This window comes from Cervus elaphus, chromosome 15 (assembly GCF_910594005.1).
Source record: "Cervus elaphus chromosome 15, mCerEla1.1, whole genome shotgun sequence".
NCBI lineage: Eukaryota > Metazoa > Chordata > Mammalia > Artiodactyla > Cervidae > Cervus > Cervus elaphus.
In genome coordinates, this window is record NC_057829.1 from 35,492,425 (window position 1) to 35,609,734 (window position 117,310).

General features: G+C 41.6%; 3 protein-coding genes across 9 annotated transcripts; 1 reads left to right on the forward strand and 2 right to left on the reverse strand.

The window, feature by feature from the left end:
* Positions 1-2,700: 2,700 nt before the first annotated feature.
* On the reverse strand, positions 2,701-19,828 carry MAT1A (methionine adenosyltransferase 1A). Its single transcript, XM_043926855.1, has 9 exons — positions 19,519-19,828; positions 15,741-15,818; positions 14,802-14,924; positions 11,859-11,971; positions 11,380-11,523; positions 7,134-7,352; positions 5,865-6,047; positions 5,397-5,530; positions 2,701-4,754 (listed from the first exon to the last, which is right to left on the reverse strand). The coding sequence occupies exons 1-9, from the start codon at positions 19,610-19,612 to the stop codon at positions 4,652-4,654; spliced, it is 1,191 nt and encodes a 396-aa protein (XP_043782790.1). The 5' UTR covers positions 19,613-19,828; the 3' UTR covers positions 2,701-4,651.
* Positions 19,829-56,840: 37,012 nt separating this feature from the next.
* DYDC1 (DPY30 domain containing 1) lies at positions 56,841-79,087 on the reverse strand. Of its 4 annotated transcripts, none has more exons than XM_043926124.1 (8): positions 79,004-79,087; positions 75,375-75,512; positions 75,117-75,286; positions 72,981-73,082; positions 64,671-64,763; positions 61,461-61,517; positions 60,302-60,403; positions 56,841-57,024 (listed from the first exon to the last, which is right to left on the reverse strand). In XM_043926124.1, the coding sequence occupies exons 3-8, from the start codon at positions 75,261-75,263 to the stop codon at positions 56,995-56,997; spliced, it is 531 nt and encodes a 176-aa protein (XP_043782059.1). In that variant the 5' UTR covers positions 75,264-75,286; positions 75,375-75,512; positions 79,004-79,087; the 3' UTR covers positions 56,841-56,994. The 4 variants fall into 4 exon arrangements, with proteins under 4 accessions (XP_043782059.1, XP_043782057.1, XP_043782058.1 ...); XM_043926122.1 differs by lacking the exon at positions 79,004-79,087 and adding an exon at positions 78,813-78,939; XM_043926123.1 differs by lacking the exon at positions 79,004-79,087 and adding an exon at positions 77,404-77,477.
* Positions 78,887-89,236, forward strand: DYDC2 (DPY30 domain containing 2). Of its 4 annotated transcripts, none has more exons than XM_043926127.1 (6): positions 78,887-79,009; positions 81,573-81,740; positions 83,727-83,810; positions 84,366-84,521; positions 84,873-85,043; positions 88,711-89,236. In XM_043926127.1, exons 4-6 carry the CDS (start codon positions 84,375-84,377, stop codon positions 88,906-88,908), a joined length of 516 nt encoding a protein of 171 aa, XP_043782062.1. In that variant the 5' UTR covers positions 78,887-79,009; positions 81,573-81,740; positions 83,727-83,810; positions 84,366-84,374; the 3' UTR covers positions 88,909-89,236. The 4 variants fall into 4 exon arrangements, with proteins under 4 accessions (XP_043782062.1, XP_043782061.1, XP_043782063.1 ...); XM_043926126.1 differs by having other exon boundaries at positions 78,988-79,119; XM_043926128.1 differs by lacking the exons at positions 78,887-79,009; positions 81,573-81,740 and adding an exon at positions 79,102-79,119.
* Positions 89,237-117,310: the final 28,074 nt, after the last annotated feature.

The following is a 117,310-nucleotide window of genomic DNA, read 5'->3' on the forward strand; positions in this document are numbered from 1 at the left end:
GCACCAGTGTTTGGGGTCAGGGACCCTGGAGGTGGGGGGACCCCTCAGGGTCTGGGGATAAATGAAAGGGGGTTCCCTACTCCTCCCCAGGGGCCCAGGGCTGTCCCTCTTACTGGGGAGTACACACAGCTCGGAGGGTCCTCATACCCTCCAGAGCAGCAGGGTGAGGCCCAGTGCTGGCTGGGACATGATCCAGCCGCTTCTTGCAATGAAGTGAAGGGGACTCAGCCACCACACCTGTGCTTCCCCATCCTGCCTGGGGACAGGGTCAGCTCTTTATGGAGGGAAGATCCTCAGAGGTGCCTCCACCCTCCTGAGCCTCAGTTTCCTCCTCTGTAACTTGGGGGTCTGAATAGTCCTCTTAGGCTACACAAATGCCTCAGCAGTCGCAGCCTTGACTTGTGGAGGACAGAGGCTCCTTCCAGCCCCCAGTGTCCCAGGGCCACCCTGTTGGGACTCCACAAAACACCCTAGAGGTAGCCCCCTCAACCTTGGCAATAGGAGAGGGCCCTGCTCTTAGGTAGCCAAGAACAGACTTGGGTTTCCCAAGAGAGTCACATGCCCATCCTACCACCACCACCATGATCCATTCAGCACACACCAACCTTGCCTTCCTGGTCCTCCTCAGGATGGGGCATGGACACCTGACCCACAGTTCAGGGAGCAGAGCACTCCCTCCCTGTCTTGATGGCACCTCTGACCCAAAGGTCAAACCAGACAAACGTGGCATTTAAATTTTAAGAACAAATGAACCAAGTACCCTCTTGTAAGTTTGTAAACAAGTCACACGGACTGTAATTCGAAACTTCCTTATACATCTTTGCCAGCTCTGGATTTTAAGAATATTTCCCCATCCCACCCCCCAGCCATTTCTTTGCCAAGATACAATATTGCATTTTTTAAAGTTATTTCTTGAAATGTGTACAGCTGAGCAACATTGATTTCTGGTGATTTATTCCATTACTTTAATTATATCTGTTTATTCCTGTTCCTATATTTTGTCCATTTACCTCTGGGGTTTCGCTGCTCTCTTATTGATCTCTAGTTCATTAAATTTGACATTGCAAATATTTTCCATTTGTCACTTATGTTTTATCTTTGTGTTTTTCCCCTAATACACAAAATTTTTTTATGAAGTGAGATTTAGTGAATTATTTTCCTTGTGACTTTTGAGTGTCACACTGTCCTGTGACAGTGACATCAAATGGGTCTGTTGAACTCCCATATTGTAAGGGGAGGTCCAAGGGCACCTTTGATGCAGATTTCTGGGGTTGTAAACTCTCCTGGTTCCCTCTGGTTAGTTTCCTCTTACACAGAGTTATTTTCCTTCCCACATTTTTCTGCATCTATGGCTGATAGGAGCCAAACTCAGAGCACAGCCCCTCTTTCTTATTTCCCCAAAACCTCTTTCATGACAATGCCACGGTTAGAAGGCAGTAGACCTCAGAGCCCAGGAACTGGGCATCTGTCCCACTGCTTTTTTCCCCACAGACTTACTGAGATATAATTGACCTATAACATAGATATGTTTAAGGTGAACAAAGAGCTGACTTAATACACTTAATATACTGCAAAATGATTACCACCAGAGCATTAGTTAACACTTCCCTCATGTCATGTAATTATCATTTCTTTTCTGTGGAGTATTTAAGACCTACATGCTTAGCAATTTTTAAGTATATAGTACAGGGCTATTAGCTATAATCACTATTATACATCAGCTCCCCAGAACTTTTAACTGGAAGTGTGTACCCTTTAGCCAACATCTCCCCATTCCCCCATCTATCCACCATCCCACCCCCTCATAACCACCATTCTACTCAGTTGGATTTTGTAGATTTAACACATAAGTGACATCATACAGTTTGTCTTTCTTCGACTTATCTCACATAGCCTAATGCCCTAAAGTTTCATCTATGTTGCTGCAAATGGCAGGATTTCCTTCTTGTTCACCAATGACACTCCACTGTACATATACAACACATCATCTTTATTCATCCATTGGCAGACTTAGGTTGTTTCCATATCTTGGCTATTGTGTCATTGTTTCTGATACTGTGCCCCAGGCATATCAGCTCTGGGGAATTTGTCCCAGGTGAAAATTTCTCTTAAAGTCCCCCATTCCAAGTCTTTCACCCCAGCCATCCACTACTGGGTTGCTATTTCTTCCAGTCCCCTCTCATTCCCCAACTCTTCCACCCACCACCACCTCCCAGACCAAACTCCCAACTCTGCTGACCAACCCCCACGGCTCCACTCACCTCACTTGACTTCAATCACTGAACCGATAGACAAATACTGCCTGAACACTTGCTTCATGCCAAGCACATTGTAGACAACACATAGGAAGGGGAAGCAGAAGAAACCAGGCGAGGATGAGGGACACGCTCTGAAGGCTGGGGAAGCCACCTGTCAGCCACTCTGGGTCTTTACCCATTTCGGTTTGTCTCAAGGTCTCCACGAGTCATGGGGGTTTCCTGGGTCTGCCTACCTCCATGCAGTGTGGTGCAGAATGAATACGGCAAGGCAGTGACAATACACAAGCTGGCGTGAAGCACCGTAACCCATGTGGACAGGATAGGAGGGACTTCAGCTGGGTAACCTGAGGGCAGGACACCCGCTTCGCCGGGGGATGGATGAGGTAATGCTACTTGGAGGTGAGGTCTCTAGGGAGGTTGCAGACAAAAACTAAGCATAGAGTAGTTGCTTCTTGAGTTTTTATTCACTGGCTTAGCAGGCACTATTAACAAATATAGACTCTAATTTCATATAAACAGTGTTGACCCAAGAAAACCTTGTTTCTCCCAGGGGGTGTAGAAAGTATAAAATTCTGAATTTTTACTTCAAATATGGCCCAAGTTAGAGGAACTCAGCCACCTGAAAACCTAATCCTCCCTCTCTGAAAAGGAACTTGAGACTTCCCAGGTGACCAGAGCCCTGTGAGACTCCTGAGCTTCCATATCACACACCAGCTCTAGGTTTTTACGGTCATTTGGGCTTCTTTTTCTGCCCTGAACAGCTGCCTTTCTCCTGATGGAAAGAGAAAGCCAAAGGTTTTTGTGCTTTAGGCCTACAGCTCACTGCAGGCTGTCTGCCACCCATATGAGGCTTCCTGAGCTGTGCATCTCAGCCATAGCTGGCACCAAGCGCCACAGAAAGAAGTTAGCCCCCAGTATTCTCCGGGGACCTGTGGAGGCTCCTACCTGAACCTGTGGTCTGCAGAGCTGGGGATAAGGTAGAGGTGCAGCAGTCAGAGGCCCAGGTTAGGGAAGGAGTCCAGGGAGGTGCTGGCCATGGAAGAAAAGCAAGGGAATGCAAAGCTTCTAAGACTCTAATGTGCCAAGAATCACCCAAGACCTCAGAGGTAGCCCTGGTCCCACAGGCCACCTGGCAAAGGCAGAAATCTCCTCATGACATCTCAGCCAACTTAGCTCCCTCTAGGAGTCAAGACTTGCCACTTCAGTCACCATTTAACATTTAGTCTTTGAGCTGTCCTCGCTGAAGGGGCATCTGAGAGGCTCACCCACTTATTCCAACAGCACTCAGACTGCAGGGGTTACAAAGGGTCAGAGAGAGGGAAACATGCAGAGGATGCAGGGTTCCATCCCTTGTGTAAGGGACAAGCTGCTGCTCCTGCTCTAGGAAGCCCTATATGGGACAGGACTCGCCTTGGACCCACATCGCAGGAGTCCACGGGCCCAACCCTGCATGTCTGAGTAGTCAGGGGCTGGGATAACATAGGTGCCTCTTAATTTCAAACTCCAGCCCAGCCCCATGGGCCAGGATATCCAGCACACCCTGATCTATCTTCTGAAATTACAGAGGCAAAGGAAACATCCCTTTGGTTCTGTCTTGGCTCTGTAGATCACTGCTCAGGGGTCACCAAGGGGGTCGATCCCCTAACACCCAGCAACCTCAGGTCCTCAGGACAGAGGTCACAGCCTCATCTCTTCACTCAGACCTGTTTCTACCATGAGACTGGGGTGGGAGGCGGTGCTGAGGGTGAGGGGTCAAGGTGTATGGGCTCACAATTCAAAGATCCCAGATGCACGTCTAGGCCCTGACCCATGCAGCTGTGGGCCCTGTGAAAGTTGACTCAGCCGCCTCACCTTAAACGCAGGTAACGCAAGGTGTCACCTCATCATATTGCAGTGAAGAAGAAATGAGATCAGTGATGAGCTCAGTCTCTTTCACGCTAGCTGCTGTCATCCCTGCCACAAGCATGGCCTGGGAGGGCCGGGCTCAGGACGTTGACCACATGGCTGCAGACGTGAAGGGTGGCCCAGCACACCCAGAAAACCTTCACGGAGCCCCGAGATCTTCCCAGCACACACCAAGGAGGGAGGGGCCGCTCAGGGTCCCGGCTGTGGGGGCAGGTGACTGAGCAGGTTTCCTCTGACAGGGGTGCTATTTCCACTAAATTCACATCACCTTGGTCTGGGCAAAAGGCAGGAAAACATAGTGACTGGCCTCATGAGGAGATCTGAGCCCCGGCACCGGAAGGACCCCTTCCTCCTGCTAAGTCAGAGGGGCCTGGCTCTGCCCAGGAAGGAGGCAGCGGGTGATCTGAGAGTTGGGGTCCTGGAGGAGAGGAGCGTGGCTCTGTCCCATCTGAAGCCTCCAGGGCTCGCCAGCCTGGACCCCACCAGCATTAAAACACAAGATTTTTGGGAACTTCCCAAGGGAACTCGTTTCTCCCAAAGTGGCCGTAGCACGCCGTCTTCTGGTAGATGGGCTTCTTCAAGTCCAAGTCCCTGCACGGTCAGTAGAACAAAGGGTCAGTTGTAATGGAAAAGGAGTAGAGTTTCTTTCCCTGAATTTGGGGCACAGGAGTAATTAACAGACTATCAGTGTGTGGGGTGTTAACCACTCAAGAGCAATTCTCCCTAAATTTCCTATCTCTGCCGTGCCACACCTTACAAGGTGACTGCCACTGGCGCTTAGGAAAAAGTCTCAGAGTTCAGGGACAGCCTGATCAATCACACAGACAGATGCACCAGGAATCAGGATTTGAACTCTGTCCTACACTCTACTCTACTGACCTGGCACAGACCAACATTGACACCGCAAGCTCCAGAAAGCAGGGGTGGCATTAGAAGTGAGAGCACTTGGGGCCAGACTTGCTGACTCAATTCCCAGCCATCTGGTCTTATAGTTATTTTCCTAAGATCCCCCACCTGCTCAAAGATGGGCCCCCTGAAGTCAGTGTCTGCTGGGCTCCTTCAATCTGAAAACTAGACATTCTGCATTTGGGGTTTGCACTGTGCTGGGCCAGGGGCTTGAAGCCCCTCCTGCTTCTGGGAGGCTGAACAGCCTTCCTTCTGATTCTCTTTCTGATAAGCAAGCACCGGGTGAGGAAAGAGGGCTTTGCCCAACTTCAGGGGCAGCCCTTTTACCTGACGATGACACCAGGCCGAAGGTCAAAGTTCTTATTGACCACATCCAGCAGCTCTCTCTCTGTCTTCTGGGAGGTTCCATAGGTGAAGATGGAAATAGACAGTGGCTCAGCCACACCAATGGCGTAGGACACCTGTCAGAAGAGCCCAGGGTCAGGGACAGGCCCCTCACAGAGACCTTGCTGTCCTCAGGGAGAGGCCGCAGAAACCACACATGCCCTGCACAAAACACTCCCTCTACTCCCAGCCCCCATCTGCCTAGACACACCCTCCACTTCATTGCAGTTTCCATATGTGCCCTGCTGCCTGAAGACTTCTGTTGTCCCACGCCCAGGTTTGCAGGACAGTGGCCACAAAACCCAACGTGGCACAGAGTTATGTCCTCCGGCAGTGTGGGCCTTCCGCCAGGCCAGCGCGTTCCTACTGAGGGCAGGTGTGGGGGTTCAAGCAGGGTGGGCTTTCACCCACCTGCACAAGCACCCTCCGGCAGAGCCCTGCTTTCACCAGGGACTTGGCCACCCAGCGGGCAGCGTACGCCGCCGAGCGGTCCACCTTGGTGTAGTCCTTCCCGGAGAAGGCGCCCCCGCCGTGTGCCCCCCAGCCGCCGTAGGTGTCCACGATGATCTTTCGGCCAGTGACACCAGCGTCCCCCTGCAGAGGAAAAGGAAGACACAGAATGGGGATGTGAGCAGAGGGGTGGCCGAAATGCTGGGATGGCCACAAGACCACAACTTGGAGACAGTCTCCGTAGCTTCTAGGAGTGTGTGTTCCAAAGACCCCCTTGGCTGAGAGTCGGCCAGAAAGCCTGGGCCCTAATCCCAGTTCAGTCACCGAGTAGTAGTCACTGAAGTCAGGTCACCAGCTGGAACCTCATCAGAAAAAGGCAGAAGATGGGCCACTGGGGTCACAGCCCGCTCACCAAGTCTTTGTTGTAGGAGTCGATCACAACGGAGAAAAATGAGTTCAGAAGGAAACTGTGCTAGGACAAATATACCCGGGGCTGAGTCCCGGCTGGTGCCATCTGGCAAACTTTGTTCCCCGTTTGCTCAAGTGTCTATTCTGTGCAATGTCACTCCACAAAAGATGTTTGAGGGGGCTCTATATTAAATGACGTGGGGAAAGTCTGCATATTATACCACCACAACACCCGCCCCGCTTAGAAATCCACAGTTCTAAGCAGCATGCCAAGGCCCTGAGCATGCCAAGGCCCTGAGAAGTCCTGCAAGAGGAAAACACAGGACTTCCATTCACCCTGGGCTTCTGTGCTACTCTGCCCTAGGACCCCCATCTGAGAGCTCCATTATGTGGCAACATGTCCACAGCAGAGGTGCCTGGTAGTGGTCAGCAGACTCTGCAAGGGGCTAGGCCACCCTCTGCTTGCTCATGCCTGTGGCACAGGAGAAAGGGGCCACTCTGGGTCCCCACCTTGGTGCCCACAAGAGCTGCAGGTCACATGTGGCCAAGACCTGGGAAACACCACCAGGGCAAGCTCAGCACCTGTGATGGAAATTTAGCTAGCCCCTTGGCCAGGTCAGGTGGCAGCTGGACCTATGCAGGATGTCTCAAGTGGGAATCTCCCGGGACATGGCCCCCATCCTCCTGTACTGAAGGGCACATAGCAGGCTGCACAGAGCGAGCTGACTTCACATCTCACTCAGGCCCGAGTCACACAAAGCCACCACCACCTGTGCTGGGGAGGTAAGCAAAATCAGGGCTCATTCGGTGATGGGGACACACCTGGGGGCCTCCGATGACAAACCGCCCACTGGGCTGCAGGTGGTAGATGGTGTTCTCGTCCAGGTACTGTGCTGGCACGACAGCCCTGATCACCTGCTCCTTCAGGGCTCTGCGCATGTCCTCCAGCGTTATGTCTTCGTTGTGCTGCACAGAGATGACGACGGTGTGGACGCGCACAGGGATGACCGCGCCGTTGTCCTGCGTGTACTGCACTGTCACCTGGGAGTGGCAGGGTGGGAGGAAATGTGAGGTCCTGCCCCGACCTGAGGATGCTCCGTTGCCAGGTACAGGTGCCCAAGAGGTGGACAGGGCTCCCAAGAGCCGGGGAGGGGTGGCGGCCTCCTGCTCTCAAAGGTCCTTCAGGGAAGTTCATCACATTCTTATAGCAAATAACTGCCTGGTGCCATGAGATGGACAGGCATGAGGCACAAGCTATTCCCACGTGACTAGTCAGTACCACTTTGGAGACCCAAGCACTGCAGAGTTTTCTCTGTCTGTGACTCAGCAGATGACTCCCTCTGTCTCAGAGGGTCCTGTGTGCCAGCAAATGTCCCTCCACTAAAGCCCTGTCTTGACCCTCCACGGCCCTAGGCAAGACACCCAGGCTTCTGCTAAGGAACATGGGAGTCCACAGGCCACATGCCCGCTGCCTCAACTCCTCAATGGAGGGTCTCTGGAAACATATGTGCCCAGGGACCTTGCCTGGTGGAGGGACCTGAGCCAGGGTGATTGAGCTAAGAGGCAGTAGCAAGGCCTGGGTTGCCAGCCTCCAGGTATTTGGGCAAAAGCAAGGAAAAGCCAAGGGCACAAGGAAATCAGGATCCTGTCTGCAGCTCCCCTGCAGGGCTGGCCACAGGACAGAGCTGGGATTCTCTCCCCACAGTGTAGGTCAGTTCTGTGCCTGTTTCATGCATTATTGATGAATGTTGAAGCCATCCCAGCAAGATGAGCAGTATTGTCACCATTTTACAAATAAGAAAAATCAGGCTCTGCGAAGAGTAACAATTTCCCTGAAGTCACAGGCCAGTCAGTGAAAAGCCCAAGAGCCAACCGCTGTTCTGCCTGCTCCCACAGCTTGCATCACCGCCACAGCAGCACAGACAGACTGCTTCTGCACCCTGTCCTCTCCCAACACACCAGGGAGGGCGAGAGCCCGTGTCCCGGCCTGCGCACCTTGGGCTCACAGAGCAAGAGGGAAGGAGATGGTGAGGACGGCAGATGAGGCTGGAAAAAGAAAAAACAGAAGCTGGCATTGACTGGGTGTGTACTGTATGCTACAAGGCACACCAAATGCTGTGAGAAGTTGCTACCAGCCCCATTTCAAAGACGAGAGAAAATGGGCTTCCAGAATATAAATACTTCTGTCAAGATCACACAGCCAGCAAAGGTGGGCTGTGACCTGGAACTGTGCAGCCTGGTAACTGGGCTCTGCCCAGCAGAAGGCTGTCACCCCAGACCCTCAGTACTGGAGCCCCAGGCCCCACTGCTACCCAAGGCAGTGTGGACCCACAAGAACAGTACCCAGAGGGGCTGTGGGGCCTGAAGGAATGCAGCTACACCAGATGGCCCTGGCAGGGACGTTGGCCAGCAGGCACAGGCTGCTCCCACCCCAAGGGCCTTGATAGGACTACAGGCAGCAAACAGTGTCTCTCTGGGGCTCTGCCTAAGGCAAAGACCCCTTCGATATCCATCAAACTCTATGTCCTGCCTGGCCCAAAGAACAACAGGGTGGGGTCCAGAAGAAGGAAGAGACAGAGCCCTGGGTGCACAATGCTTGATCCTAGGGCGATGGGCATATGCACACCAGCTGTGTACCGAGCACAGCTCCTTTCATGCTGGGCTGCGTGCACTCCCGGACCTGCGAGAGGAAGCTGGAGTTCGGGGGCTGGGAGCTCCAAAGTGGAGGCTCTGCAGCAGCTCTGGAATCAGACCTGCTGCACCTGGCTTCTGGAGAAGGCTCGCTTCCTGAGATGCTGCTGAGGTCCATCTCCACTGCTCCTGGGCTCCCCGACTCTGCCGCAAACCCCAAGCAGAGCTGTGGCTGAGCAAAGGGCCTCAAGCATTGCGTTTATCTCATCATGTCAGCAAGATGTGGAGAAAAGTACACCGCGGAAAACATAACTCTGGCCAGGTACAAAAATAGCCATTTGTACTGCCACTCAGCTCTTAGTTATCAGAAGCAAGAATTTGTTCAGGTGGAAAGGCTCATTCTGTTCACAGTCAACACCATGGGCAGGTGATAAAAATTCTTTATCAATAGACGAGAAGACCCAGACCTTGTTCCCGGCATGGCACCCCTCCCAGGGTAGCAGCCTTGTTGAGGTCCACGGAGGACATTTATAAGAGAATTCAGTGTCTCCTTGCAAGAAGGAAAAGCCTGGAAGGGCCCGTCCTCCCCTCCTCTCTCACTGCCCTCTGGACTCGGAAACCTTCTATTACTAAGCAAACATAGGAGGCCTTTGCTGTTTCAGTGATTCTGATAGGTGAACCCTCTAGTGCTCACCCTCATGCAGGGAGGAGGAAATCTGAGCCACTCCACTTACTTCCTCTCATCTGTGTTCTAGGATTTCTCCACCCTTCTTCCCCATCCCCACATAGCTCTGGCACAATACAGAGCAGGCAGGGCAGGCTCCTTTCTTTTGATACCATCACAACCTACATATTTCAGCTCTCCTGCCCACCACCTGGAAGATCACCTGAGTGATGCTCATGATCCCACTTCCCAGTTTGGGGGTCATGTGGATAACACCTGAAGTCCCAAGGACTTCCTTTAGGCCACAGAGACACTCTGTTGCTCCAGGTACAGCCAATATGCAACCTTCGTCATGGGCGGCCTGACACTTGGGGAGTAATGTGACAGAGTCACGAGTACCATGCTGAACTATAAAATCGCAGGAGCCAAATTCCAAGTGCAGGGTAAGAAGATGTCCCATTGAGAGTGATCAGGGGAGACCAGCAGGAGGCAGGAACCAGGCTGGCCACTGAAGGACAGGTGGGGACCAGAGGAAGATTCCAAGGAAAGTGAGGGGTGAGAGCACAGGTGCAAAGCACTGAGAAATGAAGGGAATGTGAGTGAAGGCATGTGGATGAAGCAAAGACTGGGGGTGGGGACCGAGGAAGGTAAAGCTAGAAGACCACGCAGGGCTTTAAATGCCAGAATAACAAATGGGTACTCCTCTCACCTCCAGTAGGAAGTAGAAAGTTGTAGATGGTTCTGAGCAGATATAAGAAAATTAAAAGTGAAGTCCAGAGTGAATTAACTGAAGTTTCCAGGCGGAGAGAGCCTTTGGGAGGACACAGCTGAGCCTGGCCTGGGAAAAGAGGCCAGAGAAGAAGGGATGTTCTAGAGGGACAAGAGTAACCCAGACAGAGTGGAGATAGAGAGGGCTGGGGAAAGGTGGGCTCCATTAAACCCCTTCAACTGAGGTGCACCCCTGGGGCCCACATGTTTGCAGGATGAGTGAGAAATGGGGGCTGGTAATTCAGACAGACCTGTAGGTGGAAGATTTGGAAGCCAAGTGTGCAGATGTGAAAACAACCCACAAGTGTGGGTAGGAGGAAAGAGCATGTAGAAGAGGAAGTGTCCAGACCCCACTGGAGTGTGGAAGAAGAGCTGGGAAAGGAGCTCCAAGGAAAGGGGCCACCAGGGTTGTCAGGATGTGGAGAGTGAAGGTAGACAGGGGCCTCAGCATGTGCCAGCACTTGCATTACTGCCAGCTCTCAAATCCAGATTCAGTGCAGATTTCATCACTGCAGAACACAGGGATCAGGGCCACTGGCAACAGAGCACCAGAATCGGCAAAGGTAAATCCTTTCTATGAGAAACAAAGCAAGAGGGCTGCAGCGAGCTACAGACAGCACTTGTTCATGGGGTATTCAAGCTTTGCTCAAGATAGGGAGACCTGACAGGCAGTGGCCAAAAGTCTGAAACCAGTTACGAAGGTTTGTGGCAGGAATTGGGGAGTCATATTACTAGAATAAACATATGCTAAGAAGTCCAGCACCTCAAAAATCTAGAACTGTTCATTTTTCTGTATTTAAAATTTTTTCATACTAAAATATTGGGGGGTCAGGGGAGAAAAGAAAAGGTTTATCAGGAGCTGAAGATTTTTCAAATAAATAGTTCTTTTCAGATTCAACAATTCTTTGAGTGCCCAGACAGAACATTTTGATCTTAACATATGGAAGGGGTCTGTTTGAGGTGCATTTCTGGAGCCCTGCAGGGGGTCAGAGAGCAGGGGCTCACCTGTGTCTTGGAGTCAGGCCGCAGCCAGGGGAGCTGCCCTGAGCGCCGCAGCTCTGCCATGCGGGCATTGAGTCTGTGCGCCAGCATGATGGTGAGGGGCATGCACTCTTCCGTCTCATCCGTGGCATAGCCAAACATCAGGCCCTGTAGCAGACACCCACTTCAGACCACAGGTGACAACTCTTTTCAAATCTAAAGCCCAGCTGGCCCTCCACCCTCCCAGGCATGTGACTTTTATACTGGGTACTTGTGGAGGGGAAGACAGGGTCCTGAACCCAACTCTCTAGGTAGGGAGACAGGCCACACCGGGTATTCCCAACCCATCCTGCCCTCCAGCTAGGCTGTGAGGCTCCAGACATGGGGGCGGGGAGCGCTACCCCACAGTGCACTCGTCCATCACACACGAACAGCTAGCCCTGTGACGCAGAGCACACTGCACTGCTGTCCTGATACGGTGCCCACGCTTAGCACTGAGTGACCTGATCTCCGGCACCGACATCCTCTTCATTTCTGTCCAGGTGGACGCACTGGGCGATATCCGGGGACTGCTGCTCCAGAGCCACCAGCACATTGCAGGTCTTGAAGTCAAAGCCTGGACACAAGGAGAGCAGGCCTAAGCAGAGGGAGGCTGGAGCTCCTGGGGGCTGCTTGGAACCCAAGAGGGCATTTAGTGTTGGGGTGGGTGGTCTCTGCCATCAGTCTGGGCTCAGAACTGAGGCCTAGGATGGGGAATGTCAGTATCCTTCTCATCCTATCACATGGAACTCTTTAGTAAAAAAAAAAGAAAAAGGAAAAAAAGAAAACCCTCCACGGTGTATTAAACCACACCTCAATTAAAAATATATACCCTATACAGAATGGCAGTATGAAAACCAGATAACAGTTACAGCTGCTCTGGTAGAAGGGTGGTGGATGACCAAGGGCCTGCCCCCTTAGGCTCTCCCCGAGGCACCTCCTAGGACCCAGGTTGAAAATCACTGCACTTAAGTGAACATCAAGGGCCCTTCCAACACTGCCTGTCAGAGCCCAAGTATCAAAAATATACACCAAACCCAAGCATCAAATATACTGAGCAACAAAAAAAAAAAAAAGAAAAAAAAAAAAATATACTGAGCAATAGGTGCATGTGGACCATCCAGAGACACTCCCAGAGTCAGAGTGCCCTGAGCAAAATGGAAAAACTACACCTCTGGAGGCTGAGGCCCCTGTCATCCTATACCCAAAGCTCAAGCACAGAGATGGAGGTGAGTCCCTGCCTCCTGCCTGGCCCAGGCTGGGGACAGGGCCTGGGGCCTGGGACACAGACATCTTGGGTAGCAGCAGCTCAGGCCAAGAAGCCCCACGAGGGTGCCACTAGGCAGACTGCATACCCTTCCCAAATTGGTTTTCACTATCTTGCTGGGCTCAGCTACAGGATGGATATGAATGAGGAGCTAACATGCACAGAGGCTGCACCACAAAGTCAAGTATCAGTGATACACTGACTATCCCCCTCTTCCAATCTGTTCTCCTACCCCTGTGGCCAGAATGGGCTTACTAAAACAAGTAAAATCACAAAAATACCCCTAGGTTCAACCTATTATTTACCTACAAGCTTCAAGTGAAGACCTACCACCAAAGGCAGTAAACTGGAACCTGCTCAGCTCCAGCCAGGCTTTCCCAGCTGAGCCCTCAACCAAAGTGAACTCAGGTTTAGCTTAAACACAACCTCCTTTTCCACCTCCACAAGGACCCTCTGCCTTGAAAGCTCCTCCTCTGACCCCGCCCCCTCCACAAGTCCATCCGGCTCTCAGTAAACATCCCTGAACGGCCCCCAACCCAGCTCTTCAGTGCACACTCTGTCGCTGACTCGCTGCCAAGCATCTCGTGCCACACCACACTTAATGCCAGGCAGTGCCTCTACTCAGGAGTACCAGGCCACCTTTGTCCTCTGCAGCCCCTATTCCTAGTGAAGGCTTCTGAATACACAAGCCAGGGAACAACCTTCAACTGCCAAGGACTCACCAAATTCCCATTTTACCTTACACTCCCTGTCTAAATAATAAATCTCAGTGCTGAGATGGACTGAAAGGCTTCAAGTCACTTGGGAAAACAGTTCAGGGCACTAAGGGGAGAGGAGGAGGGCTTAGAAAGGTCAACTCTGCAGCAAAGAGCAGTGGGAGCCTCTAGCCTGGGGGCCTTGTGACTGCAGCCCAGCCCGCAGCCTGCCGGTCCCCTTGATGCAGGCGTGCTGACAAGAAGAGCTTCACCCACTCCTGCTTCTCTCTTCTAGGGGATGTGACACCCCTAAGGAAACTACTTCCCTTCTATCTAACGCAGAATAAAGTTTGTTCTTGAATAAGTAAATAATAAGTCAGCTATTCATGGTAGAACAGGGGGAAGGCTTGCAAGGTAACACGGCAGGGAGCTGCTGTTCTGGGACAATGTGGCTGCTCTGTGAACACCCTTTGTGCTGGCTGGGAGAAGCAACCTGTTCTCACTGGTTTCTTCTTCCCACAGGTTCTTGATATAGCCACAAAATTACCGTATGCTCAAGTGAGTCCTTTGGGCAAGCCAGCAGGAAGGTGGCTGCACACAGGGAGGGCCTCTCTCACGTAAAAGACGTGAGCATGTCACCGCAGCCTGCCCTGACCCACGAAGATGCCACATATCACCCCAGACAACCAACAAGTAGACCAGTGCACACCGGCCCCAGAATTGGGCCCTCGTGGCCTGTCTTTGACGCCCTCCAGGCTGGGCTCCTTCCCAGCCTGTCTGTTCCTACCGTGCAGGCGTCTGCTTCAGGGCCCTCAGCTCTCTCACCCCCACCTCGTCACAGGGCTCCTCCTCAGCTCCAGCCAGGGCCTGGGCCTCTTCCTGGGGTTGCAGGCTCCCACACTGCCGGGCACTGGGGCCACCCTGGACCAGCCTGTCTCCTCCACCTGCTGTCGGCACCTGTACTAGACTGAGTCACCTTCTCCTCTATGTGGGGAAGAGCAGCATAGCTTAGCAGAAAGCACAGGAGTCCCAACTGGGGATAGCCCCTTACTGACTGTGCCACCTTATATGAGTTATTGACATCTCTAAGTCTCAATTTCCTCATTTACATCATAGGGAGTGGAGCAGAGTTCCTCCAACAATTAGATAGGAAGACACACACACACACACACACACACCCCTGCCCCAGCGCCTGGCAGACAACACGGCCCCAAGAGAGAGCAGCACCTTGGACCCAGAGCTTCTTCCTCTCCCAAGAAGTTAGGACCGTAAACAAGACCAGAGTCTGCAACAGATGGACAAGGGCCAGTCTGCCTGGGCTGCCATACTGTTGCCAGAGCTTGCGAGCCCTGGACCCTGGCAAGTGGGCCTAGAAGTAGAGGTATTTGCTCTTCTAGAAGATGGAGAGCCTTAGGCGGGCTCCATCCCGGGGACCCTGGCCTCACCCTTGGCAGAGTCGTCGTAGCCGATGTGCTTGATGGTTTCCCGCACCACACGCTGGTAGTCCACCATGGCCATGGAGGTGATCTCCCCGCACAGCAGCACCATGCCCGTCTTACACACCGTCTCTGAAGGCAAAGAGACAGGCTAGTGGCTGCATGCTGGCTAAGGGGGCTCCACACCTGGACCTCTCATAGTGCTGACAAAGACCCACACAAAAGACCACACAGGGAATGGACTCCAGAAGGACAATCATGGTGATAACAGACAGTACAGCCCAGCACGAGTTCTGACCATCCTCACAGGCTGTTCAGAGAACTGCACTTTGGAAAGAATTGGTCACACAAATTCCAAGTTTTTATACCACGCACTTACTACTTGCCCGATCTTGAACGGCTTGTTCAGCCTCTGCTGTTGGATGGAAATAATCATAAGACTGCTGTGTTCATTACAACGAGACAATGGCTGTATGTAGTCATAAAGAATGCAGCCAACATACATGAGGCCTCTTTTGCCCCCTTACTGCTAAAGCTCCAATGTAGGCTTTAGGGTATGGGGTCCTGAGCACAGAATCAAGGCAAATTATTTATAAACATGTCAGGGTGAAGTCCACCCTTAGAGGGGCACGGGTCCCTACAGTGCTCAGTCTGAGGACTAGGGTGGCCCTGGAGAGGAAAGGGTGGGTCTGAGCATTAGACAAGACAAGGTGCTGACTGTGAGGAGAGAGGGGCTCTGGTCTCCACACCAGGACCTGTACCCCATGACCTTGGCCAAGGGATACCCAAGATCCCCTCTGTAAAGTTGAAGAGGCTAGTTCTATCACCCCGGGGCCCTCTAGGCCCTGAAGTCCCTAGTTCTCTGCTGTGCTGAGGGCTTCAACATGGGCACAGGTTTCAAGTTGAGCCCACTCAGGTCTCCAGCAGGAGGGGTCAGGCATTTCTTACCACAGGCCACCTTGGCATTGGGGTCCTGCTTGAGATGGGCATCCAGCACTGCATCACTGATCTGGTCACAGATCTTATCTGGACAAGAATGAACATGAGTAAAATTCACAGACATGTTAAGCCTAAAAACTGAAATGTTAAAATAATTAGATATTTTGTCAATTTACATATCAAGTCTACCCAAGAAGACACTTTTAAAATATAAGAAATTGTAAATTTTTGGAATTTTTATTTCTTCCCACTTTTGCCTTAATTTTGGATGATGTATATTATATAAAGTCATAGAACTCCCTAAAAAAGAAATATATTTCAAAGCCAGCTACAAGAGTCTAAAGTAAGTCACATATATACACATGTATATTCTTCCAATTAAAAAGTATCTCATTCATAGAAAACTAGATTTCTGTGAATATCTAACTATATCTAAATAAATAATAGATATAGACGTGTAAAGAACTAAGATATACACACAGAAATATCTCATTCCTCAGCATATTTCCTTAAATTCTAACATCAAGAAAAGTCCTAGAAACAGAATTTAAAACACTAATGACATCAGTAAGACCAGGTGCCAACGGGTAGAAGAGGATAGAACAGATAGATGCATTGTACTGCTGGTTCCACAAGTTAACAGTGCACTGTGCGTAAAACCACGCCCACTTCCATGTCTCCACCTGTAGAGTCCTGTAAGAAAACCTCTACACATCACTGCCACTGCTGTTTTGCTGAACACTTCCACAAGCAGCTCTGAGATCCTCCCCACCGTCATTCAGCCTCCTGAAGGCCAGATGTCCCAGCAGCTGGGTTTCACCTCCTCATCAAGGTGGGACTGACAAAAGTTCAACATGGGCTGGTACTCCATCTTATTCTTCTATGATTTGCCTTAAATATTCCCCATGGTCGATGGGATTTCCCTAGTGATCCAGTAGTTAAGAATCTGCCTGTCAATGCAGGGGACATAGGTTCAATCCCTGGTCCAGGAAGATCTCACATGCTGGAGCAGCCTGGGTGTGGCAACTTCTGAGCTGCTGTGCCTACAGCCCGTACTCCACAACAAGAGAAACCACCACAATGAGAAGTCCACACATTGCAACTAGAGAGTAGCCCCCTCTCACTGCAACTACACAAAGCCCATGCACAGCAACGAAGACCCAGTGCAGCCAAAATAAATAATTTAAAGAAAAACTCCTCGTGGTCGAGCATGTAGACACTGTGGAGAAATCCACTCTTGCTTTGGAGTTATGTGTACTGCCAATGTTTACAAACTCAGAAATAAAAGTGACGTCTATTTGCACATATTACATCTTGTTTAGTGTTCAAAATACCCACAGAGTCCACTCTTAGTAAGTTAATAAGTTTTTTCCCAGACTTACTGGAGTATAATTGATATACAAAAATGTGCATATAATTAATACATAATTTAAGGAAATTAATTAAATTTACAAATGTAAATTTGGCAAGTTTGGTCATGTGTACATACTTGTGTTACCATCACCGCAATCAAGATTTAATAAACATCCATCACCTCTCAAATTTCCTTGTGTCCCTTTTGTCATTTTATATGTTTTTTAAATTAAGAATGCAGGCCCAGAATCAAGCATTTCAGATTTTGAAAGTGCATATGAAATTCTGTAGTTAAAATGTGAATCTGAAGGTTAATTCTCTAATCTTACCTTCAGAAGCTGCTACTAAATATATATTTGAGTTTTTCCATCTCCCTGCTAATCCTGTTTATAAATCAAGGTTTGTCTGAGTTCATCCCCCTGCAACTGCCTATCAGTAAAGGCCTCCTGCTGCTCAAATATCACTTTAGACCCTGCCATCAGGACTCCTAGGAGCCACTCACATGCTGACCATGGATGACTCTGCTCGCTCAGAGGACACAGGTCACATGTTTCCAGTGCACACAGGGAAATGGGATAGGGATGTTAGGGATAAGCTGGAGTTGAGCAAGGGTACTAAGATAGCGGTGCAGACTAAGATAATGCCTTAGGAGGTCCCTTCTCAACTGTCTAAGGCTTCCAAATTTTCTATCAATATCACTTAGTAGCCTTAAGATAGCTAATAACTTTCTTGGAAGTTGAAAAGGAATCATTAATTTTATCTTTCTGATGGAGAGGAATTCAGCACTGGAATGACAAGAAGAAAGCCACAAAGAAAACTGTTTTACATGGACAGCTAATGTACAGTGGTAAGCTAAATCAGACAATTTGAAGGGCTGCCATTAAGCAGACAGAATTGTCAACTGACTGGAATTTTCATTCTCTGTCCACTGAGCACATTGCTGTGTGTACAATGGGACCACTGGCCACTGCGTGAAAAAGCACCCACTTCCTCCACATGGAGCAAATTCTATATATGGCCATCTTCGGACCTGTAGATGGCCTTCATAAGTCATGGAGCTGTCCAAAATACATCAGACATAGCAGTGAATCTGAGACTATGACTACAGTAAATCTAGAAACTTTATAAAGTCATGCAGAATGAAAGATGCTGTTTACATTGAAATGAGCTAAGCTACAAACAACATTCAGTTTAAGCCAAGATTTCTCAACAGCACTATTGACATTTTGGGCTGGAAAATTTCTTTGTTGTGGGGGATGGTCTTGTGTTTAGAAGCACACCCGGCCTCTCTCCACTAACTGCCAGTTTCAGGCCATGCCTTGACCCCCTGGAATAGCTGTAGCAACCAAAAAATGTTTCCAGATAGTACAAAATGCCCTTAGGGGAAAAGGGTTGCAAAACTTTCCCCAGTTGAGAACCAGTGGCTAAAGCATATGGAAGGGGCAGTGCACTGAGATATCTAAAGCTGAGTTACAAGGTATGAAAATTAAAGCTGTTTGAGAAATAGCAAGGATGAGGAAGATGAAAAAAAGTTAAACTTGATGATGATAAGTCACCAAAAAGTTCAAATACTCTGGTGAATTTTGAAGAGGTGCTTAAATACATAAATCAGTGTGTCTGGCCATCAGGGTTCTCCTAGATCAGTGGTTTGCAGAGTGTGGCTCCCACATCAGCAGTATCAGCATTGCCTGGGAACTTCTTCAGAACACAAATTCTTGAGCCTCACCCAAGATGTATTAAATCAGGAACTCTGGGGGTGGGGCCCAGCACTCTGTGTTCTAACAAGCCCACTGGGTGATGGTGATGCACCCTGAAGTCTGAGAACCACTGTCCCAGAAACTGGAGGCTCCCATCATGGTCTTCACGGAAGCCTCTCTCATTTCTCCACATCACACTTTTCAGAGATAAAAAAAAAAAAATACTGGATTTTCTTTCAGGACCTAGAGATCTGTCTCAGCCCCTATTAGAATGCACTGCTGTTCATTTCTAAAATCTACACGCTTTACATTCGAAACTTAATGACCTTGTTTGTGTGTTTTGTTTGTGGGAACATTCTCTGTTGACTTAAGCTGCTCATTGATAAAAAAAGCTTTACCAAAAAAGAAAAAAAAAAAACCTCTGTATAAAGTGAATACCTGATGATACATTCTACACATACAATATGTTTATCCAACTAACCATATATCCTCTATTGTAGCCCCAAGGAAATGCTGGTGGTGGGCAGCAGCACAGACCCTTGGCTTCACTAACTTACAATCTATTATTTGCACAACAAGTGATTGCTTTACAAAACTGCAAATTAATAAAATAAAAAAGATTGCATATTGTTCTTCTTGAGATCCTTTATAGTAATTTACATACATTGTTTTCCAGGCCTTCAGTAATATCCCCCTACCCCATATAGGTTGCCATCTGTCCAAGACCATCTACTTACCCGGGTGCCCCTCTCCTACAGATTCCGATGTGAACATGAATGCTCCTTCCTCACTTAGAGAATGATCGTACAAGCCATCCACTGGTCCATTCATCTCTTCACACTTCTCCACTCAGCTTCTTTGAGGTAACAATTTTAATGCTGGGACCTGGCCTAAGGTTTTTTTTATTTTCCTCCTTTAAACCCAACAGGCTCGTCTTTGGCAGAGTCACGGGGCTCACTTCTGCGTAAGTGCCCACGAGCACGTGAGAGTAAAGGTGCGGATGGGTGAGGAGGAGGGACTGGAGAGGGATGTGTCACTCCCTCTGACTGGTCAGAGCTTGCTCCTGAGGGACTCCTATATATGGAAAAGTGAAACTACTTGAATAATCATGTGAGAAAACTGGAGGAGTCCACTTTCTGGGAAAGGGGGTCTTCTTACCTTGAGGCGTTTCAGCCCTCAGCTCTCATCTCCCAAGCCCTAAGCGTGTGATCAATGTATGGCAAAGAAGGCTGCATAGATTCTGCAGAACTGAAGCTCCTCTGGGACTCTGCTTTAGCTCTGCAGCTCATCTCCTCGGTGCTCCAAGGCTAACATCCCACGTAGGAGGTGGGGGTCTGTGGTTGCCCAGGGATACAAATAGGAAGTAAAAAACTCCTTCTCAGGGATATGGTTTAGGCTGAGATCACAGCACAGGGTGGCTGGCCATTGCTTCTGGGTTCCCTGCCTTCCCCCCACATACCTTTTCTGGATTGGGCTCTTCCCCTTCTACCTTCTCAGAGCAGAACATGCACCTGTATTCTGAGTCAGTTTAGACATTCAACAATAGATTCATTTAGAGAAAAAGCTTTTGAGCCCACTTTTTTCTGCTAATAGAAATCACATAAACTGTCAACTTCTCTAAGATGCTGGCAGTCACATTAACAAGCAAGATGTTAAAAAAATATCTGGATAGGCTATGGAGAACAATGACTTTTGGGAAAAAAATCCTGAGAGGCAGATGCATCATAGGGAAATTATAAGACTCCAGTTTCCCAAAGCTTCCATATGATAAACTAAGCATCTACACATTAGGTCCTATACACTTGATAAACATCCTTCTCGCAAGATGCCTGCATTATTTTTGCTTTGACCAAGAAAAGAAGTAAACAGGATTATATACTGAACCAATTCTTGCATTAAATGCCAGCATCTTTTACTTCACTCTCTCTGGCTCTCAGATCTAGCTGCATCCTTTGGCCCAAGGAACAAAAGGGAATTGAAAGCAAAGAGAATGAGAATGGGTGGAGAAACTGGTTCCCACTAGAATGCAATAAAACGTAATCAACCAAAACCTCATGCATCAAACATTGCTCTGTGGGAAGCAAAAAGTAGAACACAATTGTATGAACTAATAATTCTGGCAGTTGAATTCCCTCTTTACTTAGAAGATGAACATTAAAAAATTTAAAAAAATTTTTCCAGTGCTCCAAATGCTGAGTTTTCCAACTGGTCAGTTGGAATAGCAGTGGCAGTGCTATTCCTCCACGGTCAACAGTGGCAGTACTATGCCTCCATATTAAAGTCACCTCTGCTGGGATAAAGTAAGAGATTTTATATATACACATTTAATCAGAGGCATTTCACAAAGAGGGAGCTGGAATGCTCAGTCACAAGATTGCAGAATGTCCAAAGAGGAAAAGGCCACTGGAAAGGAATGGAAAATTAGGAATCAAAATAGGGACTTTAAACATGGCCTTGTCCCTGTCAACACACAGGAATCCTGTTTGCACTTAAAATATTTCAACATCATTGTCCCTTTGTAAATTTCTTCTGGGTACATTGGTTTCAAACCTGGAGGCAATATGAGCTAATGTTTAATGTGAACTGTAGACCTGGATTACACTAGCAGTTAACAACTATAGTCATTATGTTCTAAATTTGCTTTAAGAAACAAGATGTGCATCCAGATTCCCAGAGCTAGCAAGAAGTCAGAAAACAAAGGAGTCTAAATGCCCTCTGAATTCCAAAATGGATAATAGCATCATGGAGTAAAGAGGCAGGGGGTGGGTGAGGGGGAGTGAATGGAAGTGGAAGGGACAATGTCCTGTCCAGAGAAGTAGCACTTCAGAAATGTATGCAGGAGGCTTTTGCAGCCTGGACACATATTCAGTGTGAGGCAGGGATCTGGAAGGCACCTAGTTGAGAATCCACTTTATATGAGTCTCGTGTGACATTCCTACTAAATACTAGGCCACCATATGCTCTTTCAGCAGAGGAATGTTAACAAAAAGTGCACAGAACACAGTGGTTGGGAGTGCAGGCTTCAGGGCTGGGGTTCTGTTTTGCCTCTTATCCTCTATGCACCCTGGGGTGGGCTTCCTACACTCTTAAGGGTGCTGTTTCCTCATCTTTTAAAGGGGGTTAAATAATTACCTACCTCATAGCATTGTTGTCAGAACTATATAAGATCACATGGGTATATTAAGTACTAAGCACAGTGCTAGCACATAATAAGGATTTAATAAAATATTACCTAAGCACCTTATAGGGGCTTCCCAGGAGGCATTAGCAGGTTCAACCCCTGGGTCAGAAAGAACCCCCAGGGTAGGAAGTGGCAACCCACTCTAGTATTCTTGCCTGGGAAATCCCATGGACAGAGGAGCCTGGTAAACTACAGTTCATGAGGCAGCAGAGTAACACGACTGAGTGAGCACAAGCACCTTATATGTTTACGTACATGATTTTCTCCTGGAAAAAAGTAGATATCTATATGTGCGTTATTTGTATCTTGTTTTTTTTTTCTGACAATATACTTTTGTCCTCTTTTTACATCTCATTTTTAGCACTTGACTAGTATCCCACATGAGGATATAAAATGCATTATTTAGCCAGTCAGCTCCCAGTGGCTAGATACTTTCAACTTCTCTAATTATTTCATGTCACCATGATGCTGCAGAGAAAATACTAATCATTGGCATGCTTTTAAAAACAAGACAAAATGCAAGGCCCTGGTAATACTGAACTAGATCAAAAATTTCCCTTTTGCAATAAATTTTACCCAGTTAGAGAACAGAAACCAAGAGTCAAAGTAGCAGCATCAATCTGTCCTTTTCAGATGGAACTGGCAGATATTAGCAACAAAGTAATTATCTAGAAAGCTGAACTGACAAGAACTATATAGCCCTAATCTACCATCATAAACTCAAACTAAAGCCTCCCTTATGCTGTCCCATTCTCCCTTACACGTGAATTGTCCTAATGTCCCCACCCAGCCCCACTGATTACCTAAGTCCAACACAGTGTGTCGAAGACCCAAAGTTGATCTCGTTTCCATGCAACAACCTTCAACTCTAAACCTCTGCTGACAAACCTCTGAAGAAACTTGGCTTTGAAAATACCACTTTCAGTTATATTTACCCCTGAGGAATCTGTAAATGTCAAAATTAACAAGTGGAAGACGATGTTTATCATCTGTGGCTGAACTTCAGCCTCCTCAAAACAGGAAGTTAAGGATAAGGCAGAGTTGTAGATGCCCTAGCTAAGCACTAAAGAATGCCCTAACACAGAGACAACCCACAAAGACTGGGAGGGTATTTGTTCTCTTTTCTAGGATCCAGGTATATAAGGAAACTCTGTGAAAACAATGGCCAGCTACTAAGCTAATGAAACACAGACTCCATTGGCCACACACGACAGAAGGACAGAATACAAAATAGTTCAGGAAAGCATAAAAGAAACAGTGACCCAATTTTTCAGAGAACTAGAACAAATAATTTCACAATTTGTATGGAAATACAAAATACCTCGAATAGCCAAAGCAATCTTGAGAAAGAAGAATGGAACTAGAGGAATCAACCTGCCTGACTTCAGGCTCTACTACAAAGCCACAGTCATCAAGACAGTGTGGTACTGGCACAAAGACAGAAAAGATCAATGGAACAGAATAGAAAGCCCAGAGATAAATCCATGCACCTATGGACACCTTATCTTTGACAAAGGAGGCAAGAATATGCAATGGAGAAAAGACAATCTCTATAACAAGTGGTGCTGGGAAAACTGGTCAACCACTTGTAATAGAATGAAACTAGAACACTTTCTAACACCATACACAAAAATAAACTCAAAATGGATTAAAGATCTAAATGTAAGACCAGAAACTATAAAACTCCTAGAGGAAAACATAGGCAAAACACTCTCTGACATAAACCACAGCAGGATCCTCTATGACCCACCTCCCAGAATATTGGAAATAAAAGCAAAAATAAACAAATGGGACCTAATTAAAATTAAAAGCTTCTGCACAACAAAGGAAACTATAAGCAAAGTGAAAAGACAACCTTCAGAATGGGAGAAAATAGTAGCAAATGAAGCAATGGACAAAGAATTAATCTCAAAAATATACAAGCAACTCCTGCAGCTCAATTCCAGAAAAATAAATGACCCAATCAAAAAATGGGCCAAAGAACTAAAGAGACATTTCTCCAAAGACATACAGATGGCTAACAAACACATGAAAAGATGCTCAACATCACTCATTATCAGAGAAATGCAAATCAAAACCTCAATGAGGTACCATTACACGCCAGTCAGGATGGCTGCTATCCAAAAGTCTACAAGCAATAAATGCTGGAGAGGGTGTGGAGAAAGGGGAACCCTCTTACACTGTTGGTGGGAATGCAAACTAGTACAGCCACTATGGAGAACAGTGTGGAGATTGCTTAAAAAACTGGAAATAAAAAAAAAAAACTGGAAATAGAACTGCCATATGACCCAGCAATCCCGCTGCTGGGCATACACACTGAGGAAACCAGAATTGAAAGAGACACATGTACCCCAATGTTCACCGCAGCACTGTTTATAATAGCCAGGACATGGAAGCAACCTAGATGCCCATAAGCAGACGAATGGATAAGAAAGCTGTGGTACATATACACAATGGAATATTACTCAGCCATTAAAAAGAATACATTTGAATCAGTTCTAAGGAGGTGGATGAAACTGGAGCCTATTATACAGAGTGAAGTAAGCCAGAAAGAAAAACACCAATACAGTATACTAACACATATATGTGGAATTTAGAAAGATGGTAACGATAACCCTGTATGAGCAACAGCAAGAGAGACACAGATGTATTGAACAGTCTTTTGGACTCTGTGGGAGAGGGTGAGGATGGGATGATATGGGAGAATGGCATTGAAACATGTAAATTATCATATGTCAAACAAATCGCCAGTCCAGGTTCAATGCATGAGACAGGGTGCTCAGGGCTGGTGCACTGGGATGACCTGGAGGGATGGGATGTGGAGGGAGTTGGGAGGAGGATACAGGATGGGGAACACATGTACACCCATGGCAGATTCAAGTCAATGTATGGCAAAACCAATACAATGTTGTAAAGTAAAATAAATGAATAATTTAAAAAAAAAAAAAACAGTGATCCAACAAATGGCAACAGCAAATTCAGGGAGAGAATATCTTATTCCAGAGTTGCCACATTATAACATTAAAAAATGTTCATTTTCCAACAAAAAATTACCAGGCACACAAAGAAACAAAAAAGTATAGCCCTTGTGCAACGGAGGTGGGGGGGAGGGGGGGGGGAGAAACTAATAGAAACTGCCTTTGAGGAAGCACATGCATTGTACTTACTCATACTTACTGGAACAAAGACTTAAAATCAACTGTCTTAAAATCAAAGATACAAAGAAACCATAGACAAAAAAAATTAAAGGAAGTCAGCATAGTGTCTCACCAAATAGAGAATATCAATAAAGTGACAAAATTATAAAAATAAGCCAACTAGGAAGTTTGGAGCTTAAAAGTATAATAACAGAAATCAAAAATTCATTACAGGGGTTCAGCAGCACATTTAGGCAGACAAAACAGTCAGTGAATATGAACATAAGCCAATTCAGTTCAGTTCAGTTCAGTCGCTCAGTCGTGTCTGACTCTTTGCGACCCCGTGAACCGCAGCACACCAGGCCTCCCTGTCTATCACCAACTCCCGGAGTTCACCCAAACCCATGTCCATCAAGTCAGTGATGCCATCCAATCATCTCATCTTCTGTCATCCCCTTCTCCTCCTGCCCTCAATCTTTCCCAGCATCAGGGTCTTTTCAAATGAGTCAGCTCTTCACATCAGGTGGCCAAAGCACTGGGGTATCAGCTTCAGCATCAGTCCTTCCAATGAATATTCAGGACTGATCTCCTTTAGGATAGACTGGTTGGATCTCCTTGCAGTCCAAGGGACTCTCAAGAGTCTTCTCCAACACCACAGTTCAAAAGCATCAATTTTATGGTGCTCAGCTTTCTTTATACATCCATACATGACCACTGGAAGAACTATAACCTTGACTAGACAGACCTTTGTTGACAAGGTAATGTCTCTGCTTTTAAATATGCTGTCTAGGCTGGTCATAACTTCCCTTCCAAGGAGTAAGCATCTTTTAACTTCATGGCTGAAGTCACCATCTGCAGTGATTTTGGAGCCCCCCAAAATAAAGTCTGACACTGTTTCCACGGTTTCCCCATCTATTTGCTATGAAGTGATGGGACCAGATGCCATGATCTTAGTTTTCTGAATGTTGAGCTTTAAGCCAACTTTTTCACTCTCCTCTTTCACTTTCATCAAGAGGCTTTTCAGTTCCTCTTCACTTTCTGCCATAAGGGTGGTGTCATCTGCATATCTGAGGTTATTGATATTTCTCCTGGCAATCTTGATTCCAGCTTGTGCTCCTTCCAGCCCAGCGTTTCTCATGATGTACTCTGCATATAAGTTAAATAAGCAGGGTGACAACACACAGCCTTGACGTACTCCTTTTCCTATTTGGAATCAATCTGTTGTTCCATGTCCAGTTCTAACAGTTTGCTTCCTGACCTGCATACAGGTTTCTCAAGAGGCAGGTCAGGTGGTCTGGTATTCCCATCTCTTCCAGAATTTTCCACAGTTTATTGTGATCCACACAATGAAAGGCTTTTGCATAGTCAATAAAGCAGAAATAGATGTTTTTCTCAAACTCTCTTGCTTTTTCTATGATCCAGCGGATGTTGGCAATTTGATCTCTGGTTCCTCTGCCTTTTCTAAAACCAGCTTGAACATCTGGAAGTTCTCGGCTCATGTATTGCTGAAGCCTGGCTTGGAGAATTTTGAGCATTACTTTACTAGTGTGTGAGATGAGTGCAATTATGCGATAATTCAGCATTCTTTGGCACTGCCTTTCTTAGGGATTGGAATAAAAACTGACATTTTCCAGTCCTGTGGCCACTGCTGAGTTTTCCAAATTTGCTAATTGAGATTATTCAATTTGAGGAGCAAAAATAGGAAAGAATAAAGAAAAGTGAACAGAGTCAAAGAAGCATGTGGGATACTATCAAGTTTAACAACATGTGCATATATGGGAATCCCACAGGGATAGGAGAGAGAGGAAAGAATAGAAAGAATACTTGAAGAAATGATGCCTTAAAACTTCAAAAATTTGGTGAAAGACACAAATTTACAGATTCAATATGTTCAACAAACTCTAAGCAGGATATAATCAAAGACATCCACATGGACATACATTATAGCCAAAATATGAAAGACAGAGAGATTCTTGAAGGGAGCAAGAGAGAAGCATCTCATGACATACATGGACTCCTTTATGACATTAAAAGCCAGTTTCTCTTCAGAAACTGTGGAAGCCAGAAAGCAGTAACATATTTAAAATATTGAAAGAAAAAAAAACCTGTCAACCAAGAATTCTACATTCAATAAAATTATACTTCAAAAATGAAGGGAAAATGAAGACATTTAGATAAATAAAAACTGAGGGAGTTTGCCACAGTAGATGTATTCTATACATAATGCTAAAGGGAGGCTTTCAGGCTGAAATTAAAGGACACTAGACAGTAACTCAAAACCACACAAAGAAACAACAATGGTACACACACAGGTATAGACATAAATATAAAAAGTAGTATATTATATTTTTCTTTCACAACTCCTTTTTAACTTAAAAGTATAAAACAATTATAAATTTTTGTTAATGGCTACAGTAATTAGGGACAAAAAACATGGCAGGTGAGACTGAGCTATAAAGGAGCAGGATCTTTGTATACTATTGAAACTATGTTGGTTTTAATTCAAACTCAATAGCTATAAATTTAAGATAACTGTAATTCACTAAGGAAAAAACCCAGTAAGGTAAGCACTAAGCAAAAAGTACAGAAAAGAAACAAGAATCAAAATGGTACAATAGGAAAAAATCAATCACAAAAAAGACAAAACTGAAGAAGTAGAGAAACAAAAATGATGACATATAGAAAACAGCAAAATGACAGAAGTCCTTTCTCATCCACAATTATTTTAAATATGAATGAATTAAACTCTCCAGTTAGGAGGAAGAATATATTAAAAATAAAATATGATCCAACTATATACTGTTTACAATAGACTCACTTTATATCCAAATACACAAATATATTGAAAATGAAAGGATGGAAAAAGATATTATATACAAATAAAAGTCAAAAAAGAGCTAGGATAGCTAAGTTAATATCAGACAAAATAGAATTTAAGTAAAAAATTGTTACAAAATACAAAGGATAACTTTATATTTTGATAAAAAGGCATAAATCATTTAAGAAGATATAAACAACATAAACATATACACACCTAACAACAGAGTTCCAAAATATACAGAGCAAAACTAACATAATTAAAGGTAGAAGGTAGAAATAGTTAGAGATTTCAGCTAGTTGAAGTATTCATTTTTAATAATGTGTAGAATAACTAAACAGAAGATCATTATAGAAAGAGAGGACTTGAAGAACACTATAGACCAACTAGACCTAACTAATGTATATAGAAAAGTCCATTTGAAAATAGAATATAGATTATTCTCAAGTGCACACGGAATATTCTCCAAAGTAGACCATAAGTTAGGTGACAAAACTTTCCATGCATCTGAAAAGACTGAAATCATACAAGGTATCTTTTTTGACTACAATGGAATGAAGACAGACATCAATAACAGAAGGAAACCAGAAAATTCACAAAAACATGAAAATTAACCTACACAATCTTGAATAAAAATGAATCAAAAAGAAATTACAAATGAAATTTAAAAATAATCTGATGTGAAGGAAAATTAACATGACAGAATTTGTTATGCAGCCAAAAGCAGTGCTCAGAGTGAAATGTATAATTGTAAATGCTTATATATATATTTTAATAGATCCCAAACCAATAACTTAATTTTGCACCTTGAAAATCTAGGGAAAAAGAGCATGTTAGACCCAAATCTAGCAAAGGAATAACCTAACAGGGATTAGAACAGAGATAAATGAAATAGAGAACAGGAACACAAAATAGAATCAACAAAAAGTTGGTTCTTTTAAAAAAATCAAAATTGACAAACATTTAGCTCAATAGACCAAAAGACACCAAGGAGAGAAAACTGAAGTTATTAAAAGCAGAAATAAAGCTGGTGACATCAGTACAGACCTTATGAAAGTAAAAAGGACTATAAAACCATACATGAACTATAAGCAAATTAGATAACCGGAAGAAATGAGCAAATTTCTGGAAACACAAACAACAAAAAATTGACTTAAAAAGAAATAGAAATCTGAAGGAAAAAAAAAAACTTGAGAGATTGGATTGCCAATCAAAAACCTTCCAATAAAGAAAACCCCAGATCTAGACGATTTCACTGGTGAAGTTCCCCAAATACTTAAAGGATAATTAATACCAATCCTTCCCAAATTCTTCCAAAAAATAAAAGAGGAGGCAATACTTCCTAACTCATTCTATTTGACCAGCATTACACTGATACCAAGGCAAACTAAGATATCAGAAGAGAAGAAAACCATAGACCAATGTCCCTTATGAATATGGATGAAAGAGTCTTAGCAAAATACTAGCAAACATGTTTCAGCAACATATTAAGAGAAATATACATCATTACCAAAGCTGATTTATCCTAGGAATGCAAGGGTGGTTAAATGTGAAAATCAGTGTAATACACTATAGTGATAGAATGAATGGGGGAAAAACCACATAATCATCTCATCTGATGCAGAAAAAGGATTTGAAAAATCAAAATGATAAAAACATTCAACAAACTTGGAGTATAAGGAACTTCCTCAACCTGATAAATAGCATTTTTGGAAAACCTACAGCTCACATTATACTCAGTGGTACATAACTGAAAGCTTTCCCCCACAAGATCAGAAACAAGAGAAGGATACCCATTTTCACCACTTCTATTCAACAATGTACTGGAAATTCTAGCCAGAGCAAATGGGCAAGAAAAAGAAATAAAAGGCATTGAAACTGCAGAGGAAGAAGTAAAACTATCTCTATTTACAGATAACATAATCTTGTATATAGAAAATCTTAAAGAATCCACACAAAAGTAAGCTATTAGAGCTTATAAACTAATTTAGCAAAACTTTGGGGTATATAATAAACACAAAAAATCAGTTATTTCTATATACTATCAGTGAATAGTATGAAAAGGAAATAAAGAAAATGATTCCATTTACAATAGCATCAGAAAGAATAAAATAAAAATTTAACAGGGTTCAAGATTTTACAGTGGAATACTACTAAAAATTTCTGAAATAAATTTTTAAAAATCCTAAGTAAATGGAAAGATGTCCCATATTTATGAGTTCAAAAACAAATTGTTAAGATGGCAATAGAACCCAAAGCAATCTACAGATTCAATGCAATCTCTATCAAAATCCCAGAGGCATCTATTGCAGAATTATAAAAGCTTATATTAAAATTAATATGGAATTGAAAAAGATCTCAAATAGCCAAACAATCTTGAAAAAGAAAAATGAGGTTAGAGGACACACACATTTTCCAATTTCAAATTTTACTACAAAAGCTATAGTAATCAAAACAGTGTCCAATACTGGCATAAACAAAATGTTTCCAAAACTAGAAAGCAATACATCATTCCCAAACTTCTGGGCTTTCTTAGGCTCCTTTCTCATAGAGAAATAAAAGCAAAATGTTTCAGATTAAATGGTGCTGTGGGGTTCTAATTATAGCACTCAACTGTAGTAGGCCTTCTAAAAAAAAAAAAAAAAAGTTGAGTTTTATTCTGGTGTAATTTATGGTAGCTGTGGGAAAATTTCAGAAAATACAGAAAAGAAAAATAATATATTATATTCTTCCATTCATAGATTGATGAGCATGATTAATATGTTGGCATATTTTCTCCTGAAGGAAATATATCCATGTATCTCTATGGCATAGTCCCCTACATGTGTTACTCAGATTAAAAATCTGAGAGTTAATTAAACCTTCTGAGTTCTAGTTCCAGATGAGATGGGGAAGGACAAAAAGCAGGCTCTACCCTGTCTCTCCCACTAATGCAGCTATAACATCTTCACAGAACGCATGAAGTAGCTATTGAAGGATTCTGCAAAGTAAACAGTAGTAGACGAAGAGGGGAAGAGACCAAAATTCAAAGTATCACTGAAAAGGCAGGGAGGTTCCCCTTTTTTCCCCTCCTGCATCTTGGACCCAAGGCAGCGCAAAACTCAGGAGTGGGTGTCGGGGCGCACACAGAGAAAACTCAGGAAGAGGCCCTTTTATTGACACAAGAGCAGGAAAAGGGATTCCTAGGTTGAGACAGTGGAGGGAAATCATTTGTACTTCTTTTCCTTTTTCCGTTCTCTGGAGCCCCTGCCCCTAGACAATTCCGGGGTGACAAAATTGGCAGCTGGGCCTGTGGGCACCTGAAATCCTGAAGGAGGGGAAGTTTCTCTCCAAATGGAGGAGCTGTAATCCCAAGAAAGTGGAACCAATCCCTGTTGTTTTTTCTTAGGCACCTGGCCAAGTCTCAGGTGCAGGCTTAGCCATACAAAATATACAGCAGAGCAGGGTAACTAAAAGCCAGTTTTCTGGACAAAAGATAAAAAGGGCAGGCCCAGAGTGGGGAAAAAAAACTGGAAAGATCACAGAGGGAAGAGCTCGAGAAAGAGGTCCAATAACACTGTAAGATGCTAATAATAGGGGAAAGGGGGATTCAGTGTATACGGAAACTCTGTACTAACTCTGCAATAATTTCGTAAATCAAGAAGAGTTCTAAACTGTTTTAAAAATTGAAAATTTACCTCAGCTCCTTCACTCCTATATTCATTCACATGACTCACTGAATTATTTACTGAGCACCTACTATGTTATGCTCCAGATATTGCTCTAGTCTCTGGAAATACAAACAGCAAAACAAAACCCAGCATGACTCCTGACATCAAGGAGCTGACAATGCAGCAGAAAACAAAAGAAATAACACTAAGGCATTGTCAAGTCACAGAAAGAAGTGTCACCACTTTTAAAATTAAAAATTATCTTCTTGAGAAAAAGCTTTGAGGGCTTCCCTGGTGGTCCAGTGGTTGAGTCCGCCTCACAATGCAGGGGACATAGGTTCAAGTCCTTGTCCAGGAAGATCTCACATGCTTCAGGGCAGCTCAGCCCATGTGCCACAACTATTGAGCCTGCACGCTCTAGAGCCAGCAAGAGAAGCCACCACCACGAGAAGCTTATGCACTACAGCTAGGGAGGACCCAGTACAGCAATGAAAACCCAGCGCAGGCAAAAATAAACAACTAAATAAATAAAATTATTAAAAAACACAACAAGAAGAAAAATCTTTGAGAAGTTAAAGGCCCAGACTGAAGACCATACAACTGACAGCCAAGGAGCAGGAATTCAAAGGGGAAGAGGCCGCTCTGGAGCTAAATCTCTAGCAGGAGGCCCAGCCCCTGGCCTTAGCAGGAACAATTCCTCTGAGTTTAAGTTTACACCAGAAGATCAGGCTAGCTGTCATCTCTCCATGAGCCAGTCAGTGCTGAGGGACAAGATGTGGATAGGAAGCTGGCATGGGGTGCCATCTCAGCAGTGGTAGGACGGGAGCAGGGCAGCATGCCAGGACAGGCTCCTCCAGGCTGCCCAAGGACCCACACATCTACCATCTTTCCCTGTTCACATATGAATGCTAGGCATTCATTCTGTGAATGTGAACTAAATGCCTAATGTATATCAGGAATACAGCAAGCCCTCCTGAATATTCCAGGCAACACTGGGAGAAAATGTTCCAGGTACTGGGAAGATCATTCACAGAGACCCACAGCTAGAGAGAGTATGAGGCCTTTGTGATATTTCAAGTTATTTGGTGAGGCTGGGGTGTGGGCTGGGGAGCTGCCAGAGAGAAGACTAGACGTGGTGGCAGAGGCTAGATCACGAAGAGCTCTGTTGTTCCTATAAGGAGTCTAGACGTTTTCCTAATTACAAAGGGAAGTTGATGAAGGGTTTCAAGCATGTGCCTGGAACTGAGAAAGTAACACTGAAACATATACATTATTACTACATGTAAATTAGATAGCCAGTGGAAATCTGCTATATGAAACAGGGAGCTCAACTCTGGTGCTCTGTGATAACCTGCAGGGGTGGAATGGGGTAGGAGGTGGGAAGGAGGTTCAGGAGGGAACGGGCATTCTTATACCTGTGACAGATTCTTGTTGATATACGGCAGAAACCAACACAATATTGTAAAGCAATTATCTTCGTTAAAAATAAATAAATTTAAATTTAAAAAAAAAGATGGGACTTTTTATGGAAACCATTTTGCCAGCTGCTGCCACTGTTTTATGCCCATCCAAAGGGACAACAGAGGATGAGATGGTTCAATGGCATCACCAACTCAATGGACATGAGTTTGGGTAAATTCCAGAAGTTGGTGATGGACAGGGAAGCCTGGCGGGCTGCGGTTCATGGGGTTGCAAACAGTTGGATATGACTGAGCGACTGAACTGAACTAGAGCTGTCTGTCCCGGAGGCAGAGAGATTACTTGGCATAGGTGGAAAGCAGCAGTGGGATTTGATACCTCATTGGATGTAGGAAGCAAAAAGGTGGGAGGATTCAGGGATCACTTCCAAGTGACGGACCTGGGTGAATACACGGGATGTCACAGTAAAGTAATAATGACAATAAATACAAACACCGTGTGTTCTCAGGATGAATTAGACCCTGCCAGGAGGTGAGTGAGTACTGACGCTCTGGGGAGGACTGGGTGCTCTCAGGGACTTGTGCCAGTCTCCTACCCTGCAAATACCAGCATTGCCTGTTACATGCATTCCCCATGTCTTACTCAACAGGTCAGGTTATGTTAAATGAGCCTCCAGAAAATTCAAAGTCTTTACAGACATAAAGTATGAAAATAATCCCATACTCTAATCAATAAAGCCATTTCTACAAGAATTTCTATAAATATGCGATCCTATATTTAAAAACTAATATTCTGAAGGTTATTGTTATCATGAAATAAACACTACTCATTTTACATAAGCAAACACACTTGCCAAGGTAAATATATAACTGAAGTAAAAATGGAGCCAGCATGGGTGTGTTTAATGTCAGCCAATAATTTTGGAGGAAAAAGCAGGAAGATGGGTGGGATGGAACAGTAGCATATGATTGGCCCGCTGATCTCCCAATATAGTGACACCTTGGTGGAGGGAAGGAAGGGGTGGATTACAGAAACCCAGTTGTTAGACAGGGAATCACAAATTCCATGTGCTCCTATGGAGTCCTCTACTCAGCTAAAAATAGCTTTGCTGTAGATGATTTAGCATTTTTAAAGTAGAAAAATGAGTCAAATCTATGAATCAATTCACAGCAATCAATATGAATGTTAAATATACTATACATGATTTCAAGAAATTAGGCATCACCTTTCAACTCTAAACTGAGAAGTTAGCTAGGATATATCTAGACATCTGTCAGCTCAGGCTAAGGACCCTAAGGACTACGTGTACGCATGTAACTTCCATTTTAATTAAAATCAGCATGGCTGTAGTCAGTCATTATAAATAAGTTCTATTTTAAAAATTGAAGATTATCCCAACTGACCTTAGAAATTTAGAATATCATGTCCTTCCCTCTAAACTCATCAATATTGGTAGGAAATCCACAAAGTGTATGGATTGACAGTTTCCTGACCTCAGTCCACAGTTTACTTAATGGGGTTAAATCGCTGACCTACAGTTTCACAATACAGCCAAAGGGTACGGAAGAGACTGAAGTTGTCACCTTTCCCCCAGAATACAGTTTCTTTGCTAAACAAATCTCCATCCCAAAAACCTAAACACTTTAGAGGCAAAAATTGTAGAAAAAGAAAATCACAGTCATTAAGTCATCTGGCTTTAGTTTCTCTTGATATTCTGTCTTTCCCTTATTTACTCTGAAGGGAAGTGTTAGTCGCTCAGCCGTGCCCAACTCTTTGTGACCCCGTGAACTGCAGCCCACCAGGCTCCTCTGTCCGTGGGATTTTCCAGGCAAGGATACTGGAGTGGTTGCCATTTCCTTCTCCAGGGGATCTTCCTGACCCAGGGATCGAACCTGGGTCTCCTGCACTGAGGCAGATTCTTTACCAAGTGAGCTACAAGGAAAGCCCTTATTTACTCTAGAAAATATTTTTATATAACTGAATAGTGTTGTTGAGATCTAAATATTTTAAATGAAATAAGAAACTAAAATAATTATTTCGTTAATTTAGGCCTCCCATCCAAAAGTAAATAAAATTGGGTCAGAAGTATTTCATGTTTGGGAATGTCTACAAAACTGTCTCATTTGGGGGGCTGAGAACAGATTTTTAAAAACCCATTTTGGAAAGCAACACACACCTAGTGGGAGCAGCCTCCCATTCCTACTGTCTCTGATGTTAACATTCCATATTAATAAATATATACAGAAAGTCTTGCAGTTTACAAAGCACTCCTGTAAGTGTCAGCTCTCACAGTAACTGAGCAGGCTACCATCCGCATTTAACAGAGGAGGAAGTCCAGGGAGATTCCATGATTTAGTTTGGGCCACACAACTGGTAAGTGACACCACACTCAAACTCAGTCCTTCCAACTATAAGTATTCTCTCCTTTACCCACACTGTGTTGCCTATTAAAAGTGCTTCAACTTTTCCCTAATTCAAGATAATAAACAAGTAAGTACCCACAAAGTGTGGTTGCTTATTTATCTGCTGCCAGCTACTCTAATGCTTTCTGCTACCAGAGCTTAGGGGAAAAAAGCCTCTCATAGCCTCAGTTGCAGAAAGCTTGCCATTGAATGCTCCAGAATTATACCCAAAGAGTCCTTGGACGATGAAGCAAACACATCTCTAATTCCACTGCTCAGCATGATCTGCTTTCACTGGCTTCTGAGCCATAAGGATCACCTGTACTGCAGCACCATGTCCAGTGACTCACCAGACACCATAGTGGACAAGCGACACTGCTCAGCCTGGGCTCTGAACCTACAGCAGAAAGCCTACCACCCACCTCCCCCATCACCACCACCCAGCCTCCACCACCTTCCTTAAAACTGCTCACTACTGCTCAGCCCTCAAACTCCTCCAGCCACCCATGTGTCTACCAAACAATTTTTTTTCCTCTCCAGTCCATTACCCTCCACACACGGCTTCTGAGTATACCTTGGACCTTTGTTATTCAGTGTAGTTCCCTAATGAGCAGCCTCAGCATCACCTGCCCACTTGTTAGAAATCCAAAATGTTAGGGCTCCACTCTAGACTCGGAAATTAGAATCTATGCTTTAACAAAATTCCGCCAGTGTGGCTGAGTCCCTTTCCTGTCCACCTAAGGCTATCACAACATTGTTAACTGGCTACACTCCAATAAAAAATTAGAAGTTCAAAAAAATAAAAAAATAAAATTTTTAAAAAGAAATTAAAATTTGAGAAGCACTACCCTAGGAAAAAGGTCAAAGGGTCTAGTTGCCACCCCATGCAGTCTTTGGACACCTGTATTTCAGGCTCTCAGAAGGTGTCACAGCCAAGTTCAAACCCTCCAGCAACAGCCCACCTGTTCATGTATTCCCCTAGTGTATCCAATTCAGCTAGTGTATCCAATTCAGCTAGGTTTCACAGTTTAGCAAAATAACTTAATGTTTAGCAAAATAGTCTCACTAAAGTATTAATAGCTATTGATGCCTACAAACATTCTCTGATAGAATGTTACTGAGAGAACACAGTGGTAGCAAGAAAGTTCTAAAGTCAGAGAAATCTGGGTTTATATTTCAGCTCTCTCAGTGATTAGCAGTGAGAGTCTCAGAAACTTAAAAAGCTCTCTGAACTTCCATTTCTACCTCCATAAAACAAGGAAAATCCCTACCCTGCAGAGGGAGTACACATACTACTGCAAAGTATCTTGCACACCATGCCCGGCACATAGTAAGCATTCTCTTCCTTTGGAATGAATGAGCCAATAACATCAGAGATAACTGAATTTCAAAACAGTGTGGATACAAATAAACATCTAAGAGGTGCTGCTCCAACCAATGGAGCCACATAGGTCAGCATTTCTTATGACTTGAAAAATCCACCAACCATTACCAGCCTGAAAGTCATACACCACACACCTCCCACCTGGTAAACTCTCCTATGCCAAATTATACTTTGGAGTCATCTGATTCTAAAGCTCTTTTTCTTCTCTCCTTGAAGAAAGTGCCTAATCATCAAAGTAAAAGGCAAACAATATTAGCAGTGGTGGAATTAGGCTGAGGTTTTTATACTACAATAGGCTCATTTTTAGCACTTAAAGTATCATTTCAGCAACATCATCGATGGACAAGTTATTAACTAGAAAAGGAGTACACCAAGGCTGTATATTGTCACCCTGCTTATTTCACTTATATGCAGAGTACATCATGAGAAACACTGGGCTGGATGAAGCACAAGCTGGAACCAAGATTGCCGGGAGAAATATCAATAACCTCAGATATGCAGATGACACCACCCTTATGGCAGAAAGCGTAGAGGAACTAAAGAGTCTCTTGATGAAAGTGAAAGAGGAGAGTGGAAAAGTTGGCTTAAAGCTCAACATTCAGAAAACCAAGATCATGGCATCCAGTCCCATCACTTCATGGCAAATAGATGGATAAACAGTGGAAACAGTGGCTGACTTTATTTTGGGGGGCTCCAAAATCACTGCAGATGGAGACTGAAGCCATGAAATTAAAAGATGCTTACTCCTTGGAAGGAAAGTTATGACCAACCTAGACAGCATATTATAAAAAGCAGAGACATTTTTTTGTCAACAAAGGGCCATCTAGTCAAGGCTATGGTTTTTCCAGTAGTCATGTATGGATGTGAGAGCTGGACTATAAAGAAAGCTGAGCACCGAAGAATTGATGCTTTTGAACTGTGGTGTTGGAGAAGACTCTTGAGAGGCCCTTGGACAACAAGGAGATGCAACCAGTCCATCCTAGAGGAAATCAGTCCTGGGTGTTCAATGGAAGGACTGATGCTGAAGCTGAAACTCCAATACTTTGGCCACCTGATGTGAAGAGCTGACTCATTTGAAAAGACCCTGATGCTGGGAAAGATTGAGGGCAGGAGAAGGGGATGACAGGATGAGATGATTGGATGGCATCACCAACCCAATGGACATGAGTTTGAGTAGACTCCTGGAGTTGGCGATGGACAGGGAGGCCTGGTGTGCTGCGGTCCATGGTGTCACAAAGAGCCGGACACAACTGAGTGACTGAAGTGAACTGAAGAATCATTTTATTATTCAATATAACTGGTAAAATCATGTTTTAACCTGATTTTTAAATTGTCAATTTATTATACTTGAAGAAAATTAATTTGAAAAATTTAAATTAAGATACATGGAAATAATTTATAAAGATAATTATTAAATCAGATTGGATATAAATTTTTCAGACTTAATAATGCTTCATTAATTTGCTAAAAGACAAAAAATCATAAAACATGAATGGAAAAAAGGTACAGTTAACTAAAATAAAACAACATTTCTACTAAACAAGAAACACCGTAAACCAAGTTAAAAGGCAACCCATCAACTGAGAGATTTCCCAATACATACAACTAAGAAAGTCAATAAGAAAAAGACAAACAAATCAATAGTAAATATAAATAAATAATATGAACAAGCAATTCTCACAAGAGCAAACCCATTGTTCAGTAAACATGAAAAGATTTATAACCTCACTAAACATCAGGAGAAATTCAGATTAACAGAGAAGCTAGCACATTATAGTTCTGTCATAGGCAAAAATATTTAAGTGTGACATTACCAAGTATTGGAAGAGAATGACACACAAGGAACCCCACAGCCTGCCAGTAGGACTGTATAGAACACTTGCATGACTGCCATGGGACCCAATTTACCATCATATAGAAGCTTGAGAATAGGGACCAGGATCACACAAGGGGGTCTCATGTCTCCCAGAGCAGAGTTTTCCAACATGTGATTGCTGAGCTGGAGTAACACCACACCTGGTAGCTTAATAGAAATGCAAATTCTCCAGCCCTAGCCCAGACTTACTGCCTTACTAGGGGTGCATTCAAAGACTTCACAAATATTCTGATGCATGCTTGAGTTTCAGAATGACTGCACCAGAGAAGCTCTCACATATTAGTTTTCACTTGTTTCACAGGACATAGTGTCCTTCAGGACATAGTGTCAGAATACTAGGACACGGTCCCTAGTTGATAGATTCTCTGGAAAGGGATGTAGGATAGAGTGTCGCTAAGTGTCAAGGGATGGTATGCAGACAATCAGATTTCCTCAAGTGCACACATTTCCACAGAGATACATACAAGGATGTATATTACAAATAAAGCATTTAAAACAGTCTAAACAGCTGCCAATAGAAGAATGGGTACAATGGTACATTGTACAACAGTTAAAATAGATGAAATGTATTCATGAATTAGTGGAAATAAATCTTGAAAATATAACAGGAATGAAAAAAGCAATGTGCAGAATGACACCTATTATAGTTTGATACCATTTAACATTCAGTTTCAATCTCACCCCAAAATATCGATGCTACTTTTGAATAAATCAATAAGCATTTACATGAAAACATCAGGGATGTATGTCTGGGTAGTACTTCTACTGATCTCAAGGGAATGGTTATCTGTGGGCAAGAAATGAGAGAAATGTCAAACATATGATGAAAAGTTAATATTTGTTAGATCTGGGTAGGGGTAAAAGATACTGCTTGTATTATTCTGTGTGCTGTGCGTGCTAAGTCACTTCGGTCTTGTCCGACTCTGTGACCCCATGAACTGCAGCCCACCAGGGTTCTCTGTCCATGGGATTTTCCCATCAAGAATAATGGAGTGGGTTGCAATTTCCTTCTCCAATTATTCTGTGTACTCTTGTGTATATTTGAGATATTTCATAATAATTAAAAATTTTTAAAGTAGTATTTCATTATACTTGTTAATACTAGAAACTCTTATTTCTGTACAAAAAAGGAATGTTTCAAAGCCACAGCCACAAGAGGTGTAGGACCTTTAAAAACTGAATCTGTGTGACATCTAGTGGTAGTAGTAATAGTTACAATTTAAGGGAAGCCTGGCAGGCTACAGTCCATGGGGTTGAAAAGAGTTGGATGGACCGAGCTACTAACAATACACAATTAGAAACAAATTTGAGTCAATGTATTATTAATACCTGATTTCTTGGTTTAAATAAATTTCACAAAACTTTTAAAATTTGTGCTTTTTATTTCTGTTTTCAGTGGTCTATTGTTGTTGTTCAGTTGATAAGTTGTGTTCGCCTCTTTGCCACCCCATGGACTGCAGCATGCCAGGCCTCCCTGTCCCTTACTATCTCCCGGAGTTTGCCCAGTGATCTATACTTGAATATTTTTAATGGGGATGGCACTTTGGAACAAGGGTATCATCTCATATTTATTAATTATATGTCTCAGTCACTGATCTTGAAATGTATCAGTAATGTTAGTTCCAGTATCCCCAAACAAGGGGACCCCTGCCATCCCATTCTCTGGGTCAGTGAGGGCAGCAGCAGAGAGGCTTTGAGTTTCTCCCTTACACCCTGCTACACATCCAGCTGCCAGGCATCCCTTCCTGCCCCTGATCTGCTTCTCCTGCATAATCCCTCTAAGTCCTCAATGGCCCCACCATTATTCTAGGCCAGGGTTCTTCCTACAGTCAGCTTCCAAGTTTGCTTATGGAATTTGTCATAGCTAACACTTGGTTTTTTTACATTCCCCCACTAAACTGTGAGTGACTTGAGAGAAGGAATCACATCTGATACATGCCTTTCCCTTGAGAATCTAGAACAGTTCTTAGCACATAGTGCATGCATGCATGCTGTCTCTTCAGTCGTGTCCGATTCTTCATGACCCCTTGGACTGTAGTCCGCTGAGCTCCTCTGTCAGTGGGATTCTCCAGGCAATAATAGTGGAGTGGGTTGCCATGCCTTCCTCCAGGGATCTTCCTGATCCAGGAATTGAACCGACATCTCTTAAGTTTCCTGCATTGGCAGGGGGTTCTTTACCAAAGAACGTTCACTGATGAATTTCTACTACCACAACCCAGATTCCAGCCTTCATTACCTGAAGCCTAAACTAAGACAACAGTACTCTAAGCCAAAATCATGCTAACTACATCTTAAATTAAGCATCTCAAAAACATCTCTTTGCAAAATAGCACCACTTTCTCATCCCCCACTCCCAATAAAGTTTTCAATGTACATATCTCATATCCATTCCCACTCTCACCCTAAATGTCTTAGCTTTGACTTTAATAAGCTTCACAAACTGGTCCAGATCAACTTTCCCGAACTTCCCTCCTACTTCATCACTGAATAGATCTACTATTTCTCAGGCATCCTGCAGGCATTCTCACCTTCATTTCTCTGCTCACATTTCTACTGCTCATCCACCATCAGTTCTATACCTTTTTCTTTGTTTTTTGTGTGTGTCTTGTTTTGTTTTGACCTCTCAGTTCCATGAATCTCTAAGTGACTTCTATCCACGTAAACAGTTCATAGCACTAACTACCCAACTGGCTGTCTGCAGTTCCATCATGACTTACTTTCTTGTCCATGCTCTTTCTCACCATGTGCAGAGCGCTTTGCAAGGCTCTGAGCACCTCTCACAAAAGTCTATGGTGGGATTTGCTAAGTCCTCGGAGGGGAGCCAACAAGAGGAGCTTGTTGAAATAAAGAAAGTTAGGTAAATGGAGGGAGGCCATTGACCACAGTTGGGATAAGCTCTTACCATTTTTTATCTGAAGGGAGCTGGCACGTGATTCTGAATAGTGTGTTAAACAAGCGATGTTTTATAATTTGATGAAAGACTGATGACAGTGACACCAGGAAGGTGACAAGCTACAAAACCTATCACATGGCTTCGGAACATGAGAGAAAGAGGAGTATCAGGCTCCCTGTACTGGATGAAAGATAACCACAAGATCAAGGAGGACTCTTCCATCATAAATTTGGCACCTGAACAGTAATGAAGCCATTTATGATACTGCAGAGATTAGTATGGAGAGTCATGTATGGATGTGAGAATTGGACCATAAAGAAGGCTGAGCACCAAAGAACTGATGCTTTTAAACTGTGGTATTGGAGAAGACTCTTGAAAGTCCCTTGGACTGAAAGGAGATCAAACCGATCAATCCTAAAGGAAATAAATCCTGAATATTCATCGGAGGGACTGATGCTGAGGCTGAAGCTCTAATACTTTGGCCACCTGATGCAAAGAGCTGACTCATTAGAAAAGACCCTGATGCTGGGAAAGATTGAAGGCAGGAGGAGAAGTGGACGACAGGGGATAAGAGGGTTGGATGGCATTCCTGACTCAATGGACATGAGTTTGAGCAAGCTCCAGGGGATGGTGAAGGACAGGGAAGCCTGGCGTGTTGCATTTCATGCAGTCACAAAGAGTCAGGCATGACTGAGTGACTGCATAACAACAAAAGGTGAGGAGGAGGATGAGCTTCTAGGAAAATAAAGTCAAGTCTGTTTCAGATGTAGCTTTTTGTAATGCTCTCAGCATATGTAAGTATATTCAGTAATTTAAACATGTCACACAGAACTGGGCAACAAGGCCAGCTCCAACACATTAGGTAAACAGCTCTGAACTTACTTTCTGAAACTTCCTTTCAAACACTGGCTCACATCAGCAATCCTGTAAACTCACAGTAGAGCCTTCAACACTAAGAAGCACTCAGTCCACTTCTCTCCTTCACTAACTTCGCGCCTTACCCCTTACCACCCACTCACAAACCCACTTCTGTCTTGCCCCCATCCTTAGAGTGTGTGTTTAGGCTGGACAGTGGACACTGGCCCTGCTTCTGATTTACAGTCAAGCTCCTTGGTAGGGTCAGAATCCTTCCTTAACACTGACTCCTTGGCTGGGCCAAATCTTTGCAAAATCCTCTACCGTGAGCTATGCTATTTGCTCCTGTCTCCCCATCCCTCTCCTATCATTGCTCTGTGCCTGCCCAGGAATCTGCTTGAACAAGGCTACTCACCTCCTCCCCTAGAGCCACAAGGCTGCTCACCTCCTCCCAGCTGACAGTGAGCCTGGGAGCCACACACTCCACTGCTGCTCTTGTTGGACTCTAGACCCCACGATCTTGTTAAATCTACCAGCTGTCACCTCTAGGGCACCTCCATTATCCACTGACTGCCCTACCTCTGAGTTTGTAACGGGCTATTGGAGAATATGATTTAAGAATGCTGATGAGGTCTCTACTTACCTAGCACAGTACCTAGCATGAAATAACATGGTAGTGGTAACAACTTCACTACTTGAGTGCCTACTAAATGCTAGGTAGTGCTACAAAAGCTTTATATGAATTAAGTCATTTAATCTTTACAACTGTAAGAGGCTGGCATCATTACTCATTACACAGATAATGAAAGTGAGGCAGAGTAGGTATCCATAAAGTGTTTTCAGAATGAATATATTTAAAGTGAGCGCACAGTCATAAAAACAATCATTTTATTCATCCATTCCCCCAGCAGATATTTTAAAATTCATCCTCACTCAAGTATGTAACCAAACTCTGTCCTCCTTTCCTTCTTTACCAAGAGGACTAGAAGTCCATACTACAAATTCTAGAATGCACCACTATCCCAGGTGTTCTTCGCCTTCACTCAGAACATCTACTTCCCACCCGTGGACGAGAGAAAAGGAGTAATTCCCGAAGTGCTTTCCTTCCTCTGTAATTTTGTTCCACACCTAATTCTCCTTCTCCAGGAACCCTATTCTAAGTCTCCTGAACCACACTTCCAGCCTTTGCCTCTCAACTTGCCAACAAGTTGACTCAACTGCCTCCTGCCTACTGCCAAAAACATGAAACTTTTTTCTACCCAAAGGAGAATCCCTTCTCAATCTTGCAAAATTCTCAAGCATTTTCTCTTCATCACAAAATTTCTCCAAAGAATAGCTTTACAATATCTTTCCCTTCTCTACCAAAATTCATGCCTTAACCATTTGATCTGAATGTCACATCCGCATACTTCATGAAAACTATAAAAAGCCCTCAAGAACCATCATGGGTCTTTCCATACATCACTCCAGTATCTCAAGTCCAGACCATGGTGGCTGGCATCCATGGCCTCCATGATCTGGCTCCTAATAGTCCCTCTAGCCCTCTCTTTGGCTAGTTCCTTCACATCCCCATGGGCTTCCCTTGTGGATCAGTTGGTAAAGAATCCACCTGCAATGCAGGAGACCTGGGTTCAATCCCTGGGTTGGGAGGATACCCTGGAGAAGGGAAAGGCTAACCACTCCTGTATTCTGACCTGGAGAATTCCATAGACTGTACAGTTCACGGGGTTGCAAAGAGTCAGACACAACTGAGTGACTTTCACTTCACTTCACATCCCCATGGGTTTCACATGCTCAAAACTTACCTTTCCCTTAAGGTTCTTTTCAAGGTTCTCCCTCTCATAAAGCTTGCTCAAATAACTCCCTCCTCAGGTTCAAGAGGGAAGGGACATATGTATACCTATGGCTGATTCATGTTGAGATTTGACAGGGAACAACAAAGTTCTGTAAAGCAATTATCCTTTAATTAAAAAATAAATTAAAAAAAATAACTCCCTCCTCTAATTTCTTTAGTCCTATTTGTGCCAATTAATTGCTTCAAACACACTGCCCCAAATATGTGCACACAGTTTTTCTTTTCAATGACACAAAAGCTCTGTCAGGGAAAAAGTAATACTTTATTTTTATTTCCTACAGTAACTAGCAGGGGCAGGATGAGGGGGCAAAATTTAAGAGTCAGGCATTCTAAGGTTCCTGTAATCACAGAGTTTGCACTTAAACTTTTATCACATTTGCCTCACCCTGGCCCTGCACTGTAACTAGTGATGTCTTTTTTATATAGATTGAGAATAAAAGAATCTAAACCGATGAATCAATGAATGAATAAATGGTGTGTAAGTACTTTGGGTGATAACTACTCATCTTTGTTGCAAATGAGATTGGTGATAATATATATATATATATATATATATATATATATATAGTGCAATCACATGAGGCAGTAAAAGAAGTTTGCTAAACAGTTTCTAGGAATATAATAACACCCAGGAAGATAGAGTCTCCCTAATTCTTACACAAGATGCTGCTGTGTCTGAATATAACACCTGGATTTATTTACTGCAGTCAAGCTGAGAGAAATCTGAGGATGAAGCCAATAGAAGAGAATGACAGTGCCAAGACAGGGTCTTGGCTGATCTGTCATGCTTGGGGCCTGCCATTCTCTGCACTTCTTGTGGAGATGATTAGTTATCTGATCCTTGAAGCCAGCTGAATTTTGGTTTTAAGTTATTTCAGCCAAAACAAGACTAATATGGAATCATTTCCCAGGTAGAATGATGTGGCAGAATAGCCAGGTTACCTCTGCACAACCATCCTCTCTTGCTTCTTCCAAGAGAAGGATGAGTGGGTCTGGTGTAAAGGCCCCAGGCCCACCTGGGTCTTAGAGCTCTTGCTCCTGAACGTCTCAGTCATCCAAACCAACCAAAGACCCTATGTGCTTCTGTCTCCCCTCTGAGAAGCCAATAGACCAGGCTCTCCACCTGACACAGACAAAACTGCAGCTCCCCCACTGCTTTTCTTGAGACTAATCAGTAGGAATGAAACACTGTTTTGGCCCAGTGTCCAAAGGGCACTGTCTGATGAAATTAACATCTGTGAAGTCAATTCTTTGACTCATAAGGGGCATTTGGCCCCTTATGCCTGGTTTCAAACAGGATAAGAGATATAAGTCATTAGGTACATTCAGGACCCCTAAAGTTCCCAGAAAATAGTCACACTAAACTTCATAAAATTAAGAAAGATGAGTATAGCAAAGGAACAGTTTTTTTGGTTTTTTTTTTTAAAGGAACAGTTTTTCATGAGAAAAAGTCTACAGAGTTTGATCTTTGGCTTCAAGCCAGAATGGTGTAAAAGGGACAGATCCTGCACATGAAACAAAACCAGGACAAAATACCTGAAACAATACATTTCAAGACAGTGATCGCTGAGCAACAAGGGACAGTAATCACTGAGAAATGAGGAAAAAAGTATTCCTCAGTGAGGGAGGGGGATGTATATGAAGCCTGGTGTCTCCTTGACTGAAGGAAAAGGAACTGAAAGCACAGAAAAACCTACAGAGGATCCTTTTTGAGTCTTCAGCTGGGTAATAAATGCCTGTGTATGAGGAAATAACACAAACAGAAAGAACCCCCTGAAATGATTAAAGAGCATGGCTCAAAAAGACTCAGGAAAAATTTCTCTTCCTGTCAATCACACATCAATAAAGTGGTTTTACTATATGTGAAAAGAATCTGAAAAAGAATGAATATATGTATATGTAAAACCAAATCACCTGACTGTACACCTAAAATTAACACAAATTATAAATCAACTATACTCCAATAAAATTTAAAAATAAAATAAATAATTTTTAAAAATAATGTTTTCATTGGAAAAAATAAAGTGGTTTCAAAAATACAATAAAATAATTGATCTTCCCACAGCCAAAGTGGGAATCCTCATAACTCACTAGCATTGGGTAGCATACATTTGAGACTATTGCCTTAGTTGCAGAGCAAAATTAGCCCAAGACTGAATGCTCCCTTGGTCCCACTTCACAAAGCTTCTTAAAACTAAGACCTGAAAAGATATCAAACTATTTCCAAGTAACTTAATTGCACCTAGGAAAAAAGCTAGAAAATATTTACTGTAGGAATAAAAATGCTCAACATTCAAGAAAACAAAATTCACATAAAAAAATTACCAAAGAAGAAAAATAACCTATACTAAGGAAAAAATAAATCAAAATTGCCCCAATGCAATGACAGAATTAGTAACCTGAAACATTAATGCAATCATTCTAATTGTCTCCTGTACATTTTAGAAGCTAGAGAAAAGAATGGACATATTAAGTAGAGGATGGATGATATTTTACAAATAATAAATATAAATGCTAAATATACCAGACAGGATTAACAGTAGGTATCGCCGAGGAAAAAAAAAACCTTTAGCAACAGAAATTTTCAAAAATGAAACATGGAAAGGCAAAAAAACAAAAAGAAGGGAATTACATCAGTGAGCTCAGTTCACCCTAGAGAGAAGATAGTGAAAAAATCCTTAAGAAATAAAGACTAAAATTTTTTTTCAAATTTAATAAAAACCTAAGCCAAGAAACTCAAATAAACCTAAGGTAAACAAAACATGAAGGAAAGTATACCAAGGCACATCAAAATCAAATTGTTCAAAACCAGCAATAAAGATAAAATATCAAAATCAGAGAAAATAGACATATTACATAAGAACAGCTAAGGGTGATATTAGATCTCGTATCAAAAACAAAGCAAATGAGAAGAGAGCAAGAAATCGTCCTTAAAATACTGAAAGAGAAAAAACTGTCAACTTATAATTTTATAAGCAGTGGAAAACTGCTTCAAAGACAAATGTTAAAATCCAGAAAACATTTATATACAAAATTCAAAGGCTTACATCTCATATCATTTACATGATAGATGATTATAGATTTCATTTAATGTTAGAAAGAAATGTACCATTTGGCCTTATCTCACTAGGATGCCTAAGAACAAAAGTAAATAATTGTTTTTTAAATAAACAATTTTAAAATAAAATAAAGGTAAAATAATGATCTCCAAAAATAAAGATCTCTAAAAATAAAGATTTCCAAAAATCCTCTTCTCTATAAAAACAGTAATAATACTGGTATAAACTGTCAAAACCAACTTTTTCAGAACTCTTAAAATTAACCAAAGACTGGTAAAAATTCAGGGAATATTCATTCAAGAAAAATAGCTGAATCTCAGGAATAGCATGAACCTTGTAGCTACTTACCTTTCTCTATTCCCATTCCCCTACTCCCAAATCTATGGTAGTCTTGAAAACCAACAGAGCTTTCATGCTGAAACCATGGTGAAAATCAATGACCTATTAGCCAAAAAAGAAAAGGCAGAATCAGGATGGAACTTATCTAAAGGCCAATTCCCAGAAAATAGTCATTATTTGACTTGCCTGGAAGCTCCATGGAAAATCCCACTTGAAAAACTATATTTGACATGATTTGAAGTTCACCTATTGCAAACAAAAAATCAGCACCAACTTTTTTTTAACATCATGGCTGACTGATACAGTGATAATGACTGGGACAAAGAACAAGATGACCAAAAACTTAAGTCAAAAAGCCCAAGAATGAGATTCTGTAGGGGATTATTAAAAGTTCTGGGATATTGCTAGAAATTGAGAAGGCTACATGTTTGCTGGGTTGCATGCCTAAGGCTATATACACAGTTAAGAAAGACCCAGAAAGACCTTAAGCTCTCATCTCTGGTTGAACTGGAGGAGGCTCAACACAATCAGAAAGTGAAGGTTAAAACAGAGCTGTAAACTACATACCTAAGCATTGAATGTACGCCATGACAAAGTCTGGAAGATTTATTGGTTTCAAACATCTAAGGAAACCTCTGTCAAATCAAAGGCTGACTAAGCAACCCAAGCAGACTTCAATGACCACATACGACAAAACATACAGACATTATAAAATAAATTCAGAAAAGTTACTAAATACAAATTTTAATTTGTAAAATTTAATTTAAAATTTAATTTTAAATACAAAAGTTACTAAAACAAATAATAACAAGAACAACAAATCGCAATAATAAATTCCGAGGAGAGGGTAGAATCTGTTTTCCAGAATTGTCAATACATATGTTTTGAAATACCCAATTTTCAAAAAATTGGAAGGTATACAAAGAAACAAGAAAATATGACCCATATTCAGAAAAAGAAAGGATTATTAGAAATTGTCCCTAAGGAAAAGTCAAGCATGGGACTTATTAGACAAAACCTTAAATCAGCTATTTTAAATGTGCTCAAAGAGCTAAAATAAACCATAAAAACTAAAGAAAACATAGAAATTCTGGAGTTGAAAAATAGTGACTAGAATGAAAAATTCCTATGAGGAATGCAATAACAGAGTTGAGCTGGCAGAAGAATAAATCAATATTATGGAGATAGGTCAATTGACATTATTCACTCTGAGATAAAGAAAAAAAATGTAAAATAACAAAGCCTGAAAGACAAATAGAACACCATCAATTATTCCAACATGTGCATAAAGAAGTCACAGAAAGAAAAAGAAGCTAAAATAACATTTGAAGAAATAATGGTCCCAAACTTCCCAAATTTTATAGAAAATATTAAACCACAAATCCAAGAAGCCCCAATGTACTCCAGGTAGGATAAACTCAAAGAGATTCATATTGAGGGAAATCATAATCAATCTATCCAAAGATAAGGACTGAATCTTGGGAGCAGCAACAAAGAAGCAACTTATCACATACAAGGGATGCTCAATGAAATTAACAGCTAATTCCTCATCAGAAATCTTGGAAGCTAGAAGGCAGTGGGATTATGTAGTCAAAGTGCTGAAAGAAAACACTGATAATAACTCTATATCCAACAAATCCATCCTTCAGAAATCAATGAGAAATTAAAACAAAGCTAACAGAATTCATTGCTAGCAGACTTGCTCTGCAAGAAATACTAAAGAGAATTTTTCAGGCAGAAATGAAACTGGACAGTAATTTGAATTCCCATGAAGAAATAAAGAACATTGATACCCATAATTATATATTTTTTGTTTGCAACTTTTTCTTCTATATTATTTAAAAGCAACAATTAAAAATCTGTGTTAATGGGCATACAAATTTGAAAATGTTATTTCTATGACAATGATAGCACAAAAGAGGAGGGAGAAAATAGAGGTACGTAGAAGCAGTTTCTGTAAATAAATAAAATTAAGTAGGCATTATTCTAAACCAGAGTATTATTTATTAACATATTTCTTTGAAAGGACAGTGTCTTCAATAAATGGTGTTGGGAAAAACTAGATAGCCACATGCAAAAGAATGAAACCACTATCTTATAACACTCACAAAAATTAACTCAAAATTATTAAAGACCCTAAATCATAAAACTCCTAGAAGAGAACATAGGTGGTAAGCTCTTTGACATCATTCTTGGTGATTATTCTTTAAATTTGACATCAAACCAAAGGCAACAAGACCAGAAATAAACAAGTGAGACTACGTCAAACTAAAAAGCCTCTGCCCGGCAAAAGAAACCACCAACAAAATGAAAAAGCAACCTACCAAATGGGAATGAATATTTGAAAAATCACATATCTGCTAAGGAATTGTACAATTCAATATAAAAAAAAAACTTTAAAAATAGGCAGAGGATCCAAATAGACGTTTTTTCAAGGACACACAGATGGCTAACATGAAAAGGTGCTCAACGTTACTAATCATCATGGAATGCAAAAGAAAACCACAAAGAGATAGCACTTCAACACACTAGAATGACTTTTATCAAAACACACAAGAAATAGCAAGTATTGGTGAGGATGTAAAGAAAATGAGTCCCTAGTACACTCTTTTGGGAACTGTAAATGGGTGTAGCCACTGTGAAAAATAGTACAGGTTTCCTCAAAAAAATAAAGTAAAACTATATGATCCAGCAATTCCACTTTGGGGTATTTATCAAAGAAAATTAATACAATAACTCAAAAAGATATATGAACCTCATAAAGGATTATAAGGATTGTATGTTAACTCTATGCCAAATTAGATAACTTAGGTGAAACAAACAGACTCCTAGAAAGACATAAACTATAAAAACTGACTCAAAAAGAAACAAATACTGGAAGTAAAGAGAATGAATTAATAATCAATAGCTTCCAACAAAGAAAAGTATAGGTCTAGAAGGTTTTATGAGTGAATTCTATCAATTAAAAAAATTCTACCAATTAAAGAATAATTAATACCAATCCTTCATAAAGTCTTCCAAGAACAAAAGAGAAAGGAATGCTTCCTTACTTATTCTATGAAACCAGTATTAAACTGATACCAAAGCTAAGGACAACACAAGAAAACTATAGACCAGTATCTGTTTTGAATATGGATACAAATATCCTTAACAAATTCCTAGTAAATTGGCCCTAGAAAAACATAAAAAGGATCATACCATGATAAAAAACATTTAGCACGTCATGAATACAAGGAATTTCCTCAATTGATTAAAAAAAAAAACTATAGAACACCCCAGTCACATAATACTTACTTGTGAAAGATGGAAAGCTTTTCCCCTAAAATCAGGAACATAACAAGGATGCCTGCTTTCAACACTTCTATTCAACATTATACTGAAAGTTCTGGCCAGAGCAATTGAGGGAACAGAAAAAGAATAAAAAGGTGCACAAATTGGAAAGGAAGAAGTAAAATTCTCTCTCTTTGTAAATGACATGATCTTGTGTATAAAAAATTCTAAGCAATCACAAAAAGAAAAAACTACTAGAGCTAATAAATAAATTCAACAAAGTTTCAGGATATAAGACCAATAAACAAAACCAATTGTGTTTCAATACATAAGTAATGAACAATGTAAAAGGGAGATTAATAAAATAATTCCATTTATAATAGCATTAATAATACTTAGGAATAAATATAACCAAGAAGGAGCAAGACCTGTGTGCTGAAAAATACAAAACATTTTTTACAGAAATGAAGAAAACTTAAATAGAAAAACATCTTGTGTTTATGAATTGGAAGACTTAACACTGTTAAGATGACCATATATCCCAAACCTGTCTAAGGATTCAATGAAATCCCCATCAAAATCCCAATATCCTCCCTTACAAAAATGAAAAAGACAACCCTAAAATTCATATGCAATTTCAAGGGGACCTAATAGCAAAAACACTGAAAAAGAACAAAGTTGGAGGGCTCACGCTTTTCAATTTCAAAACTCGTAAAAATTACTAAGCTACAATAGTCAAAAGAGGGTATTACTGGGACGAAAACAGTAACATGGATTGATTGAATAGCATGGAGAGACCACAACGTATGTAAACCCATACATACACATTATCTTAATTGATTTCAACAGAGTGCCAAGACCTTTCAGTGGAGAAAGAACAGTCTCTTCAATGAACGGTGCTGGGATAATGGAATAGGCAAATGCAAAAGAAGGAGGTTGGACTTTTACTTCATACTATATAGAAAATTAACTTGAAATGGATTAAAGACCCAAATAAAAGTTAAAATTATGAAACTTTTCAAAGAAACCATGGGTGTAAACCTTTATGATCTTGGATTTGGCAGTAATTTCTTAGATATGACATCAAAAGCACAAGTAACAAAAGAAAAAATAGATGAACTGGACTTTTTGAAAATGAAATCTTTGGAGGAATAAAAGACACTATCAGGAGAGTGAGAGAATGAGAGAAAATATTTGCAAACTATACAACCAATAAGGGTCTAGAATCCAGAAAATATATTTTTCTAAAAAAAGAAAAAACTTAAAACTCAATTTAAAAAAAACCAAAAACAAAAACAGGCAAAGGACTTGAATGAACATCTCTCCAAAGATGTAAATATGACCAACAAGCACATGTAAAGATGCTTAGTTATTAAGTAATTAGGGAAATACAAACCAAACCACAATGACATACGACTTCACACCCATTAGGATAGCCACACACAAAAAGAGAAAATGGTAAATATCAAGTGTAAGTGGAGATGATACATTGTTGGTAGGAATGTAAAATGGTGGAGCTACAGTGGAAAGTAGCTTGGAGGTTCCTCAAAAACTTCAACATAGAATTACTGTATGACTCATTCCGAGGTATATACTCAAAAGAACTGAAAACACATGTCCACATAAAAGTTTGAATACACACGTTGATAGCAACATTATTCACAATAGCCCAAAGGCAGAAACCACCCTAGTGTCCATGAATTGACAAATGGATAAGTGTGGTATATATCAATACAGTAAGTTATTATTCAGTGACAAAAAATGTACTGATACACGGTGCAACTTAGATGAACTTTGAAAACATTATGGAGGTGACAGAAGCCAGGCCATATATTCCATTTATTTGAAGTTTCAAGAACTGGTAAATTCATAGAAACCTACTTAGTGGTTGGTAGGGGTTGGAAGGAGGGAGGAATGAGGATTGATTACTTAATGGGTGTGTAGTCTCCAGCTTTTTTTTTTCTTTTTTTTTTTTTTTTAGTCTCCAGCTTTGATAAAGACATCCTGGAACCAGACAGTGAGGATGACTGCATGATATCAAGTACAGTGATGGCTGATTTTATTTACTGCCATTGAACTGTACACTTTAAAATGGTAAAACGGTAAATTTTATGTTGTGTGCATCTTACCACAATAAAAAGTAAAACATATACTTAAAAAGTCTAATTCTTTATGAACATTGAGCTATACAAACAATTGTTTCAGGTCTTTTTTAAAAAAATTATTTTCAATTTTCTTGTCCCTATCCAGAATCCAAATAGTGAATTGACAGAAAATACTGACTTTGATGGAGAAGGAAATGGCAATCCACTGCAGTATTCTTGCCTGGAAAATTACATGGACAGAGGAACCTGGCAGGTTACAGTCCATGGGGTCACAAAGAGTCGGCCACGACTGAGCACATCAGCAGCACTGACTTTGAGGCCCAACAAAGGCCCAGTCCAGGTCAGCTCTGTCACTTACCAACTGTTTAAAATGAGGCAAAACCCCTCTCTCAGTGCCTCAGTTTCTTCATCTGCAGACTAGTGATTAATATAAATTATGCAGGGCCTGAGTAGTGGCAATACCATAAGGAGTAAAGGAGCACTTACCAAGGTGATGATAATAAAAAATAACTGTAATGGATTGAAAGACACTTCTAAATCAAAGAAATACCATGAGTCCATAATGATAATCAATTAAAAGAAATTTAGGAAAAAGTGTCACTATTCATAGCTCCTTGAATTCCTTACTTTCAAGGCTAGTAATTAAGGGAAAAGAAACATTTATCTCTTTTTAGGAAGAATTACATTTGGGGGTAACCCAATGATTCTCAATGATTATGAAAAACTTTTCAGAAGAATGCTGGACATAAATGTAAAAGGAAAATAGAATTAACAATGAATTTCACAAACTCCAATGCAAAGTTTGATTTGAATAAAAATTAGCAATTAGTATTAAAATGATTAGGATTGGATGGTCATATTGTAACCATACAAATCACTTCAGAGTTGCCAGAGGGGACACAGAAGACTGGAGGCACAGACTATCATCACCCTAACCCAATGGTTATTCTTAACTGTACTGATGGTGGGTCAGATGCTGTGCTTTCTGATGTTATACATAAAAATTAGATTAGTAGTTGCCTAGAGTTGAGGGGAAGGATGTGGGTGTCATGACCACTAAACCAGACAGTTTCTTCTTGGGGTGAAGAAAATGTTCTAAAACTGATTGTGGTGATGGTTGTACAAACCAGTGAATGTACTAAGAACCAATGAATTATAAATTTTAAATGTTTGTGATTGTTTGTGAATTTTATCTCAATAAAGCTGTTATGTCCCAAAAATATATACAGCTATATCTAGGTTAAATCTTCTTCAATCCAAACAAAATTCAAAATATAGCATCTACAGAGCAGAAAACTGAATTGGAGAAAAATTAGGTATCCAGAAGTATCAAACACAAATAAATAATAGAGAGCTAAAGAAAAAAACACATTAGGGGGAAAAAGTACTGAAAAGTATCTTCTTTCTCTATTTTAGCTGAAAATAAACATTTACACAGTACTACAATTGTGTGGCACAGTGACCACAAAAGTTGCAAGCATTTAAAAATGCTGAAAAATCACCGCTCCAGCATCATAATATTAAACCAAAATTTTAATAAAAGCGATGTTTTAAAAATTGCTATGTCTCAGAAGTTAACCTACAACTTCAGTTGAACAGTGAATTTAATACTTGGCTATTCAAGATTCGGCCAAAACGTCTATTTAACTGCATGATGCCACTTACATGTGGAATCTAAAAAACTACAACAAACTGGTGAGTAAAACAAAAAGAAGCAGAAACCTATAGTTTACTTATGTTTAGATCCTTTATGTCTCTCCATTCTTTCACTTCTTCCTCCTCTTTGCCTTCCACCAAGAACCAGATAAGTAGGAAAATCTAGAATGCTTCAACCAAAACAGGATCTCATCTAGCTACTTAAAAGTATGCCAGAACAGGAGCCATCTCCACCCCATCCTTTGTTGTCACTGTTTAGTCTTTACTACCCCATGGACTGTGTAGCCCACCAGGCTTCTCTGTCAATGCAGGAGATGCGGGCTTCATTCCTGGGTTGGGAAGATCCCCTGGAGAAGGAAATGACAGCCCACTCCAGTATTCTTGCCTGGAAAATCTAATGGACAGAGGACCCCATCCTTTGGGTGGGTCTATAATAAGTCTTGCTGCCATTAGCAAGAAACTCTGAGACTCAGATTCAAACTCAGCCTAAGTGTCTGCCTGAAGATGACAGCCTTGCCCTAGTCCCAGTGGGCATCTGCTGTATCTGTGAGTCATCTTCTGGTGGAGATGGGAGCCTCTTCCCTTGCACCCTGATCACCAACTGAATCCTCCTGAGGGCTCTCTCCCCAAACAAAGGTTGCATACCTTTCATCTCCTTTCTTATCCCATTCTACCTTCTTCCTCTTATACCAAGTTCTGGCTGGGGACTCTTCACACAAGAACACCCCCTATCCCAGAGCCACAAAGCTTCATCTTGTGACTAACACTCTTGAGTGTTGAGTAACACTCAGAAACTCTTGCTGCCAAATCCCAGGGCCAGACTGCACTCTTTGGGGAGTGGCATGGGCGGACTGAGTCCAAGATTGCCCTCTGAGCCTGTCTTTCCACACCTAGCCCTCCTTGATGGTGCCACACTGGTTGAGGCCGAGGCCTTGAAGGACACTCTCCTGCTGCCTTCAATACTTCTGCCTGGGTGCAGTAAACACAGGTCATCCATATGGGGGGCAGAATGCCTGGCAGCCTGATTGACACAGAAGTTACCTATGGCTCCAGGGCACCTGGGACTTTTTTCTCAAAAAAAAAAAATGTATAGAACTGGACTTCCCTGGTGGTACAATGGTTGAGAATTCACTTGCAAATGCGAAGGACCCAGGTTTGATCTCTGGTCCAGGAGGATTCCACATGCTACCAGGCAGCTAAGCCCCTGGACCACAACTGCTGTGCCCACATGCTGCAGCTACCAAAGCCCATTCCCTTAGAACCTGCGCTCCTCCAGGAGAGAAACCACAGCAACGAGAAGCCTGTGCACCACAATGAAAAGTGGCCCCCTCTTACTACAACTAGAGAAAACCACCCATGGGCAGCAGGGAAGAGCCAGCGCAGCCCCAAATTCTTTTAAGTTTTTTAAAAAGTATAGAACTGATATAACATTTCTCTTCAATGAAATCTGTATTCTTTCCCATAATTTTTCCCCCTTTTTCTTTTCCCATTTATGCAATTAGGTTGTTCTCTTCTCACTGTGTCAGGAAAGGTATATTATAACCAAAACCAGAATTTTTTTTTTTTTTAGAAGAAGCCTCTTCTTGGCATTTATGCTTCCATGCCTATACCACTCCTTAAGGAACAGAAAGGACTCATACATAAACATAGATCTGGAAAAAGTTTTTTATAAAAGCAAATTTCTCCCTAAAGTTCAAAGCTAGCCCTGAAACTTCCAAGAGGCCAAGAGTGCAGTCAAGGTCCACAGACCGCCCAGCATCCACGGAAGGAAGAGAGATCTTCCTTTCAACAGCAGCACATCATCCCTCTGCCCAAAGATTGCTGCAAAAGAAACAAAGCTTCCCTACCCAGCCGCATCAATAAGCATGGATTAGGTGGAACTACAAAGCATCATTTCCCAGCAAACTGGGGAGGTCTTTGCAGTGCATACCCGGGAGGAAACCATCATGTCTCAAGCATGTTGAATGTTCCTGAACCCTACACAGTGGCAGCCTCTTTCACTTCTCACAGACCAGTAACTTTCACCTCAGGCAATCTTGTTCTCATACAGATGCACACAATTCTTTTCAGCTGGTGCTCCTTTTGGTTGCTTTGGGAAAATTTCTCTCCTGTTCTCTCAATGACATCATACACGTAACCAGTTACATTAAGAAAACAATATTTTAAGGCCACACTTGAAACTCATTTATAAAGCTGTGGTTAGAGGGAGGATAAACAGAGTACAAGTTTGGAGGTAAAAAAAATACAACTGGGGACCTCCTATTTTGAAACTTGAAGCAAGAAGAAAAATTTATTGTTCTTAGGTTGGTTGATCCTACAAATCTTGATCAATGTTTAATGCAACCTAAAAACAAAATAAAAAGTAAATATTCTTTAGTACAATTATAAATTTTAACTAATACAATTAAGTGTTTGCTTTTGTATTAAAATTAATTGTAGTGTGCTTTAATACAATTAGAAATTTTAATTAATACAATTAGAAATACAATTTTCCTTGGAAGAAAAGCTATGACCAACCTAGACAGCATATTAAAAAACAGACATTATTTTGTCAACAAAGGTCTATCTAGTCAAAGCTATGGTTTTTCCAGTAGTCATGTATGGATGTGAGAGTTGGACTATAAAGAAAGCTGAGTGCCAAAGAATTGATGCTTTTGAACTGTGGTGTTGGAGAAGACTCTTCAGAGTCCCTTGGACTGTGAGGAGATCCAACTAGTCAATCCTAAAGGAGATCAGGCCTGAATATTCATTGGAAGGACTGATGCTGAAGCTGAATCTCCAATACTCTGGCCACCTGATGCAAAGAATTGATTCATTAGAAAATATCCTGAAGCTGGAAAAGATTAAAGGCAAGAGGAGAAGGGACAACAGTGGGTGAGATGATTGGATGGCATCACTGACTCGATGGACATGAGTTTGAGCAAACTCTGGGAGTTGGTGAGACACAGAAGCCTGGCATGCTGCTGTCCATGGGGTCACAAAGAGTCAGACACAACTGAGTGACTGAACTAACTAAATACAATTAGAACTGTGAAATGTACAAGCTACACAAAATTAGAGCTTAGGTAACTTCTATGTGACTATGTAAATGAAGCTTTTTGATAGTTTCAGATTATTTCACATAAAATCCAAGTTCAACATAATAATAATTTAATTGTATCCTCAATGTATTTATTAACCCATCCTTTCTTCTACTTCTCTGGCTATTCTCTCTTATTGTTGTCTGTATCTTTCTTGTATGTTCCTGTACCCATCCCTTAGATGTTGAAATTTCTCATGGTTTCACCCTGAGAGGGTTTCCCAGGTGGTTCAGTGGTAAAGAATCCACCTGCCAATGCAAGAGATACAAGTTTGATCCCTGGGTTGGGAAGAACCCCTGGAGAAGGAAATGGCAACCCACTCCAGTATTTTTGCTTGGGAAATCCCCTGGACAGAGGCACCTGGTGGGCTACAGTCCATGAAGTCAAAAAAGAATTGGACATGACTTAGCAACTAAACACACACACATACACACACACACTTCACCCTGACCCCTCCTTCATATTCTGCATTCTCTCTTGAGCATCTGACTCACTCTCCTAGCTTCACTTAGTATATATGACTAAATTCCTCTCTCCTGCCTGGACCTCTCTCCTGTCCTCCAGACCCACCTACACATCTCAGAGTGACCTGAAACTCAACATGTCCACAATTGAAGCCACTGTTTTCACAAAACCTACTTTCTATTCATATGTTCCCCAATTCAACCAATGGTAAAGTTCAAAAAATGGTGACGAGTCCAGTTGTCCAAGGCAGAAATCTGGACTTCATCCTTGATTTCTTTCTCCCCCTTATCCTCCCAGCTAATAGTGAATCCACTCAGCTGTACCCATCTGCACTGTGTGCATCCTGATCCTGTTCACCTTGCACCTGAATGACTGTGATAATTTCCTAAGTTGTCTGCTCTTCCCACTCCCACCCACTCAGATCTTGTCTCTACCTTCTAAAAACACTTATCTAATTTTCACATAAACCTTTTTGATGACTTCTACTGCACATAAGTCCAAAATCCCTAACATGACACACAGAGCCCAGTATGATCTGGCCTATACCCCCCTCTCCAACCTTCAAATCACTTCCTTCCCCTTGCTCCATGCAACTCAAACCAAAATATTGGACTCTTCTAGTTCCTTGAAAGCATCTTGCTATCTCTATCTGCTAGACTTATCTCAGGCTAATTCTTTAAATGTCATTTCCTGCATCAGACTCACCCAGGCTAGGTCAGGTTTCCCTGCTCTGTCCTCTCACTGACCTTTCCTCCAGCAGCCCAAGGATCCCAAAGGGCAGAAACCCAATCTGTTTTGCTCTCTGGTATTTTCTAGCTCCCCGCATAGTACTGAACCACAGCAGCCATTTAATAAAAATATATCCACTGACTGATTAGAACCAAATCCACCCAGCTCCACTTTCTGAACAGCTCTTAAAACACCATTTACTATTTTCGGTCATCAATGCTATCTCTCCGTAGATTACAATAGCCCCCCTGGTGGGTCTTTTCAAATCTATCACTCCATTTTCTTCTACACGCTATAGCCAGATGGCCTTCCTAAGACACAGCCCTGATCACGTTGACCTCCACTGCCTTTAGGATAAAATACATATGTCTGAGAACAAATTCAGGTCCTTTAGTGTTCTGGCCCCTGATTTCTCCACTGTCCCAGCTCTGATCTCTCCCTGCCTCCCATTCCCTCTCTCTTCACCCTGAACTGGGTCTTGATACTTTCTGTGCTCCCAGACTCCCACCCCCCTCACTGAGTGACAAGGCTGACTTTCTCCATGAAGATTTCCCTGATCAAGGGTCTTCAGCCAGGCAGCTGTTCTACTCTGTCAGTGCCCACTGATGCAGGTGACTCAATGCAGCCTCTTTCAGGACAGTCCCGGGTCATAGCTGCTGATGGCATCAGATATCAACAGCTCCTCCTCTAGCTCTCAAAGCATGCTGCTTTGGACGACAAATTACCTGGCCACTCTAACACTGACAATTACTTGCTTGTCCAGTTGTTTGTTTCTTTCCCAGACAAGGTCAGAACGGCCTGTTTTGGCCATAAAAGCACTGGGCACAATATGTGTGCACAGGAAACACTGTATGATTATTAAATAAGCCAACGTACATAAATACTGTAAAACATGCACTCCCATTAGGTTATTTACATGGCTCCATGGTTTATTACTGAGAACCAAAATATCAGCCCCCCAAAATTTAAAGATTATGTATTTTTCCACATGATTTTAAATACACATTTTGAAGAGATTTTGAAATTTTCAAAGCCTCACTTCCGATCAGCCATATGACCCTCTGCACAGGAGGGCATACTGCTCACTCCACATTAACACCCAGCTACCTCCCCATCGGCACCAACACTTCTGTGTGGAGCCAGACAAGTGCCTGCCCTCACTCTCGGGGCCAGCAGCACACTGCATAGAACATCAGTTCGAAAAATGTTGGCACCCAGAAAACTGATTTCTTTCTGTGAAGCAAAAGACCGATTTTGCTATCCAACCCTGGCCTGAGAGACACTAGGCTTTCCCAAGTAAAACAAGAAACTCTGCTTTTCACAAAACACTTTCCTAAGGATACTTACGTCAGAGAGCATTGGTTCGTCGAGTTCTTCCACTCTGCTCAAGTTTGGTGCCCCGTATCGATCACTAATTTCAGCTAGTGTTTTGCCTGAGTCGGCTCCATCCTATAGTCATATGATCATAAATGAATCATATAATTCATTTTCACTTTCAAATGACTTTGACATTAATACATTAATTTGCTTTCAGTTCTGCTAAGACATTTCTGAATTATAACATCAAAATTCAACATTGTCAGTTAATGGAATGAACCAATACCTGTTAATGACAAGAGAATTCTAAAAACAAATGCTAAAACGTGTTTTTTAAAAAATACATCAGAAATTTAAAACATATCACTGCATGTAATCATATGGTCAATAATCTCATAATATTCTGGTTTTTAAAAATACAAAAACGAACTGAATATCCCAGTTTTACCCACTTTGAGGATTGGCTTTAAAGTATACCCTATTTATGAAACAGATCACCAGCCCAGGTTGGATGCATGAGACAAGTGCTCGGGGCTGGTGCACTGGGAAGACCCAGAGGGATCGGGTGGAGAGGGAGGTGGGAGGGGGGGATCGGGATGGGGAATACATGTAAATCCACGGCTAATTCATGTCAATGTATGGCAAAATCCACTACAATATTGTAAAGTAATTAGCCTCCAACTAATAAAAATAAATGGAAAAAAAAAGTATACCCTATTTGTGACTTGTTATTACTAGATTATGTATTTGAACTATCAGTTTTGATAATCTCCATATTAAAACTTTAGCTACTGAGATTCCCCGGTGGCTCAGTGTTAAAGAATTTGCCTACCAATGCAAGAGACATGGGTTCGGGAGGATCCAACATGCTGCAGGAGCAGCCTGTGTGCCACAGCTATTGAGCCTGTGCTCTAGAGTCTGGGAGCTGCAACTACAGAGCCCATGTGCCCTAGAGCTTGTGCTCCGCAACAAGAGAAGCCACCACAGTGAGAAGCCCGAGTACCTCAACTAGACAATAGCACCCACTCACTGCAACTAGAGAAAAGCCTTGTGCAGCAAGAGGACCCAACACAGCCAAACATAGATAATAAAATTGTTTTTAAAACATATCTACTAATGCATCAAAATTAAGCATCACACTCCAGGATACTTATTCGTATCCCATAACAGAGTAACTTTTTCCTCTCACCTCTCCATGTAAAGTATCTTCACCCTTAGCCATATTTTCCATGCTCATTCTCAACTCCTATAATATATAAAAATGAAGAAAAATACTTTGCATATGCCTTTCATTTTGATCCCATGTTTAATTTTTAAGCATTTTATTTTTACATTATGACCCATTTAACCGCAAAAATGCTGTCCTTCTTAAAGGAGAAATCTGAATACAAAACTACAGATACAGTCTCACTTAATTCTCTATTAATAGGTGACTACCATATTTTGTTTATAATTAAATAGAATGTTTTAAAAAATGAAATAGGCTGAAACACTAAACCTGAAGACAGATTACTAACAAAAGTGAAAAGTGACAAAATAAAAATTTTAATAAACTCTTAAAATAAAAGATTTTGAAATAACTTTCAGTTAAGTAGAATTTTATACATAGTGAAAAAGAAGCAAATATTTCTAAAGTAATTAGTCTGGCCCAAGGCACTACCTAATACATGTGACCTCTCCATAGCACCTGGGCAATGCCCTCTATAAAGCACTCTGAACACATAGGAGACTGCTTTCTGAATGTGAAAACACAGAATCTTCTAATCAAACCAAACCTCGCTGTGGCCTCTATCTTTTCATTCTAAGGCAGCAAGCTGACTTAACTGCTCTTGAGCTGATTCACTTCAGCTGCCCAAAGGTGAGTCATCTCGTGACTTTTTATATAATGGCCCTGATGATTAGGGACACATATGGTACATGAGAGTCCCTTGGACTGCAAGGAGATCCAAGTAGTCAATCCTAAAGGAAATCAGGCCTGAATATTCATTGGAAGGACTGATGCTAAAGCTGAAACTCCAATACTCTGGCCACCTGATGCAAAGAACTGACTCGCTGGAAAAGACCCTGATGTGGGAAAGATTGAAGGTGGGAGGAGAAGGGGACGACAGAGGATGAGATGGTTGGATGGCATCACCAACTCGATGGACATGAGTTTGAGCAAGCTCTGGGAGTTGGTGATGGACATGGAAGCCTGGCGTGCTGCAGTCCATGGGGTTGCAAAGAATTGGACAAGACTGAGCAACTGAACTAAACTGAATGATACATATGGGCTTCCCAGGTGGTGCTAGTGGTAAAAAACCCAACCTGCCAATGCAGGAGATATAAGAGACATGTGTTTGATCCCTGGGTTGGGAAGATCCCCTGGAGGAAGGCATGGAAACCCACTTCAGTATTCTTGCTGGGATAATCCCCATGGACAGAGGAGCCTTGTGGGCTACAGTCCATAGGGTCGCAAAGAGTCAGACACACTGAAGCAACTTAGCACTATATGCTTTTCTCCAGATCACTCCCTTCTCCTGCACACATCTTATCGCACAACTTCGTGGTTCTGATGGAAAAATCCATGTTCTCACAGGACTCTGTTCCCCAACCAAGGGATGGATACTTGACACAAACTCATCCAGTCAGAATCCTTCCCAAGATTCTTTTCTTAACTGAAACCTGAAAGAAAGGAATCCATTCCTTTCCAATGGTAGGAGCCACAGCATTATGAGACCCAGGAACCATTAAGGACCATGACGATCCTCATCCATGTGCAGCAAACCAGGCCACAGTGAGAGACAATAGCAGAGGTGTGAGCTCTGGCAGCACTGATTCTCTTGCTCCCAGAGGTCTAGAAGACCCAACTCAACCAAAGCCCTTCACAGTTTAGTTGTAAAACACTTGCTTCAACCCAGGAGCCTTCCAATAAATTTCCTTTTGCAAATGATAGTTTAAGTCATGTCTCTGAAGCCACAAGAAGGCCAAGACGAAAAGACCTGGATGAATCTGCCTCTGAGCAAGGCACTATGTTGCAGGAAAGAAAGGGGAGATAAGCCAGTAGGAATATGGATTATTAATGTTACTGCAGCTCTGGACACTCAGCCCAGAAGGTAAGTAACATGAATGGGGACCCTTTAGAGCCAATCCCTCCTATAAATCACAGACTTTCTATATCACTCAGATATAACTGTCAGGGCATCTCAATGAAACACATTTTCAATTCTTTTATCATTTTGATCACTATCTTCTTGATGTATTCTGAGTTTTCTTCTTTTATTTGCAATCACTGAATCTTAACTGAAGTGGAAGGGTGTGTGCATTTACATGTGTGTGTGCATGCATGGATATCCATGTGCCCTACCCTCATTCAGACAAAGATAACATCAGCATCTGTGTTTTTTAAAACTCTGTATAGGTATTTGATTTTATCCTTTTAAAAGCTCATCTTTTTGACTCACAAAAGTAGTCTTCCAACACTTAGACTACAATAGGACTAAATGATTTCACTTTGTAAAGAACAATTCTTATTCATTATAGAATGATAAGCATTGTAAATTGATAGGAAAAAATGGTAAATTAATTAAATCTCATTTTTTAAAAAAATTTAATTTACCCTTTAACTTATTTTTTCAAATCGTTTTAAACAATGATGCTCTCATCTAAGCCATTAATAAATATACTCTACAAAACCTGCTTCAATTTTAAATTTTTTAAATTTTAATCATGGACTAAGTAGAGGAATAACATTTAAGTAACAATTGATAGTTGTAAGTATATGATAAGAAATATCCAGTTGAAAAGGATAACTCAGTCATGCAGAAGTTTGGTCTATACAACATATACTTTTTGGACACAAGGAAACATTGACCAAGCAGGTGGCTTGACATAAAACAGACACAGTCAAGGGAGATGGACTTTTTTGACATAAGTTACTGAAAAATTTAAAGACATGAAAAATCCAAATAAGAACACATTTTAAAATGTAAGTTATTGTTGATAATACATCCAGTGTGAAGAAAAGAGACAGACTATTGTCTCAGAGATCAGAATACCTCCAATACTAAAGAATTTTGCCTTCAGTATCAGCTATCATAATTAGGAACCACTATCTCTTGACTAAAAATGTTGACCATATCAATGTTAGAGAACACCACTGCTCAGAAAGCAGTTTCACATACACAATCTTATTTGATCCTTACAACAGCCCAGTGAGATATTGCCAATAACATTATACTGTTATCCCTATTTTTCTAAAAGGTAAACTGAAACTGAAAAGGGTTATAGGACTTGCTTAAGTCACACAAATAATATGTGGCAGGTCTTTAGACTGTGAATCCCCTGCTATAACAACTGGAAGTAACAGTGAGGATTCTAAGAGGTTTTCAATAAAACAAACATTTATAAAACTTAAATTTACCTTCTCAAATTGTTCTTGAGCTCTCTGCAGTTCTTCTATTCTCTGTCTCTCTTTTTCTTGCTCTTCCAACTCCAGTTGGAATTCCAGCTGTTGCTGAATATTCAGATATAAATAAGTCATATTAGAGTTTATTGCAAGGAATTCACTCGATTACTCTGAAGTATCCCAGGATAATTAAGGTTACACTCACCTAAATTTCAGAAACTTAAGAGAATAAATGGTCACAGCCTCCCAGTACTTTAGCTTTTACAAATATTTCATGAAGTACAAAATTTAAAAGGAAGCTTCCTTAGTTGCTAATTTTAGAAAAGCAGTATTTGTACAAAATTAAATCATTTTCCCGATTCTTCTAGAAGCCACAAATGAGACTGCAGTGATTTGTCTCAAATAAAATTTCTTTAAGAACTGATAGATCTTCAAATAGCCAAACTCTGGTTGTAAAACAGTAGATGAGAACATTTTTAAGTATATTACCTGAACCCAGATATAATCAACTACGTATTTGGTCCCATCTCAACATATATCCTAGCTCCAGGAGAACAGAAGTCCACAGACTAAATTCCTCTGGCCAAGCCTGACCCAACTCCTGTTTTTCTATAGTCCACAAGTGAAGAAAGGTTTTTATACATTTTTATGGTTGAATAATACCAAATGAATAATATTTTATTTCACATGAAAGTTATATGAAGTCCAAATGTCAGTGTCTATAAATAAAACTCTCTTGAAACACTGCCGTGCTCACGCTCACTCACTTATTTACTGTGACTGCTTCTGCCCCACGACAGCAGAGCCAAGTATTTGCAACAGAGGCAGCAGGTGGTGCTCTCACTGCCCTGCACTTCTGCTCAGCACAGTACATACAAGTTCACTGATACCATCAGAACTCACAGTGTTTGGAGTGCCATAGTATCACTACACCGGGATATTTTTTTAACCAGTGCATTATCCATCAAGAAAAGAAGTGAATGTTGAATGCTGCTCTTTTAAGACAAAGCAGACTGTGGGTTATTTTATTATCAAATTATTCAACAGCAAAGGATGGTGTTTCTCATTCAATGACACTGTACTAAAAGAATACAGTAAATGTCAATATTATCAGAGTAAGCACTCATCACAATGGTCTCAACTCGCATGAACACAAAGGTCGGAAATATTAGATAATTTAAAACAAAATTATTTCACCAGAACAGAATTTCTTCACAAAAATTAAAAGTGAAAAGGAGGCTGCAATGTAAGTAAGTTACCAAGTGGCTCATCTGGTAGCCAACCAAAGAAACACATTTATCAATGGTGATTTAATTAAAACAAGTTTGATTTCAGTGTCTAAAAAAAAATTAAGATTATTAGCCTTTTGGTGAGAACAGTTGCTCAGAGTGGATGACATGAGGAACAACTTCAATGGCCAATTAAAGACAAGGGAAATACTGATCTTCCTTGCCCTTGATGAGTAGACAAATCCCCTCAGCACTGCTTAGCTGTTTTTTATCAAAGGAGTTGATGCTGAGTTTGCAGTGACTGAAAAATCAACCACCATGAACAATCTTCACAGAATAGCACTATAGGCAAGAACATCTTCAGACACTGAAGAACATTAATTCAGTACAACCAGATATGAAATCTGCTAAGATGTGTAACAACCTGCCAAAAAAGTGTGTGTGGAACAGAAAAAGGCCTAATTGGACAAATTTACAAAGTTTGTGAAAACATAGTGTTTAAAGTCTATGAGTTTTCACTGTATGATTCAATAGTAGCTGCTCTGCAGGAAATATTTGACTCTATCATGTGTTAGAGTTCCAGATGAACTTCCAGATGTTCAAGCTGGATTTAGAAAAGGCAGAAGAACCAAATTGCCAGATCCGTTGGATCATCAAAAAAGCAAAAGAGTTCCAGAAAAACATCTACTTCTGCTTTATTGACTATACCAAAGCCTTTGACTGTGTGTTTCACAACAAACTATGGAAAATTCTTAAAGAGCATCAAAATATTTATGCTTTTGAACTGTGGTGTTGGAGAAGACGCTTGAGAGTCCCTTGGACAGCAAGGAGATCAAACCCGTCAATCTTAAAGGAAATCAGTCCTGAATATTCATTGGAAGGACTGATGCTGAAGCTGAAACTCCAATACTTTGGCCACCTGATGCGAAGAACTGACTCACTGGAAAAGACCCTGATGCTGGGAAAGATTGAAGGCAGGAGGAGAAGGGGACGACAAAGGATGAGATGGTTGGATGGCATCACCAACTTGATGGACATGAGTCTGAGTAAGCTCTGGGAGTTGGTGATTGACAGGGAAGCCTGGCGTGCTGCAGTCCATGGGGTCGCAAACGGTCGGACACGGCTGAGCAACTGAACTGAACTGATCACATGTTACTGAGCCAGCAGTGTTGAAACTGAGACCCCCTAAAGTTGAGTTCCCATACCGAGTTTATGATTAATCTCTCTATCCAAAACTTTATTCCCTTTGTTGTCCTCTCTGACCTCAATTCTGTGCTGACTGAACACTGTAATCAACCAGAGTCAGATGACTAAAATTGCTATTGTCGGTAACATCATTAATGCACTAAAATTGCTATTTTATCATTAATGTACAAATTCAGATCATTTCTCTAGGACAAGATGAGCTAACTGACCCACTGGGCCATGGACCACCTGGCCAGAGAACTGTAAATGGGCGACACCCTGACTTCCAAAGGAGTCAATGCTGAGTTCAAAACGACTGAAAAATCAATTGCTGACGGAAAAAAAGCAATGATTAAGAAATATCACAGAAGTATTGAAGCAACATGGATAGTTCTAGAGATTATCATACTAAGTATAAATCAGACAGAGGAAGACAAATATCATATACCACACTTGTACATGGAAACTGAAAAACAGTATAAATGAACTTAACATACAAAACAGAAACAAACTCACAGAGATAGAAATCAAACTTATCATTAACAAAGGTAGGGGGAACTGGAGCAGGGGTTAACAGATGTACACTGCCATATATAAAATAAACAAGGATACTGTATACCACAGAGAACTATATTTAATGCCTTGTAATAAACTATAATGAAACAGAAAAAAGTATCTATCGATATATATATATAAAAAATACCAAATCACTTTGCTATACACATGAGACTAACACAGTATTATAAATCAACTATACTTCAATTTAAAAAACAGAAAATGTTACAGAAATGTCACAAGATTAATCCCAGCCTCTTTACTTTCCCCCTTTAAGAAAATCGCTCATTCAAACACTAAGTTTTAGTGGATATGCAGTTTGTCTCCTGCTCCCTTGCTTGTTACCCTGCAGTAAACTCTGTACTTGCCTTCACCACAACCCAGCGATAACAGATTTGGCTTTACTGTGCACTGGATGAACAAACTTGAGTTTGGATCAGTAACAGTGTCAACAGAGACCTTCATTTACCCTTATGAATTTAACCATCATCTGCTCTATGAATTTTCATAAGAAATAGAAGCTGGGGACTTCCCTGGTGGTTCAGTGGCTAAGACTCCATGCTCCCAATACAGGGCTTGGGTCAATTCCTGGTCAGAGAACTCCAGGTCACATGCCACAACTAACAGAATTCACAAACCTCAGCTAAAGATCCTGCATGCCGCAACATAGAAAATCCTGCACACCACAATTAAGACCCAGCACAGTCAAATAAATAAATAAATAATTTTACAAAGACCATATATTAAAAAAAAAAAAAAAGAAATAGAAGTTGAATATATCTTGACTTGCTCTACCACTCGATAGTTTCATGCCTAACAGTTTTGTTGTGAATTTTTGAGTTCAGGGACAAGACTGAGGTATTTCTGAATGAGAAGACCATTTTCAACCACAATTATCAAACATTAAATAACTTTGGAAATTAGCTTCTGCTGTAGACTAAACAATTTTTAATCAATTCAATCTAAAAGTATAAGGCAAAATAGCACTTATATGTAAACCTTAACACCTCAGTAGAATCATTTCAACAACAGCTAATACCGTCTGAATCACGTCAAGCTGCTGTATACACTCCCAGTGCTGTCAGAAACCAGATTTCTTTTTTTTTTTCTTTCCATTTATTTTTATTCATTGGAGGCTACTTACTTTATAATATTGTAGTGGTTTTTGCCATACATTGACATGAATCAGTCATGGATTTACATGTGTTCCCCATCCCGATCCCCCCTCCCGCCTCCCTCTCCATCCCATCCCTCTGGGTCTTCCCAGTGCACCAGCCCTGAGCACCCGTCTCATGCATCCAACCTGAGCTGATGATCTGTTTCACCCTTGATAGTATACTTGTTTCAATGCTGTTCTCTCTGAACATCCCACCCTCGCCTTCTCCCACAGAGTCTAAAAGTCTGTTCTGTACATCTGTGTTTCTTTTTCTGTTTTGCATATAGGGTTATCGTTACCATCTTTTTAAATTCCATATATATGTGTTAGTATACTGTATTGGTCTTTATCTTTCTGACTTACTTCACTCTGTATAATGGGCTCCAGTTTCATCCATCTCATTAGAACTGATTCAAATGAATTCTTTTTAATGGCTGAGTAATATTCCACAGCTTTCTTATCCATTTGTCTGCTGATGGACATCTAGGTTGTTTCCATGTCCTGGCTATTATAAACAGTGCTGCGATGAACATTGGGGTACACGTGTCTCTTTCAGATCTGGTTTCCTTGGTGTGTATGCCCAGGAGTGGGATTGCTGGGTCATATGGCAGTTTTATTTCCAGTTTTTTAAGGAATCTCCACACTGTTCTCCATAGCGGCTGTACTAGTTTGCATTCCCACCAATATTGTAAGAGGGTTCCCTTTTCTCCACACCCTCTCCAGCATTTATTGCTTGTAGACTTTTGGATAGCAGCCATCCTGACTGGCGTGTAATGGTACCTCATTGAGGTTTTGATTTGCATTTCTCTGATAATGAGTGATGTTGAGCATCTTTTCATGTGTTTCTTAGCCATCTGTATGTCTTCTTTGGAGAAATGTCTGTTTAGATCTTTGGCCCATTTTTTGATTGGGTCATTTATTTTTCTGGAATTGAGCTGCAGGAGTTGCTTGTATATTTTTGAGATTAATCCTTTGTCTCAGAAAACAGATTTCTATTCCCATACAAATTTGTGCCAGATACATTTTCCAAGTTCAAACTATAGTTTCAGAGTGTGTTTAGGCCTGATGTAAGTGCAAAGGAAATTCCCACATTTTAAAATCCATTTACAATGGATTTCAAAACTGTGTAACTGAGAAGCTTTCACCAACCATCAACTGGAAGGGATTAATCTACCAGGTGGAGACGCGCTAAAAGACAAATATGAAGAGAAAAATTGAGCAGTCTTCTACAAGTGCCTTCCAAGAGATCAATACACTGAATATTGTAGGCACAAGGACTAATTATCAACAGTTGGTAGGACCTGTGAGTGAAAAAACATTTTCATAGATGAAATACATAAAATTTCATTACAGATCAGCATTAACAGAAACATTTCCATCCATTTTGATGAGAGGGAACATTATCTTTGAAGTCCAACTAAGTGAACTTTTAGCTTTCAAGGGGGAGTGTAATTCTTCTCAATAGTAAGCCTACATTACGGAAAGAAATTATAGTTTTTTTAATTTTTTATTTCATCGATAAAACATTTGTAGAAATTTCTCTCTTGCTATGGCTACATAATATACCATAATCCCCACACAATATCCTCAGTTTTGCCTCTTGGCCTGAAAATCACAAAATATCCACCTTTACAGGAAGAGGTTGTTAACCTCACCAGAAAGTAATTTCTTACCATCAGTCCAGTGCCACCCCATAAACAGGATAATAGAAGCTCATTCCATTAAGAGCATTTTAAAACTATATTTTTTACAAAGAGATAATAAACAGTGATTAATAGTTATTCACAAAGGGCTGTTAATTTCTTTGTATTCTTATGTCATCCCCACTAAAATAAAAGTGATGGGCTAGCTAGCTGAAATGCAGGAATGTTATCATTCAATCATTTCAGACATCAGTAAACAAAGTGAAATAACTCTAATCGGTCAATAATAATGCAAAATGCAGTTGTTAAATACCAACCACACTGGTCAACATAACCAGTTTCTTAACATTTTTAGGAAATGTTTGAAACTCAACTGCTTTCTTCACATGTGACCAATAGCATTAGAAAAACATTCAAACAAACATAAAAGCTACTACTTCCAAAATGAGTTCTTAGGTAAAAAACACCAATAAAAATGTTTCCCTGTTCACAAGGACCTGGGCTTGCTGAAGAGTTTTTAAAATTTCAAAGAATTTCAAGTCAGCTATACTATGAGGACACGCTTTTGCAACCAAAAGGCAAGTGATCAGAGTCCTGACCTCCAGTTCATTTGACTCAAAGGGCACAGAAAGCCTCTCTGATTTTTCTTCATCTTAGCCTCACGATTTTAAGTTCTTCTCTGCTGGTCCATCTTTCCACACATCCCTTCTCCTCCTCTCATCTCTCTCTGCCCACCAATCCACTTCTTTAACCAGCCACCATGCCCTCTGCAGGATATCACTGTATCTTCCACCCGCCAAACACACAGTAGGTGGCTTCATCCTGATACAGCCAGAGAAAAGTTTCCAGTATTGTCAAATTTATTGAAGTAATGTAAAGAAGATTAGTCAACAAAAGTTAGGGTACCTCCACAGCTGTGATCTAATTGTCTTGGGGAAGGAGAACTGCTAAGAAGTTCCCTTTATTCAGAGAGACAGGGGACAGATGCAGCTCCAGGAGCTGGAAGAGGCAGGGCAGATTCTCACTCAAAGTTGCAGCAGACACTTACCCAATTGGATGGGCATTTGACATCCAACACTCTGCAACCTCTCCACAAAAATAAGCCCAATGACTGAAAAATGAAGACTCAGAAGTAGTAAAGGCCTCTACAGCCATATCCATCTAAGGTGCCTAGAATGTTTTACCAAGTATTGAGGATGGGAGACAAGACAGAGAGGTTATTTCCCATGTCTACATTTTCCTTTTTATCCACACACCCAAATAATCCCTTCTTAAAATATGTAAACTGGAGTTGAGTCTCTAGAATTAGGTACTATATGGTAGAAGTATAAGGGTGACTCAAATTTGGTTTAGAAGTGCTCCATAAATTAAATTAGTCCAGAAGTCACTCTAGGACTTTCCCCTATCTAGTTTATAGTCCATGACCCACCTCTTCAACCATTCTCACACCAACATCCTTAGCTCCCCAATCCTGCTAACCCAAACTCACTTCAATCTGTCTGTCTCCTTCACATCTTTATCAGTATACCTAGGTCTAAGTGGAGAAAATCACATAATAACAAAATCAAGCCAAAAGGCCCCATTATGACTGCTTGGACTCAGGGAATTCAGTGCTACCAAGGGATGCCAAGTTTCCTTGGTCAACTCTAATTCTCCAAAGTCACCATTTCAAACCTTCACCACTCTCCCGTCACCTCCTACCTTATCACCTCATTCTGGGTAGATGATCTTGGTCCCTGCTTTATAAAAAAGACAGTCACACAGAAACTGCTTTCATCTTTGCTCCACAAAACCTACACACCACATGTATTTAATGCCGTCTTCTCCTCTTCCCTTGAATCAAAGGATACTTTCACCTGCCTAATCTTCATTCCAGAGAGTTTCCTCTGGTCTCCAAGAAAAGCTGACCCTAGTTAACGATCCCCTTCATTTCTTTATATCAACCACTCCCCTTCCACTCTGTTCCTTAAAACAAACAAACAAAAGAAAACCCCTTCCCTGAAAATCTCCTTGAAAGCATTACATCTACTCACCATCTCCATCTCCCCTGCTTTACCCCACCCCACACAGCTGCGCCCACCTAGGTCACCAGTGGCCTTAAGTGAGCACTTGGCAATTCTGTTCTCACCTGACCAACCACAGACATGATGGACCACTCAGGTCTCACTGAGGTGCTATCCCCTTGGCTTCTATGATAGCAGACTCTCTGGGTTTTCCTCCTACTTCACACTGCTTCTTTCCCAGTAAGGAAGCTACATACAGGGACTTCCCTGGTGGTCCAGTAGCTAAGACTCCACGCTCCCCATATAAGAACTAGATCCCGCATGTCTCCAATGAAGATCCCCCATGCCAGCAACTAAGACCTAGTGCAGCCAAGTAAGATAAATAAAAATAAGTATTAAACAAAAGAAACCACATAACAGACATAACACTGAAGATATAAGGAAGCCACATCTAAGCAACCAGAGGTGAGGAGTTTTCTGCACCTTGGTGTGGGGGTACCGCACCAAGGGTGCCACCCTGGGGCTCTAGGCACCACTGAACTCTCTGGTCTCACCTGCTGGAAGAGAAGCTGCTCTGCTTTAAGTCTCTCCATCATCTCCTGCTCCATCAAAGCTACTTCTCTTTCATGCTCCAGTTGGACCATTTCCTCTTGTCTCTCGCATGATTTAAAGAAAAACATCACATTACTAATGACAGATAAAACAATTTGTAAATCACAATCTTGAAAGCATCTTAACCACCACCAATAGGGAAAGGAAAGCAAACTACAGTCTATCCATTAGGAAACTATATAATAATTGGGGGAAATGTGGGTATTATTTCAACAAGAGCATAAAGTTAAAATTACACATTGAATGTGGTCACAATTGTGTAAAAAAAACCAAAACTCCAGACAAGTATGTATAAAAAAGATTATAGACTAACTAAAAATACCTAAAAATCTAAATAGAGGTCTTTGTTTTCTTCTACTTTTTCATGTTGTCCAAGTTTTGTATAATAAACATACTATTTTTATAATAGAAAGAAATGATAATATTGAACTTCTGTTAAAAAGCAAAGATACTGGGCCAATTATTTCACTCATATAATTTTATAACAGAAGATCCAAAATGGAACAGGATAAAAAGCCCAGAAATAAACCCAAGCATCTTTGGTCAATTAATCTATGACAAAAGAGGAAAGAATATACAATGGAGAAAAGACAGTCTCTTCAATAAATGATGCTGTGAAAACTGGACAATTACATGTAAAAGGATGAAATCAGAACATTCTCCAGTACCCTACACAAAAATAAACCCCAAAGGGATTAAAGTCCTAAATGTAAGACTGGATACTATAAAACTCCTAGAACAAAACAGAGGCAGGACACACTTTGACCTAAATTGCAGTGATATCTTTTTTGATCCATCTCCTAGAGTAATGGAAATAAAAATAAGCAAATGGGACCTAATTAAACTTAAAAGCTTTTGCACAGCGAAGGAAACCATAAACAAAATTAAAAGACAGCCTACAGAATGGGAAAAAAATATTTGCAAATGATGCAGCCGACAAGGAAATTAATCTCCAAAATATACAAGCAGCTCATATAGCTGAATATCAAAACAAACAAATACAACATATGGCAAAAACCACTACAATATTGTAAAGTAATTAGCTTCCAACTAACAAAAATAAATGAAAAGAAAAAACAAAACAAACAACTCAATCAAAAAATGGGCAGAAATTCTAAACAGACTTATCTTCAAAGAAGACCCACAGATGGCCAAAAGACACATGAAAAGATGCTAAGTTAAACATCACTGTTAGAGAAATGCAAAACAAAACTACAATGAGGTTATCACCTCACACCAGTCAGAATGGCCAGCATCAAAAAGTCTACAAATAATAAATGTTGGAGGTGGTATGGAGTAAAAGGAACCCTTCCCTACACTGTTGGTGGGAATGTAAATTGGTACAATCACCATGAAGAAAAGTATGGAGGTTCCTCAAAACATGAAAAATAGAACCCACATAATCCTTCAATTCTACTCCTGGGCATATATCTGGAGAAAACTCTAATTCAAAAAGAGACAGATACATGCATCCCAGTGTTCACTTAAGCACTGTTTACAATAGTCAAGACATGGAAACAGCCTAAAAGTCCAGCGATAGTTAAATGGATAGAGAAAATGTGGTGCATATATGCAAAGGAATACTCTTTAGCACAAGAAAGAAGTCCGTTTGCAGCAACACGGATGGACCTAGAGATTATAATACTAAGTGAAGTAAGTCACAAAGTAAGTAACAAAGTAAGTAACAAAGACAAATGTTATACAATATCGCTTATATGTGAAATCTAAAACATGATACACACGAACTTCTTTATAAAACAGGAACAGACTCAAAGACATAGAAAACAAAGCTATGGTTACCAAAAGAGAAAGGTTTGGGGAGAGCGGAGGGATAAATTAGGAATTTGGAAGTAATGCATACACCCTACTATATATTAGTAAAAAAGGACCTACTGTACAGCACAGAGAACTATACTATTTTGTAATAATTTATATGGAAAAAGAATCTAAAAAATATATATGTATATAATACATACATAGATCTGAGTCACTTTACTATACACCTAAAACTAATATAATATTGTAAAGCAACTATTCTTTGATAAATAATGAATTTTTAAAACTATATCCATATTTACCTGTTTCTCCATGGTCACATTTTTCTTATACTTGTAAATCCACAGTGCTAAATATTCTATTGGATCCACTGGACGCATCCTTGCCACTTCCGCAAGACCTTCAGTTAGACATGTCCCAAGAATCTTTTGAAGATACGTTGACTCCATTTCTAATTGCTAAATAAAAACTTCTAAAAGACAAATGTTTTGCATTAGTGCAGGAAATTTTCAATGAAGGTACAGTGAAAGCTGAGTCCAGTGAGGCCAACAAAGCATTACCTTCTGTCACCAGTCATGGGCACCTGCCATCAGCACATCAGGGCACAAGCAAGCTGGCTCCGGGATGCTTCTAGCAGTTTCCAAAATGGCTCCACAAAAGTTGCCACGACTAGAACAGTTTCCAAATCCTGAAGGACCCTGGAGTCCAAGAGTCAGAGGAGGGTTACTTTCATTATTGTCCATATGACATATGGATGTCCATATGACAAGAGATGCATGTCTTACTAAATCCTCACAGCATACCTAAACATGGTATCCTTAGCCCCACTGTGCAGATGAGGATGACCAGGCACAAAGAGTGTAAGCAAACAGCCCAGGATCACACAGGTTGTGCATGATGGAGAGGGAATCATACCCAACTCTTGATTCCAGAGCTGTTACCCTACATGATTTATTAAGATGTTCGTTGCAAGCCATGAGTTATTTCTTGAAAATATCACCATCGTCCACCTCAAATTTTTTAAAATTCCAAATATCTCAAGGCCAAAGAATAAAAAAAAAAAAATCCAACCTTTCAAGAATAGCATATCAAGTTCCTCATGCTTTGGCTCCACTTTTCTCTCCAGGCTCACTTCCAGATATCCCTTCTGGCTCCTGGGCTTTAACTACACAGAAGATCTTGCCATCCTTCTGCTCACACCTTGCATGTTTCCATCTCCATGACTTTTGCATATGATGGCCCCCTCACTCTCCCTCAGCTTGGAAAATACTTCCTCACCTGCAAGGCATCACTCCTCTCTCATTTCTCCCTGCTGTGGCTCATACAACTGTCTCCCAGGCAATGCAAAGATGGTCCTCCTTCCCCAAGCAGCTCACACAGCATGTCACACTACCTGAGCACTGTGTATGCATATGTCTGTCCTCCCACAAGAGGACAAGTTTCTCTAGCTCCTCAAAAAGTATGGCTCAGTCACAGTGTGGACACAGCTGGCCCTCCATGGGCAAGTGAATGAGTTTCTCCACTCTCTAATGTTCCAATTTACTAATGAATCTGGACAAGAATAATCTTAGACAAGAAAGGAAGGGAGAATAAAAGAAAGAAAGAGGGAGGGAGGGAGGAAGGAATGCAATAACCACTCTATCTCAGGTGTTTTGAAAGCAGTGATCACCTTTGAATTACCCGTATGGAATTCAGATTCCTCTGAGAATCTGATGAAATGTATTCATTATTCAACAAATATATACTGAGTATCTGTTATATTCAGACATGAGCAATTTCAGGGGACAGAATTCCAGTGTCTAGACCTGTCCCTAAACAATTGCACCTAACATTCTGCACAAAATTGTAGAAACAATGACCCCTAACAATGATCCATAGATCTCAAACCTACTCTCTCTCTCATGATAGGAGTACAAAATGGCATAACACCATGGAGAACGATGTGTAAATATCTTAAAAATTACATATGTATTTACCATTGTATTTTACATATGTATGTACACATGTATTTACCATTTACCATCAATTTCACATCTGGGATCCTATCTTACAAAAATATGAAGTGATATTATTACTGAAATGCAAGTCCATATGCCTGTCACACAGTGAGGCCAAAACAATACCAAAGCGTCAGAGTTTGGAACAGAGAAAGGTTTATTGCAGGGCCATGCAAGGAACTGGGTGGCTCATGCCTTAAAAACTCCAAACTCCAAAGCTCTCAGTCAAGCCCGTTTCTAGGAAAGATGAGAGAGGGGTGGAGTTAGTTGCTGCAAACTTCTTTGTATCAAATCATGGTCAGGTAACGGTGCTCCTGTAAATTCCATCAAATGTTATTCTCTGTTCTGCCCAAAAAGTTGCAGGGTGTGGGGAGGAACAGGTTCCACAGACAGCTACTGCTAATGGGAATGGGGGAGAGGTTCACCGCTGCCTCAAGCCCTGGGCTAAGGCCAAAGAGTGGCCCTGGCAAGGGCTCTGAACCTCTGCAGGACAGAGCCCCCAGCCTGTTCCCCGGGCCCTCCAGCCCACCCACTAGCCCGAGGCCAGGTGAACTGGAGGACTCCATGGAGAAGGTCTGGATCCGCCTCTTACCTCACTCTGCACCTGAGGACTACCACTCCACAGACCACTACTCCACCAACAGACCCTCGGCTGTGTTCCCGAGTAACGGTTGCTGACAGTTGGTTGCTTGTGGGCGGAGCCAACTAGCAGCAACCAATGGTTAAGCAGGACCATTAACGGTCACTCACTGATGGTTGGTTGGTTGCTTATGGGCGGGCCCACTGCCTGTACTGACTAATGGCTGAGCCGGACCATTGCCTGCTACAGGGTGTCCAGAGTAACCCGCAGAGCAACTGCTGTGTTCTAAGGGCTGAGCTCCCCACGCTCTGTTACAACACATACATAGGGTTGTTTTGTACTATCACTAACAATAACCAAATTGCGAATCCATCGTTAAGGTACAGCTACACAATGGATTAGTGTGCAAATAAAGAGAATGAGGAAGGTCTCCAAAACCAGGAGTGAGCTCTAGGACATACTGTGAAGGCGGGGGGTGGGGGAAGCAAGATGCAGAAATTGCATCTAGTATGCCCTCTTTGGTATTAACAACCACTATGGGGAAAGAAATGTGTACTTGTGTATGTATAAACATTGTCATAAAACAAACCAAAACCCGGCACAAACTTAATGCCCTACCTAGCTGGCACTGGCATTTTACCCACACAGAGAAAAGAAAGATTATAACTGAGTATGGAACACAGTATCCTAATTGTACTTCTTCAATGGAATAATACTCTAAGGACAAAAATAACTACACTGACAATCTCAATTCCATTTGAAACACACTAGCAATTTAAAGGACTTTTTCCTGGTGGCTCAGGCAGTAAAGAATATGCCTGCAGTGCAGGAAATCTGGAACAAATTCCTGCTGCAGCTCCAGAAAGCTAACACAAGAGAAGACGACCGTGGTCTCCGTGAGGAGAAACCGCCCAAGGAAGATTGGTCTCCAATCGAAGCCGGCTGCATCCTCTCATCATCGGAACCCAGGTGAAACTCGTTACTTCGTTTGGCTTGCTTCCTCTCCACGAAACAGCAAAAATACCCAGCCTGTTGTAAGGCATAGTTTTCATACACACCAACAGGCATCTTGGGTCAACATAAGAAAGCCCATTCCCACAGAAACAGCTGCCTTAAGCCTGGCGAAGCTGTCCGAAGAAGCAGAGGTTCCTCGCTTACGCTTGGGAGAAAGCCGGCCGAGTAGGAGAGGAGAAGGGATCGGATACAGTGGCCAGTTAAATTTAAAATTTCAGATAAACAGGAAACGATTTTGTATTATACACTCTACTATACTTGTGCTAAACAGTGATTTCTTATTTCTCTGAAATTCAAATTTAACTGGGTACCCCAAATTTTACCTGACCTGGATTCCGAGAGCTTCGATAGCTTTTCTATCCCAGACCCGCCTCCCCTGCCCCTCCAAAAGGGGCGGCGCTGCTCACCAGTGAGGAGGAGGAGGACTCAGCCACAGAGACGCCGCCCGGCGCTGAACTATTCCTCTCTCGCACCACTGGCAAGGTCTAAGAGCCAAAGCTGCCTCTGCCCGCTGGAACCCAGCCCAGCACCGGGAGCTGCTCTTCCCAAAAGGCGCCTGCATTCTAGAAGCTGGCCCTTGACGCATGCGCCTACCTACCTGCAGGTAGCGTCCCGTTGCTAGGCAACAAGCCCGCGCGCCCCTGGGCTGGAGACCGCCTGGGGCAGAGAGAGAAGAGTGCTTGCTGAGAGCTGAGCAGACAACGCTGGGCCGAGGTCAGCCGAGGGGGCGCGCGGGCCGGGGCGTGAGCGATGGTGGGAGTTCGGGGTGGGGGGAGGGGAGAGTACGGAGGAGTAGATGCTGCAGAGAGGAGAGGCTGGAGGAGTGGGGCGGGGTAGGATGCGCAGCTGAGAGGAGGCTGCGCCCGAGGTGTGCCGGGTGCTGGATGGAGAGCCGGAAGCACCAGGGTAGGTGAGCAGAGACAGGATGTGCAACCTTGAGGCTGTGAGGAGGGGCCAGCCAAAAAGGGGACTCGACCGAGCGAGACTGGCAAGCGCAGTGCACACGGAGAGAGTCAGGACAGAGGCTGACCGGGGCGGGGCGGGGGAGAGAGTGGATGTGCGCAAAGGCTACCTGTAGGTGAAGCCCGCACTGCCTAAGGCCAGAGAAGAGTGTAGCAATCTAACATCCTGGTATTTTCTCAACCTAGCACTTTTGCACCTGCTGGTGACTTCTGCTTGGAGCCTGTCCACTGCGGTGGGGGGGGGGGGGGGGGGGGGCGGTAAATAGCACATCTAAGAACTGTAAATTCAGTTTTATTTGGGGACTTAACTGAGGATTATAGCCCTGCAGACAGCCTCTCAGACAACTCTGAGAAACTGCTTCAGCATGAAAGAGGTGAGGGCAGAGGTCAGCATATGGGAGATTTGGAGAACAGGTACCTGCAGTCAAACACTTCTCTAGGTAAAAGTTTACTGCTAGTTATCAAGCACACACAGTTTAATTATTTTATTGCTTTTCTAAGTATGTAAGATGCAAGAAATTGGGTTTATAAACTTTTCTCCTGAAAATTTCTATCTGAAGGTCTATTCTGTGAGTTTTCCCAGAGAGTAGAGTATCTCATTCCTGATTTCCACCCTGAACTCTTTTCAGGCTGTGTTAGTGACTAAATTAACCACTGCTAATGACTCAGTCCTTGTGGAGCCAGCTGGCTGGAGACATTCTTTAGTTGGCATTCCTTTCAGAACTAGCACAGGTGCCCCCACCTCCAGGAAGTCTTCCAACCTTTTTGATCTCCCTGACAATCTGCAGCCATCCCTGGGCTAGTTGCTTTGCACAGTTCTTGGCTAACATTTCCCATGTTTTGTTTCAGTTTATGTGGGGCAGTGCTGGGCTTGAGATGCTTCACTAAATGGTGGTTGAGATAATAAGTTCCAGCATGGGCACTGATGGAAATGAGCATGAGCTCTTGCCTGGGTCCACATGCATCCGAGCTCTCATTGCTTAAGTCAGGAAATATTTGTTGAGCACCTACTGTGTGCCTAGCGCTAAAAATATAGTGTGAACAAAGACAATCCCTATACTTAGTGCCTGGTTTACTGAATGCAAGGCTATGAGCAAGGAGGTCTAGTATAAGCAGACCCTTAGAGGAGCTCTGGAAAACTTTGAAAAATAGCCCTCTTGTCACTAGTGAGTGTGGCCTGATTTGGTGTGGAGTGGGCAGTAAAATGCATTCCTTTGGCCCCTCCCTTTCCAGAATTTGCATGGAGGCTCTCTTTTTCAGATCGACTGTTTTCACATCAAGTCTTAATAATGGTCAGGTCAACATATTTTGTTGAGACCATTGTTGAAAATGTGTAGTTTGGAAGAGATAGTTTATCCAGTTTGCCACACTTAATGCAGTGTGGCAGCTACTGAGGACCAAACTTTGAAGAGCCTTCAACATTTGCAGACTTGGAATTCTGCAAGGGATGCAGACTTGGTGATTCTGCCCCCTGGGAAGGGCAGTTGTACTGAGATTAAGGCAAAGGAGAGCTGTAACTATGTATCACCTGGGGATTTTGTTAAAATGCAGACTCTTAATCTGTAAGTCTGAGGTGGGACCTGAGGTGGGACCTGAGAATCTGCATTTCAACAACTCCCAGGTGATGCAATGCTGCTGATTATGGACTACACTTTGATGAGAAGGGGTGTATAAAGTAGTTTATTTGGGTGCATTGATTCAGGTGCATTGGTCACAGATTGGCAGAAGGAGCCACCACATATTCCCATCCCCTCCCTTCACCACCACCCCAAATGCAGTGACTTTAAACACACATTTATTATCTTACAGTTTTTGAAGTTTGAGATCCAAGATGAATCTTACAGGGTTAACATCAGAGTGTTTCAGCAAGGCTGGTTCCTTCTGGATGCCCCAGGAGAGATCCCTTTGCTTGCCTTTTCCAGCTTCTAGAGGCCACCCACCCTTCTTGGCTCATGGTCCCGAATCACATCACCTTTTCTCCCTCTGCTGCTATCACCACACCTTCTTCTACCCTGTCTGACTTTACTGTGTCCCTCTTATAAAGGCGCTTGTGATTACATTGTGCCTACCTATATTTGTTGTTATTTTAGTTGCTAAATTGTGTCTGACTCTTTACGACCCCATGGTCTATAACCTATCAGGCTCCTCTGTCCATGGGATTTCCCAGGCAAGAATACTGAGGTGGGTTGCCATTTCCTTCTCCAGGTGATCTTCCGGACCCAGGGATTGAAGCCACGTCTCCTGCGCTGACAGGCAGATTTTTACCACTGAGCCACCTGGAAAGACTGCATACCTGGATAATCCAGTATAATTTCCCCAAAACAAAAAATGCTTAATTTAATCACATCTGCAAAGTCCCCTTTGTCATATAAGGTAACGTAGTTCATAGATTCTAGGTATTACTTTATGAACACCTTTGGGAGCCATTATTCTCCCTGACATGCTGTGTATTTCCTAGGGACAAGGACATTTTCTTACTCATATTTTAATTGCCACAACCAGGAAGTTTAACCTTGATATAATTCTATTATGGAACTTACAGCTCACATTCAGTTTTCCCAACAACGTCCTTTACAGAATTCTGTCTTCCAGTCTACACCCAACTAAGGATCATATATTGCTTGTAGTTGGGATGGCTGTTGAGGCTCCTTTGATCTGGACCAGTGCCTCATCTTTTTTGTCTTTCATGATGTTGACATTTTAAGAGTATACCCCAGTTACAGACTTTCTCTCAACTTGGCTTTGTTTGATGTCTTATTCCAGTTTTACATTTGGGGCAAGAATTCACAGAAATGTATTGTGTCCCAGGACAAAGTGCATCACATCAGGAGACACATAATGTTATTTTGTCCCTTTATTGGTGATGTTTGCTTTGATCAGTTGATTAACTTTGTGCCTGTCAGGTTTTACCACTGTTAAGTTTCTGTATTTCTTTTTGGAGTTAATCCATAACTTGTGGATTCCATAAGTTGTGGAGAGAAACTTTGAGACTATATGAATATCCTACTCCTTGTCTTGTCCTTTTCCTTGATATTCATCAAGTTTTAGTGTTCACTGATGATTGCTTCAGTTATACTATGATCATTACAAAATATTTTTAAATTCCACATTTATCAGTTGGCTTATGAAAGAATTTGTCTGCTCTCCCATTCAGTAATTTATTCTTATATGGACTTATGGATTCTTACGTTATTCAATTAATTATAATCCATTACAGTTATTATTGCTGAAGCTGAAACTCCAATACTTTGGCCACTTGATGTGAAGAGCCAACACATTGGAAAAGACCCTGATGCTTGGAAAGATTGAGGGCAAGTGGAAAAGGGGGCGACAGAGGATGAGGTGGTTGGACAGCATCACTGGCTCAATGGACATAAGTTTGAGCAAACTCCGGGAGCTAGTGAAGGACAGAGAAGCCTGTTGTGCTGCAGTCCATGGGGTTGCAAAGAGTCAGACATGACTTAGCAACTGAACAATAACAACAGTCGTTACTAATTTTGGTGGCCAAATTACTTCAGATTTGGCTAGTAATAGCCCCTTCAAGCTGACTCCTCTGTCCCCAACCATTTTATTTTCTAGCATTTTCTTATTTTGGGGGGACAGCAAAATATTCCAGGTGTATTAGACTTTTCCTGCCTTGATCTTGGTCCTTTCTCCAAGGAACCCTGATTCTTTTTAAATTGTTAAGGCTATTTAAAAGCAAATTCTATCTGAGGCTAGGTGGGTGGGGTGGGTGGAAATGAACTGGGAGTTTGGGGTTAGCAGATGCAAGCCATATATATAATGGATAAACAACAAGTCCTATTGTATAGCACAGGGAACTATATTCAATATTCTGTGGTAAACAATAATGGAAAAGAATATAAAAAGAATACATATATTAATGTATATGTATAACTGAATCATTTTGCTGTATAGCAGAAATTAAAACAACATTACTAATCAACTACACTTCAACTTTCAAAAAGCAGATTCTGTGTGTTCATTGCTACTGAGGTGTTTTTGCTTCTAGGCCTTTGCAGTGGAAAGAGCTAGGAATTTTTTTCCATATTCATATCTATCAATCTACTTACCTTTCCCTCCTTAAACTGAAAAGCGCCTCCAGAAAATGTTAGGACTTGATCTAAGCCTATTATTCACTTTATTATTAGATCTTTTGGAGTTAAAATGTGTCAGCTTCAGAAACATGAAGATGGTCAAGAAGAGGCTGGGTGCCAGGTGATTTCATGTCACAATCTTCCAGTGTAACAGTTAATATTAAACATTTATTACTCACCAAGCTACGTGCTTCACGTGTATTTAGTATCTCTTCTAATCCTCACAATTATGAAATACATATTTTTGTTATTCTGTTCCTAGATCAGAAAGCTGAGGCTCGGAGAGACTTGGTAACTTGCTGAAGATCACGCAGCTAATAAACAGGAGACCCAGGACTGGAACTTGTTCTGTCTGACCCTGGAGTCCGTGTTCCTCTGCTGCGTACACCTCTACTCACCTAGCCCTGGGCAGTAGCTACCGTGCCAGGCGTTTTCCCTCCCTCTCTGCCTCAGGGCTTCTCAGTGGTCCGTGGTGAAATATATAAGCCTGTCTTACTATGTCATAGATGACTGTAGCTTTTAACCTCACAATAGTGTGGCTTGTTAGGTGCCCAGAGACCCTCTTACACCCTCCTGCCTGCTCAGCTATTTTTCAAGAGTAGAGATGTGTGGATAAGTGGAGGCCTCAGCCACTCTTAAATACCCATCCACCAAGCTCCTGGCCAGATGAACCCCAGGACCTATTTTGTGACCTAGGACAGCTGGAAAGCTTTAGAAAAAAGTTCAATCGAATGTAAGAGCTATCGGCAAGTACATATACATTGATTGGTAATTTGGGGGAAGGATGGGCTCCCAGAAACATCTCATTTTTGTCCCAAAATGAATCTCCATTGGTTAGAATGTGTCTATTTTTTTTTTTAAAGTCCAGTTAGATTGTGACCCTGTTTTGGTGTTTCCCAAGCCCGCCAGGATGGAAACCAATTACCTGAAGAGGTGCTTTGGAAATCACCTGGCCCAGGCTCTGGCAGAAGTGGCTATGGTTCAGCCCAGTGACCCCATAGAGTACCTGGCTCACTGGCTTTATCATTACAGGAAAATGGCAAAAGCAAAAGAAAAGGTGCGTACATGAGAGCTAAGTCAGTTTGGGGAGGGCTCTCAGCTTTCTCATAGTAATCTGAAACCCAAAGCAGGACTCTGGAGACACCCTGGGGAGTATCATGTTTCATTTCATCTGTAAGGATGGATTCCGCCCACATATTCTTGAAGTATAGGGAGTCTGGGGGCTGAAGAGAGCAACCAGCTCAGTGGAGTTGTGGAATTGGTGGGTTTGGAGATACTACCAGGTTGAAGCCTGTCAGTTACAGGAGCAAATTCAGGAGGCCCAAAGTGCCTGGGGCCTGTGGTCTGTCCCAGGAAGGGTCCATGCCTCTGGGGACTGACCAGACTCTACTCTGTCATATCACCCCAGGATAGACAAGAGAAGATCCAGCTGCAGAGAGAATATGAAAATAGCCTCAAAGGAACCAGAATGGCAGAAATGCTGAAGCAAGAAGAACGTGAGATTCAACAGCAGTGTGAAAAGTATCATCACCAGCTGGGGAGGAGAAACTCGGCGGTGGGCACAAACCCACATCCCATGGTGGGTACCAGGAAATGCATGGAGTGCACTGAGGCTCCCCAAACCTACTTTCTCTCCATAGTCATATGTTCGTATGTAAATCAATCTTACTGACAATCCTTGTCAATGAACAAAATGCTTAAAGTCATTTTAGATTTCAGGAAATACCTTACATGTGACTGGTTTAAAAAACCAGATTTTAGAAAAATCTAAAGCATCACTTGGAACAAGTATATTTTCATACAAGATTCTTTGAATTCTTTTAAAAGATTACTCAATATTTTTCAGAAACCAAATATGGTTTCCAGTATATACTTCAGATATATTATTTTATGTTATATACTATTTACTTAACTAATTTAATATATGCTATTTATGTATTAAGCCACAAGATGTCTCCTGTGATGCTCTAATAGTGGTCATGAATTATTAGAATAGTCAGCAACAACTCTATATTTGTTAGTCTGACAAGCATATCTTTTATCTCCCACAATTTTTGCCGCAGTCTTCTGAAAAACACCATGTGTCATTTTGTGCTTTCTACAAAGTACATGACATCTGGAGAGCAAATTGACTCCTTGAACTTGATATCTGACATCTTTGTAATGATCACTGTATTCCAGTGCATGAAAATCTTTAATGTAGTCTTATATAATTTATTAGCTTTTGCTAGTTTCCAAAGCCAATTTTGATCAAGACATGAAAATATTAAGCTTTATGTACATTTATATCAACATGTTCAGCTTTCCTCAAAATTAATAGATTTGTTTTTTAAGTCTGGATATTTTACATGTAGATCAAAAGAAAGATAGTTTCTTACTACAGTCTGAAAGCAGTAATTGAAGGAACCCTCCCTCAGGAACAGTTCACCATTTAAGCAGTTGTTGGGAGATGCTAGAGGTGAGATCATTATCAAAAGTTGTCATCACCTAGGTTGCCCACGCTAATCCTTTTCTAATACCTGGCTTCACTGTTAATAGAATTGTAAATATATAAGGCAAGGAAAGACTCCCAAAACTGTACCCGGGTTTTATGATGGAAAACTTCGCTCACATCAGTATTTTGAGTTGTCCCTTTGTGTGGCACTCAGGAGGTTTCACACCCTGTAGCATATTCCTTAGCAAGATTTGGATGAACAAAAGGTTTGCTGTTCTTTTGCCAAGTGTGAGACAATTGGCAATTGTCAGGGAAATGAGAGCGAGCCTGATGCTTGGATTGTGAGCAAGTTCTCAGTTTTAGGAAAGAGTTCACGTGCAAATTGTAATTATGGAAATTTATTCCCTTTGTTAGAAGGAAGCAAAGGGAACCCAACAGGGGTCTAAAAGAAAGCTTATTGCTTACAGGGCAAGGGAGAACCACATCCTGGTACAAACTGAAAGAGCTAGATAAAGGGTGAGGAGGTGGTGAATTGAAAGTCACTCAGTCATGTCCAACTCTTTGTGACACCATGGACTATACAGGCCATGGAATTCTCCAGGCCAGAATACCGGAGTGGGTAGCCTTTCCCTTCTCCAGGGGATCTTCCCAATCCAGGGATCAAACTGTTAGGTAGTTAGAATAGGGAAAAGGAGTCCAAAATGGCGGTGGCTAAAAGACAAGGAAGGGAAAAGCCCAGGAAAATAGAACAGAGGAAGGACAAAGAAGGTCCGAGGACTGGAGTGAGGACTTCAGGTAGGACAGCACTCCTGACTAAGCCCAGTTTGCATAGGACAGGCCCAGGGGGATGAAAAAAACAAAAAGAGGAGCCAAAGGCCTCTCTCTCTCTCTCTCTCCCCACAACGCGTGCGTGCACTCGCTCACTCTTTCTCTCTTTCTCTCTCTCCCATGCATGCGTGCACGCTTTCTCTCTCTCTCTTTCTCTCTCTCTCTCTCCCATGCATGCATGCATACTTTCTCTCTCTCTCTCTCTCCCGCGCGATGGGGCACTCTTCTCTTCACATCTTTGGATCCACGTGCCCTCACGCCTCGAAGATGGATTTTCCTGCTATCTTCTAAATAAAATAGAGCTGTAACACTGATTTCTCTAAGAGCTATAACACGGTCCGTTCGAGACCTGAGAGCTATAACAAGGTCTGTCCAAGATCCAAGAGCTGTGACACGTGGAGGGCTTTAATGTCTGTCACTCCAAATCTTTGTTGTGACGAGACAAAAATCGAGGAGCATACACTCACCTGACATCTAAGCATACACTCGCCTGACAAAACCAAGGTCTCCCACATTGCAGATGGATTCTTTACCAGCTGAGCCACAAGGGAAGCTGTGGAGGTACATCAAATAGAATAAGAGTCTAAGTTCTGATTTCTTCTTGGCTCCAAGTGAATTGCAAACTATTCCTTGCTGCTGTCACCTTTAAATTTCATCACTAGAACTGTAAAACTTATCTGAAATAGGCCCAGAATGGGTTGCATTGGGTTTCAGAAAGCCTGCTGATTTAACTGATGGATTTTAACACCAGTACTCAAAGTTTTGCAAGATTTTCCTAAATATCTTAAAACCATCATTGCTTTTAGTATCCCAGATTGAATACTGTTGGTCTAGTGCATGGGTCAAAAGAGAAGTAGAAACAGAGCATTTTTTGTGTGGTAGAGATCACATCAAATTATGGGAATCAAGAAGAGACTCACAGAGAAGATAGCATTTGAGTCAGACCTGGAAGAAAACTGGCGAAAGTTGTCCTTGTATTGGTTTCTCTTCATTAAGCAGAGGCATTTTTTTAGTTAAGTAAATCATTATTCTGTTTCTAAGTCTGAAAATCCCATTGTTATAAAGATCTGAGCCATACAAATGTTTCAGGAATACATTTTTATGGAAACAATATGTAGATTTGCTGCACAGATTCATTCATAGCACTTTGGAGTTAGAAAGGTCTTAGAGATCATGTGGGCAAGTACTTCACAGACCTCTCTGCAGTACCTCACAGGGTCCACTGTTGATTGGACAATGGGCGAAGCTGGGGGTAGAACTTGAGCTCCAAGGCTTGCTACCTCACCAGGGACTGTGGTTATGTGGATGCTTGATGTCTCCTTGAGTCTCACAGGTCACTGAGACTGTATTTTTTCCATCTTTTTTCTCTCTGTGCTTCAATTTGGATAATTTCTATTGATCTGTCTTCAGGTTTACTGATCCTTTCTCCTGCAATGTCCAATATCCTATTTAGGAATTTAATGAATTTTTTTTTCATTTTGGATAGTTTATTTTTCAGTTCTAGAATTCCATTCTGGCTCCTATCTTCTCTGCTGATATACCCTATCTTTTCACTCATTATGACCATTTTTCTCCTTTAAACCTGTAATCGCTTTTAAGTTCTTGTCTGTCAATCTCATCATCTTTGTCATTTTGAGGTCTCTTTCTAGTAAATATTTTTTCTCCAGATTATGGTTCACATTTTCCTACTTTTTCACATGTCTAATAATTGTTTACCTGTGTGCTGAACTTTGTATGTGATACTGTATAGGCCATCTAGACTGTGTAGTTTTTCTTTAAAAGGTGTTGAATTTTGCTCTGTCTGGCAGTTACATTATTGGTGAATGATCTTGAACCTGTCAGATTTGCTTTATGCTTTTCTGGATAATGTCTTTTTCAGTTTTGTTCACGCTTGAGCATGAAAATGGCAATATTGTATTCCTGCTATGCCGAGAATGTTTAGTCTCTGTTAATGGCTTTTTGTGCTCTTCTGCTTTTTGTTTAGCCACTGATATCTGTAGCAGGTTCCTTGGAGAAGACTAAATTCATGCAGGAGAACAGAGAACCCCTTGAGAAGGAAGCCTTGAAGCAGGAATCCCTGCCAGGAACTTCCAATATGATTCCAGGAATGCCTCAACAGAGCCCCTCTTCAGAGACACCTGTCTCCAGCCAGGTTTACTTGAACACTGGAACCCCACAATAAATAAATTACCAGGCTGTTTAGCATGAAATTGCTCTTGAAATCCATCCTGGCTCCGAATCACCTCCCTAGGTTATAGAAGGTGGATGATTCTGATGATGCTTCTCTCAAAGCTGCTGCAAGCTGAGAAAGTGGCCAACTCAAAGAGCTCTTACTTGAAGATGATTAGCTATGTGGATTAAACCAAGATATGAGAGACTGTGGAAGGAGGTGTCTACAGGGACTCTCCAACCCAAGTCTTGTCCTGATAACCATGAAAACCCCTTAATTGTGTGAAGATTTGAACTACATATAGGGTAAAATAAACTCATAAAAAAGATTTAAAATAAGTAACTAAACTGATGAGAATTTTTTTTTGCCTCTTGCTTTATCATTTTTTGGAGACTAGACTGTGAAGACACATCTGTTTCATATATTTGTACCACAGCTTTAGCTGAATTTTGCAATTAGGCCCTTCAGGGTGTTTACATGTCCTTATTTTTTAAACAACTCCAGTGACAGTAAAATTCAAAGGTTTGAAATTTTTTCCATCATTTTCCATCTGTATTCATTCAGATATCTATATGCTGATGATCTGACATTTATATTTTTAATCAAGATTTCCTTGAACATGACTCCCAGTTTGCTACCTCCACTTGGATAAACAATGGATATCTCCAACCTAACCATGGTTGACTCTTGAATAATGCAGGGGTTTATCCACATATAACTTACATTGAGTTGGCTATCCATATCTGAGGTTCCTCCACATCCATGGATTCAACAGACCACTGACTGTGAAGTACAGTAGTATTTACTCTTGGAAAATAACCACATGTAAGTGAACCTGTGCAGTTCAAACCCATGTTGTTCAAGGAACAACTGTAATCCAAATGGAATCCCTGATATTCTCCCCAAAGTGGTTTCTACTACTTTTTTTTTTTAAATTTGCTCAGGTCAGAACTCTTAGTGTTATCCTTGGCTCTACTATTTTTATGTTAGCCCTAAATCTGGTCTGTTGACTTTCCATTTAAAATAAAGACAGCAGGATGGGGAACACATGTAAATCCATGGCTGATTCATGTCAATGTATGGCAAAAACCACTACAATATTGTAAAGTAATTAGCCTCCAACTAATAAAAATAAATGAAAAAAATAAAATAAAGACAGAATTTAACCACTTAAGTGCATAAGTCACCATCATTTTTGCCTTGATTGTTGTAATAGACTGTTAACTGATCTCCCTTCTTTTGCCCTTGACCTTCTCTAGTCTATCCTCAACATTAAAGTAGGATGATGTTGGTAAAACATTAAGTCTGATCATGTCTAACAAGCAGCTTCCCATCTCAGTCACAGAAACATGTAAGGCCCGTACCATGACCTGCCGACTCTATAAGAGTGATTCTGCATCATCTTTTTTATTCTCCATTTTGTTCTTTCCACGCCAGCCATGCCAACTTTCTGTTCTTCAGACAGGACTAGCATGGTTTAGTCTCAGAAGTTTTACATTCTCTTCCCCTCCCCTTGGAAAGCTCTCACCTCCCCACACCCCTGGATTTCTGCAGATTCTCTTACAGAATTAAAAAAAAAAAAACCTCAGCCAAAGTTGTAGTTGGGACAGGCCGGTAAGGAGAACTCTCATGCTCCTCCACGCATCATCAGTTGCTCCAAATAGGAAAATAGGAGATGCCTACAACTCCATCTGAAGGTGCCTCTACTTTAGCATCCAGCATTGAGAATAAAGGGCTTCCCAGGTGGCACAGTGGTAAAGAATTCGCATGCCAATGCAGGAGGTGCAAGGGATGCAGGTTTGATCCCTGAGTTGGGAAGATCCCCTGGGGGAGGAAAGGGCAACCCACTCCATGGACAGAAAATTCCATGGACAGAGGATCCTTGTGGGCTACAGTCCATGGGGTTGCGAAGAGTTAAGACATGACTGAGCACGCATACACACACACAATAAAACTTCCCTCCACCCCCGGTTCCAGCCAGGAGGAGAATGTAGTAGAACAACCAATAAGAAGCCTCTATAGTTGGGACTCCTCGCTTCTTCCAGTAAGCTCTTTGATTACTGCAGCCCCTCGCAATTACCCCCTTTCTCTATAAAAGCAAGTTCCTTTTCCTCCTCCTCTGGATTTGCTTATGGTCTGAATTGAAATTCCTCTGCTTTTCCCTAATAAACACTGTAGCTGGTAAAATAACTGGCTATTCTGTTATTAAAGCGGACACTCTCTTCCTTTACATCTTCATTCAAAAGTTGCCTTTGCAATGAGGTCTTTTCAGCCATCCCACCAATGCTTCCTGTGTGCGCACCTGTGTGCATGCTCAGTCTCTTCAGTCGTGTCCAACTCCGTGCGACCCTATAGACTAGAGCCTGCCGGGCTCCTCTGTCCATGGGATTCTCCAGGCAAGAATACTGGAGTGGATTGACATGCCCTCTTTCAGGAGATCTTCCCAACCCAAGGACTGAACTCATAGTCTCCTGCATCTCCTGCATTGCAGGCGGATTCTTTATCACCGATCCACCAGGGAAGTCCACGCTTCCTATAGATACATCCTATTTATACTGCCACCCACAACATTTCACATTGGCTACATAATATGCAGGGCCTAGTGCAAAAGGAAAACAAGGGCTGCCTTGATCAAAGTTATGTGCTTCAAGATGACAACAGCAGAGCATTAAACCAAGTGTGCACCCTTTCCAAATTTGGTCCTGTGTAACTGTGCAGGTTACACTCTCATGAAGTCAGCCCTGCTGTAGCCAGAGCTGCCGCCTACATTGAACATCTATGATGAGGACTTTTTTTTCCTACAGTGAACATCTGTGATGAGGCCTTGTCTTCCTCAGCCATGAGGTCAGACCTTAGGATGGGCAGATTAAGTATATCAAAAGTCACACTACTATTCTTTTAAGGGTGAGAGCTCCCACTGGCCTTCCCCAACACTCACACACATAAATCAGTCCATGACTGCCACACACAGGACCGCATGTGCCAAGCTTGAGGGACATGCTCAGAACCTTGGAACACATTGCTATTGGGGTTTGTCTCATGGGTGTGGATGGCTAGCCCAGGTCTGAGATGGAAGTGTATTCTCCTTAGAAACTAGTGCTTAGGGACTTCCCAAGTGGTTAAGACTCCACATTTCCAATGTAGGGGGCACAGGTTCCATCCCTGGTCAAGGAACTAAGATCCCCCATGTTGCACAGTGCAGCTTAAAAACAAAACAAAACAAAAATTATTTCTAAGGGTTGGGCAAAACACCTAAGCCATCCCTCTGGCCTGTCCCCTGGACACACCCCTATCCTCTCCTCATATCAGGAACAAGCTCACCACCCCACTCAGGGAGTGAGCAAGCAAGGAATCCTGTCATTTGTTCTTGTTTCCACCTGCTGCAATAGGGGCCCCAATAAAGTCTTTCCTTAAAAAAAAAAAAAAAAAAGAGAAATAACTCATGCTTATAATTAATCAGAATTCTTGGAGCCTCTGGAAAACAATACTTTCATACTGACAATCAGAAAGAATAAACAATAAGTGTAAAAGCAACATATTTAAAGCTTTAACGTGCTTATAAGTCACCTGGAGATCTTGTTAAATGTCACTTGTTAAAATATCTTGATTTTCTAGATTTCGAGTGGGATATGAGATTCCCAACAGTTTTCTCCACTGTGCCCAAGCTGCCGGCCCAAAGACCACACTCTGAGTAGTCAAATGCTAGACCCGATTCTCTCAGTCTTAGCACTACAGACATTTGGGGCATTCTTTGTTGTAATGAGCTGTCTTATATATTGTAAGATGTTAGTAGCATTCATGGCCTTTACTCAATAGATGTAGAGAAATGCAAATCAAAACTACAATGAGGTATCACTTCACACTGGTCAGAATGGCCATCATCAAAAAATCTACAAATAATAAATGCTGGAGAGGGTGTGGAAAACAGAGAACCCTTCTATACTGTTGGTTGGAATGTAAATTGGTGCAGTCACTATGGAGAACTGTATGAATTTTCCTTAAGAAACTAAAAATAAAGTTACCATATGATCCAGCAATTCCACTCCTAGACATATATCTGAAAAAGATGACAACTCTAATTTGAAAACATACATACATCTCAGTGTTCATTCCAGCACTGTTTATAATAGCCAAGACATGGAAGCAACCTAAATGTCCATAAACAGAGGAATGGATAAAGAAGATGAGGTACATATATACAATGGAATATTACTCAGTCATATAAAAGAATGAAATAAAGACATCTGCGGCAACATGGATGGATCTAGAAATTATCAAACTAAGTGAAGTAAGTCAGATAGAGAAAGACAACTATCATACAGTATCAGTTAAATGTGGAATCTAGAAAATGATACAAATGAGCTTATTTACAAAACAGAAATAGACTCACAGACATAGAAAACAAACATATGGTTACCAAAAGGAAAAGGTGAGGTGAGGGATAAATTAGGAGCTTGGGATTAACAGATACACACTACTATATATAAAACAGACAAATAACAAGGTCCTACTGTATAGCACAGGGAACTATATTCAATGTTGTGTAGTAATCTAAAATGAAGAAGATTCAGATATATGTATATATCTGAATCACTTTGCTATGCATCAGAAATTAACACAAGATTGTAAATCAACTATACTTTAATAAAAAACATTAGAAGTCAGTAGTACACACCCATATACCCTAGTTTAAAAAACAAAAATGTTTCAAGATATCAAATGTCTGTTATACACTGTCAAATGTCCCCTGGGGGAAGGGTGACCCATGGTCCTAGTTTACTTTGGTCTGAAAAGTTACCTAGGACACAGAATTTCAGTGCTAAAATCAGGAAATAGGTGTGTGTGTGCTCAGTCATGTCCAGTCAGGTCACTCTTTGAGACCCCATGGACTGTAGACACCAGGATCCTCTGTCCACGGAATTTTCCAGGCAAGAATACTGGAGTAGAGTACCATTTCCTACTCCAGAGGATCTTCCTGACCCAGGGATCGAACCCATGTCTCTTGCATCTCCTGCATTGGCAGGTGGATTCTTTACCATTTTGCCACCTGGGAAGCTCAAACTCAGGAAAGACCTGGGCAAATTTGGACTACTGGTCACCCCACCAGGGAGACAAAATTGCCTCTGTTTGAAAAGCACTATTCTAGATAAAAGTGAAATTTTTCTAACACAGGTTAAGGTGGCCATTTTCTTTTATAGAAAGTGGTGGGGTGGGGTTGGGAGAAACAAACCATTTGTGGGCAAAGAAATGTAAAATATTGTGATTTGTATAATCAACTCCTCGTTTACTTCAGGTAGTCCCCGTGGTAATGGAAAGGCAACTTGTTTTGTTTTCTACCTGAGAGGCAAGAACATTTTGTTTAAGAAAAAAATGTTTTAAAAGATTGGACATATTGGTTCCTAGTGAAAAAGTATTAAGTCCTAGGTCAAGGATGGGCTATAGGAATAGATCTCAGTTATGGGTTATAGGAAAAGGGCCTCAGGCATGGACTTAGATCTTTAGGGTGTTTTGGCCACATAGCAAGGAGGTATGAAAAGATTTATTACTCACACAATGAAGCTTTCAGGCTTTCCAGGCTGGTTTGAAAATGGCTTAATGCTGGTGGGAATGTAGAATGGTACAGTTACTCTGGAAAACAGTTTAGTAGTTTCTTATGAAACCAAGGATATAATTAACTACCATACAACCCAGCAATTGTACTCTTGGGCACATATTCCAGAAAAATTAACACTTAGGTTCACACACAAACTTTATGTGAATGTTCATAAAAGTTTTATTCATAATAGGCAAAAATTGGAATTAACCCAGTTACTTATTCTTTGGTGGATGAATAAACTGTGGTAGAAGGTCATAGAATATTACTCAGCAACAAAAAGAAATGAACAGTTGATACACGAACACTTAGATGAATCTGAAGGAAATTAGGCCAAGTGTTTATACATGCTAAATCAGCCCACTTATATAACATTCTTGAAATGACAAAATTACAGAGATGCAGACTAGATTAGTGATTGGCTTATGTCAGGGGTTAGGGAAAGTGGGAGGTGGATGTGGTTATTAAAGGGCAAGAAGAGGAATTCTTGTGGTGATAGAACTGTTTCATGTTTCACTTGTGGTGGTGGATACACAAAGCCACACTTTTGAAAGAAATTGCTTAGAGTTAAACACACACATGCACCCATACTCATATACAAAAAAGTACAAGTAAACTGAAGAAATCTGAACCAGATTGGTAGATTGTACCAATGTCAATATTATACTGTGTGCATGCCAAGTTGCTTCAGTTGTGTTCAATTCTATGAGACACTATGAACTGTAGCCCTCCAGATTCCTCTGTCCATGGGATTCTCCAGGCAAGAATACTGGAATGGGTTGCCATGTCCTCCCCCAGGGGATCTTCCCAACCCAGGGATCGAACTTGTGTTCCTTATGTCTCCTATACTTGCAAGCGGGTCCTATACTGTACTTAGTGCCACATGGGAAGCCCATGGTTTTGCAAAATGTTACCATTTGTACATGGGATCTCTCTATATTATTTCACAGAACTGCATGTAAATCTATAACTATCTCAAAATTAATTATTAAAAGATTTAAAATTTTAAAGTTAAAAAATTCTTACCTTATCTATAGTCCATTTTAAACCTCCTCAGTGTCCTCATAATATATTTTAACTTTTGTTTATTTATTATTTATTTTAAAATAAACATTTATTTTTAATTGCAATCAATTTTGCCAATCTATCACCTGAAAAATATAGACTAATTTACACTCCTACGTGAAAATGGTCATTTCTTTATACTCTTGCTACACTGAATTATTTTACTTTTATTTTCTTCCAATCATTCATGAAAAATAGTAAAGTTCCTTATGTAGATGTGCATGCTAAGTCGCTTCAGTTGTGTCCAACTGTGTGACCCTACAGACTGTAGCCCACCAGGCTCCTCTGTCCATGAGATTCTCCAGGCAAGAATACCAGAGTGGGTTGCCATACCTTTGCCCAGGGGACCTTCCAGACCCAAGGATCAATCGTGTGTCTCTTACATCTTCTGTGTCAACAGGTGGGTTCTTTACCACTAGTGCCACCTGGGAAACCCCTTTATGTATGGATACTAAACCCTCAGATATATGTTTTGCAAATACATACTATTTTTCCCCCAGTTTAGCAGTGAAGAAACTGAGACACAAGGACATTAGGAAGGCTGCCTGAGCCCATGGAGCTAGAAGAGGGAGAGCCAGTGCTCAAATCCGAACGGGAGGGCTTGAACTTAGTCACCAGCACTGTCCTCAGAGGAGCAGCCTTGGAAGCATAGGGTTAAGGGCACTCAGCTCAGAAGTCCTGTCCCTCTCCCAGCTGAGAAGTCTTTATGCTGCAGTCCAGGACAGACCAAGCTGTGACTGGTTCCCATATGCACAAGCTTTTCTGCAGCTAGCCTTGGCCAGTGATTGAAGATGGATGGCTAAGAAGTGAAATGTCTTCTCCCACTGAGGGTAGTGCTTGGAAATTACAGAGAGTGTTCATGCTGCCCCCCTTCAGATGGACACATTCTTTCCAAAGGGAGCTGAATTCCTTCACTCAGGTTATAGTCTTTATCACCTCTCTAAGATTATCACCTCTGACCAGGCTTGCTTTTCTCTTACTGAACAGCTGACAAGCAACTGAAGAGAGACTCTTATTTTCCTCGCCCTTTGGTTCTTGTGGTTGGCAGCTCTCTTCACCTGTCCTGTTTACTGATAAAGGGCTCCTTGTTGGACAAGAGCAGGAAGGGATTCAGCATTGAGTGCACAGGAGGTGTTCAATGACCACAGAAGGATCCCGTGCAGGAAGTGATGTCAATATAAACAAAGGCAGGTGAACAACACAACAGAGAGCATTTCAGAGCACAGGGGCATGTGCAAAGGCATGGAGACAGGAGTGAAACTCTGAAACACAAGCAGATGTGTGTGAGATGCTGCCAGAAGGGCTCAGGGTGCAGGGGAAGGGCTAGGTCTGAGAGGAAGCCACAGTGAATGGGACAGAGAAATCTAAAATGGCTTCCAACTTTTATTTGTTCACAAGAAATGAAGAGGTTGAGTAAATTCACCCCAAAATATTATGCATACTTTTGAAGAGACTTTAAAATCAGGACCTCCCCCAAAGAGCTAATATCTAGGATGGAGCATGCGCATGCATACTAAGTTGTTTCAGTGGGTCCGACTCTTTGTGACCCCATGGACTGTAGCACATCAGGCTTCCCTGTCCATCACCAACTCCCAGAGGTTACTCAGACTCAAAGGGTGTAGGTTCATCAGATTTCTCATACCTTTCAAATGGGAATATGGAAATTCCCACTTCCCACTTGATTTCATTCCTCCACACATGTTTAAAAGGACATAGTTTTAAAGCATGATCATCATTGTCAATAATAATATCTGACTTCTATTGTTGGATGTTGACTATGAGCCAGGCACTATGCTAAGTGCTTAACTGCATTATCTCGTTTAATTCTTACAATGCTCCATGACATGGAGATTTGAATAATCGCCATATTGTGGATGAGAAAATAACTAAGGTTCAGAAGCTGATGACTGTCCCAAGGTCAAAGGGCCAGGAGGTGGTGCTCGAGTCTGTCTGTCAGGAACCCATGCGCCTGCCAGGCAGTGCTGCCTGATGCTGTCTAATAAAGACAGTTCGGTTCCCCTCTCTGTGGATCAGTTCAGTTCAGCTCAGTCACTTAGTCATGTCCGACTCTTTGTGACCCCATGGTCTGCAGCACTCCAGGCTTTCCTGTCCATCACCAACTCCTGGAGCTTGCTTAAACTCATGTCCATTGAACGGGTGATGCCATCCAACCATCTCATCCTCTGTTACACCCTTCTCCTCCCGCCTTCAATCTTTCCCAGCATCAGGGTCTTTTCCAGTGAGTCAGTTCTTTGCATTAGGTGGCTGAAGATTGGAGCTTTAGCTTCAGCATCAGTCCTTCCAATGAATATTCAGAACTGATTTCCTTTAGGATGGACTGGTTGGATCTCCTTGCAGTCCAAGGGACTCTCAAGAGTCTTCTCCAACACTACAGTTCAAAAGCATCAATTCTTCAGTCCTCACCTTTCTTTACGGTCCAACTCTCACATTAATTCATGACTACTGTAAAAACCATAGCTGTGACTAGACGGACCTTTGTTGGCAAAGTAACATATCTGCCTTTTAATATGCTGTCTAGATTTGTCATAGCTTTTCTTCCAAGGAGCAAATGTCTTTTAATTTCATGGCTGCAGTCACCATCTGCAGTGATTTTGAAGCCCAAGAAAATAAAGTCTGTCACTGTTTCCATTGTTTCCCCATCTATTTGCCATGAAGTGACGGGACTGGATACCATGATCTTACTTATTTGAATGTTGAGTTTTAAGCCAACTTTTTCACTCTCCTTTTTCACTTTCATCAAGAGGCTCTTTAGTTCTTCTTCAATTTCTGCCATAAGGGTGATGTCATCTGCATATCTGAGGTTATCGATATTTCTCCCAGCAATCTTGATTCCAGCTTGTGTTTCATCCAGCCTGGCATTTTGTATGATATGCTCTGCACATCTTTCCTTTTATTCTTTGCCTTTTACTTCTTTTCTTTACTCAGCTATTTGTAAGGCCTCCTCGGACAACCATCTTGCCTTTTTGCAAGAGGTTTTCTTGAGGATGGTCTTCATCACTGCCTCCTGTACAATGTCACAAGCCTCTAACCATAGTTCTTCAGGCACTCTGTCTATCAGATCTAATCCCTTGAATCTATTTGTCACTTCCACTGTACAATTGTAAGGGATTTGATTTAGGTCATACCTGAATGGTCTAGTGGCTGTCCCTACTTTCTTCAATTTAAGTCTGAATTTGGCAATAAGGAGTTCGTGATCTGAGCCACAATCAGCTCCTGGTCTTGTTTTTGCTAACTATAGAGTTTCTCCATCTTTGGCTGCAAAGAATATAATCAATCTGATTTTGATATTGACCACTTGGTGATGTCCACGTGTAGAGTCTTCTCTTGTGTTGTTGGAAGAGGGAGTTTGCTATGACCAGTGAGTTCTCTTGGCAAAACTCTGTTAGCCTTTGACCTGCTTTGTTTTGTACTCCAAGGCCAAATTTGCCTGTTACTCCAGGTATGACCCAGTGGATGTTGGCAATTTGATCTCTGGTTCCTCTGCTTTTCTAAATCCAGCTTGAACATCTGGAAGTTCATGGTTCACATACTGTTGAAGCCTGGCTTGAGAATTTTGAGCATTACTTAGATAGCGTGTGAGATGAGTACAATTGTGTGGTACTTTAGCATTCTTTGGCATTGCCTTTCTTTAGAATTGGAGTGAAAACTGACCTTTTCCAGTCCTGTGGCCATTGCTGAGTTTTCCAAATTTTCTGGCATATTGAGTGCAGTACTTTCACAGAATCATCTTTTAGGATTTGAAATAGCTCAGCTGGAATTCCATCACCTCCACTAGCTTTGCTCACAGTGATGCTTCCTAAGGCTCACTTGACTTCACACTCCAGGATGTCTGGCTCTAGGTGAGTGATCATACCACCATGGTTATCTGGGTCATTAATAGCTTTTTTGCATAGTTCTTCAGTGTATTCTTGCCACCTCTTCTTAATATCTTCTGCTTCTATTAGGTCCATACCATTTCTGTCCTTAATTGTGCCTATCTTTGCAAAAAGTGCTCCCTTGGTATCTCTAATTTTCTTGAAGAGATCTTTAGTCTTTGGATATTTTGCTCCAAATCAATTGCAGTCTTCAAATCAATTGCAGTCTTTTTCTTACCTCTCAGATAGGAAATGAAATCTTCAAAGATCTTTCCAGTGATCATTGTTATCCAGAAGCATTTACACTCACTCATGCATATTTTATTGTCTTGATTATCAACCAAAACTAATTGACACTCTAGGCATTTACAATACAAATAGGATACTTCAAAAATTCATGTTAGATCCTTTAGAGACAGTGTTATAAGTGATATAAGTGATAAAGTCCATCACTAAAGCTCTTCCTAGTGACAGAGTTAACATTTTCCAGTGAAAATATTCTTTTGAATAATCAGTACCTAGTAACATCATTGTTATATTTTTATGTAGATTGTAAATATTTTTCAGAAGGTTGAATAGTATCCTGTAGGGTAGAATAGGTCCCCCTTTTCTATCTTCGGAAAGACAACATGAAGAATGACTTTGGGGGAACAAATGTAACAGCTGTGACATCACAACCGCATATTTTCAGAATATGAGAATGAAATGGCTTAAATCAACTAATACTGTGGCTGTAAGAAGACGCCTGTCAGCAAAGGAAAACCAGTGAGTGACTTTTCTGGGCAGGATTAAAGTTTATGATTTGTATGAAGAGAGTTCAGTGCGTGTGCCAACAGTTCCCCAAGGATGGCTCATAGATAAGCCCTGTTTCATGTCTCATGTTAGCACAGGGGAGGTTTTCTGGGTCTTTCTGTGTCCATGTTCAAGTTCTAGTTGTCAAGAAGAAACTCCTTCTGATAACGTTCAACAAAAGGCAAGTCTGGATGTCACAGATGGAAGAAAGTCCTATTAAGTGTGCCCAGAAAACAGACTTTTGGAAGCCATGGTCAGAAGTTATCTTGACACTGGATGGAATTTCTTGCATCTTTCCTCCTCAAATAAATTATTAGAAAAGAAAAAAAATTTTTTTTCTGGTTGCCATCATCAAAAAGGATGACCTCGATGACTAAAATGATAGCATCCAAAGATAATGTATAAAAAATATTACACTTGTAGATAAGTTTAGCCAAAGTGAAATGGAATAATCAAATATTTCATGAGGAAATACAGTTCCCAGATACCAGTTATTGGGGCAAAAACTGCCCCACAAGAGGTACCGTAAAAGCAAAGTCTGCATACATAATGCCAAGAAGGGAGAAGCTGATCAGAAATCATTGCCCCTATAATGAAACACATGTCTGTTTTCAATCAGACTGCAATTATTCCTACTACCCCAAAAAAGTCACCACTGAGGACATATTCCAAGACCATAATGGGCCAGAATGAATTACCTCCAGGTCATTTATCTGAAAAACAAACTACATGGATGCAACTAGCTGAGGAGAGACCTTGCAAGAATTATCACTAAGGGAGATAAATTCTGCAGATAAGCCTGGCTAGGGAAAATGTTCATGAATAATGGCCAGTAGAAAGCAATTTCATGAGAGAAGTTAGCCAGGGGAAAAAAATTCCTCAATACTCATCACTGTCACAATCAGTGCATAAAACTGGTGTTTATGAGATGCCTCAAAAATTGGTTGCTGACTTGAAAGATTCTATGAATAAAATTAGCCACAAAATAATTAGGCCAAGAGCCCTGAGATCCTTGGATAAGGGTATTTATGAAATAGGTCTTCAAAAAGCAATGCTTGAAATATGTGCATATATTTGATTTAATTAATATATATAATTTTATAAAGGATAATTAAGGCACATTTCCTCAAGTGATATCAATAGATATTTCACCAACAGACAAATGTAAATGGGGCCCAATTTCCCAGGCAGCTCCTTCAGGGGGATTACCACATAGAAAAGAGGTTGACCAAGACATTATTCCACACATCTATTAACGAGCACTGGAGTCAAATTGACAGAAATCAAGAGGGAAATTCCCCAATAGTTTTGGTCTGAAAGAAGCACTTCCAGTGATACATTTAGAATATACTAATAGTTACCAAGAGAAGGCCTTAGAAAGAGACACTTCTATCAATAGGATTGACCAGAGAAGAGATGTTCAGAGAGTTCATTTAGAAAAATAATGCCCAAAGGTCAAGATGTTTAGAGTAAAACTTCCAAAAAAGGCAGGATCCAAAGAGTGGTTGGTTGACTCAATGAGAAATGAAAAAACTAAGAAAATCTGGAAATCTGGAAAATATAACCATTGCATAAGGGCAAGTTCTAGGGCAGAGGTTGTAAGGCATACTTCTCACAAGTAGTCAGGTTTACTGAAGAGGTTCTGCAGGGTAGTATTCCTGAGAACATGCCTTGGGGTACATTAGCATTTGTCACTAGATTCCTTCAAAATAGTAGTATACCAAAAGTAACTGTCATTGTCATGGCTAAAGCTGCCAAACCAAATAAGGAACTTTAAACAAAGAACAAATTTCTCAGCAAATGTCATCGCAAATAATAGTAGGTAAGTCTAGTTAAATAAAGCCATCTGGAGATAAAAAGTTTCAAGCATTTGATTAGTCAGGATAAAAGTCTTGCAAACAGTTCTTTAGGAGAGGAACAAGTAATGCATACTCTGAGCCAGGAAATTCTACCCAGTAAAGGCTGTCAGAAAATCTATGGAGAGGATTCAGCTCAGCGTGGCTCCGTGGAAAATACTATTCAAAGAACATCTTTAGAAAAAGTTAGCCAAGACAAAAGGTCTTAGGCATCGTGAACCATTTGGAGCAAACCTAACATGACACTAGCTCGTGATGTCGTATATCTGTAGCCCATCAGAAAGACGTGCTCTGCACATTCTTGGCTGCAGAAGTGACCTTTCCTGAGGTAAACTCCATTATCTCAACTCATTTCTTTTCAGGAAAAACAGATAACCACTGTAAACTAAATCCAGGCCAAGTAGTTCCACAAATGTCATCTTGTCGTGCAAGCCCTGTAGTCCGTGTCACCCAAACTAAATTTTAGGTCTTCTTTCTGTATTCTATGACCCACATTTAGTTAGCCATGAAAGCATGAAGATTTTCTCCACTTCAAGTTTAATTTGCTTGCCTTCAGTGATTCAGAAAAAATCTTTTCAGGGGTTTCCCTGGTAGTCCAGTGGTTGAGACTTTGCACTTCCAATGCAGAGGAAATGGGTTCAATCCCTGGTAGAGGAGCTAGGATCCCACATGCTACTTGGCTAAAAAAATAAAAGAATCTTTTCAGAAGTTTTCATGAGCGATAACTCCAGACTAAAGTTAACAAAGATGATAGATCTCAGCAAACAGAATTGAAAGCCACAGCATCAGAGAATGAGTTCAGTCAGGATGAAGTTACCCAAGGAATAATTTCCAAAGACCTTCCTTGAAAAACTGGTCAAGTTCCCCAGTGTTTCTTCCTTCAGAGACAAGACAGCAGCTAAGAGGAGGTGTTTACCAAATTGCCACTACAGAGAGGTGGATATTGGAGGTAACACTGGTGAACAGACACCATGGAGAAGAGATAAAAGAATCCAGCTATACTTCACGAGGAAGTTTCATCACAAGAGACGAGTACCCTGGAGGCTGTTCATCAGAACTTAATTGCTCCTTATAGCCACCAATCTGAGTCAAATTTCTTCTTGAAAGTGGTTATTTTATGGGCAATTGTAACTTTCCTGCTGTGGTTCAATGTAAGAAACTATTTCTTAAAAGATTATTAACTAAAAATATAACAAAATATCAGGTCTAAAGATGCATCAAATACTATAGAAACTCCAGAAGAAAAAGCAAATGAATATATGGGTACCTAATGTATAAATGCCCTGGAGAAGGAAATGGCAACCCACTCCAGTACTCTTGCCTGGAAAATCCCATGGATGGAGGAGCCTGGTAGGCTACAGTCCATGGGATCGCAAAGTGTCGGACACAACTGAGTGACTTCACTTCACGTCACAATGTATAAATGAGAAGAGTATAGCCCCTTCACTCAACAAATAGAGATAAAACAAACAAACAAACAAAAAAACTGATGATAAAATTTATTTTCACCTCAAGTGATTTGCTATTTAACTGGAAAGCAAGCAGTATAACCTAAAGATAAGAGCAAGAATTTTGACCTCCACAAGACTGTTGGCAAATCCACACCCTGGCACTTTTTACATTTTTGGCTATGAACAGGTTACTTAACTGCTCCATGCCCCACATGCCTGCCCTCCCTAAGATTAGAATACTAAGATGCTTCACTATGTAAAGTTGTTTTGGGGTTTTCATGAGGCAGTATATACAATAAACAATAGCTATGGGCCATGTATCTGCAGCTAAACACTGGCTTCTGAAAACCATTACATTAAAAGTGATTATGCATATTTTATTTCAGTGGTGGATGGTAAGGAGATCAAACAAGTCAATTCTAAAGGAAACCAACCCTGAATATTCACTGGAAGGACTGATGCTGAAGCTGAAGCCCCAGGACTTTGACCCCCTGATGCAAAGAGCCGACTCATTGGAATAGACTCTGATGCTGGGAAAGATTGAGGACAAGAGGAGAAGGGGGTGGCAGAGGATGAGAGAGTTAGATAGTATGATTGATTCAATGGACATGAGTCTGAGCAAACTCCAGGAGATCATGAAGGACAGGGAAGCTTGGCATGCTGCAATCCATGGGGTTGCAAAGAGCTGGACGTGACTTAGCGACGGGATTCAGACTCTTCCCTGGATTATTTCTGTCATCCCTAGTGGACCCACCACGAGAGCTCTCACACAGCACCATATAATGTGCCTCCCACTCAGTGAGTGTGCTCCCCGGGCCTCTGCTCTCTGAGCAGTGTTTTGAAGGTTTCGGCCTCCAAGCAGGTGCTGCTGTCTCCCAGCTCCATGGCCACTGCCGCCACACTGCTCACCCTCAAAGGGCTGAAGGGGCACCAGGTCCCGAGAGGCAGAGCCCTGGGCTGTGGGCATTCTGGCAGGAGTGAACTTTTGGCCACATTGTGCCACCCTGTTTTCACCTAGTCATGAAAGCAGGGTATGGTTGCCCTCAGTCTGGAAGAATTCTCTTTGGGAATAGCTCTTCCAGCTTCTAATAGCAGCCTCTCTGCTCTCAACAAAGTAAAAAAGAGCTTTTTAATTTATCAAGCTATATAAAGATATACATACAGAGTTGTTCATCAAAAGAAGTGTGTAAAAATGAAAAACTCGGAGCAATCAGAATATCACCAATAGGGAGAATGTGCTACAGCTAATGACATGCTTTTGATATGTATGTGTGCCTGTGTGTGTGTTTGTTAGTGTGTGGGCGGGGTGTGGGGAGAGAGATGTGGGGAAAAGAAAAGGGGTTTGAAAGGATGCTGTAAAAAGGATGCTGTTCTTCTCCTTATTAAAAACTATTTTTTTAGACCAAGAATCTACATGACTAAAAAGAAGGCTTCTCTCCCGTTTAATATTTCTTCCTCCTGTTTAAGTAGTTCCCTTCAAGAACGCAAGGGAAGGGGAAAAGGAAGACAGACGAGACTACAGGTGGCAGGGTGCGACTTTGACAGCTCACCACCACCAGAGGGCGGCATCAGAGAGACAAGCGCCGGTGGGCAGAGGAGCAGCTCCAGGTTTCCGAACTTGATTTCAAGTCCCTGTGCCTACCTTTCCATTTATTTACTTAGGTGGCCAAGTGAATTCCAAAATCTTGTGTTATTCTACCCCCACGTTCCAATCTGCTTAGCATCTAACCTTTCCTTAAAAGAAAGAGTTGAACATTTCTCAAAGAACTTCACAGTACAAAAGCAATTACACACAAGCATAGGCTGACAACAATTGTAAGAGCCGACTAAAAAAAGGGTACTTTGATCTAGTATTTAATTTCTCAAATACTTCAGAGATAGATAGATAGATAGACAGGACAAAAGACATTTCTGGAATTCACTGTGGAAACATTCCCCTATGATTACTGCTGCACGTGTGTGTGTTCAGTCACTTCACTCATGTCTCTTTGCAATCCTATGGAATATAGCTTCCCAGCTCCAGGCAAGAATACTGGAATGGTTTGCCATGCCTTCCTTCAGGGAATCTTCCTGACCCAGGGACTGAATCCGTGTCTCCTGTGGCTCCTGAATTGCAGGTGGATTCTTTATTGCTGAGGCATCAGGGAAACCCCTTATGACTATTCAGTTCAGTCGCTCAGTTGCATCCAACTCTTTTCGACCCCATGGACTGCAGCACGCCAGGTTTCCCTGTCAATCACCAACTCCCGGAGCCTACTCAAACTCATGTCCATCGAGTCAGTGATGTCATCCAATCATCTCATCCTCTGTCGTCCCCTTCTCCTCCCACCTTCAATCTTTCCCAGCATCAGGGTCTTTTCAAATGAGTCAGTACCTCACCTCAGGTGGCCAAAGTATTGGAGTTTCAGCTTCAGCATCAGTCCTTCCCATGAATATTCAGGACTGACTTCCTTTGGGATGGACTGGTTGGATCTCCTTGCAGTCCAAGGGACTCTCAAGAGTCTTCTCCAACACCACAGTTCAAAAGCGTCAATTCTTTGATGCTCAGCCTTCTTTATGGTTCAACTCTCACATCCATACATGACTACCAGAAAAACCATAGCTTTGATTATGGACCATCACTGGTAAAGTGATATCTCTGCTTTTTAATATACTGTCCAGATTTGTCATAGCTTTTCTTCAAAGAGGCAAGTGTCTTTTAATTTCATGGCTGCAGTCACCATTTGCAGTGATTTTGGAGCCCCCCCAAATAAAGTCTGTTACTGTTTCCATTGTTTCCCCATCTATTTGCCATAAAGTGATGGGACTGGATGCCATGGTCTTAGTTTTCTGAATTGAGTTTTAAGCCAACCTTTTCACTCTCCTTTTTCACTTTCATCAAGAGGCTCTTTAGTTCTTCTTCACTTTCTGCCATTAGGGTGGTGTTATCTGCATATCTGAGGTTATCAATATTTCTCCCAGCAATCTTGATTCCAGTTTATGGCTATGACTATTAGACAGCCACTAAAAGCAATAATGTAGAAAGATATGTGTTAGCACAATAAATGTATTTTCTTAGACTATGTGTGTATGTGTATGCATAGAGAAATGCATAGAATGATGGTCGAATGACAGGAATACTGCTGAATTTATATTTTGTATAACTTTTCTGCACTTAAACTTCTTTATAATGATCATAAATCTTTCATAAAATTAAAATGAAATAGAGCTATTCTCTCCATTGGAGAAATAAATGTTATTTTTTTAAAGTAAAATTTATCAATATGAACCCGAGAAGCTCAGCTTTTAAAAATATGAACTGCACACTTAAACATAATCTTTCTCTGTGAGATGGGATGCTTACTTCCCAGTCTTTGTGTTGCCACAGAATTCTTCTAGATTAGCCTCCAGATGGGCCAGTAATGGAGTGAGCTCTGATTACTTGCTCTACCAGTCGCCTCTCTAGTGGAAAACTGACCTCTCTGTTTGTTGAGGTTGTTAGGGTCTGCTAGTCATGGTTTTGCATTTCTCTGCTAGGCTGAGGCAATGTAGTAAATGTCACACTACTTGGGCTTTTTCTTTCTCCCTGGTGTCTTGAACCTGTTTGGTACTTATCAGGGGCTCAGCACATCTGCACACTCTTGGTTTCAGCTTGTTTACCTACAATTTGGTGGGAACATTAGGCTTGCGAAGGGAGATGTGAGACACTGCCACAACTTCACTTAGCTACTCACCTGTCTCTCTGAACACAATCTTAAGGAATCTACTGCTCCACTGAAATTCAAGGAGAATCCACTGAAACTGTTCTCTTGTCATAATGCTACCCTTCAGATTATCATTATTATTATGACCTTCGAAGTTGCTATTATTCATTGCTCACAGCTAGTATAAAGATCACTAATATAACCATTATTGGCTAAATGCTTCTAACTCTTTCCTACCAGACATAGTCCTTCAGAGTCTCATGTTCAAGAAGTCAGTCTCTGCGAAATCGACATTTCTCCAAAGAAGATATGAAGATGGTCACAAGGCACATGAGAAATGCTCAACATTGCTAATTATTGCTGCTGCTACTGCTGCTAAGTCACTTCAGTCGTGTCCGACTCTGTGCGACCCCATAGACGGCAGCCCACCAGGCTCCACTGTCCCTGGGATTCTCCAGGCAAGAACACTTGAGTGGGTTGCCATTTCCTTCTCCAATGCGTGAAAGTGAAGTTGCTCAGTCATGTCCGACTCTTAGCGACCCCATGGACTGCAGCCTACCAGGCTCCTCTGTCCATGGGATTTTCCAGGCAAGAGTACTGGAGTGGGTTGTGCTAATTATTAGAGCACCTAATAATTAGAGTCATCTCAAAATGACAATGAGATATCACCTCACATTGGTCAAAATGGCCTTCATTAGAAGGTCTACAGATAACAAATGCTGCAGAGGGTATGGAGAAAGGGGAACTCTTCTACACAGTTGGTGGGAAAGTAAATTGGTGCAGCCACTGTGGAAAACAGTATGGAGGTTCCTTAAGAAAAATTAAAAATGGAGTTGCCGTAAGATGCAGAAATCCCATTTCTGGGCATATATACAGAGAAAACTCCAACTTGAAAAGATACAGACACCCCAATGATCATAGCAGCACTGTTTACAATAATCAAGCCATGGAAGCACCCTAACTGTCCATCCACAGATGAATAGATAAAGCTGATGTGGTATATATATCAATATATATCCATAGATAATGGAGTACTACTCGGTCATAAGAAAGAATAAAATGATGCCGTTTGCCAGCAACATGGATGGAACTAGAGAAGATTATAATACTAAGTGAAGTAAGTCAGACAAAGACAAATATCATAAGATATCACTTATATGTGGAATCTAAAATATGACACAAACAAATATATCTATGAAGCAGAAACAGACTCACAGACATAGAGAACAGACTTGTGGTTGCAAAAGAGAGAAGCATGGGGGAGGGATAGCCTGGGATTTGGGTGTTAGCAAACACAAACCAATACATGTAGGATGGATAAACAACAAAGTCCTACTGCATAGCAGACAACTATATCCAATACCCTGTAATAAACCATAATGGAAAAGAATATGAAAAAGGATAAATATATGTATATACATATATATATATAACCGAATCATTTTGCTGTATACCAAACACTAACACAACATTGTAAATCAACTGTAATTCAATGAAATGCATTTTTTTTTTTTAAAAAAAGAAGTCAGCCTCTGGTTATTCCACCTCTAACTGAACATCCACCTCTAACTCTGTATCCCCTGTGACTCTTAAATGAGTTCCTAGAGTAGTTTTGCCTGGAACACAGGAAATCCTCAATAACATCAGTTGGTGATGTTGTTGTTATCACTATGGTTGAGGTTGTGCTAGAATCACATAATTGTAAACCTGCAGTTGTGTTACTGTTGATGGTTTCCCCACCTCCCCACCTCCTCCACAATTTCTTTTCTACTTGACAAAAGCCCAGACTGTTTCATCTCACAGCCACATGGTGTCACCAGCACTTCACAAACATTCATCTGAAGTGGCTGGTTGTTAATTTCAGAAGAATTATGATCATGTATCTGCTGATACATAGTTGTTGCTCAGTCCTCAGTCAGGTCTGACTCTGCAACTCCATGGATTGCAGCATGCCAGGCTTCCCTGTCCTTCACCTTCTCCCAGAGCTTGCTCAAACTCATATCCATTGAGTCGGCGATACCATCCAGCCATCTCATCCTCTGTCAACCCCTTCTCCTGCTTTCAGTCTTTCCCAGCATCAGGGTCTTTCCTAATGAGTCAGATCTTCACATCAGGTGACCAAAGTATTGGAGTTTCAGCTTCATTATCAGTCCTTCCAATGAATATTCAGGACTGATTTCCCTTAGGATTGACTGGTTTGAGCCACCATCTAAGGGACTCTCAAGAGTCTTTTCCAACACTACAGTTCAAATGCATCAATTCTTAGGCGCTCAGCTTTCTTTATGGTCCAACTTTCACTTCTGTACATGACTACTAGAAAAGCTATAACTTTGACTATATGGACCTTTGTGGGCAAAGTGATGTCTCTGCTTTTTAATATGCTGTCTAGGTTGGTCATAACTTTTCTTCCAAGGAGCAAGTGTCTTTTAATTTCATGGCTGCAGTCACCATCTGCAGTGATTTTGAAGTCCAAGAAAATTAAGTCTGTCACTGTTTCCGCTGTTTCCTCGTCTACTTGCCATGAAGTGATGGGACTGGATGCCATGATTGCAGTTTTCTGAATGTTGAGTTTTAAGCCAACTTTTTCACTCTTCTCTTCCACTTTCATCAAAAGGCTCTTTAGTTCTTCTTCACTTTTTGCCATAAGGGTGATGTCATCTGCATATCTGAGATTATTGGTGTTTCTCCCAGCAGTCTTGATTCCAGCTTGTGTTTCATTCAGCCTGGCATTTCACATGATGTACTCTGCCTATATGCTTATACATAGAGCCAAGCCTAATCAGATGGATCTTTCTATGCGTTGCAGAAATATTTCCTTTTTGTGTTTGTTTCTATGGAGATTTATTTAGCCCTGAATTTTGTGCAGAGTCTCCATATTTCTTGCTAATGATGCTGGGAAAATATAAGCACCCCAAGGAGCAGATTGAACATAATAATGGTAATTTATTGAGTGCCTGTCAGGTTCAAGCATGGGTCTGGGAGAGACAAAGTCCCTGCCCTCCTGAAGCTTAGAGAGCAAGCTGAGCCAATGATGAAGATGAAGCTAGAGGAAGGACAGAAGCCACCATTCAGATCACCCTGTATAGTTCAGGATCTTATAAATGTGGCCAGCTCCAATCTGAGTCTGAACCAATGGAGGCTCCAAACGAGCAGTCCATGTCATGATGCTGGGTCAAGTTGTCTAGGAGGAGTCAAGTGTTCTAAGGTTTGTGTGACTGGTTTCAGGTGTGAGGTGAAATTTTTGCAAAGGAGATGATGTGTTTGTATGTGTGTTTTGCTTGTCCATCCATGCATCTATCCAGTCAAGTAGAGATGAATTAAAATCCCAGCTCTACCTTTTCTTTGCTCTATGACCTTGGCCAAGTCACTCATCCTCTCTAAGCCTCCAGTGCTCATCTTTAAGTGAAGGAGAGCAAAGTTTTCTTTACAGAACAGACATGAGAATTACCTGACATAATGTATGTAAAGCACTTAGAACTGGGCCAGACAGATCATGCAACATGGTAATTGGTGGTTATTAGCTTCACTATTATAACAAGTAAGTTAACACAAACTACTAGGTGCCAAGCATAGCTAGGTACCATGCTTGGCTCTGCACAGAACAGAGAAATCAATCTAGTATAATCCTTGCACTGAACGAATTTCTAATCCAGTGGAAGAGCAAATTCTAGACCAAACAATAATCACACAAGACTGACTGGAATCGTGTCCCAAGAGAGGAACCACAAGGCATAAGAGAATCCAAGGCAGAAGTTGCTATGAGTGTAAGAAAGGAGAATTAGCCTAGACCTTTGGATCTGAACACAAGTAGGGGAGGGAGGGGCAAAGATCAGGCCTATGGACCCAAGATGGTGCAGAGGGAGCCAATCCCACCACCCAGGGTTGCTTTTACTAGGAAAAACAGAACACAGCTGGCAGCCTAGAAGGAGCACCCAGGCAATATCCTTGAGAAAGCTCCCTTCTTCTCCAAGGCTTGCAGTAGCTGACAAACTAGGTCATATAGGTGCCCCCCTTGAGTTCTCATGGATTCCTCAGGAATTCCTCATGAAGAGAGGAAACATGGGTCAGCTCAGAGAAGTTTCCAAAGTGCCAGAGAAAGACTAAGCCCCTCTCTCAAGTCCTAGAGCCTCCTGCATTCCATGATCACCTGAGGACACATTCAGCCACCCCTATCTGTAACACTGTCTTTACAGCTAGCCCAGGCCTCATACATCAACCTCTAGCAAAGATACATTCCTGCTGGTAGCATGGATGAAATTTTCAAGAAGGAGATGGCTTCGACCTGGGCCTCGGTGGGATTTGCTGGAGAGGCTCTAGAAAGTGAGAAGAGAAGTAAGACAGAGGCAGAGGCTGGAATGTATAGACTATGTGCACAGTGTACATCTAGTAAATGATCAAACTCTGCTGGAGCAGATGACACCAGTATTATTGACAAAAAGTCCTATGTCAAAGTGCTCCAAAGACCGTTTACATTGTACTGGGTTTTAGGCTAAGATCTGTCATGCATTATCTCATCACATTTTCAACACTAGATTGTGTTATCTTTGTTTTTCTTTAAGCAAGGTTGAGTGAGATAAGTGACTATCTAAGAGTATAGTTGTTACTCAATCGCTAAGTCCTGTCTGATTCTTGTGACTCCATGGACTGTAGCCCGCCAGGTTCCTCTATCCATGGGATTTTTCAGGCAAAAATAGTGCAGTGGGTTGCCATTTCCTTCTTCAGGGGTGTTTTTTGACCCAGGGATCGAGCCAGCATCTTCTGCACTGGCAGGTGGATTCTTTACCACTGAGCCACCTGGGAAGCAAGGCTACAGAGATAAAGCCTATTAAACCAGAATTTACTCCTGACCCTAAGTTTAAGCTTAAGTCACTATCCAATGTTAGCTTCCAATGATGTTGATATTCAGTCACTAGGTTGTAACTGACTTTGAGACCCCATGGACTGCAGAACTCAAGGCTTCCCTGTCCTTCACTATCTCCCAGAGCTTGTTCAAACTCATGTCCATTGAGATGGTGATGCTATCTAACTATCTTATCCTCTGTTACCCCCTTCTCCTCCAGCCTTCAGTCTCTCCCAGCATCAGGGTCTTTTCCAATCAGTCAGCTCTTCACATCAGGTGGCCAAAGTATTGGAGCTTCAGTTACAGCATCAGTCCTTCCAATGAATATTTAGGGTGGATTTCCTTTAGGACTGACTGTCTTCTTCAGCACCACAATTCGAAAGCATCAGTTCTTTAGTGTTCTGTTTGATCCAACTCTCACATCCATACATGACTACTGGAAAAACCATAACTTTTACTATGTGGACCTTTGTTGGCAAAGCGATGTCTCAGCTTTTTAATATGCTATCTAGGTTGGTCATAGCTTTCCTTCCAAGGAGCAAGTGTCTTTTAATTTCATGACTGCAGTTACCATCCACAGTGATTTTGGAACCCAAGGAAATAAAATCTGTCACTGTTTACACTTTTCCCCCTTTTATTTGCCATGAAGTGATGGGACCAGATGCCATGCTCTTCATTTTGGGGACGTTAAAATTTAAGCCAACTTTTTCACCCTCCTCTTTCACCCTTATCAAGAGGCTTTTTAGTTCCTCTTCACTTTCTGCCATTAGAGTGGTATGACCTGCGTATCTGAGGTTGTTGATATTTCTCCTGGCAATCTTGATTCCTGCTTATGATTCATCCAGCCCAGCATTTTGCATGATGTACTCTGCATAGAAGTTAAATAAACACGGTGACAATACACCTTTGTCATACTCCTCTCCCAATTTTGAACCAGTCAGTTGTTCCGTGTATGGTTCTAACTGTTGCTACCTGACCCACATACAGGTTTCTCAGCAAACAGGTAAGGTGGTCTGATATTCCCATCTCTTTAAGAATTTTCCAAAGTTTGTTGTGATCCACACACTCAAAGATTTTTATGTAGTCAATGAAGCAGAAGTAGATGTTTTTCTGGAATTCCCTTGCTTTCTCTATGATCCAGCAGATGTTAGAAATTTGATCTCTGGTTCCTCTGCCTTTTCTAAACCCCGCTTGTACATCTGGAAGTTCTGGAAGTTCTCAGTTCACTTACTGATGAAGTCTAGCTTGAAGGATTTTGAGCATAACCTTACTAGTATGTGAAATGAATACAATTGTCCAGAAGTTTGAACATTCTTTGGCATTCCCCTTCTTTGGAATTGGAATGAAAACGGACCTCTTCCAGTCCTCTGGCCACTGCTGAGCTTTCTAAATTTCCTGACACATTGAGTGCTCCACTTTAACAGCATCATCTTTTAGGATTTGAAATAGCTCAGCTGGAATTCCATTATATCCACTAGTTTTGTTTGTAGTAATGCTCCCTAAGGCCCACTTGACTTCACACTCCAGGATGTCTGGCTCTAAGTGAGTGACCACACCACCGTGGTTACCCTAGTCATTAAGACCATTTTTGTATAGTTCTTCTGTGTATTCTTCCCATTTCTTCTTCTTGCTTCTGAATACCAGACCACCTTACCTGCCTCCTGAGAAACCTATATGCAAGTCAAGAAGCAACAGTTAGAACTGAACATGGAACAACAGACTGGTTCAAAATTGGGAAAGGAGTACCTCAAGGCTGTATATTGTCACCCTGTTTATTTAACTTATATGCAGAGTATATTATGCAAAATGCCAGGCTGGATGTATCACAAGCTGGAATCAAGATTGCTGGGAGAAATATCAGATATGCAAAAGACACCACACTTATGGTAGAAAGTGAAGAGGTACTAAGAAGCCTCTCGATGAAGCTGAAAGAGAAGAGTGAAAAAGCTGGCTTAAAACTCAACATTCAAAAAACGAAGATCATGGCATCCAGTCCCATCACTTCTTGGCAAATAGATGGGGAAACAATGGAAACAGTGACAGACTTTATGTTTTTGGGCTCCAAAATCACTGCAGATGGTGACTGCAGCCAGGAAATTAAAACACACTTGCTCCTTGGAAGAAAAGTTATGACAAACTTAGACAGCATATTAAAAAGCAGAGACATTACTTTGCTGACAAAGGTCTGTCTAGTCAAGGCTATGGTTTTTCCAGTAGTCATGTACAGATGTAAGAGATGGACCATAAAAAAAAGCTGAGTGCCAAAGATTTGATGCTTTTGAACTGTGGTGCTGGAGAAGACTCTTGAGAGACCCTTGGACAGCAAGGAGATCAAACCAGTCAATCTTAAAGGAAATCAAATATTCATTGGAAGGACTGATGCTGAAGCTGAATCTCTAGTACTTTGGCCACCTGATGCAAAGAGACGACTCATTAGAAAAGACCCTGATGCTGAGAAAGACAGAAGGCAGGAGGAGAAGGGGATGGCAGAGGATGAGATGGTTGGATGGCATCACTGACTCAATGGGACATGAGTTTGAGCAAGCTCCAAAAGATAGTGAAGGACATGGGAGCCTGGCGTGCTGCAGTCCATGGGGTTGCAAAGAGTCAGACACTACTGAATGATTGAAGACGAAGAAGAAGAAGATACAGCCTTGAATACCTAACAAAGAATATTGCATTTAGGGAAGCTCAAGTTCTGAAGTGAGAACACTTTGGAAATATCCAAGGTTGTAGTGAAATCTCCTTAAGCCTGAGCAGAGAGGTATATGCAGACCCAAGCCAACACTCAACCCAACCTGGGGAGCAGAAGAACTCTGATTTGAGATAAGGTAGTGTCTGCTGGGGGTGTGACTCCATATCCAGGGCACAGGGAACATCTTCCAGGTACAGTGTCATTCCTTAGCAACACTCTGGGCTTCTGTTATCTTTAGAAGCCAAAGACCACTCACCTGTTTCCATGGGTATACATATTGGTGCCCGGCAAAAAATGAGCTGCCCAGGAGGCTGATGAAGAGAAGAGAGTGGAACCGATGAGAATTTAGTGCCTTGAAGGGCCTCTCCCCCTACCCTGACTCTGCTTGGGACCATCACTGACTTGGCCTCCTCCTTTCCCCAATGAAGGAGGAGGGGAAACTCACCAGAGCTGATGGAGAGGCAGGTTGCTCGAATAAGAAAAGCATCCAGCCGTGAGTCAGGTCACCCCAAATATGAATGATGACCTTAGGCAAATCTTTGGGCCATTTGTAAAATAGAAGGACAAACCCAGTGATCCTGAAGAACCTTTGCTTTGTTTTATTGTTATTGTTGCTTTGTGGTTTAAAAAAATGGCCAACATAAAGTTTACTGCCTTCATCATTTTCAAGTACATGGTTCAGTAGTATAAAGTATATTTACACTGTTGTGCAACAGATCTCTAGAACATTTTCCTTTTGGGAAAAAGTTCTTGTTTAACTCCATTTAACCACCAAGCCACTTTGTCTTTCTGTGAATTAGACGACTCTAGATACATCACATAAGTGGAATCATACATTTGTCTTTTGTGGCCGGCTTACTTCATTTAGTATGATGTTTTCAGGGTTCATCCATCTTGTAGCATGTGACAAGATTTCCTGCCTTTTAAGGCTGAAGAATATTCTATTGCATATATATGCCACATTTTGTTTATCCAGTCACCACCTGATAGATGTTTGGTTGCATCCACCTCTTGGCTATTGTGAATAATGCTGTTATGAACATAGGCATGCAAATATCTTTTCAAGGTGATGCTGAAAGCTCATGTTCTCTATATACCGGTGCTGAATCAAACCTTGGAGACAGTTTTGAGTGAAGTAGAAAAGGATAGCTCTATTACTTTGCCAGACAAAGGGGGACACAGTGGGATCCTGCCTCAAAAAACTATTTATTCCAACTTAGAGAGGATAGTAAGAAGTTTCGTGATTCAAAGAGGGTGTGATCAATTTGTGAACATTCTTCTGATGGGTTGGTGGTGAGGTATGTAGGAGTCAGCATCATCAACCTTCAGGTTCCAACTGGTCTGAAGTTAGGGTTAGAGTTAAAGTATGCTTGTGGGGCAGCATGCCATCATTGATCTTAACTTCTCCCACCTGGAGGGGGCTTCAGTACTTACAAAATAGTTCAAAGATATTATCGAGGGTATCACTTGATGGGCTTCCCTGGTGGCTCAGGCAGTAAAGAATCCTCCTGCAATGCAGAAGACCTGAGTTTCATCCCGGGGTTGGGAAGATACCCTGGAGGAGGGCATGGCAACCCACTCTGGTATTCTTGCCTGGAGAATCCCCATGGACAGAGGAGCCTGTCAGGCTACAGTCCATGGGGTTGCAAAGAGTCGGACACCACTAAGTGACTAAGCACAGCATATCCCTTGATAGAGAACCAGGACCTTGCCCCAAGACTGCACTATTTCTCTTACTTGAATCTGCCCATTGGACCTTAGGGAAGGTCATGGAGGCTGAATGAAAGCTATTTCTTGTAATCAAAGAAATGGGGAACATAGAAAGTCTTTGTGCCCAGGAACCACACAGGACCCTACTTAGTATCAAAGATCCAGCTTGACTCTTGGGCTTAACATACAATCAATTTGGTTGCATGTTTTATTAGCACTTTCTTTAAATGAACAAATAAATAAACATGGAGCCTTTTGCGGAGTGAACTAACTGAAATTAACATTTCAGAGACTGCTGGGTGACAATAATTTGGGAAGTTTGGACACTCAAAGCTTAAGATTTTGGTATTCAATAGAGTACCAAAGCTGCACCCCCAGAAGGTACAGAACAGCCTTAAATTGTACTGAATAGCCTTAAATTGTACCCCTAGAACAGTTCTAAATTGGGGCCTTGCAGAGAAAGTCCTGGAATCCTTATGAACCTTAGTCACAATATTATCTAGGAAACCCTTTCAGCAAAGATGAATATCTATTAATATAAACCATTTGCTAGATGAAGCTATGCATTTACTTGTTGGAAAATATGGGAGACTACATTCCAGGTGTTCAGAAAAAAACATTCTTCAAATTCAGTCATGTATACTACACCCCCAGGGAGAAAACATTTAGGAGCCGTACAGCATCGTTTGGAAGAAAGGTTTGCTTTTTCTCTCCTGAGTAGCATAGTTGAAAGGTCTGGCCAATGATCAAGCTGGCAGGCATGTTACTAAATATTGGAACTTCTGACTTCAGCACAATGACTCAGTGGGGTGGTGGGTGTTTGTTAGATGATTAACATTTCAGTATAGGTGTGC

Bases quoted from the DNA above. Each gene is read 5' to 3' on its own strand.
- MAT1A (XM_043926855.1), bottom strand. From the start codon at position 19,612: ATGAATGGACCAGTGGATGGCTTGTACGATCATTCTCTAAGTGAGGAA. The intron at 15,819-19,518 runs GTAAGTAGATGG...ATTCTTGTCCAG, and splicing joins TGTAGGAGAGGGGCACCCGG to ATAAGATCTGTGACCAGATC. The intron at 5,531-5,864 runs GTGGGTGAAAGC...CTCTTCTGACAG, and splicing joins GCCGGAGGGTGCTTGTGCAG to GTGTCCTACGCCATTGGTGT.
- DYDC1 (XM_043926124.1), bottom strand. From the start codon at position 75,263: ATGGAGTCAACGTATCTTCAAAAGATTCTTGGGACATGTCTAACTGAA. The intron at 73,083-75,116 runs GTAAATATGGAT...AAATCATGCGAG, and splicing joins ATGTGACCATGGAGAAACAG to AGACAAGAGGAAATGGTCCA. The intron at 61,518-64,670 runs GTAAATTTAAGT...TATATATTATAG, and splicing joins CTCAAGAACAATTTGAGAAG to GAGTTGAGAATGAGCATGGA.
- DYDC2 (XM_043926127.1), top strand. From the start codon at position 84,375: ATGGAAACCAATTACCTGAAGAGGTGCTTTGGAAATCACCTGGCCCAG. The intron at 84,522-84,872 runs GTGCGTACATGA...ATATCACCCCAG, and splicing joins TGGCAAAAGCAAAAGAAAAG to GATAGACAAGAGAAGATCCA. The intron at 85,044-88,710 runs GTGGGTACCAGG...CTTTTTGTTTAG, and splicing joins GCACAAACCCACATCCCATG to CCACTGATATCTGTAGCAGG.